The sequence below is a fragment of the Rhamphochromis sp. 'chilingali' genome (genome assembly GCF_963969265.1).
Source record: "Rhamphochromis sp. 'chilingali' genome assembly, chromosome: 6".
Taxonomy (NCBI): Eukaryota; Metazoa; Chordata; class Actinopteri; order Cichliformes; family Cichlidae; genus Rhamphochromis; species Rhamphochromis sp. 'chilingali'.
Window position 1 is genome coordinate 6,707,677 of NC_137933.1, and position 144,179 is coordinate 6,851,855.

At 39.4% G+C, this 144,179-nt stretch overlaps 5 protein-coding genes and 1 pseudogene across 9 annotated transcripts in view; 4 read left to right on the plus strand and 2 right to left on the minus strand.

Annotated features, from left to right (window-relative positions):
- Positions 1-2,439: 2,439 nt before the first annotated feature.
- On the minus strand, positions 2,440-34,771 carry LOC308398203 (Golgi apparatus protein 1-like). Its single transcript, XM_080884697.1, has 26 exons — positions 34,412-34,771; positions 20,968-20,997; positions 18,859-18,945; positions 18,560-18,775; positions 17,672-17,875; positions 17,401-17,472; positions 17,064-17,250; positions 16,407-16,624; positions 15,974-16,095; positions 15,165-15,266; positions 14,296-14,449; positions 10,871-11,008; positions 10,543-10,629; positions 10,365-10,427; positions 9,578-9,691; positions 9,232-9,320; positions 8,995-9,112; positions 7,168-7,260; positions 6,913-7,050; positions 6,230-6,353; positions 5,993-6,135; positions 5,720-5,821; positions 5,499-5,606; positions 4,929-5,049; positions 4,492-4,598; positions 2,440-4,275 (listed from the first exon to the last, which is right to left on the minus strand). The coding sequence occupies exons 1-26, from the start codon at positions 34,724-34,726 to the stop codon at positions 4,108-4,110; spliced, it is 3,420 nt and encodes a 1,139-aa protein (XP_080740823.1). The 5' UTR covers positions 34,727-34,771; the 3' UTR covers positions 2,440-4,107.
- Positions 34,772-38,394: 3,623 nt separating this feature from the next.
- LOC308398460 (troponin I, fast skeletal muscle-like) lies at positions 38,395-40,323 on the plus strand (annotated as a pseudogene). The gene is made up of 5 exons: positions 38,395-38,427; positions 39,030-39,158; positions 39,506-39,592; positions 39,924-40,100; positions 40,236-40,323. The product of its transcript is annotated as a troponin I, fast skeletal muscle-like (transcript).
- Positions 40,324-40,650: 327 nt separating this feature from the next.
- On the plus strand, positions 40,651-46,959 carry aph1b (APH1B gamma secretase subunit). Its single transcript, XM_080885642.1, has 6 exons — positions 40,651-40,924; positions 41,879-42,049; positions 42,418-42,491; positions 44,892-45,014; positions 45,543-45,670; positions 46,083-46,959. Exons 1-6 carry the CDS (start codon positions 40,812-40,814, stop codon positions 46,248-46,250), a joined length of 777 nt encoding a protein of 258 aa, XP_080741768.1. The 5' UTR covers positions 40,651-40,811; the 3' UTR covers positions 46,251-46,959.
- Positions 46,960-54,210: 7,251 nt separating this feature from the next.
- Positions 54,211-120,864, plus strand: otog (otogelin). Of its 2 annotated transcripts, XM_080885636.1 has the most exons (57): positions 54,211-54,374; positions 54,663-54,720; positions 55,196-55,253; positions 57,041-58,934; positions 59,865-59,966; positions 61,725-61,882; positions 62,993-63,114; positions 63,206-63,414; positions 64,156-64,286; positions 64,392-64,498; positions 65,336-65,445; positions 65,989-66,114; positions 66,357-66,465; positions 66,857-66,903; positions 67,913-68,058; positions 70,953-71,085; positions 71,931-72,108; positions 74,436-74,560; positions 74,953-75,165; positions 76,113-76,278; positions 77,030-77,104; positions 78,110-78,156; positions 80,254-80,419; positions 90,066-90,173; positions 90,834-90,972; positions 91,208-91,342; positions 91,493-91,639; positions 92,128-92,247; positions 92,469-92,585; positions 92,732-92,888; positions 93,471-93,497; positions 93,851-94,021; positions 97,378-97,656; positions 98,692-98,809; positions 101,638-101,717; positions 102,368-105,081; positions 105,878-106,055; positions 106,240-106,391; positions 106,482-106,571; positions 106,657-106,843; positions 107,032-107,252; positions 107,463-107,601; positions 107,808-107,996; positions 108,747-108,956; positions 109,109-109,213; positions 110,036-110,140; positions 110,254-110,355; positions 111,762-111,860; positions 112,072-112,112; positions 112,314-112,389; positions 112,580-112,758; positions 115,654-115,758; positions 116,555-116,674; positions 117,175-117,220; positions 117,625-117,696; positions 119,018-119,097; positions 119,486-120,864. In XM_080885636.1, exons 1-57 carry the CDS (start codon positions 54,305-54,307, stop codon positions 119,684-119,686), a joined length of 11,559 nt encoding a protein of 3,852 aa, XP_080741762.1. In that variant the 5' UTR covers positions 54,211-54,304; the 3' UTR covers positions 119,687-120,864. The 2 variants fall into 2 exon arrangements, with proteins under 2 accessions (XP_080741762.1, XP_080741763.1); XM_080885637.1 differs by lacking the exon at positions 117,625-117,696.
- Positions 120,865-137,047: 16,183 nt separating this feature from the next.
- Positions 137,048-139,868, plus strand: LOC308398050 (myoblast determination protein 1 homolog). Its single transcript, XM_080884440.1, has 3 exons — positions 137,048-137,787; positions 138,200-138,272; positions 139,193-139,868. The coding sequence occupies exons 1-3, from the start codon at positions 137,257-137,259 to the stop codon at positions 139,402-139,404; spliced, it is 816 nt and encodes a 271-aa protein (XP_080740566.1). The 5' UTR covers positions 137,048-137,256; the 3' UTR covers positions 139,405-139,868.
- Positions 139,869-140,623: 755 nt separating this feature from the next.
- The window catches only part of tnnt3b (troponin T type 3b (skeletal, fast)), a 17,517-nt gene continuing 13,961 nt past the window's right edge, over positions 140,624-144,179 (minus strand). For all 3 annotated transcript variants that reach the window (XM_080884436.1, XM_080884437.1, XM_080884435.1), the window contains 3 exons: positions 142,193-142,283; positions 141,934-141,974; positions 140,624-140,845 (listed from right to left, as the gene is read on the minus strand). In XM_080884436.1, coding sequence (XP_080740562.1) covers positions 140,809-140,845; positions 141,934-141,974; positions 142,193-142,283 — 169 coding nt within the window. In that variant the 3' untranslated portion in view covers positions 140,624-140,808. The remainder of the gene's footprint in view (positions 140,846-141,933; positions 141,975-142,192; positions 142,284-144,179) is intronic.

Below are 144,179 nucleotides of genomic sequence, written 5' to 3' on the forward strand. Positions count from 1 at the left end.
CATTCGTCTGAGTAATGCCTAGTACTGAAAAGTTACAAATAAACAGATTTTTACTTTAAACTACATGTAATAAATTTTTATTCTTGGGCAGCAGTGACCGACATTTCATGTACGGCTCTTGCTGTAGGCATAATGAGTGATAAAGCAGTGGGTTAGGCCACAGAGGACATGTTTATCTTTGGTCTTCATTCACTCACATTCAATTCAAATCTATTTATACCACCAAATCACAACAGTCACTTCAAGGTGCTTTATATTGTAAGGTTAACAACCCTACAATAAAAAACAAACAACCCAACAATCATACCACCCATTATGAGAAAGCACTTTGGCGAAAGTGGGAAGGAAAAACTCCCTTTTATCAGGAAGAAACCTCCGACATAACCAGGTTCAAGGAGGGGCTGTCATCTGTCACAAACAACTGAGGGTAGGGGAAGAGAGACAGGACAAAAGACCCACTGTGGAAATGCAGTGTGGTGTAGATAAAGACATAAAGCATGTTTCTGAGCCTTTTGGAACGTGCAGGCTTCTTCAGCTGTGACTGTGTGTTAAACACAAAACATATAAGAGCTGTAACTTATTTGGTCTTAAAAAGGGACTCTGTCTGAGGCAAGGATATGAAAATCTGCACACATTTTTATTAAATCAACAAATTTTATCTGTACAGCAAAATCAAATCTCACAATGATAGATGTTACATTTTCATACTACATGGCATATTCCAAGAAGAACAAAACTGCACAGCGATGAAATTTGTCCACATGGAGACTTCCGTACAAAACTGGTTTTGATAGCGGTTTTTAGTTTTCTGTCAAATCTGTTATTCAACATCTGACTTCAGACAGACACAGAAACAAAAAGGTTGTTGAGAAACACTCAAAGCAGTGATCTCCTGCCAAAAGATATTTTTCCCATTTCTCAGAGTGTGTTCACTTTTTGTTAATGAGCAGAAATCAGAAATATTCATCTTTGTGACTGCTTTTATATCACTGATGGGAAATAATTCACCACAAAAAGCTGCAAAGGATTTGTTTAAAAACAAATTTGGTTAATGTCGAAAAATATTTTCAGAAATTAATAAATGAGGCTATGTAGATGTGACTTACATCAGATAAAGTGAAAAAGTTAACATTTGTTACTGTTTTTAAGAAGAAAAGGCTAAATGTTTGGATCTTTTCATGTTATTTAACTGCAAAGCAATGATTTGCATGGCTCAAAAAAAAAAAAAAAAAGACTCAATGATTCATAGTCACCGGATTTTGATGTAATGTCAACATTATTTAGCTTTGATTGAGCTCTTTAATGCAAAATCTACATTAGGAGAACTACATAAAACTCTCACGCTGCTCATCAGTTGTCGTTTGGGTGGAAAAGTTACCGGACGTCTCCTTTACCTGGTAGGAATGACCCACTTCTGAGGTTCTATGATGCAAAGGACACACCCACTGCAGCCATGACCAATACACTTTTAAATCACTACTACTTTTAAATGTATCAGTTTTAGACAGTGCTGGTTCATGTTTTAAGTTTAAGACATGACCCAGCACCGGAAACCACTGTGGTTTTGATAGACTGTAGATAAAAGATGGTCTCAAAGGGAAGCCCATGTGGAAACATTCTTTGTAGATAGTTTTTTTTTTTTTTTTAGACCAATACCAATTCTGATATTGTCCATTTAAAAGTCTGATATTCCGATATACCTGCTGATATTTTTCTTTCTGATAAACAAAGCATAAACAAATTTCCCTAACATTTTCTGCATGTAGTTTATTTATATACTTGTTTACACTCCCAACTTTTCTCAGGCCAGCAGGTTGTTGTGTTTGTGGCGCTCCAAACACATGCTGTCAACACCAAAGTTGCAGAGTGCCCTCTGGTGGACAAACTACAGAATATCAACACTCAAAAGACTCACTAGTTAAATGGTTGAAGGGTTTCTCTCCTGTTGGTACTTTACATTTAATTTATCGAGCATTATAAGTGCCAATACCAATACATCGGTAAATAGTTAATATTGACTGAAATTATTAGTTAATATTAGCTCTAATACTTTGCTAATAGTCCACAGGGGATGACGTCTCATGATGTCTGGTTTCAAATTGCCAAGACGATGAGGATGTTTAAAATACTCCAGTCAAAACAGGATTTTACAAAACGAAGGGCAACATCCATCTTTAGTGGTTTTAATGGAAGTGAGTAACTAATGGTGTTCTCTTGTACATCACCAATGCCATTCAACCGCATCACAAATTTTTGAAAAAGATTTCTTTGACCACAACAGGGCAGTGCTTTACCAGCAGGTCTGCTGAAATGTGGATGGACGTGTTCTGTTGAGGAAGTTTAGATTTTAGTGGGGGAATTGTTCCTGTATGTTGCTGTCACTAGATGAAATTGGTTGTAAAGAGGCATACAGTGCTGTACAGTTTGTACAAAAGTCTGCAAACACTCCCCAACTAGTCGCAATTTTTTTTTAAAGATTAAATTTTATTTATATAGTGCCAAATCACAAAAACGGTCACCTCAAGGATCTTTATATTATTGTAGGGTCTTTACCTTACAATATAGAGTAAAACCCCAACAATCAGGCAACTCCTTATGAGCAAGCACTTGGCGACAGTGGGAAGGAAAAACTCCCTAAACTAAGTGGCTGTAAAATGTAAAAGAGTGTCACGCAGACCACAGACAGAAATCAATCACCTTCAAGACGTAAATGTTGCGTCTTGAAAAGTGTTGGTTTCAATGGTTACGTACAACTTTTACTTTAAAGATAAATGGGTTCAGTTTCCTGTTTGTGTTACACTTTTCTAAGTTTCACTACCACTTTGTGGTTAGCTATCAAGAGTTTGCAGACATGTTGGCAAACACTCTGGGCAATCGCAGCATTCTGCTAGTGACCGCAACACAAAGTAAGCCTTTGGGCCAGGACCTCATTGTGACTGCCAGTAACCTATAGAAACCATTCACCAGAAAGTCTTTGACTGGTGTTGAAGCCTATGACAAAGGCCTTAGTTACCTGCTCATTTCCTCAAGAGGTTTTGCTTTTTGCCTCGCTACTATGGTTTAACAGAAGTACCATCTTATGGTGAAAATGAGTATTGCATGAAAGGTACAGTCCAGTCCTAGTTCAGCTCTAGTTGACATCTCTAAGTCATAGCAATTCTTTCTTCACATTCTTCTCGACATTTTAGTTAACTTTGGAAGGTTTTAAACCTTTTACAATTAGTACTTTTAAAGCTCCATCATACACAGCTGTACGTCTCTGCATGTCTCACTGTAGACTACAAAATCTGTATTTAGCTGGATTTCCAGGAAAAAAACATAAAAGATCAATCAAACTCAAAAGAAACTAAAACATCATCAGACAATAAATAAGGCATAATGTTAAAAAACAAACAAACAAAAGTGCAATGAAGTTAGCATTTAAATTAAGTTTTAAAACCATGTGCGCAGGACAATCCAGTCAATGACAATATTGAGAGCAGCTGGACCTTCATTTCCAGTCAGTAAGAAGCGAGATGGATCTGAACTGGTCCAGATGAAGGAAGAGAGGATGGGACTTTGTCACTGATGAGAAAATGTTTCAAAGCAACAGGAACTTGTCAGAATTCAACCACAAAGTTGAACGACTCAGGCTGCTGCAGTCACTTCCAAAGAAACGGTTTCCTGTTGCGCTGCATGCTCCAGTCGCCATTAAATATCACAAAAATAAAAGCGTCAGGACTGAACCGGGGGGTGGGGGGTGGGAGAGCAATTCTAGCCCCAGAAGCAACAGCCCTCAGTCACATCAAGAACAGCGCTTAGTTAGAACCTCAAACAAGATCGTCAGCGAAAGCAGATTTGTTTAAAAAAAAAAAAAAAACCATGATTGAGGAAAAACACTTGAATCAGACAGCCGGTGCTATCGCAGAGTTTGGAGATGTCCAAAGGGAGATTTTAGGATTCATTGAGGGGGTAACGGGGTCCAGAGCTGGGCACTGGTGTTGGCACTGTGCAGGCTGGCTGGTTACAGATCGGGCATCTGAGAGAGGAGGGGGAGGAAGAGGAGGAGGAAGGTAGGGAAAGGTTTAAGGGCTCAGTTCTTTCGGAAGCATCGGGGCGCTCAGTCTTCTATCGGTCCTTCAGTTCTCTCGTCACTCGCTTGGTGATTCGACCGCACAGCAGCCCCACCAGGAACAGGACGCACACACTCAGTGCGATCATGAACAGGATGTAGTTCTTGGAGGGTGATGTCATCACCTGCACGGCCAGGTCTGAGAAGCCTTCTGCTGGTGCCACCTATAGCACAGAGGGAGGGGGCTTGCGTCAGTGTTTGCCTGGATAGAGTGAAGTATCTTTACACTAATAGAATGATTAGTGCACAAATGTTTTGAGGTACTCACAGCAACTACATTACGCAACCTAACAACTCTTCCTCTGATGCTACCTGTGTGTTGGCATCAGGGTGGAAGCTCTAGTCCCAATTGTCACAGTAATCCAACTACTGATGTTTACCTTTGCAGCATAGCTCCACATGTCGATGCGGTCTTGAAGCCTCTTCTTACACTCAGGCTGAAGGCGAACTCTCTTGTCCTGTAACGCCTCCATCAGACACGACATCTCTGCATGGAGAGGGACAGAAAAATCTAGTTTTGGTGACCAAACACAGTAAAAAGAATCTCAGTGAAAGACATTCAAACCCCTCAGCCTCCTAGTAGAAGCACCTGTGGTACCAATTTGAAAATCCTATGTTGCCTGATTCTTGAGTTTTTGTTGGCATGACAACAATGATACCCCATGAGCCTTTCAGGCTGAGGTAAAGATGGACAAGCAAACTTTATTAGTAAACAGTCATTGATTGGGAAGCGGACTCTGATTAGAATACTTTCTTGACTCCATCTAACCAGCCTGACAGTTTTGCACAAGAAGAAAGATTGTGTGAAAGCACCCACGTCGTCCTCTGCCCGGCGTGATGGCAGCACAGTGGTGTTTCAGGTCCAGAGCACAGGCTGTGTGGAGGACCGGGTCCACAAAGATGTCTGCCTTACTTTCCTTTAGCATGTTCAGGACTTCCTGCAAACACAAACAAATAAGGGATATGTGAGTTTTTACATTAAGATTCAGTGAGCATTTTTTTTGTTGCTGTGAAACCTAAACAAACACACCTAAAAACAAAAACATACAAGGTTACCTGAAAGTGTAACCAGTAGCTTTTGGTGGCTAATGTTAGACTTTTTTGCTAAGTGTGCCAAATTAGCTAATGAGAGTTTTCAGCCGTTTTCCCTCCTTCTTCTATGATACTATGAATGAAAATAATGAGATCATCTAGAAGCAACAGTCACAGTGACGCTAAAGTTTTCATTTGTGTGTTCAGACTTTGGCTCCTTTCATATTTTGAAGCCTTCTGAAACATACTGTACTAGTACAGTATTCTACACACTGCAAAATGTCCATGATATTTTAAAACCAACAGAAATATGCTAATAATCAAGTTCATCTTATGTTGTACTGTGGACACGTACCTTTTTACAGGCTTCCTGTCTGATTTTAAGCAGGTTGACTTTCAGACACTCTTCCACCTGACCAGTCTGCTCCTGGGCAGCCGCCTCCTCTGCGCACAATCTGGAGATCTGCAGAGGGAGAAAAAAAAGGAGGAGAGAATTGTTCATTTGTTTGTCTTTGTGTGTGTGTGTGTGTGTGTGTGTGTGTGTGTGTGTGTGTGTGTGTGTGTGTAAGCACGTACTTCTTCTGAGCAGTGCATCTGCAGCTGTCGGTCCAGTCTGTAGTCGAGCGCAGACTCCTGGAGAATCACTCTGATCTGGTCTTCGCAGTCTGAAGACAATCTCTAAAACAAACCCCGGTCAGAAAACACACAATTTCACAACAATCAATCACCATGTTATAGATTTTCGTCTTTCACAACACTGTTGAAAGGCATACACTACAACTTACAGCAAAAACAATGTCTGCCTGTATCTTTGAAACAAACACGACCTTAGTAGAGTTGTGCTCTAACCTGGTCAGCATATTTGAGTTTGAGGCAGGCGATGACCTGACCCTCCAGTTCACCGTCCTCGCTCGCTTTGTTCAGGATGGACTGGCAGAACTTTGGGATGTCGGCTCGACATGCCTTCCTCAGCACTGGGTTCAGACGGTAATCTGAAGGGGGAGGAAGAGAAGGATGAGGACAGAGGACGCTACGGTCTTTTTTACGGGACTCTGTGTGTGGTTGTGTGTGGTTCTGTGTGAATACCTGTGTTCTGTGTGATCTGCCTCTTGGTGATCATCTGTTTACACTTGGGATCCATCAGCTCACTGTTCTTATTCTGCTTTAGACACTGGAGCACATTCCTGGCATCCGCTTCTGTACAGAACCGCTGCAGGAGAGAGTAATGGTGTTTGTACAGATAATGAGATCTAGGAACACGCTGACAATTACTCCAAAAAGACCATAAAGCCATAGTTTAGTCACACTGTGTTAAACAGTTAATGTGAGGCTGTAAAACTGTACATATAAAAGTAAATATGCAGAAAAAGTAACTGAAAGGTAAATGTGTGCAAAATCACAGGAAGTCCAGAACGTGGGTCATCTGTGAAGAGGAATTAAGTCCATTTACTCATTTCAGGTTGTAAAACACTCACGTTTTTACTCCTTTAAATCTTTCTTAAACATATAGCTACTTTTTGGTTTACAATTTATATAAAGAATATGTGCTAAGATTATAAAATGTAAACCACTGCTAAAATTAAATCAGTAGAAGTTTCCTATCAAACTATTTCAGCAGGTTTTGCAGCACAAAGGTATAGATGAGAAAAAACTTTAATAAAAGAGTGAGGTTTCACAACTCTCAGTCAAAGACACAGCACCACAATGACAGAATTCAGTCCCAGTGCTTTTCCCCACGATCTCCTCTCCCTTTTTCCTGCCTCCATCACCTTGATCATCTGTTTGCAGACTCTCATGAGCTGGTAGTCGAGCTCGGGGTCGCTCATCTCCACCTCCTGCAGTCTGAAGATCCGCTGGTGGCAGCGCTGGCTGAGCTGCTTCTTCTGCTCCTTCAGACACTCAATCATCTGAGTAGGAGCAGAGGGCCAGGACGAGTGAAGACGAGAACGATAAAGAGTGGAGGCAAACAGCAGAAAAGAACAATACAATGCTTCTATTCTTACACAACACTCTGCATTCCCTACCTGAGCGTTACCAAATGCTACGTTGGGACACAGACGACTGATGTCTGACTTGCAGGGCTCGTACAACTCTGGTTCCAACCGAATATCTTCGGACTGAATGAGAGGGAAAAAAAGGAAACTTTAGTGTTTTTCTTAGAAAAATTTTTACAAAACTGATTTTTGACAAAAGTAAAAGTAGAACCAAAGTAGAACCTGGTTTTACAGATTAAATGTCCCGTGGTGCTTTTCTGTATCACAGTTCACACAGTAGTGTGTTATTGTCTAGTTTTATAAATCCTAAAAAAACTTATGCTTAAGGAAACACTAACTTTAATGCTGGTCTATAAACTGTAGGACTTAAACATTACTTGGTGGTTCTATAGTGTCGTAGTTTACACATTCCCTTAATGAGGAAAAGATCCCTAGTCCGATTCAAGATGGAGACACATGTCCCTTTTGGGTTGTGTCATAAAGGACATCTAGTGTTTAAACCACTGAACAGCCGGAAGTAGCGGTTTCTTATCGTGAGATACTGATAAGAAAAGTTCTTTCTTATAGCGACATTCCCGATCAGTGTTGACCAGGAAAGATCAACTTTGCAAGATTTCTTTCATATTACAGTAAAACTCCAGTCACCAGTGCTGCACTATGAACATAGTAAAAAGATGGATTTATCCTCCTTGTGAAAAGTGAAGTTAATGCAGATGGGCCTCGGGTAACTCCCATGGCTACAAAAAGACTTCCAGTTGTATAGAAGGATTTCTCTATGACCTCAGTAAACACTTCCCAGCTTATAGGTTTATAAGCTCAGCTCCTGGTTTCTAGCCATATTGAATAAAACATTAAGTTAGTGAATTGTGGAGGCTGTAAAACTGTAAAGAGTCCGATACGAGTCAGTGAAGTTCACATCTATTTATCTGGAAGGTTGCATGTCTAACCTGTTGCTAATAAGTAACTGCAGCAATCCCGGCAATAAATGTGCACGTTTATTCATGTTTTTGTATGTTAGAGCCCTGAGTTCAGGTCAGGAAATTCGGCTTGCGGTAATGAAGAGGAGGCTTGCGGTCATGTTACCTCTATGCCACACTAGCACCTACAAGTTCTCTTCTCCTCTGCCTTTGGTGTAAAACGTATGCGGCTGGTCTCTAGACACATACATAAAACATCTATTCAAGATGATGGAGCGCATTAAGGGAGTTTTTCCTTCCCACTGTCGCCAAAGTGCTTGCTCATAGGGGGTCATATGATTGTTGGGTTTTTCTCTGTATCTATGAAGCGCCTTGAGGCGACTTTTGTTGTGATTTGGCGCTATATAAATAAAATTGAATTGAATTGAATCTGTTTGTTGGAACATGTCAATGCAATAACTATATTCGTTAGCGCAACACTATTTTTTTCTATTAAGCTACTTGTGTGTTTCATATATGTTTCAATGTTAGCTAATAGGTGTCACCACTGTTTTGACAATAAGGAGGCTTTTGACTTTTTCCCACACTGCAGGTTTATTGACCCATCCATCAAAAATACGTGAAACTGTCTGTACATTTTTACACTTTCATGTTGGCAACAGTGTGAGGAGCAAGTTTACAGTCATTAGCTAATTAACCAAATTTAAAGATAATCCCGGCTGAAGACACTTCTATGTTGGCTTCACTTTTTATACCTGGATGCTATGTCCATTTTTATATACAGTCTAAAATTAAGTTTAAAGTGCTGAGATCAAATGACATAAGCAAAACATTGTGTTGTCATGGATACGTTAGGGGTTAGGTAACACTGTGGCTGGCAGACTGTCTGAAAGAAGTCTGAGTGTGTTTGCATGTGTGCGTATGTGTGTGTGTGTGGTACCATCTCCAGCTCCTCTACCCGCAGCTGTTTACGACATTTCAGAGACACCCTCTGCTCCCTGGCCTCCTGCAGCGTGTCATTCCTCACTGTCGTGCTGAGGCAGATGACAACATCCACTCTGCAGGGTCACACAGAGAGTCACTTATGTCCAATTAAATCAGTTAAAATGTTAAACTAAAGCTCAACCTCAAGGAGATTTTGCACTATTCTCATTGGTTAGCAGTCATAGAGTCTCACTTTTTCTTGATGTTTGGACACAAGCGCAGAACATCCTCCTTGCAGGCCATTTTGAACTTATAGGAAAACCGGAAATCCTTCATTTGAATCTGAGAGAGAAGCACAGGGATACTATGGTGATAGTATTATCCTTTTTTCGTTTTTACAATTATTTGCATTTATTTCATTCTTGTTGTCACTATTGTGTAACTCAAAAACAATATTCAAATATTAAAGCTTCTCTGAGTCTATCAGCTCTTTGAAGATAAAATTCAAAATCAAAGACAAGAACAACAAGAAAAAGAAACTGGTATCACAGAGTAAAGAGAGAAACAGAGACAGAAAACAGAATTTCATGATCACTCACCAGCTGGAAGTGTGTAACCCCAACTGCACATTTGTCATTCATCTCCTTCTGGTGTTTATTCTGAACCAAACACTCCATCAGATCACCTGTGTCGATCTGGTTATCAGCTACATCCTGCACACACAAATAACAATGCAAACATCCAAAATCTTTCTATTTACGTGACATTCAGGGACAACAACGCACAACACCACCACAGTGTTGTTGTTCAGTGGAATAAATGAAAATGCTCCGACTATACTCCGGAAAATAAATACACGGCTCAAAAAAACGTTCCTTCTTACACAAAAGAACAGATACTGATCCTGTTGATGGGTTAAGGACCTCCTACAGTCTTGTCCAGCTCTCTAAAGTAATTGTCTCTCTTCTGGATTAACAACCCTCTGAGCTATTAAACTAACCAGACCAATATTCTAGAGTTTTCACTGACTTGATGCTATAGTCTAAATAAAAAGTGTTCCTTTGATTATTTTAACGTGTATATTCTTGAGGAACCACACTGAATAACATTTATTTTAATGCAAGCAACAGAAAAGAATGCATTAGTGTTGGCCAACCCATGTGTAGGCATGAACACAGTAAAAAAACAAGACCAAAAGCACTGTGAGCAACTGAAACATATGTTTACGTAGCCTGCAGATTTTTAGCATTTGAGGTTTGAAGACAAAATGTTTTAAAGTCTCTTTGACACAATACCCACTCTACATAACTTCACAAACGGGCATGCAACAGGTTACCGCCACCACTTTTCCCTCACGTGTCCTAAGGTAAAGTCAAATATGCTCACGTGGCAGTGTGCCTGAATGACGGGCTCACAGGCTCTGATGAGGAGAGCGTCGATCTGGATGTCCTGAACAACGAAACAGACAGCAACGGGTCATAAATGTGAAGGTGAGACAAGAATCACTTGTGTCAACACTGTTTCTCTAACAGCTCCTGCCTGCTTTCGGTTTAGCTTTGCTAACCTCTGACTCCAGCTCTGTCAGGTTGCCCACGACGTCCTTGCAGCCGGAAACTAAGTCCTCCAAATGATCCTGCAGACATTCCAGCTCCTGGACAGAGGCACACATTCAGCAGCAAGAACAAGAGCATTTCAACCATTACTGTGCGGCAGCCCCTAATGTGTGAACCTCTGCATCTATAGGCCGGTTTACATGTGAACTAGACTAGTCCCAGTATTTTCCAGCCACAGGATTTATGACACTGTGTGCACATCAAAGACCACAGGCTGCCAGAATGGCGTCAGAGAACTCTAACAGATATAAGCAGCAGTAACGGCCGCTGTGTGCTCACCTGTCCAGCATCTGTCTTTTCGCTGCACCACTTGCCGAGGTCGGTCATGCAGCGTTTCTGCAGCTCTGGGTCCAGCTTCACATCCAGCGCCCTCTGGTGGAGAATCCTCTGAACTTCCACCTTACAGTCCCGAGATAACTGCAAACAAACACATACATCACTGGTCACAAGGTTGAAACACACACCCATTCACAGTTTTCTTCTGTGAGGACCCATGATGACGTGTGGATGTGTATTAAGTAGTTTAGTAAGTGCCAGGTTCTGATATATAATGAACATTATTGTCACAATCATTTGCCTTTTTTCCCCAACAGAATTGCACAGACCCTGCTGGCAGAGAACACCCTTTACAGGGTTTTATGTTTGGCGTTGTAGTTGGTTTGTTATTTGTTTGCTTACATTCTCAGTCTGCTCAGTTAGTCTCTCTCTGGTTGGGGCCTTACCCGGACTTCCAGTTTTTATCATTATCATGTTATTTTGGATGGAGGAAATGGATAGCTAGTTAATTAAATTAAATGAAATGTAGATTAAATGGGTTTCAAAGGGGTATAAATTGTAAGCTATATGTAGCTCACTAGATTAAAAGGGGGTATTATGCATGATTCATAGTTAAAAACATGGGTATCTTACACTGGGTGTTGATGTAGCCTCTCAGTTCATCGTCTACCTGATGCCTCTCACAAACAGAAGATTTAAACAGCGGTTGGTTGCTCTGAGATCATACAGAGCCGGCACTGTGCAAAAGTCCTGAGCCACCCCTCATTTCTTTGTATTTTGCATCCAAAGTGAGTTTCTTCTACTTTTAAAAAAAAAAATGGTCCGGAGCAACAGTTCTCCAGCCTTTCAGAAGATCTTTGTTTGACTTCTGCTGCTTTTCCCCTCATTTTTTATCCAGTTTTTGTACAGTCTGTTTTCAGAGGACTGTTTTTACACCTAACTCCAGGCCAATTTGAAATTGTCTCGGAATGGTGTGAAACGTGTCCCTCAAAAAGCTGAGGAAACTAGTGGCAGACCTAAAAAAATATCTACAACAGACAAACAATATAAGTAAGTCATGTCCTTAAAGAAGGGGAAAAAAACAGCAAAGCACCTGAGAGAACTGCCCACAAAGACTAGACTGACTGACTGAAGAAGGTGGCCATGAATTTCCATTTATGTTTATAATACTTTACTGGACCAGTTTCCCATTAACTATGTGAAGAAATAAGGGCTGCTCGAGGCTTTTGCATAGTACTCTATAGTAGCAGTCTGAACCCTGAGCTTGGGATTGTTTGTACTGATCGAATTTTTTGGGGAACTTTAGAACTATACAACACAAAATAAGGAAAACCATATGACCTGCACTAAAGTACTGTGTTGCAGCGCTACCTGGTGACCAAGAGATTAAACCCAGACTTGCTATACCAGCTAGGAAGCCAAAAAGAAATCCCCTCTGTCATCTTGTAAATCCTTATTTTCAATAATCTGTCATTTTCAGGAAATTTGATGAAAAAGCTAAAAAAAAACTGTTACATTCCGTGAGGCTGTGGGAGTGTGTGGGTGTGGTGTTGTCCTCTCCCTCTCCTCCTCCTTTTTCTTGCCCCTCCCCCTTGTCTCTCTTTGCCCCTGCCGTCTCCCTCAGGAAGCAGCTGCTGCTCGTCTGCCCTCGTTTATCACCAATTACCTTCCAGAGGTGATATAAGCTGGAGGAGAGCGGCGCGTTGGGTGGGAGAGGCTTCTGGTGGATTTCCGCTGTGTGGGTCTGCACGAGGTGTTGGAAAGGGCCCTGTGTGTGTGTGTGTGTGTGTGTGTGTGTGTGTGTGTGTGTGTGTGTGTGTGTGTGTGTGTGTGTGTGTGTGTGTGTGTGTGTGTGTGTGTGTGTGTGTGTGTGTGTGTGTGTGTGTGTGTGTGTGTGTGTGTGTGAGAGAGAGACCAGCCCACTGTGTGTGGTGAGTGTGAGTAGCTCTCAACTGAGCAGTTGAAAAATCTTTAAAAACCTGAATTCTCCTGGTTACTCATGTACTGATTTACAATAACACAGCCTGCATTGATTGAGGTCACCATCCCCATTCACCGCAGACTCTGAATGTACCATGACGCATTACTAACCTCGAGTGGCTTTTTATCTCTGTGGAACGTTTCATGCTGCCTACAGTAAAACTCTATCACGAAGCAGAACTTTTCTCCATTTGTAGAAAAAACGCATCATTCATGACAGCATTTTCAAGACAGCGCTTTCAACCATGAGCCAATCTGGATGCACTGCTTTTAAAACACGAGGGAAGTTAAATCATCACAACATGGACTGAATATGAAGCACGATTTGAAGCATTTTCTTTTGCGCCAAGTTACTTTTCAACTGCTGTTTTTTCATTATTTTTTTAAACTGATTAATTTTCATGACAAATATTGATCTTTAGTGTTTATCTGTTTAGTGGCACCACTTGTTTTCCTGCAGCTGCTCAACAGTTTCAAGTTTTAATCCAAGCGTGTTTAGCTTGCCAAATGACTGTGCATTTACACACGTAGTAAAGGCTCTTTTGTGTGGATGTGTGAAACCGCTAAAATGTCCCACTTTTCTGAACTGGCGCTCACACTGAAGGTTTGACACATGCATACACCATGATTACTGAGACCATATAATTATATCAAATCAAGCTGTCAAGGGTCTTCTTTATAATCAGTATAATTACTCAAAATCAGGGCGAAGTGGATTTCCAACTCATTAATTTTTTGGAAAGAGAGAGAAAGTGATTATACAGATTTTCAAAACAAAGCAGAGCAGTCAGGGTTCATCATTTGAACTACTGAACCTGTGACTTAGAAGGGTACAAGCCAGCACTTCAGTAGCAATTTGTGTCACGAGAGTGAACAACTAAACTGAATCCTGCTCCTAGATTAGCTTTCATAGTTTCATGATGGATTTTAAAATGTGCTCTTGTCCTCTGAAGGACTTGCTTTTACCATCTATATACCAAAATTAAGAGCACTTTTGCATTAGTTTGGGTGTCTTTTAATTTTAGGTTCCTGTAGCGTCGGCAAGATGCTTAAGACCAAAAGTTCCAGATACTTTTCATAACTTAATGCAGACACATCATCATTCACACTTTTAAACATTTGAAGTTCCATAGAAGTAAAGTTTGACATTAGACTGACTCTGATCATGCCCCGAGTTGTTCTAGCGCCACCACGGGGTTAACAGTTTGATTCAGCCTCGCTCCAACCATCACCATTACAATCATCATCCAGTTAACTCCTCACCAGGATCAGTACGAGCTGATTTAGGTAAAATCAGAGTTCTTACCTGCTTTTCAGATTTCGCCTGTTAAATTTAAAAAACAGAGTTATGCCTGCTGCTATGACCAAATATAACCCTGAACCAACCAAAATATTATACCTAAACAGCTTAGTGCGGTCTAAAGTGTTTGCTTCTGCTGTCAACATACCCGTCTTCCCTGCTCCTCTGTGCGGTAGGCATGGCGATAGAGGCAGGAAAAGACAGCACCCGGTGGCATCACCTCGTTGGTCTCGTTCCAGCCGTGTGTGTGGCAGAGGCGGGCGGCGTCAGCCTGACATTTCTTATAAAGGATGGGGTCCAGTCTGGAAGACAAAAGCTTAATGGATACTAAAACACACCCACAAAACAGACCTCCTTCAAGTCCTGTTTCCTGCTGATTCAAGTCATTCTATTGTACAGTTTCAGCTGTTTTTTTTTTTTTTGTTTTTTTTTTTTTTCATGTTACCCATCACTACTCCCAAAATCATCAGCCTGCCACATTTTCTGATACACTACATGGAAAAGGTTACTGGGCCACCTGCGCATTACACCTACAGGAGCTGCTCGGGCATGGAATCCCACACCACAAAGCTCCCAGCACTCAGTTTTTGCGCTGATGTTAATGCCAGAGGAGGTTTGCAATGCTACAGTTTTTTCCTTAGCAGAGCGCTGGTGGTTTTTACCCACTGTGCACCTTAGCACTCTTTACCTTACAATATGAAACAACTTGAGGTGAATACGGCTGTAATTTGGTGCTATATAAATTAAACTGAATTGAATTGAACTGGAACTGAATTGATAGGAAACAAATGCCACAAGTTGACTTGCTGCCATAGTGCACTTCACCCTATTAGAGAACCATGCTTGAATTCAGTGAGCTGTAGAACAACGTCTTTTGCGTGCTGATGAAAAAAAGAGGCTAAGTATCTAGCTGGACTTAATATAAACCAGGAAAACAAGCTTAAACACCAGAGAAAGTTCTACAGCTGAACAATGTCGATTTGTCGCATTCCCATCAGCATCAGCGGGCACACTCACTTCCAGTCTCTGGATATAAAATACTGAAGCTCTAACAGGCGGTGTTCACAGTCCTCCACCATCTTCTCTGTGTACAGATGCTCCATCAGGCATGACAGAATCCTGCACACCGACACACACAGACATACCAGCACATGAATCAGTGTTTACCAGGGAATCCGAAGAATGAAAAAAGGCAGATTTTGAAAGCAGGCGTCCTTCTCCTGCAGGTCTCTCTTGCTGTTTTAAGCCCCCTGTTTTAAACGTTAACAATTACATGTGATGCCTATGGGATAAACATATGCTGTTTTTTTGTTTTTATCAAACTCCAATCTGCCAGGTTAAAGTCCTACGTTTCAGCTATCGCCGCACTGTATCTTACCTGCGACATGGATATTTTCAATCTTTCATGCTACAGTTTCTAAAGCCGAAAAGCAGAAGCCAGAGAAGGTGCAGTTGAGTCTAAGCTCCCTCTAGACTACTTGAATTACAATATGCTGAATGGTAATTACGTAATTTTCAACACAGTGCGGCTCCCCTTAACTTTAAGCACATACGCGATTAAATCGTGGTCATGGTAATTAAGACTATTAATTTTAGCACTTGTGTCTGTTTTGGTTCCTTTTTTAATATTCTTATGATAAAAAAAGCAGCGTGTCACTGTTGTACTCGGTCACGGTAACAGCAGCAGTGAAAATATGAATGCTTATGTACTTATGTAAGTCTTAATAAAAACTACATTTAAAAAGTATCATCTGATTATCATTTAAAATTCCGATTAAGCTTAACCTGAAAGCAGTTGCATGTGTGCACGTGTGTAACCAACTCACATTGGGTCTCCATTGCGGATGTGTTTGCAGGCAGTCTGGATAACGGACTCGCAGGCCTCGTTGAGAGCCCGGTCGATCCGATAGTCGCCTCCTGGATCAGCAGACTGGATCAGAGTCTGAAGCTGCAGTGAGGAAAAATAATATTCGAATATTCAGGAAATAAATTTAATGGCAAGAAACTGGATTTTATTTATTTGTCATTATTTTATTGACAACCTATCAACCCCCAGTAACTGCAAATCTGATCAAACAAAATTCTGCCCGACATGACACGACAACTCAGAGTACCGTGTCTGCTGTTCGTGAAGTATTTAGCCAATACAAAATCTGAATGTTCTTCACTGACAACAACATTTTTGATAACTAAATTTGCAGTTTTATTTCATGATGACTGATTGAATGAAGGACTGATTATTTCATGCAATGGTCTTACAGCGTTCTGGCAGACGCTGTCCATGGCATTGCTCCGGTCACCACGACCGATTCTCATCAGACAGTGCAGTGTGCGGCCTTTGCGGTGCAGGCCGGAGCACTGGGCCTCGATCTCCGTCCGGCAGTGAAGCACGATCTCCGGACTGAGAGAGAAATCCTCCATCAGCATCCGCCGGTAGTCCAGCATCTCCCCCTGGCATTCTCCGCTGACCGGATGCCCTGCGTAGCACAAGAACCACCTATTACTAACACAATTAACAATGAATGCACATGAAATGTAGATAACTTCACACCCTATTCATTATGTTTGCAATTATATTTATAAAAAAAGAAATACTCTTTACTTAAAGCTGTATTCATTTACTTTTTGGCTACTCTGGGATTTCAAGGTCTCATTTAACAATATATTCCAAATAAATTCTATATAGAGAGTTTAAGTCCACCACATAAGGGTTAAGTCCAATCTTTACTCTAAGTTATATTTTGGTCTCCTCCTTTGTTCACCATCTTCTAGCTTTGTCAATCTAGTGTTAGATACAGGAGATTGATATTAAGAAGATTTTTGCAACCCTGAGTTAATGACCAGTTTTTCTCTAAACACCCCCCCCCCCCCCCCCCCCCCCCCCCCCCCACCAACAACAACAACACCACCACTCACCACGGTGCACAGAAGCTTCAAGGCACAGGAGCAGGTATGACAGTCGGGCTTCACGGGCACGCGGCAGGCTGGTGTCCAGGCTGCAGCGCTGCTTCCTCAGGTCCAGCTTGCAGGCTTTAGCTAATGAGTAACTAACTCTGTAGTCCTGAGAGATGAGCTTCTGACGAGTGGTGAGAGCATCACGGCACTTTGAAGGCGAAGGAGGGGAGAAAGGTTATTAGAGACCAAACAAATTCACTAAAGTTTACTCAAAAGCCCTACAGAGTTTCATCAATCACGATCGTGCAGCCCTGTCAGCCACGCCGAGGAACAAGATGAATAAATGAGATGGTTGTACCTTTTCCGACATGGCCTCTTCAAACTTGTGATTGAACAGACACTTGTAGACTTTCCCTTCTCCTGCCTGAATCTGTGGAGAAAAGTAGAAAAGGGTTTCCGCTCTGAGATGTTAAAGGGATTTGCCAGCCCCACACAGCTTGTGTTTCTACAGTTGGAAACCAAGAGAAACCAGTTCATGTATAATTTCCATATTTTCTGAATGCATTAACTGTTTGTGTCTGATCACCGGAAGCATGAACATCATGCAAGCAGCGGTAGAGCCTCCTTACGTTCTGGCAGAACCTCTCGCGGTCGTCTCGGCAGGAGAAGTAAAGGTGTCTGTCGAGGTGAAAGTCATCTGAGGAAAGTTCCGCCACCCGCAGGATCGCTTTCTGACACTCCTCTTTGATTGGATGAGCACGATCCTGTTGCTCCACCTCCCTCACTAACGCCTTCTCGAGACAAGCGATCACTTCACCCTGGGAGTGAATGTCCTGTAAAGAGACATCAGGGATTCAGAGAGAGGGCAATGACACTCTGAATATGCTGATGATCTATAGGCATGGTGTCATAATGTAGTGGTTTACACATTCCATTGGCAAGCAAACGGTTGCTGGTTTGATTCCAGCTGGCTTACAAAATTCTTGCAGACCAAAGAGTGGGTTGACTTTCTCTTCCATATAACGAGAAAGAAATTAATGGGATTTGCAAAAACTTCCAACTATATTTTACCAAATGGAACTTAACAGGACACAATGTAACGTGGGTACAGTACAAGACTCGACACTATTTATATGTTTGAAAATAACAGTAACAAGTGTTGCAAGTGCATAAATGCTAAAAATCTTAGGGTTAGTTTAGCCCGTTTCCTGGGGGTTACTAGGCAACATGATTACAATATAATATGTAATATTGATAAGAACCTTTGTAGGCCTAAGATGTACTTGTGCGCCAATTGTGGACTGTGTAGGAGGACATCATATACAAATGGAGATTTTGTGTATTATAATAAGCACTAAATAGCCTGCACTTGCCACTTGGAGAGGTGGGTTTCCTCTGGTTACGCCACCTTATTATTTTTGTCGTTTAACCCGAAAAGCCTGTAAATGAACCTTTCCTGATTTATGGACTCCATTTTATGATTTATTAACTTCTGCATATATTTGCACAGTCCTGACCTTGTGTCCTATGTTGATGCTGCCGCAGCGCAGGCTGTTGATATCTTCTTTGCATTTGTCCATGAAGCCACAGATCAACCTGTAGTCGCTGAAGATGATGCTGGTCATCTTGGTGATATACTGGTTACACTGGTACTCACTGATGTTAACACGGTGATCCACCAGGCAGGACACCAGGTAGCCCCTCCCTCGCTCCACCTCATTACACTCCTTTATCTGAAGGTGCAGAACATTTGACAGGTCAGAGGAGAGCAAAGGACAGACCTAGAACTTCCCTGTAGAGTCAAAGGCAGACTGACCTCAGTGATGGTGCTCTTACAAATCTCCATGGCCACAGATTCAAACTTTGGATCTGTGGTTAGATTGAGTTTGTAGTTCCACAGAAGCTGATTGAGGAAAAAAAAGTTAGGATTTCAATTACAATCCAATTTATATGTTAATTAGAAATGAAACATAGTGAACATGACTAAAAAAAAGCCAACTCATTAACTACAACTAGTAGCAAAGAGTTTGTGGTGGTCGTATAAAGCATTGCATTTAATTAGATAATTTCTCTTCTTTATTTTTGGAGGAGGCACAACTGTTAAAAGTTTCTCTTGAGAAAGCAGCTTCTAAACTCACAAAGTTTCTTTGTGAATGTGATGTTGAAATAGTCCAAATCTAAGTAATCTACCCTGAACGATTTTACAAAAGAATAGTTTATTCAGAGAGAACTACGCCTGAACGATCAGACAGTCCCCATCCTGAAGGCTGATGATTTTTTTAAGGATTTTAATGACAGAAATAAGACCTTCCAATGTGCTCTTTTTATTGTTTTCTAATACTCTGTGTATCACTTTCTTATCAGAGGGGTTCCAGCTGCAGCATCCACAAACAACAGCTACTGAAAGTCGGTCCACCGAGAAAATAAGATAGAACAAGTGAGCGTGTGACATGTCAACTGCAGCCAGTGCTTTCCATGCTGTAATAAAGACAGTCCAAGTGCTCCATAAGCCTTGTGGTGTTTCATAAAACTGCCTGCTGTTAGCAGCCCTGAACTCTGAATATTGAAGGTTTATCATCCAGAAGGCACGGAGACGAGCTTTCGGAAGCTCTTAACGCAAAAAGAGGAGAAACTCCTAATTTAAAGTTAGACGGCGTTGATGTCAGTGACGGTCATCAGCTGGCAGTGTGGAAGCTGTGGGTTCTTCAAAGCTAGTATTTAGAGTGGGGAAGAGAATGTGAAAGGACCTTGTTAAACAGAGAAGAGAGGATCATGGTCAGCGGTCGCTGATAATTAGACTGCTTTATTTTAAATTCTCTAAATGTTTCCAATAATCTCTCCGATTGTACAGTGCATTAAAATATGCAGGTCTGTGACACTGCTCCAAAAAATATACTGAATTGAATTAGTATGCACAGACTGCTTTTTAGACCGATATTGTATTAGATTCTACATTTCTACTTGTTTACTATTTATGGACATATTAAGACATATTTCTAAGATAATATAATCCAGTTTACAGTAGTGGTTGTGGCCCTGAGTCAATAAACATACTAACATACTTGCATGCAGAACGTTTACCATGTTCACTCCTTTATATGCATTTTAATATTATATAAATATATTTCATGCAAGCAGTCATCTCATTGCACTTTATATTGTAAGGTAAAACCTCTGAAATATTAGAGAGAGAACTACAATGATCCCCTATAAGGAAAACAATTGGCTACAGTGGTGAGGAAGAACTTCCATTTATCAGGAAGAGATCTCTAGAATCAGGTTCAGGCAGGGGCAGACCTCTACCATGACTGATTAGGAGTGAGAGGAAAGAGCATACAGAAAAGTATAGAGTTAAGCAAATAGGACAAAACTAAAACCAATTATATCTGCAGTAGTTGGGGATGACATAAATGTTACAAATATTTGTTATGAATAAATTAAAGGCATAACGCAGTGATCACGAGACATGGATGGAAAAGAGTCCTCAGGTGACAAAGGTTCGTAAACTCAGCCAAAAATTTAAGTGTAAACTTTTCAGCAGTTGGTACATCACAGCTGTGTGTGTTAGGATGTTCTGTCAACCTTTGAAATTACATATTTCAATATGTTTGGTTTAAATTCTTTAACAGCAGGGGCAAATAACAGTAACTTTGACTTAAAAATCTGTCAGATGCAGTGAAATAATTCCAGCAGTCCAAGCAGGACAGGTATGTACCACCCTGCATATCCAAAAGGCTAATTATCACATTTGATTTCTTGGTGAGTTAACTTTAAGCCAAACAGACTTGGTTAAATTTTTGATTTGGCCTGACAGCATTAGCCGAGTATGAAGGCACGCCTCTGTTATATCTTTCTTTGTCTCACACTTGTACTGTTTGATTAAAAAGTTCTGCGTGAATTTGTGTGTTTTAAAACAAATACTCACATGGTTGCAGTCAGGAGCAATATCAATTTCCTGCAGAAAGACAAAAAGAGGGAGAAATGTGAATCTTCAATTCAATGAAATTTTATTTATATAGCGCCAAATCACAACAACAGTCGCCTCAAGGCGCTTCAGTAGATTTAAACATCTTTCAACACTCTAGTTTAATCCATGCTTCCATCAGAGAGACACAAATAGTCATTTGTGCTTTAAGGGCTACCTTGGTATTTTTACTGCCATATTTTGTCAACATGCTGCAACAATGAGATTTCCAAGTTTGGCAACACCCTAACCTAAACACGCATCGGAACCAAAAACCAACTCTGACAAACTCCAACTTTCAAGCAGCACCATAGCCAGAGATAAAAGGAAAAAGTTCCAGCACCTGCTTGTATTTCTTTGTGCACTGGTTGAACAAACTAGATATAATAAGATAGTAAGTGTGTTTAGAGGTATCGGAAGGTTTTTTGTTTTATTAGTTATATTTATATGCTGAACCTACTGCACCATGCATTGGTTAATAAACCAACAACAAGACTCAGCAAAGGCACGGTTAGTTACACTGAAACCCTTTAAAACTGTTGAGCTTGTTGGCAAGCAGTCCATTTTCCTAAGGCCATGTGAGTATAGGCAGAGTTTCCAGTTAAATGTTGCTAATTTTCATTATATGACGATTGTTAAGACTGATTTTATATCACCAAGATTTGGTCATTTAAAAATCTGATATACTGGGCAACGCTTTTTTCATTCAGACACATAAAAACAGATTTCCCTAAAATTTGTTTATGCACAGTTATCTAAGAATTTAAGACCGTTTTAATTAATATATGCATTTTTAAAATAAAGTTTGTTTTACTATCAAAAGTTGTTGACTACTGATTTACACTATGCTCAGCTATGCTTGTGTTCATGGACTTGTAAACGTGTTTCCAATACAGAATAGCGCCCTCTGACAGAAAACTATGCAACATCAACACTCATAATATGGTTGACGGGTGTTTCTCCCATTGCTTCTTTACTTTTAGTTATTGGCCATTATAAATGTTGGTCCCAATAAATCAACAAATAGATAATATTGGTTAATATATAGCCGGGTGCTAATAATTGGTATAGGTCAATTAAGTTGGTCAATATATACACTTAAGGAGCGAAGCTATATTTGTATTATCTTTTATTATCTTCACCCAATGTAGTTTAATGTTAGCAAGACATCTAAGAAAAGATGGAACTGAACTATTAACAAACTGATTGGAAACTCGGGTAAATTTTGCTACTAGTAAGTAATGTGGCCTAAAAGCTAAATTTTCGCTTTTTGTAAAGTTACTTTGTACAATTTAGGACTTTTATCACAAGGTAGAATTCTTCTATCTGCATATAAAATTATTTAATGTTGCTATCCTGAAAGATGATTTTAAATGAATAAATCTGTGCTCTAGTAGCCACAAAAAGAGGTGGGCCAAGTACGATTTGCAGAAACGTTGAGCTAACACTAGCTTACATAATATCAACCCTATTTCAACTTCAGTCAGCCACTTTTCAGAACAATATACATAAGGCTTAGATAAACTATAGCCTTTCATTTTTTGAAGTTCTGTTGCCTTAGTCAATTTAGATGGTGTTACACTTTTGTTCAACAAGGGGTTTTTTAATATCTCGGAAAAAACATTTTTGTAAAACCAACCTCTGCAAAAATAAAGGAAAGCAGTGCAGACAAGAAATGTGCCTACTGACTCGCCTACTATGTAAAACCTAGACTCGTGCTCCATGGCTAAATCGAAGGTAGGATTTTAGTGCAACTGAGTGAGATTGAAAATACATAGAGTGCATTTTTGGAACTGTCCCTTTAGCTTCAGAAAGAACAGTTCAAAAATACCACCAACATTGCCCTAAAGCGCTGAGCAAAGTAATGTTTTTTTTCTCCAAAACGCAGCAGTTTAATATGAACAAAGCAGCAGAAGCTCTTCATAGACTCGCCCACAACATCCTTGACTATCAGACAAAAGCCAGCAGCAGAAGCTCTTCTTACATCTCCACATCACTTTGCTGTAAAAAGACATGAAAGCACTTTGTGATAACTCTGCTGCGCCCACGGGAACAGCGACAAAAGGCCTTCTTTTGATTTTAAACTCTCATTTCCACTAAATGCTTCAGACACAAAGAAATCAGTGTAATAAGGATACAGACCCTTGGTGGGTTCCCAAATTAAAAAAAAAACTAAAAAAAACTAGTCATACTATGAGTTATTAATTAATGAAGAGCTGATCCATTCACATCAAAGGCTTTTGAAAAAAGACCATATTAATCAACTAGACTGATCAAACTGAAGTGGAAAGGATAATTGTGCCTTGGTAAGGGGCAGAGAGATAAAACAAATTGGGGCTGGTGTGTTCCACTGAAGACTCTACATGTACAACTCTATACATGTTAAAAGTAGCCTGGCTTTTTCTGCGACTAAGTCATTGAAATAACTATACAGCAGAAACTACTCATGGAGATGGACACACCGAGAGATATCACTAATTCCTTAACGCAACTAAACTTTTAGAGATCTTTTTATGTGTCATTGTAGAGGCAATGCTTACAACTTGACACTAGGAGCCCCAAGAAGAGATGAGAACTTGTCAGTTTGGAACAAGCTTTATCTGTCATACAGATGGCCTCACATTTGACTCTAGAATATTACAGTGTACAAAAGGGTTCATGATCGACTTAATAACTGAAAGGTGCCTACGCATAAAAACACAAGCTTAAATCATCACACCTCCACCACCGAATAGGCTTTTGCCCTGTTAAACCATCCAAATTAATGTAAAGGAAATAGCAGTCTATCAGAGTTAGAGATACTTCATCATCAATTTAAACATAAACAGCTTTAATTGTCCATTGTATTAATGACCCGCCTGGGGCTGTTTTTGTTTGACGGGACCAACGGTAGCCTCTTTCTCTGTGACTACATCAGCGTTTCCTTTAAATCCTGAACATTGCACTTAGGACAACGATGTTACTACGGTATAAGCAGAAACACTGAGTAAAAAAAGAATTGTAGGACTGCAAATGCTACCCATAGCTACACAGCATCCTGGCACACTATCTCCCCATAGTTATTATTTGTCACAATGCCTTAATGACCACAGCTCTAGAAATATCCCTGGCTTCTTTCTGCTATTGCAAAGTGACTTGCTGTTACTTTATAACTGTGTTGCTGTTTCTCAGACGTCTATCAGCTGTCAGATTTCAGGGCTTACACCACCACAAATAGATTCTCAAACTGGGTGTACTGAAAGCTCATGCTGCTCAGCTGCCCCTGTTACTGCCACTATATGTGTGTGTGTGTGTGTGTGTGTGTGTGTGTGTGTGTGTGTGTGTGTGTGTGTGTGTGTGTGTGTGTGTGTGTGTGTGTGTGTGTGTGTGTGTGTTCTCTAGAGAAGAGGCAGATTTATAAGAGCCATTTACCTCTTCGGGAGGCCACAGCTGTTATAGAGTCAAAGCAATGTAATTATCTCTGTAAAGAGGGCATCACTCAGGGCTGCTGGAGGAGGTGTCTCGTGTGTGTGTGTGTGTGTGTGTGTGTGTGTGTGGTGTGTGTGAGTGAAAGAGCAGATGAAGTTAACATGATGATTAAAAAAAAACTCACAAGGGAAATTTTTTTCAGGGACAGTACGGGTTGTGTAACAAATGGTTTGCAAGATAGCTCATTTAAAATATTCTTTAATGTAAAGCAATTATAATTTCTTATTGGCTATGAACACATTATATGTTAAGTCTTTTATCATCATCATTTTGTCCTCCATTATCTATTTATACAGAACCATGTAACTGTGTATATCTGTGGAGTACAGTGCAAAATGAGACTGACGTGGTGATACTTTAAGCTTTTGCTGTATTTGTGACAATGACTGAGGTTGATAAAAGACATGGAAATCTATTATCACTGTACAAAATGTCTTTTAAATGTATTAAGTCTATCAGTGAACATGTGTCATTTTCTATTGCATTAAATTATATTTTTTTCATTATTTTGCTCTATATTGTATATTGGCCAACTTATGTTAACCAGACACTTGATTAGGTAGACCTGTTAAAGTGCTTACTAATGGAAATATCTAATTAGCCAATGATATGGCAGCAACGCAAAGTATTTAGGCATGTAGCAAGGGTCAAGACAGCCTGCTGAAGTTCAAACTGAGGATCAGAATGAGAAAGAGAGGTAACTGAGGTGTCTTTGAACGTGGTGTGCTTGTTGGTGCCATGCTCTAGTCTGAGTGGAAGGCAACAGTAATGTGATTGCAAGGTATGCAGACGAGCATCTCTGAGCAAAAAACACATTGATCCTGGAAGCAGATGGGCTACTGCAGAAGAAGCCCACACCAAGTTCTTGTCAGAAAGGGAACCTGAATATAATTTGCATGGGTTCAGCAAAATTGGAAAATAGGAGACTGGAAAAAGTTTCCTGGTCTGATGAGTCTTTAATACAAGATTTTTCATGGTGGAGTCAGAATTTGAAAACATGGATGCATTCTTCCTTGTATCAACAGTGATGGTGATGCTGTAATGGAATGGTAGCCCATCAGATGATAGTTACTTCCAGCAGGATAATGCAGCATGCCAAAAGGCTCAAATCATCTTCAACTGGTTTCTTTTTTGACTGGACTCAAACATTCTCTATGAACAACAGATTTTAATCCACCTAAGGACCTTTGGGATGTGATGGAACAGGAAATGCAGATCATTCATGTGCAGAAATCAGCAGGAACTGATGCTGTCATGTCAATATGGACCAAAATCTCTGAAGAATGTTTCCAACAACTTACTGAATCTATTCCCCAAAGACTTAAGGAAGCACTGAAGGCAAAAGGGATGTAAACTCAATATTAACAAGATGTTTTTTAATGAAGTGACCAGTGAGTGTGGATATAAATAACAAGGTAGATTCTCTACCAGCCTCCTTCCTTTTTGCTAGACCTAGCTAAATGTTCAGTGCAATACAAGAGGCTCTCATGCTTTCCTGAATGTTACCAAACTACAAAGTGTGGGGTAATTATTGTAAATGGGCTGGTTCTTACAGTATCTAGCCCTTTTCTACTCTAACTGAGCACTCAAAGTGCTTTTATACGAGGAAAATTGCTGTTGCGTTTTTCTGAAATGACAGAAAGTTAAATCAGCTCCTCTTTGAAACCATTTCACCGTAAACTTTATGAAGAAAAGAGAGAATTTATTGCAGGAATGTCTTATTACTCTGCATTTTTCTCAGCTTTGTGTACCAAATTTCCTACTGGGAAAAACAATTATACATAAAACTAAATTAAACTAGAAAAATTTGCATTTCCTGTGAAAATGCAGTGTGGATGCTTAAAGCTGAAGCTGTATGCAAAAAGTAGCTGAAAAAGCTGAAAAGTTGCAGAAATTGTAAAAACTTTGCAGAAGCAAAAGAAGTTTGCTAAAATGGAATAACTTAGCAGAACTGCAATATCTTAGAGGAAACATAATACTTGGCAGAAATACAATAGCATAGCAGAATTTAGCAGAAATATTGTAACTTACCAGAAATATGATAACTTCTCAAAAATACAAGAATTTAGGAGAAATAGTATAAGATAACAGAAAGAATATATTTAGCCAAAAATACTTAAACATTACAGAAACACTATGATTTAGAAAAATAGTACAACAGAGCAGAAATATTGTGATGTACCAGAGACACTGTGATGAACTATGAATATTGTAATTTTAAATTAAGACTATGTTTTAGCACAAATATTATAATTTGGCAGAAATACTATAATTTAGCAGAAATACTATATTAAGCACAAATCCTATAAAAAGCAGAAATGGTATGATTAAGCATAAATACTACATTTAGTAGAAATACTTTGTTTTAGCACAAATCCCATAAAAAGCAGAAATACTGTACTATGATTTAGTAGAAAAACTATAATTAATCAGAAATACTAAATTTAGCAGAAATACTATATTAAGCACAAATCCTATGAAAAGCAGAAATAGTATGATTAAGCATAAATACTACATTTAGCAGAAATACTATATTAAGCACAAATCTTATAAAAAGCAGAAATACTATATTAAGCACAAATCCTATAAAAGCAGAAATAGTATATTAAGCACAAATCTTATAAAATAGCAGAAATAGTGTGATTTAGCACAATAGTAATAAGTTAAACAGAAAAATTGGAAAAGCAAAATGGAAAGCTGAAAAAATGCTGAACATGCTGAGGTTCCCTCAAATATACTTGTTAAATGACAAAAATCTGCAAAAAAATTTATGACAGCCACACAATTACAAATATGTACACATGAGGAAACACACATGCACAGAGAGACACACACACAAGATCCAATTCAGTCAACCAGTCTAAATATATTGAATTTGAATCTTACAATGGGATCATCCCATTAAAAGGCTTTCTCTCTCTCTCTCTCTCTCTCTCTGTCACACACACACACAAACACACACACACACACACACACACACACACACACACACACACACACAGGGAGAGAGAAGTAAGTTTCTAGGTCAGCCTGGGAGCTGCTGAATTTGAATCCACCAATCAGAGTGGCTGTTTATGTTTTCCCGCCAAAACAGGTGCATCTTTTTATACACGCGGCACAGAGAGGCACAGGATTATTGCAGTCTATTTCTCATAGTGAGGACTCCCCTCAAACAAATGACCATAATTTCCTAACTGTAGGGGCTAGAGCGGTCATTCTTACACCGTTTTGATCAGAAGAGATGGGGGAATCTTCAAGTGTTGACAATTTATCATGAAAATGTGAATTTTTAGAGATATATGACATGGATGACTTGTTGACTTAGAAGCCATGAAGGCCCCAATATGCAAATTTGAATGACTCAGGACCAATATATGATTGGCTGGGAAAAAGTGCAGGCCCTGATTTGAAAATTTGAATGTCTGAGTCCTCATAGAGGATTGGCTGCCTGGGGACCTGGCAGAAATATATAGAAATAGTAGGATTAAGCATAAATCCTATAAAAAGCAGAAATAGTATATTAAGCACAAATCCTATAAAAAGCAGAAATAGTATATTAAGCACAAATCCTATAAAAAGCATAACTAGTATATTAAGCAGAAATCTTATGAAATAGCAGAAATAGTATGATTTAGCACAATAGTAATAACTTAAACAGAAAAATTGGAAAAGCAAAATGGACAGCTGAAAAAATGCTGAACATGCTGAAGGTCCCTCAACTATACTTGTTAAATGAAAAAAATCAGCAAAAAAATGTAAAACAGCCACACAATCACAAATATGTACACATAAGGAAACACACATGCACAAAGAGACACACACACAAGATCAAATTCAGTCACCCAGTCTAAATATATTGAATTTGAATCTTACAATGAGATCATCCCATTAAAAGGCTTTCTCTCTCTCTCTCTCTCTCTCTCTCTCCCTGTCACACACACACACACACACACACACACACACACACACACACACACACACACACAGGGAGAGAGAAGTAAGTTTCTAGGTCAGCCTGGGAGCTGCTGAATTTGAATCCACCAATCAGAGAGGCTGTGCACTTTTCCCCACCAAAACGGGTGCTTCTGTTTACACACGCAGCACAGAGAGAGACACTGGATTATTGCAGTCTATTTCTCATAGTGACGACTCCCCTCAAACAAATGACCATAATTTCCTAACCGTAGGGGCTAGAACGGTCATTCTTACACCGTTTTGTTCAGAAGAGATGGGGGAATCTTCAAGTGTTGACAATTTATCATTAAAATATGAATTTTTAGAGATATATGACATGGATGACTTGTTGACTTAGAAGCCACGAATTCCCCAATATGCAAATTTGAATGCCTGAGGCCACATATATGATTGGCTGGCTGGGAAGCTGTGCAGGCCCTGATTTGTGGATTTGAATTCCTCAGCCCTCAGATATGATTGGCTGGCTGAGAAGCCATGAAGGCCCCAATATGCAAATTTGAATGCCTCAGGACACTTATATGATTGGCTGGGAAGCCGTGCAGGCCCTGATTTGAAAATTTGAATGTCTCAGTCCTCACAGAGGATTGGCTGCCTGGGGACCTGGCAGAAATATATAGAAATAGTATGATTAAGCATAAATACTACATTTAGTAGAAATACTATGTTTTAGCACAAATACTATAAAAAGCAGAAATACTATAATTTAGCAGAAATACCATATTAAGCACAAATCATATAAAAAGCAGAAATACTATATTAAGCACAAATTCTATAAAAAGCAGAAATACTATATTAAGCACAAATCCTATTAAAAGCAGAAATACTATATTAAGCACAAATCTTATGAAATAGCAGAAACAGTATGATTTAGCACAATAGTAATAAGTTAAACAGAAAAATTGGAAAAGCAAAATGGACAGCTGAAAAAATGCTGAACATGCTGAGGGTCCCTCAAATATACTTGTTAAATGAAAAAATCAGCATAAAAATGCACAGGGAGAGAGAAGTAAGTTTCTAGGTCAGCCTGGGAGCTGCTGAATTTGAATCCACCAATCAGAGAGCCTGTGTACTTTTTCCCGCCAAAACAGGTGCATCCTTTTTACACACGCAGCACAGAGAGAGGCACAGGATTATTGCAGCCTATTTCTCATAGTGAGGACTCCCCTCAAACAAATGACCATAATTTCCTAACCGTAGGGGCTAGAGCGGTCATTCTTACACCGTTTTGTTCAGAAGAGATGGGGGAATCTTCCAGTGTTAACAATTTATCATTAAAATGTGAATTTTTAGAGATATACGACATGGATGACTTGTTGACTTAGAAGCCACGAATTCCCCCAATATGCAAATTTGAATGCCTGAGGCCACATATATGATTGGCTGCCTGGGAAGCCGTGCAGGCCCTGATTTGTGGATTTGAATTCCTCAGCCCTCAGATATGATTGGCTGGCTTAGAAGCCATGAAGGCCCCAATATGCAAATTTGAATGCCTCAGGACACATATATGATTGGCTGGGAAACCGTGCAGGCCCTGATTTGAAAATTTGAATGTCTCAGTCCTCACAGAGGATTGGCTGCCTGGGGACCTGGCAGAAATATATAGAAATACTATGATTAAGCATAAATACTACATTTAGTAGAAATACTATGTTTTAGCACAAATACTATAAAAAGCAGAAATACTATAATTTAGCAGAAATACTATATTAAGCACAAATCCTATAAAAAGCAGAAATACTATATTAGGCACAAATCCTATAAAAAGCAGAAATAGTATGATTAAGCATAAATACTACATTTAGTAGAAATACTATGTTTTAGCACAAATCCTATAAAAAGCAGAAATACTATAATTTAGCAGAAATACCATATTAAGCACAAATCATATAAAAAGCAGAAATACTATATTAAGCACAAATTCTATAAAAAGCAGAAATACTATATTAAGCACAAATCCTATTAAAAGCATAAATACTATATTAAGCACAAATCTTGTAAAATAGCAGAAACAGTATGATTTAGCACAATAGTAATAAGTTAAACAGAAAACTTGGAAAAGCAAAATGGACAGCTGAAAAAATGCTGAACATGCTGAGGGTCCCTCAAATATACTTGTTAAATGAAAAAATCAGCAAAAAAATGCACAGGGAGAGAGAAGTAAGTTTCTAGGTCAGCCTGGGAGCTGCTGAATTTGAATCCACCAATCAGAGAGCCTGTGTACTTTTTCCCGCCAAAACAGGTGCATCTTTTTACACACGCAGCACAGAGAGGCACAGGATTATTGCAGCCTATTTCTCATAGTGAGGACTCCCCTCAAACAAATGACCATAATTTCTAAACCGTAGGGGCTAGAGCGGTCATTCTTACACCGTTTTGTTCAGAAGAGATGGGGGAATCTTCCAGTGTTTACAATTTATCATTAAAATATGAATTATTAAAGATATTTGACTTCTAATGCACCATAACTGAGTAGAGCGAAGCAAAAACTGCCTTGACTTGCCCTCAAACAACGCTTTGTAACTCGAAATCTATTTGGAGTATTGATATCATTCTTTCACCGTAAGAGACAGCAGGCTTTGGTGAACAGTCATGGAAATTTTCAGGTCTCTGTGGAAATCCAAAAAAAAGTTATGACGAGAGAAAAAAGTGGTTCATTTCCACAGTTTGAAATCTGAAGAAATCTGAGCGAAGGACGAATTTCCTACCCTCAAACAAGTCCAACTCATTTCAGAACGGTAATAGGTGAGAAAGAAATTCTTGAATTGTGAGCGTCAGGGGTGTCTGAAGATATTCGGGGACAAGCCTCATGTCTTAAAGTCGCTTCGTTAAGGAGATATGACGATTCGAATATGCCTCTCATTACAGAAATCCAGCGATGATTTTGAACAAGCTCTCCATTGACTTTATATGGAGAGTTTTGAGACCTTGTGTTGGTCTGAGGAGATTTGCAAAAATTCTATAAATCCCACAACAATGATAGTGACATTTTCTGAAAGCCAGCAAAAATACCTACGTTTTGATGTATAATTTGTGGAAGTTGAGTGAAAATTGAGCAAGTAGCAAGAAGTTGTTCGGACATGAAGTGAAAATTGCAAAACCTTCAGTGGCACACTGGAAGCCAAGAGCATAGCAACCATAACAACGCATGTATTTTGTGAAAAATCACAATTTTGCAACTCAAAACTTTAAGAGGCATAAAAGTAAAACAGTAGAAGATTTGAAAAAGCTGAATCATACCTGAATAGCCCAATAATTTGTGAACATTTTAAAATTTGAATGGTTGTTCTAGGTGAAAATATGAGGAAGTAGTTAAGTTTCAAAAACAAGCAAAATTTAGCAGAATTGCAGAAGTTTCCCATTCATTTCAATGGGACAAATTAAAGGAAAAAAGCTTAATATTTTAAAAAGTATAATAGTTAAAAATAGCAAAAATCGTAGCAGGAATTAGCAAAAATAGCAGAATAGTTTAAAATTTGAACGGTGAAAATCGGCTGAAAATTGTGGAAGTAGTTTAACGGCGAAAAGTGTACGGAAGCAACTAGAATAATAATAATAAAGAATAAAGAGAAACAGGAACTCAATAGTGTGGATGCTTAAAGCATCCACACAATAAATAACTTAAACATCAAAGTAAATCAAAAGTGAACACAATCTATACATCTAGCATAACAGAGAAATGTCTTCTGCTTGTACTTTTAAAATAATGGAATTTAGTACGATACAAATGACAGAACAAATTCCTTATATGCTGAATTTTTAGGTCTCAATTTGGGCCGCTGAATTTTTTGTTCCTTTTAAAATATCTGATACATGTGAAATCTTGGAATAGATCTAAATTTGTGATCCCAAACCCCCACAAAAAAAGCCAAGTGAAATAAAATAACATGGTTCAAGTCAGTATTTCCAAAACCCTTCATATGGTTTTAAAATTTTTATGATTGTTTTATAAATATGAGCTAGTGTAAAGGATCTTATCAGGAAGAGATTAATGAGTAATCCGACCCTGTTTTAAGTTGGTGTGGGTGTGTGTGTGTGTGTAGCCTTTTAATCAAACTGATATATTTTTCTTTAGATTTGAATCCAACTTTTTTAAAGCAGAGACAAAAAAGCAAACATTTACAATATAAAGGAAAAAACATATTGCTGTATGTATGTATAATTATTTGTTGAATTTAAAGCATTTTTCAACTAAAACCATCACGAAATGTACTATAGTCACGTCACAAGCTCGGGTGACTTCTTCAGAAGTGCTTTAGTGTTTTACCCAAAGATGTTCAATTTAAAAATGACACGAGGCAGAAGACTTTGCTTGAACAATCACTTCTAATAGCTGCAGTGCAGCTTAGGACACTTTGCATGAGGAAACACTTTTAAAATAATTAAATAGGTAAGAAGTGAACTGACCTAGAAAGCAAGATAACAATCTGGGGGGAAAAAATCAGATTCAGACTGTAAACTTGCCTGTAGCTTGCCTCCACCAGTGTGTGAATGTGAGAGTGAATGAATAGTGGCATTGTAAAGCGCTTTGGGTGCCTTGAAAAGCGCTATATAAATCCAATCCATTATTATTATTATTATAAACACTGTATGTTTATCATATGGTCATGTAATAAAGCAGGCTGTGAGGGTATCCTTCACTGGACGCATTAAGAGTGAGACTGAAGAACTGCAAGACCACAGCGGTTACTGATTAACAAACAAATAATTTGATCTCTAGTTGTAGTAGTGTCCCTTGCTTGTTTATTTATGGAAAGAAATTAGATAAAAATAAGAGAATCTGTGCATGTAGGCGGCCAATCTTTAAACAGGCACAGAGTGTGAAAGTTGGTTGTATTCTTCGTCACTATGGCACAAAGAAACAAGACAGGAATCATGTTTAACTGGGGTTTAACTTCAGCCGGCAAGTCACCTGACAGCTGGATGACTGCACTCACACCACACACTTCACACCTCACCAGGTTAATAAGTACTGCACTGAGGTGGAAAGAGGGGTGGTAAAAGCACAAAGCACATTAAAACCTCTCCCTTAAACTACAGAATGCAGTTGAGACAGCCCTGCCAGGTGCAGAGGTCGAGAAGGGGGTGAAGTTCATTCGGGATGTCACGTGGAATAAATTAAAAAATGATTAAACAGTTAATCAGATTAAGCCTGATATTTTTGGTAGAGATTAATCTATTTGTTGTTTAAAGACTAATCAGGTTTCATTTAGCTAGTTGCTCTTCAGCCTACAGCCTAAACACAACCAGTTTATAAGCATTTATAACAGCAGACATGATTTTTGATTGTGCTCATGGAACATCAGTTAAGGCCACACAGACAGAGTAGTGTGGATTACTACAGGGGATACCTTTTATTTACTCCTGGGGCCACAGGGCAAGAGCCTCTGTGCTGAAGTGTGAACATTCCTAGGTTGAAAAACACACAATTTACTTAAACATAAAAAAGTGAGCAGATTTTCAGGATGAGGGGCTTTTCACACAGTCTCATCAACTGACCACAAGCAAGTAAGAGAAAACTAACAGGTAGATATCAATTTGGGATAAAATCTACACTTAGCACTTGAAGACCTTCAAGTTTCGTTTTTTGAAGGAACTACGTTTTTTGTTCACTTTTGTTAAAAAACAAAACAAAAACAAAACACACACACACACACACACACACACACACACACACACACACACACACACACACACACACACAGAGTTTTAAAAGCACTAAATACGCCACTATCTCTGTATGCGTGTGTGGATGTCGGGTAAATCGTGGATTTTTGACGTACTAAAAGAAAAAGTGTGTTTAAACGGCTGCCCGGAGCGTCACACGGATGGAGGTGCAGATGTTCACCTCTGCATCACAGCCATGCTGACAACCGGGGTGACTAAACCCACTGGGGCGACACACCCAGCAGATACCCATCACCTCACCTGAACCCGAACACTTTACCGTGGGGAGGGCGCCTACCTCTTTGCGGTCCTGCAGACACTCCAGCACTGCCAGGTTGTTGGTCCAGGTGTGCTTGGGACAGAGGCGGGTCAGGTCCTCCCGGCAGGCCTCCTCTTCCGACAGCTTCCAACCGGTCGCCCTTCGAGGCTGTGAGGCCCCAGCGGCTGCGGCTGCAGGTGCATCCTTCGCCGGCGGATCAGCGGGTCTCAGGACGGGCGGGTTGTGAAGCTCGGCCGGGCCGCTGGCAGCCTTCAAGCCGAGGACGGAGCCGAAACTGCAGAGGCACACGGACGACAACAGCAGCAGCAGCTGAGCGCGACTGTACGCCGCCATCTTCACAGCACTGTCAAGCTAGTACTAATACATGACGACATCACTTCCGGTCAGCGAGGTAACGGTGAGCTTTATTTACCGAAATAAACACACAACTTCCGGTCACTTGAAAAATAAATAAATAAAGCTTTACTGTACTCCTTTAGTAACAGCGTCAGTGTACCCATTGTTTTTACATTGTTGTTTACTCTAGTAAGCAATACGACACGATGATCACGTCACATGATCTCCAGCTCTAGTTTATAGCGATTTATTTTCATTTAATAGCATCAAAAAGAATCAAAGAATCAACTAAATGTAGGAAAAATAACGCGAATAAACTTTTCAAATATAAATAATTGTCGTTTATTTACATAAGCATGTTTCCACACAAAACTATCAGCCTGAATTACTTTTTTAATGCTAGATATTCCCCCACCTTAAAAACAAAACAAACAAAAACAAAACAAAACTTGTTTCGAAGTTCCTGCTCTACCTTTTTTTGTGACAACAAATACATTATTTCTTTGGCATCCATTGTACAAGGACAATGCAAGTCCGAATATTCAAACAATTGTTGGATATATCCCGGGAAGTGCGCACACTGTGTCTGAGGAGGATGTGCGGAGGTGCTTCAGGAAGGTGAACGCACGCAAAGCTACTGGTCCGGACGGGATTCCCGGCCGCGTCCTCAAGTCATGCGCGGCTCAGCTGGCTGGAGTGTTCACGCACATCTTCAACCTTTCCCTCTCTCTGTCTGTAGTCCCAGCCTGCTTCAAAATGGCCACCATCGTCCCTGTACCCAAATCCTCCACCATCTCCTCATTGAACGACTGGCGACCTGTAGCGCTGACCCCCATCGTAAGGAAATGCTTCGAGAAGCTGGTCAGGGACTTCATCTGCTCTGCACTACCCGACTCACTGGACCCTCTACAGTTCGCATACCGCCACAACAGGTCCACTGTTGATGCCATAGCCCTGACACTACATACTGCCCTGTCACACCTGGAGAAGAGAGACACGTATGTGAGAATGCTGTTTGTAGATTACAGCTCAGCATTCAATACCATCGCCTCTGTCAGTGCGCCCCAGGGCAGCTGTGGCTACAATGTAGCTTGCCATCGCCAGTGTGTGAATGTGTGTGTGAATGGGTGAATGACTGAATGTAGTGTAAAGCGCTTTGGGGTCCTTAGGGACTAGAAAAGCGCTATACAAATGCAGGCCATTTACCATGCCATCGTTCCCTCGAAGCTGGACAGGAAACTGCAGGATCTAGGACTGAGTAGCTCCCTCTGCAGCTGGATCCTTAGCTTCCTGTCTGACAGACGCCAAGTGGTCAGACTGGGCAGCATCACCTCATCCCCCGTCACACTGAACACTGGTGCTCCACAGGGGTGTGTACTGAGCCCTCTCCTGTACTCACTCTACACCTACGACTGCACGGCCACTAACAACTCCAACATCATTGTGAAGTTTGCGGACGACACTACAGTGGTGGGTCTTATCACTATTGGTGATGAGACGGCTTACAGGGAGGAGGTCAGCGCCCTGACCCACTGGTGTCAAGACAACCATCTCACCCTCAACGTCGCAAAAACAAAGGAGTTGATAGTGGACTTCCGGAGGTGCAGAGAAGTACACACCCCCATCACCATCAACGGCGCTGCTGTGGAGAGAGTGAGCAGCTTCCGGTTCCTTGGTGTACATCTGGCTGAGGATCTTACGTGGTCAGTACACACAAATAAAACAGTGAAGAAGGCGCAGCAGCGCCTCTTCTTTCTCAGGAGACTGAAAAGATTTGGCATGAGCCCCCGCATCCTCAGGACCTTCTATCACTGTGCCATTGAGAGCATTCTCACTGGATGCATCACCACCTGGTATGGCAACAGCACCGCCTACAACCGCAAAGCTCTCCAGCGAGTAGTGCGGTGCTCTGAACGGATAATTGGAGGTGAGCTTCCCTCCCTCCAAGACATCTACAGGAAGCGGTGCCTGAGGAAAGCGGGGAGGATCATCAAGGACTCCAGTCACCCCAGCCATAAACTGTTCAGACTACTTCCATCAGGAAGGAGGTTCTGCAGCATCCGGTCCCGTACCAGCAGACTGAGAGACAGCTTCTTCCATCAGGCCATCAGACTGCTGAACACTTCATAGACACCTCAGCTTCACTACTGGAACTTTAACATTATGCACTCCATACTGTACAGTAATGCCACTGTTTTGTACATGTCTCACTCTGTATATTTTATTTTATATATTTTATTTATTGTTTACTCTATTTAATTTGTAAAATATGTGCACACACACACACACACACACACACACACACACACACACACACACACACACACACACACACACACACACACACACACGTAGAAAAATATTTAGTATACACATCCAGAAATGCATATACTATTATATATTGTACATATATTTATTAGTTTCAGATGTAGCCATTCTTGTATTTTGCTTGTTTACATTATTGTATTTTGCACAACTCTGTTGCTTGTGAAGCTCGCACACAAGAATTTCACTCACATGTGCTGTACCAATGTACCTGCACATGTGATGTGACAATAAAAGTGATTTGATTTGATTTGATTTGGAAAGTGTGTGTGTGTGTGTGTGTGTGTGTGTGTGTGTGTGTGTGTGTGTGTGTGTGTGTGTGTGTGTGTGTGTGTGTGTGTGTTTTCTCTCCCTCCCATGATGCTCTCAGTGATTGTAAGCTTTTATTTTGAAGTTATTGTCACACCGTTTCACATCATTGCATTCAGTACAAGATATAGTAGGAAAGTATCTATATTCACAGCCAGACATTGTCAGCATTTTTGATTTATTGTGCCCATGTACAGATACAGATGTAATTGTTAATTCTAAACTGTGGAATAGTTGACTGCTTACTGAGATTATTAAGTTCTACTGAAACTTTAAAAATGCCTCAAAGCCTGTTTTGGTTTCCTTTGGTTTTTTTTGTATCGTATAGTGAAAGTGACTTGTCTCTCTGTATGGATAACCATATTTTCTTGCTTGTGTTTAAGCTTTTAATTTGAAATGTAATGTGTATTTCCCTTTTTTCCAATTAAAGTCAAACATTGCCTTGCAGAAAACCTTTATAATCGCTGTATGCTGAGCAATCACAATTTAATTCACCTTCATTACAAAATGTATAATGCCAACACGTTCTGGGATTAGGACTAAAGCTTCAAACTTTTTTATGTTGAACTTTTCGTGGCAGTTCAAAGTGATTTTACCTAAAACATGAAAGACCTTAAAAAAAGGATCCCAAGGCAGGATTGAAAAGATACCTTTCAGTGGGATTTAACAGGGGAAAAAATCAAAAGAATGGAAGCCAAACATGAGTTGAAATAAAAAGAAATGGATAAAACTAGAAAATAAAGGTTACAAAAATGAAATAATGATCTGATTCAGGTCATTTAAATGCGAAGGCAATGAGAAAAGTTTGATCTGTGATTATAAGTACTGAGGAAGTTTGTTCCTATAATGTGATATAAAAGATGTATAAATATATCACATAATGGCTCTGTGAAATGAACACAGATTTGGCAATATTAGTCAGATCAACATATTTAAATTTGGTATAAATATTAGTCATCATCAGAGATCATAAAGTGTAAAATATTCCCATGACCATTAGGGATATTGATGTGGAGATTCATTTTCTAAGGATGTCACAGCTCAGAGAAATGAAAGATACTCAGGTTAGACAGCCAACAGTGCAGGTATAGTATTAAAGCATTAACTAAATACTTATTGGAAATCAGTAATAACTTTGATATCAACTGTTTAAGTCATTAATGATATACTGTGTGAGTTTTTGCTCCTTTCTTCCTGTCTGTGCTCCAACAGGAGAGTGCGATGGCCAGGCTTCATTAAACATGAATTTGAATATTTTACTCAAATAGCCTCTGAAGTCATCAGATCATGTGATGGATGTGCAGCTGGCAACCTTGTGATGCTGTTATGTCCATTTGGACACAAATCTCTCCAGAATGTGTCCAGCACCTTGTTGAATCTCTGCCACGAATAATTAAAGCAGTTCTGAAGGCAAAAAGGGGCTCAGACTCAGTGCTAGATAGGTGTACAGTGGGCAGTGAGTATATGTTTCCTTGAAAATTTATTTGAGGATTCAGTTTGGCTGTTCAGTAAAGGAAGCACCTCTTTATTGTAAACAAATCAAGGGAAAGGAAAGCACTAGCAGTAATGTGTTATTTAAGCACAGTGCATTTACAAACTCACCTGATCAAAACGGCCTGACTGTGTTTGATAGTCATCTTCTGCCATCTTCTCCTCCCTCTCTCAGAGCTTGGTGCTGCAAGTTGGCCAAGAAATGCTGGAAGAGGAAGCCCGAGAAGCTGAGAGGGAGAAAATGCAGTACTTGGAAGAGAATTGCACAGCCCTTTTCATTCCTGGCAGTATGCAGGATCTCCAGGTAAACCTACGGCACCTGGAGAATTTGTTCATGACTGATGATTAACTTAGCAGGCTTTTTGTTCACCTATGGAAGCTGTAGTTTGGTTTTAGAGGAGAAAGTATTTGTTCTGGTGCACTTGCCTTTAACATCCATAACATCACCGGAAAATGAAAGTGTGCAAGCTCTACTCTTCCTCTGTATCCATCCCCTACCCAGCAACTATAGAAAGTTGGAGATGATAGAAAACTTGCTTTGTAAGAAAAATGTTCAGGATAGTACACTGCTGTTAAGTGTGTCGTGTTTATGATTGAAAAAACAGACAAACAAATAAACTTTCTCACTCCTTCTATCTATCATAACTCCAGGAGCTGTGTTGCAAACTTCACAAGCAGATTGATTTGGTGGATGAGGAGCGATACAACATGGAGGTCAAAGTGGCAAAATCCAACAAGGTGTTGTATTCAGAAGCTTCTTCTGCCATTATAAAGTTATACAGTTATACAGTATAATTATTATACAGTATATATATATACTGTATGTATATATAATTATACAGTTATAACACCTCCCGATGTAAGGTTTATGCCACAGCTCCCCTAAAGTAACAGTATATGTAATTGCCAAAATCATTTTTCATTTTTTCTGTATTGGCAAGATCTTTAATCAAAGTGACATTTTTTTAGTTTAAAAATAATTTTTAAAAATTTATTCTAATTTATTCTAAAATGTTTGTTGTTGTTATTACCAAAACACATATGTCTGAACAACAGTGTTCTATGTCAGGTTGATGACCTTAAGTTGAAGATTCAGTATCTGAATGGGAGGTTTAAGAAGCCAGTCCTGAAAAAGGTGCGGATGTCAGCCGATGCCATGCTGGCTGGCCTGCTGGGCTCCAAACATAAAGTGTCCATGGACCTGAGAGCCAGCCTTAAGCAGGTTAAGAAGGAAGTGAAGGACGAGGTAGGTGCTTTTGATGTTATATTAGGCAGATGGAGCACATAGTAGCATCCTTCACTGAAAAAAATTAGTAAGATCAGAACGCAACATGAAAGGCTTCACTTTTTGTTACTGCTTTCCTTTGAATGTGTTTCTTAGGAGAAGCAAACGGGCGACTGGGGTAAAAAAAATCAAAGACAAAACTGGCATGGGTGGAAGAAAAAAGATGTTCGATACAGAGCCTTAAATGTCAGCATGTTTTTTCTGCAGTTCACCACTGCCAAGATTTGCCAGAAGTCCCTTTTTTAAATAAATAAAAAAGAATAAATCCAGTGGTGTTCTGATGTATTTAATGAATGTAATTTGACAAATGCAAACAGGCTGATAAAGAGCACAGGCTGTGAATGTTCCGCATGCGTATAAATCGAGGTGAACTCGTTTTATGAATTCCAAGAGCAAGAAATGAGACAGAAGTGTTGAAAAGCAGCTGAAAAAATGTTTTCTAAATCCGTCCAGCTCATTATTAATAAAGTTTTTTTTTTTTTTTTTTTGGTAGGGTTGTCGGTCACGTGAGAATACGCGACGTCACGAAAACCCTGTGATACACTGGTTGTGGAAGTAAATCAGTACTGGCAACAGAGGGCTGCTTTCTTTCTAATATTTCCAGATAAATACCTGTAAATAGAGCAAAACCAACCGCTTTAAGACGCTGAATTACCCTTCCTCAGAACCAAAATGACAGCGGCGGTGTTTTTCGGCTGCACCTTTATCGCCTTCGGCCCAGCCATCGCGTTGTTCCTGTTTACCATTGCCCGGGAGCCGCTGAGAGTCATTTTCCTCATAGCAGGGTGAGAGTTAAACATTCACTGGTCATAACGGACGGCAATTGACTTAAATATATAATAATTTGGTAATTACAGATGCTACTGCCACGTTATATTGAATAAATCCCAACCTTTAGACAGTGTTAGCTTACTAGCTAACCGATCGTTTCGTTTCTTAGCTGATGTGCTATCATTAGCTTCTATTCTCTGGTATTATGGTCTTACACTTTGCTGGTTTTTTTCTTTAGCCATACGTCACCACATTCCGATTTACACAGCTTCATAAATACACCGACCTTTTAAAGTTTTAAAGCCCCAGCAATGCCTGATATTAGCCACCCAAAGATAGGAAAGAGCTAGCTTAATGAGAGCCTGAGGGACTTTTATTAGTTTTGTTTCTTATGGATCTTGCAGATATTGGAGGATGCTGACGACTTATGTCAGTAAAAGGTGGCTGTATACACACACGTAGTTAGTTAGCACTATGGTGGATTGGCTTTTGAAATAATTCATTGCTATTGTAGTGTTATAGGGTTCAGATACGGTCTTGACCTAAGTGAGATATAAGCTTGTGATCATAATTGTGGTTGTTGATTGATAACATACATCTTACCGGTTAATTTGTAAAAGTGCCGTGACGTTACGTTTGTGTTCGTTGACACTTTGTCTCCTTGTTATGGTCAATTAATTCTTGCTATTTGAAGTAAAAGTAACTAAATAGTCCTCTGGTATCTCAAGATAATCCTGATTGTGCTATCACTTCGGTGCTGCTCCTCAGTTCCTCCTCAGTCTGGAAGTATTTTTTTCTTAACCCTCCCTTTACTTTCATTTAATTGGCTGACCCTCGCAAATAGAACTGTTGAAAAAATAAAGGAGTCAGGCTTCTGGGCTCACAGCAATGCTGGAATTGCTGTGAGCCCAGAAGCTTTGAGATAGCAGTGTGGGTAATATCTGTTTTCTTTGTTCTCATTCTTTCAGGGCATTTTTCTGGCTGGTGTCGCTGCTGTTCTCCTCCCTGGTGTGGTTCATCTCGGTTCAGATCAGTAATAAAGAGAGCGCGGCTCAGCAGAAAGGCCTGCTCATCTTTGGCGTGGTGCTGTCTGTGCTCTTGCAGGAAACCTTCCGCTTCGCTTACTACAAGCTACTAAAGTAAGTGGCCGCCACCATGTTTAACTGTTTTATACTTTATATAGTGTGACTCCAGAGAACTGTTTCTTACTAGAAGAGCTGAAAGCCCATACTTCAACTTCCTCAACACGTATTCACTATTTATTATTTATTTAACTAAGAAATATTAAAGCATGACCTCTGAATTCTGCACTGTATCGTTGTTGTCCCTTGATGAGTGTCTGTCTCAGTTGTCTCAGTTTCACACTCTTCAGTGTGAACTTGTACAATTTTCATTGTTCATCTCAGATCATCTTCCACTAAATGACATACTTTCATAACTGACATTCATGTTCTGTAGCACACAGTGAGACTCAGAACCAAAACTCTGTGTGTGTGTTTTCCTGCAGGAAAGCAAATGAAGGCCTCCTCACTCTCAGCCAGGAGGAGACCATGCCCATCTCCATCCGACAGCTGGCCTATGGTACACTTAGTCTGCACATCATCTTCTGTGCTTCATATCACCTACTGGTAGCATATTCATTCACCCACGATTCTGCCAGAAGACAGAACATTGAGCACTGGTTACCTCTTTACAACTTTATCATTGTTTGTTTTTGGTTTTAAAACTCACTTTTGTACTATTCTGTAAAATTTTTTTTTAAATATACAAGAAACATTAGCATAAAAATGGCAAATGCACTGTATGGACAAAAGCACTGGACCACATGCATATTATAGCTATAGGAGCTGCTCAGCCATATAGACCCATACCTTGAAGCTTCCAGCACAGTGTTTGTGCTGATGTCAATATCAGTGGTTTTAATGGGGAGGATTGGAGCTCTGCAATGCCACTTAGTGATCATAAAATATCTATGGGGAAATTTCACAAACAGACTATTTACAATGATCATATTCTACTACATTGCTACACTCTAGTTCAGTGAGCTCTTTAGAGTGACCCCTTGTTTCACAAACATTTGTAAAGCGAGACTTCATGGAAAGATGCTTGATTTTACACACCTGTATTCAGATGTTAAGAGGTGTGGATCGAAACCTTTGGCCGTATATCATATGAGCACAAACTGTGAAAGTGCTCATTCTTCCCCACTAGGCTCTAACAAAAGATGCTATCAAGTAGCATCAATACATTTCTAAAGAAATTGTTAAAAATGAACATCTAGCACACTTTGGACATGATCTCTTATTTGCAGGTTGTTTAAATTTGCTTGCGGTTTACAGTAAACAGTATTTTCTGTACAGTGGGGCTGTGTGATATGACCAAAATCTCATATCCCGATATAAGAATTCCATCATCCTGATAACGATATAAATCACAAAAATGTAACATTTTCTGTAAATTCTGTGAATCTCGGGCAGCTCGACTTGCGGGAAGTGTTTCCAGCTGCGCGTCATGTAGCTGGAGTCGAGTGTTTTAACCGATGCATGAAACTATACATTTTTAGACATAAGTTGTAACGGCCGCCGTTTTCTTTGTATTTATTACACGGCGTGCTGCGGGGAAAAGCCTGTTCTAACGTTTGAGTCTAAGGTCTATTTTTTAGCACCTGGCGGCTCTTTTTTACTTCTCATCCATAAATAATCTGCTCTTTCACATGATTCAGTTTATTTTGAAAAGTCTCAACAGGATCTCGAGCTTTATTGTAAAAGGTTTATGTGAAACATAAACAAGCGGACACGCGATAGTGCTACCGTCGTTGTTGCTAACGACAAAGCATTAAAACAGGCGCTTGTCCGTGCGTAGTGTGGTTATATTAAATATAAGAGAAAGAGAGAACTTTAAGAAATGAATATAGCCACAACAGTGACCATCAAAACAATGAAAAAAATATTGCCGTAAACATTTTATTAGGCGACACCATGAAACAAACGATAGCGTAAAATCAAACGATAGACGATATCGAACAGCCCTAGTGGTCCCTAGCTATAATGCGGTGCGCTGTTTCTTGGATTTTCTTTGGTGTAATTTTGCAGTTTTTTTTTTAAGCAGCACATTGTGTTCTGCATCCTGATTGGCCGTAGACCATTGTCAATCAATCTCCTCTGTGCTGTGTCTCCTGTACAGTACAGAATGTCTGCAGCTTGTCGAATTTACATAAATCTTTGATCGCTTGCAGTGTGACTCTGAAGTACTGTACTGTATGTTTGTAAATTTTCTCCCCAACAAACACAACAATGTTAATGAAACGTTTTGCACCGTCAAAGGCACCTGTGGTAGCACCCAAAAGGCAGAGGAAGATGGTAACCATAGCACAAAAAGTTGGACTTCTGGACATGCTAAGGGAAGATAGAAGTTACCATATTTTTCAGACCATAAGGCACACTGCATTATGAGGTGCATTAAGTAAAACAAAACAGTCAGATAAGTCAAACTTTACTCAAGTCATTCTTCCACCATTGATTCATTAATGTTGAATTCTCTGGCAGCTGCTCTATTCCCATGTTCTGGACCTGAAACAGGGTTTGATCTTTGGTTTCATTCTACAATACTGGACTTATTTTTCTATGAAGATTTGAATTTTGAGGGTGTTTAAACAAGAGAGAAAAATGTTCATGCCTGTCTGAGAAAACTGTCTAAAGTGTCTAGTGAGGAGTGTTACAGCCTTAAAACATCTATAATAATTGTGAAAAAAATGAAATTGGCTACTTTGTGGACTTCACCTATCGCGGGTTATTTTTACAATGTAATTCCTGTGATAAGGGACCATTCAATTCAATTCAATTCAATTTTATTTATATAGCGCCAAATCACAACATAAGTCGCCTCAAGGCCATTCATCTTGCATAGTGCCGAATTTGCTTTGGGATTAGCATCGCACAGTCTTTCTTATGTCTCAGCTGTCTTCTCATTCTTTTGTCTCAGTTTCAGGTCTCGGCTTCGGCTTCATGAGCGGAGCGTTCTCTGTGGTGAACATCCTGGCTGACTCAGCAGGGCCGGGGACTGTGGGGATCCATGGAGACTCGCAGCACTACTTCCTGTCCTCAGGTAACAATTAGCATGTACTTGTTTTTTGTTTGTTGTTTATTTTATTGTCAAAAACCTTTACGTTTCTGCCGTTGAGCGAGTCCATAGATTCGTAAAACCTTTTTCTTTCTTGTGTTCTCTTCACACACACACACACACACACACACACACACACACACACACACACACACACACACACACACACACACACACACACAGTCATTCACCAGATGAACTACTTCCACTGCTGGAACCAGAGTCCAGACGGGGAGATTCTTATTCTACTTTGGAGTATAAATGATTGTGTCTTTGTTTTTGTTTTTTCTTTCACTTTTGAGCCAGTTGCCACAAAAAAACTATGTATTTCAGAGTTTTGGACTTCTAGCTGAAACAATACAGAGCACAGAATAAATGTATTATGTTCTATTGTGTGGTCTTATTAAAAAGCATTCTGGGAAATGTTGCATTAAAACTAATCGCCGTTAAAAGTGTAACTATATTAGATTTATATGTAGAACATGATTTGTTAAAATTGCACGTCTCTTTCAGCCTTCATGACGATGGCCATCATCCTGCTTCACATGTTTTGGGGCGTTGTTTTCTTTGATGCTTGTGAGAAGCAGCGCTGGTGGGCGGTGGCAGCCGTTGTCATCAGTCACCTCTTGGTCTCCTGTCTGGTGAGTGTGGTTTGTACGGAATGTGGACTTGAGTCTATGTGAAGGCAGGAAAAAACACTAACAAGAGCTCACAGTCAAAAACTATGCAAGGAAAGTATTTTTATGTCTTAAATGTCTTGAGTCAGTTTTCTTTTTTTTTTTTAAATCAAACCTCTCAAGCCTCATAAATCTTCTCTTTTTATTTTATTATAGTATATTATAGTATCTTATAGTAAATAAGAGTCATGTTTTCGGGGCACACGACGGTGCTCGGACAAACGGCCATTTAACAACATCAACTTGGCGACTCAGATTTGTAATGAAAGTCTCTCTTGCTCTCTCTTTATATGCCTGCAATTAGTTACTTTAAAGAATTGAGATAAAATACTAAACAGTGTCCACTGATGTTTTTTTATCTCGTCTTCTACCGCAGACCTTCCAGAACCCTGAGTACGTCGCAAGCCTTGTTCCCACCTACGTCATCCTGTTCCTAATGGGTGTCTGGGCGTTCTACTCCGCCGGCGGCTCGCTCAAGAACCTCAAACTCTGCCTCACCTGCAAAGACAAGGACTTGCTTCTTGCCAACCACAGGCCTAGATAACGCAGCACACCTAGCAGTGTGCAGGACTCTTTATACAAGGATCACAGAGATCCCACACAAACACACACACACATTGGACACAGTGAGGAAGGAGTGTTAACCCTGTTAAATCTGCTATTTGATTTGAGACTTTCATCATCTTAAGCGTTAAAACATTTAAAAGGTTTTGTGGGAACAAAGATGGGAGATCGTTTTGATTCCAGTCCAGCTTGGAAAAGGTTTTTATTCAACAGTATAACATATCCATTTTGGCTAACTGTGTGCCCTTTTTGTGGTCTGCACTGTAAGAAAAAACAAACCCACAGAAGATACTTTAGATTGGGGGCTTAAAGCAGCAGCACTCTTTATACATACTCTCAGATGCTTCAAATCTTTCCTAGTGTTTTATTATTTCTAAAGAAAATGTGTATATAATTATGCATTTTTGAATTCCCTAATGTGTAAATATTAAAACCTTTCTTCAAGGTGCGATATGCTGTCTGTGGTCTGAATATGAACCTGCGTTTGATTCTAAATGCACTTGCTAATGATTACTAATTGTTTGTAATCAGTCATCAGTCAGTCAGTAATCTTGACGTAATAGACCCTTGAGCAAATAGAAAGTAGAGAATCTAAATCAAACAAAATAGTTTCTTTTGTTGTTTGTCCTTGTGTGTTTTGGTTGTTCTTATGAGTGCAAGGATTTAGGATAAAGAATTATTTACAAACATTTTGTTTCTGTGCCTGATTTTGTTTTTGATCATCTTTTGTATTTGTAGATTCTGTCTGCTGTGTCTCCCAAGGATGGGAGGTACATTAGAGATGTAAATTGTATCCATGTTTGCATTGAGTTCATTACTTTTCTGCCTTGTTTTGGCACTTTGCTACATGACAAAATGTGATTTGGTGTAGTCTTATAGGTGGAGATGAGCCTGTTAGCTGGTCAGTTGGTACACCAGGCTGAAACTGATACAACAATCCTGCAATAACTCTTACCTTCATGATGTCATGCTGTTTAATCCTACTGTAATTCAAAGAGAAGTGTTTCTTTTGTGAGTTATATCCAAGAAATGGGGAAAGAAATTGTGTGCTCACTTTCAGTTTTTACTTCATATTGTAAAACACATTCAGCTCTCCCTCTGCATTAAGTTAACTTTAAATTTCTTGTTTATTTCTAGAAGGTTGCATTTCCTTTTATCACCATTGTTGGATAGGTTTTAAGTGTGTACAATACTTCAATGACTAAAGGAATAATAATAAAAAATGATATTCCTGTCATTCTTTATATCAATTGATTAATTAAGCTATTGTTTTTTTAACAGGTGTTTTACAGGTGCCCATGATTATTCACTAGTGACTGTGTAAAATATATTTAAAATTGTCTGATTAGTATAAAAAGAAACTAAAGATTTTCAGTTTTCCTTTACTGCCAACTCCAAAAACCAAGCACATGTTCACACCAAAGATTTCTGCTTAAATAGGATATTTTATGACAAATTTCTCCTCTTTGTTTCTTTTCTTTCACTCTACTAGAGCAACTTTGCATGATACCAATTTCTGTACTTCATCTACTGTCTGAAACAAGGATTTTGGCTCCTCCCCCTTGCGTTAACCCAGCTTCCCACCCCCCCTCCCCCCTGATTGGTTACTCATATTAAACAGACAGTTTGAGCCAATGAGGCTTTTGTGATCACAGCCAGAGCTCTGACATCACACAGAGCCAAGAGCAGAAATAAATTGTCTGAAACTAAACTTGTGCAGTGGTTTAGACTACTTATATATACAGTCATTTAAAGATTTCAAACTTTGGTTCTGTTTCGCAGGAGAATCTGGTGGGAAATACCACTTGAAAACAGCATTCAAAGTAATGAACATTAACATGTATAATAACATCAGAGGGTGTTTAACTAGCCTTGTTTGGTCAAAAATAATCAAAAAGTAATAAGAAAGACCAGACAGCAGCCATTTTCTTTTAAGTTTATACAGAAACAGTAGGTCAGTTCATTGGACCTTTAATGAGAAGTCTACAGGGGACAAAGCAGGCGCCAGGTTTCCGATATAGTGCATGTCTGTGCGTGTGTGAGCGAGTGAATGTGAGAGGGATGAAGCAAAAAGCCTTTCTTGCTTCAGATGCTTCAGTTTGCTTGTTTGTAAAGATGAGGAGCTGTTAAAGTGGGTATGTTCATGTCATTAAAAGGACTAATCACAAAAGAAAAATGATAAATCACCTTTTAATGTTTCACCCTAAAACATTCCTCCATTCTGCCACTCCTGCGCTCCTCAGGTAATGTTTCCATTTATGAAAGCAGACACCTCCAGGCTGGGCTACACAAAGCTCACCGGGGTCTCAGAGGGTTTTGGTCAGTCAAAGGCCTTTTTAAAAAAAAAAAGTTAGACAACAGACAGACAGATTCAGGAAGCGTTTCCTCTGCCGAAAAGGCAACTTTCAAATGCAAATATGAGCCTGTGCAGCCAGTGACACCGGGGTCACCTCAACAATATCAAAAGTCTCACTCCTGAGGCTTTTGTGTCCCGCTGGATGTTCGAGGGTCAGGTGTCCAGCCAAAGATGAACTACTTCCACTGCTGGAACCAGAGTCCAGACAGGGAGATTCTTATTTTACTTTGGAGAATAAATGATTGTGTGTGTGTGTTTGTTTTTTTTCTTTCACTTTTGAGCCAGCTGCCACAAACAAATTGTATGTCTTTCAGAGTTTTGGACTTCTAGCTGAAACAATACAGAGCACAGCCTAAATGTATTATGTCCATGTATTATGTGTGGTGTTATTAAAAGGCATTATGGGAAATGTTGCATTAAAACTAATCGCCGTTAAAAGTGTAACTATATTAGATTTATATGTAGAACATGATTTGTTAAAATTGCACGTCTCTTTCAGCCTTTATGACAATGGCCATCATCCTGCTTCACATGTTCTGGGACATTGTTTTCTTTGATGCCTGTGAGAAGCAGCGCTGGTGGGCGGTGGCAGCCATTGTCATCAGTCACTTCTTGGGCTACCCTGTCTGGTGAGTGTGGTTTGTACAGAATGTGGACTTGGGTCTGTGTGAAGGCAGGAAAAAACCACTAGCTCACAGTCAAACAACAATGCAACGAAAGTATTTTTTATGTCTCATATGTCTGAGTCAGTTTTCTTTTTTTAAATCAAACCTCTCAAGCCTCATAAATGTTCTCTTTTTATTTTATTTTATATGTATGTTTATATAAATATGTTTTCGGGGCACGCAGCGCTACTTGGACAAACGACCATTTAACAACATCAACTTGGCGACTCAGATTTGTAATGAAAATCTCTCTTGCTCTCTTTTTATAGGCCTACAATTAGTTACTTTAAAGAATTGAAATCAAATGCTAAACAGTATGCGCTGCTGTTTGTACCTCGTCTTCTACCGCAGACCTTCCAGAACCTCGCAAGCCTCGTTCCCACCTACGTCATCCTGTTCCTAATGAGAGAGGGTTTTGCTTCACAAAGCACACTTTCCCGGCAAATGTTGCTCATTTAAATGTTTTAAAACATAACTGAACCCAGATACTACTTTCATCACAATGCAGCATTGCATATTACATATTTAAGAATAAGCATATTACTTATCCATTTATCTAGTTTGCAAAGTTTTCCTTCTTACCAGCAGGTGGCAGTAGAGAAAAAAATAGGTGAGTTCTTTAAAAAAGAGCTAAGTTGATTTCTTGTAAATGTGATGCAAATTGAAAACGTGGTCACAGATCTAATTTAATGCTAGTATATGTCATTTCGTGGATTCTGGATATGCGCATATATTTGTACATTTCTTTTCCCCAGTGCTTTATTTTTCTTGAGTAGACAATGATTTAAGGCTGCCAATTAATTATTGTCAACATTGCCCATTTACTGTTAACCTTGCTGGGTCTGATTTTATGTTGTCTGTAGTATTTGTCTTCAAACTCAGACTGTGGACAAGTCTGTCTGATATCAGGTGACTTTTTAAATCTTTTGTTTGGAGAAGTAGCCCGTTTCAGTGCATGTCAACTGTTCCTCTCAGGGATAAAATTCCCAGTTCCTCTCTGGTAACCAACCTGACTGACTTAATCTGTGATATGGGAGTTATTATATGTATCACAAAAATCTCTCTCACACAAAAAAATGTACACTGTAAAACCTTCATATATATTGACACACCACATTCAGTTGATTGTTTTAGAGTACTGTGCAGAAGTAACAAATAAACAGGAAAAAAATCGGGGTGGCTGTGGCTCAGGTGGTAGAGCAGATCAGCTACTGATTGGAAGGTTCACAGCAAATTCAAAAGTGTTAAATGTTTTGGTGTTAATAGTCTTCTTGCAAAAGTAGAGTTAATTTTACTCTAAGCAGAGTCACATTCTTTTAATGTAACTCTGAGGTGTAAAATGATAGTAGTTAAAATCGAGTGTTAAAAATGAGTGTTTCTATGTCAAATCTGGAGGTGTTACAATGGAAACATTAACTCTTGACCTCTTAACTCTGAACTCCTACAGGGGCTATGACACCAACAGAGTAAATTCACAGACTCCGCCCCCAGCACGGCTCCAATCGAAGCTGAAGTGAAGCCGTTTCAGAACATTTTGCTCTACATATTTGAGTTGTTTGCCATGCTTGGTAAGTCATTTTTTCAAAGATTGTTTCAATTATTATTATTAGCTTTTACTTCTGTGGCTCTTTGGAGTTGAGACAAAGCTGTGTGAAAGGCATTAGCCATGTTGCTCGCTGATAGCATAATATTCTGTTTTAGCTAGCTGAAAGGTATCGTTTGCGGGCAAATACCACAGCCTTGAAAAAAAGCTTGCATGTGAATTTTCAGTCAAACCTTTGGTCAAATACACCTAAAACAATGTCTAGAATGTGAAATGTTGGTATAATGGTGCTGCTTGAAGCCTGAAAACGATCGCCCATAAAAACAAACAAACGAGCAAAAAGCAGTAGCAGGCGTCCTGACTGGGTTCTACGTTAGCATAGATCCCTCCAGAGTTTTGTGCACACGGTTTAGGTAAAAATGAAAAAGGTTGCGGTTTTACATTTAGTTCAGTATTACCTGTTGCCTGTGTCCTTGTCTTTTGGGAAAATACTTTACACAAGTAATGACTCAAAGAGGATTCCTTTTTTTTTTTTTTTACTGTGCTGCAATTGTTTACTGGATTATTTGTGCCATTAATTAGTGTCAACAAATTTTTATTCAATCTCCGCACAGGATATGCTTGTGAAGATGGAATATGGGGGAGAGCAGAAGTGCGCTGAAGTTCCACAAAGTGATGAATGAAGGACATGCATATTGTATTGAAGAAATAAGTGATGAGAATGCTGTTATTTGCATTTACCATGTCAGACCTTTTGATAAACAAAATTCTAATGAAAGTGAGAACATGTACACTGTTACATCTTTCAGATAATGTTTTGAAATTGTGGTGCACAGTTCAGAATAAATGTTTTTCAAAAACCATTGCGTCTTTTTAGTAAATGTTTATTTCCAAAAGAAATGTCTAGAAGTTCAGAACAGTAAAATTCCCGCTTTTTAGAATGAATTAGAAGATAACTCTTACGTAGTTAAACTAAAATACTCTTTGAGAGTTAATATATAAACTCTTAACACCAAGTGTTAAATTATCAACTCCAGACAGATTTGGTGTTTAACACTAAATCAGAGTTAACGTACCAACTCTCCAAAAAGAGTTAAATTAACACTCTCTGGTGTGGACCCATATAGACACTTTAATAGTGTTGAAATCAAATCCGACAGTGTTAATTTGGACATGCTGGATTTGCTGTGTTGGTGGTTCGATCCTTGGCTTCCTTAATCTACATACCAAATATCCTTCGGCAAGACACTAACCCGAAGTTGCCCTCGGATGTGTTCATCGGAGCGTTAATGTTGGTTAGTTTGCATTTGAGTTTAGAAGTGCTTGTGTGAATGAGGCATGTTACATACAGTGCTTTGAGTACTCTGGGAGAGTAGAAGGTGCTGTACATGCTTTAGTCATATTGATGTTCAGGCCCTGGGAAGGCCAGTCTATGAATCCATTGTGTATTTTTCTATTTGCGTATGCTTTTGCCACATTGGCAATGTGTTTGGAATCATCATCATTGTGAAAAATAAAACTGTTTATGATCAGACACTTTCCACTCGGTATTACATGTTGGATCAAAATCTGACTGTACTTTTCTATGTTTCTAATTCCATCAATTTTAATAAGATCCAACACCTCTGGCTGCTGCGCTCAAACCACGACAGAGCCTTCAACATGTTTTACAGATGGCTATAGAGACTCACTGCTCTGTCCAGTTTAGATCTCCTTTGTACATAGAATGATTCAAACCAAAAATGTCATATTTGGATTCATAACCGAACTGGCCATTGTGTACCCTGCCTCTCATTGTAAGACAGCTGGGATAGGCTCCAGCCTAGGACAAGGTAAGCGGAAGAGGATGGATGGATGGATTTATCACCCTTTGACTGACACCATTTCTAAAAGGTAGGTGGATCAACGAAAAGCCAGATGCATCACTCAGGTTCTGCGTCAGGTCTTTGCTGGATTCTGTCCCCTCTATTACATTCAGTTGCTGTTCATCTGCAGTAGATGGTTTTAAAGTTCTGCCACTCCTTCTTCTGTCCTCCACGTGTCCAGTTTAGATCTTTGGGCATCACCCTGCTTGTACAAAAATACAAACTGTATTACCTTTGGCATTTTTGTAAATAATAAAAAGGTAGAAACAACATAATCAACAAGAAGAAAAATACTGGATCCGAAGTGTTTCTTTGAAATGACTAATATATATAATATATAAAACGAACCACATTTTCGCACACACATACTTGCATATACAAGTACACATACATACATACATACATGTGCACAAACAAAACAAACAATCTCTAAATGACATGAATTATAAACTCAATCATAAAGTTTGAAATGGAGTAGGAAGACGTATGTACATGTTAATCCCTACCTCACTCTCAACACCAGTGATTCACCATATTCATCGTTATTCCCACTAGTGCTGTGAGATACTGCAGAATTTGATATATTTGGTATATATTTGTTATAAGGTGGCTAATGTGTGCAGCTGTATGTCATGGTTTATTACATAAATCATCAACAATTTGCAAATTCTGAACACATTTTCATGACCACTAAATCATTGTGACTTTTACTGTGCATAAAAATTAGTTAACACAATACAACACACCTTTCAGCTGTTTGAAATGCAAATGTGCCCTGAAACAGTTTGGTTCAACGTCCACTGTTTAAATGTGCTATAGGTTATATATATAAAACAGATGTGAGAGTCAACATAAAAAGGTTTAAACATTTTTCATAGCGCATATCTGAGGTAGATTTTGTTTCAAACAAACAAAATTAAAACACCCCCCCCCCCCCCCCCCCCCCCATAAATACTGAATTGCGACGCACAAAACCCCCCAAAAAACTTAGAGGATAAAAACAAAGTATCAGTCTTGTTAGTATCAATAAAATACCAATACCAGCATTGGTTTTGATGCTATCGATATTTGTATCAGTCCGCCCACCTCTAACCCTAATTTCTCCTCCCTCCTTGAAGTAAAGGACATTTAAGACATATGTAATCCATTTAGTCCTGGTATTTTTTTATTTTTTGAAATTGAAATAACCATATGGAATTTCCCACCCTGGCGCCTGCTGTTCTGTGAACCACAAGGGGGGAGTTGTTTTCGTGGTTGCCATTCTCTCCTCCTCAGTTTTAAACAGAATTCAGCATGTTTTACAAAAAACAAGCATTCGTGTAGTTTATAGTTTTGCTAGTTAGGGTGGTGGCTGGTCAGTGGTTTTACTTACAGACAGCAGTTTCGCGTCATCAAAGCCCTCTGACTGAGCCCCTTCCATCCCCCGCGCGCCCACCTGTGCATAATTTATGCTAATGAGCAGGTGCAGCGGTTTTTGAGGCGCGCCGAGGACCGCTCGGGGATGAGCCGGATGGAGCAGCACAGGGAGAGTCGGGAGTCCAGCCGGAGGGTTCTCACCAGGTGATGCTGTCCAAACCCGACTGAGTGCGGATCCGCGAAACACGAATGGATCCCTATTTAAGACGGAGAAGGCTTTTTCACTTATTATCTTCGTGTTTTATCCTCATTTATCAAGGTGAGTCCTACGCACCGGGAAGCACGCACGCGACCCCTGATGCCGCGGGAAGGCGAAGTGTGATTTCTGAGTGTAAGAGACAGAGTCCCAACACGGTCACATCCTGTTTGTATAGGAAAAGTTTAGATACCACAGGTGCTTTATGCGGCAGCTCAGGTTACATCCTGCAGTTTAAACGCTTATTTATTTACTTAGTTATTTAGTTAGTTATTAAAGTTGGTCTCTTTTTAAAAAAGGTCACAGCCTATTGTCTTTCCTTATTTTTGCCCATTTCCCCTCTAATTTCAGCGCACCTTTCCTGGGGTGTGGAAAGAGTGAACATTTCTAACTGGGATGAATTTAATGAGTGAGTCATTTTTAAAAATTGTTTCCTTGCATTTAGTTAGTAGTTTACATAATGTTTATTTGTCACATATTCATAATTTACATATTATATGTGAAGGATTTATTTTGGTGATTATATTTGCATTAAAGCCCACATAGTTTTATATATTAACTATAAGTTGTTATGTTAAAAATTGTATTTGAGTATTGTGTGTGAGTATTATACAGTATATGTAGTATAGTATATGCTGGCTTTGAGGCATTAGGCCATACATAAAAAAACAATATGATTTAAAAAAACAACAACATCTGCTTTAGCTCATCGAAACCTGTCCATTTCATGATGCTTTAATCGATTAATTGAGAAGCATGACAGTCTGGTCAATCACCAGGTTGTTTGGTGGTCTGCGTGATTCCTGGTTGGTGGTGGGTTTGTGGTGTCAGTGGGGGTGAAACCTGCAGTGGGAACAAACCTCTCCTTGTTCTCTCTGTCCCAGCAGCGGGAGCAGCGGGATAAAGCATCAGAAATGGGACACCGCTTCCCAGGGAGGGCAGGTAGGCAGCTGCATTGATCGTTGATGCTGATGGAGCTGCTTCGGGCGGCAAACACACAGCCAGATATCTCCCAAAAAAATCAGCATTGCTCACATCACCATCGTCATCACATGGGAGTGCTTCTTCCCATAATTTATACACAGTGTTTACGTTTTTCACTTTTAATTTCCCTAAAAGACTCGATTGTTTGCTTAAGTATAAGTTAGTTGAATATATGTGAAATGCAACATATTTCTAGTTTTATTGCAGAATCTTAATGTATGACTTTTTAATTTTTAATTATAAAAATTAACTTGTTTTTAATCCAAGAAGTCTGTCGTTTTACCCAAAATTTGATGTCTGTATTCATGGACGGCCTAAAAAAAGCATTTCAAGCTGCTAAGTTCAGGCTGTCACTCAGTGTGGAGATATATATGAAAATATATAAACAGTGTGCATTGTTCCCTGCTTCCTCGACATGAGAAGGAGTCCCAGCAGGAATATAAAGAAGCTGCTCTGTTGTCTTGCTCTTCCTCTGTCAGAGCCGCTATCTGCCTGAATGTGGTTGCTCTTTTGTTCTCCCTTTGGTTCATGAGAATCCGGTCCAAACTATAGGAGCCCCTAAAGGAGCAAAGCAATTAGTAGCACAAAATATGCTAAAAAAAAATGTTGTAGGTATTTTTTTTTACTCTCTATATAATGTCCTTGTTAAAATTAGAGCAGCTTTAACTGCTCTAATTTTAGTTTAATCAGTGCATTGTTATATGCATATTGACATAGTGCTTTTACATATGTGAAGTACTCCCTCTTTGTTTTTCTGATACTGATCACTGATTAATAATTCATAGTCAGTTACCCCTTATACCCCCCTTACACATCACCCTTGCCACCTGCTTTGTTCCTGCTCTTTGAGATGAAAGGCTGGGTTTCAGAGCTCAAGTATCCAGTCACGTAAAAGTGTGGAAGCAAGGCTGGACTGATAATTTTGGAATGCCACTGTAATGAGAACGTTTTAAAACCAAACCTGTTGTTAAGGTGGGTTTTTTTTTGTAAAATATCCAGTTATCTTAATATGGAAATCGCCATGCCAAAACATTCCAGATATCAAATGTTTTCCCCCAGTGTTTTACTCTCTTGGGAACACTTTACCAGCCTTCTAATTTCACATATCACACATCGATATAGTGAAATGAAAGGGGCGAATACTTTTAGACAATAGAGGTCATCCAAAAGAGGAAACAGACACAACCAAAAGGGAGTCAGTTGGGTTGTTGAGCTGGAAAGGAAAACTGTTGTAAGTCACAGAGCAGTCGTTAATGAAAGCTGGATGACAGGTCTTTTCTTTAGAGCCTCTTCCTTTCCCATTACCACCTCAATTCCATCCTTGCCGATCATGATTCTAGTTTGGCAACATCCAGCCTAATTCTGGGAGGAATTTTTCTTCAACAAAACACTAAATTGTAAAAGTTTTAGGTATCTTACATTTTAATCAAATCTTTATTAATCTGTCACCTGAGACCTGTACTCGTTTTCCAGATTAGCTTGATATTAAACTTACAGAATTAATTCAGCAAAGCATTACAAGGACTTTATTTTAGTTTGCTGAAATTGCTCTCTTTATTTCTTTGCCAAACATTACTGAGTTCCAATATGAAAATGATCAGATGTAACATATTTAGTTGTAAGAGGATTTGAAAGATTGCTACTTTAGATCAGGTTCAAGCTGTATGACTTATTATTATTATTATTGTTATTGTATAGCAACTGTTGCATGAAATATTTGCTGATACAATTTTTTCTCCTTGAAGCACCTCCAGATGACAATCGCTACATTAGAAACCAACATATCTGCCTCCAGTAAATCACTGGTCAACATGGCTGCTGTGTCAAACCTTACATCATCTTCAGAAAGGACACCAAACATCTCATGGACCATGAGCTCTGGCCAATCATCTGGAGTCACGGCACCACCTAGTAAAACACCATCAAGAACAATGTCCTCCAGCCAATCACCAGGGAACACAGCACCAATCAGTCAATCATCAGCTGAGACAGCACCATCCAAACACTCACAAACCAGCCTTCTAACAGTCAGCAAATTCCCAACCACATCAACATCACCTTCTCAATCACTCGGAAGCAGAACAGAAAACAGCTCAGTATCATCCAGTCAATCACCAGCTGAGAAAACACTATCTAACCAATCAAGAACAAGTCCTGTACCCACCAGTCAGTTATCAAACTCAGTATCAGCTGTCCTTTCACAGGGTAGCACAGCACAAGCAAACAATTCTGCAGTCAATACAGGTTCATCCAATCAGTCACCAACAATGTCAGTGCCATCTAAAAATTCAGAAACCAGCTCAGCACCAGGCAGCCAATCACCAAACAGCTCAGCATCGACTAGTCTACTACAAAGCACAACAGAACAAAAAAGACACTCACCAGGCAGTATGACACAAAACGGCCAATTGCCTGGTAGCACAGCACCATTCAGTTATCATTTGGGTTCTCAATCACCAACTGGAAAAACACTATCTGACCAATCACAAAATCACAAAAGTCTAGTACCAGCCAGTCAATCATCAAACCCATCACCATCAGTTATGCCGTCACAGGGCAGCCTGGCACAAACAAGTCAATCACCAATCAGCACAGCATCAACTAGCCTACAAAGCAGCACAGAACAAAACAGCCTCTCATCAGGCAGCACAGCTCCATCCAGTCAGTCACTAACCAAGAAAACACCATCTTATCAGTCACATGCCAGCCCAATACTAGCCACTCAAACACCAAGCGTGCCAGCATCAACTAGCCCATCACGAGGTAGAACAGAACAAACCAAACAAGTATCAAGCAGCACAGCAACAGCCAGTCTATCTCCAGCTGAGAAAGCGCTATTTAACCAATCACAAAACAGCTTGGAACCAGCTAGTGGATCATCATCCCGATCAGCATCAGCTGGCTCATCTCAAGGCAGTATAGCTCAAACCAGCCAACCACTAACAACCACACCAATATATAAAAAATCTCCATCCTCTGCGATAAAATCCAACAAATTGCCACGAAGCACAACATTATACAGCCAGTCAACAACTGTGACAAAAGAACTCAAGTCACAAAATGAACCATCAATGACTACAGTGATAGCACCTAGTCAGTCATCAGGCAGATCAACACCAACCAGCCAATCAACAAGCAGGACATCTTTAGCTAAAAAATCATCAAAAAAGATACTGGCTAACAAGTTAATCTGGCTAACCAGCACAACAAGTTCTAGCCAATCACCAAGCAGCACCACACCAGCCAAGAATTCTTCTTTTATTAATGCACCCACTAGGATCATATCTGATCAATTAAAAGGCACAGGTACAAAATCTAGCAAGACAACACAAAGCCAATTAAAAGCTGTCTCAGAATGGTCAAATCAGTCGCTAGACACTCCAGATGATCAGACCATGCTCACCTTAAATACTTCACAATACTTATCATACAGTTTACCGTCTAATAATCACTCAAGGTCAAATTCAGCACCATATGAACAATTTCTGACCAGCTCAGTAACATCAAATGAATCTGGTTCAGTGTTACTTGGAAAAACCAACAATGGAGCCATTTCAACAGACCAGCATCCAGTTAATACTTCACTGCTGACGAGGCAGGTGAAGGAAGCCCTGGGGTCATCGTTTCGTAGGATTCCAGGTAGGTTCACAAAGTTCTTATTAATGATTGAAGGATGAATGTACAAATGTTTGAGGGAGAACTTCAGTATAACAATTTCTCTTTATACCATTTTCCTCAAATGTGGTTCTAAAAACATTTTAGAAGTCTGTTAAAAAGGAGAAACCTGGTCAAATTCAGTGCACATGCCATTTTCTTGGTCATATTTGTGGTAAAGAAATAGTGAAAACAACCCCAAAAGTGTGTGTGTGTATATGCATCAGAGAGGAACTTGGCAGTTAATATCTTGCCCAATGATATTTGCCATGCAGGCTGGAGCAGCCAGAGATCGACCCACAAATCTTCCAGTCAGTAGATGACCTCCTCTACCTCCCTGGCTACAGCTTGTAATCGAAACCTAGTAATGTTGTGTACATTTGGAGCAACAAATGAGCCAAATGAGTACTTGTCCCCCACAGAATGAACATGAGGAAAGCAGCTTGACTAATTGGACCCCCTCCCATGGCTGATTCCTTTATGACTTTTACCTATGTTAATGTGGGACATGGCCCACTAGGCAGACAGCATGGAAGGCCATTGAGCAGATGGTTTTATTGGAGGATGAAAAACTATCATTTGGGGGATGGTGGTTCGTTCAGTGACTGGAACATTTGTTTGAGCCACACAACTCCACGTGAAAGCAGAGAGGCAGATGGTGACTTCCTTAAATATATACCTTGCAGACAAACACTTAAACTCAGTTGTAGTGGTTATTAGGATGGAAAATTAACCAGTGGTACACATAGCTTTTATGAGAAAGGAAAAACACTATTTCTATATTATTGTTCCTGATTAATAATAATAATTTTCATTATTAGAAATAATGAAAATTATTCATGGAGTCATTCTTTCAGGTTTCCAGTCTGATGAGAAACAGTGTAATTGTTTGCTTGTCCTTTCGTTTTCTCTCAGGGGAGCCCTGTGCATTTCCTTGCCTGAACGGAGGACAATGTGTTGAGTCGGAGTCATGTGACTGCAGCTTGTATCAGGCTACTGGACACAGATGTCAGACAGGTAAACCCTGACAACACTCTTTTAAATTGGTAAGTGGACTGGTTCTTATATAGTGGATTTCTACTCTACTTCAATTCAATTCAGTTTCACTTCTATAAAGCCAAATCACAACAACAGTCACCTCAAAGTGCTTCATATTGTAAAGTAAAGCCCTTCAAAAAATACAGAAAACCTCCAACAATCAGGCAAACCCCCATGTGCAAGCACTTTGGTGACAGTGGTAAGAAAAAACTGTTTTAATAGGGAGAGACGTCTGGCAGAACCAGGCTCAGGGAGGGGCGGCCATCTGCCTTGATCGGATGGGGGTGATGGAAGGGAGACCAGACAAAAGAGATGTTGTGAAAGAGATCCAGAGATGATTATACTTTCGCACTCAAAGCACTTTACAGCCTTCAACATTCACCCATTCACATCCATTCATACAAGTACTTGTTTCTATGCTTTAAGTGCTTTCTATCTAACATTCACACACATGCAACGATCAACCAGCTTGTTAGTTGAATACAGTATCATAAAAGTGCAAAGGCCTATTATTACAGCATTAGAGGTCATTTAATGAAATTTGTAGAGCAGTTCAGGGAGGATGTTTAAGATGCTCTGAGCTATCCTGTACCAGAAATTTAAGTTACCGATCTGTTTCTCTTAAGTTCAACATATACACCCCCCTAAAAAAAAAGAGAAATCAAGTCATTTTGTCTTCTACATCTTTTTAAAAATAATTTATAGTACACATTCACTCAGTTCAGAGAGATTTTTGAGTCGGAAACTCAAATGGAGGATAAAAGGAGTGGTAGAGAAGAATAGTGTCTACAGTAGACAAACAGTAACTGAATGTAATGTCCCTAAGAAAGGAAAAAATCAGCAGAGACCTGACACAGGACATCTCAGGCCTCCCTCAGGTCTCTGCTGTCCAGATGTCCACCTACTGTTGAAGCCTGATCAGAAATGGTCTCAGTGGTAGGGTGGCTGTCAGAAGCTGATCTTAAGGAAGGGAAATGGATCAAAGGATGAGGTATGCCAAATCACACAAGAACTGGAGTGAAAAATAGTGTTAACAGGTCTGATGGAGTCAGAAGTCCAGATTTGACATTTTGGTTCAGCTCATTATCAGTATGTATGGAGAAGATCAGGAGAGAGGTGCAGCAGTGAGTGTCTACAGCAATCTGTAAAGTATAATGGAAGCTCTGTAATAGTTTGGGGTTTGGGAATCTTGTCAAAATTAATGGAATTATGAATAGAGAAAATTACTGTCAGATTTTGCTCTGCCATCCAATACTATCTGGAAGCTATTGATTCTGATTCACTGATTGTGAACAGCCTTTTTTTTCTGCATGCCATAAAAGACATTGGAGTGAAAACCTGGATAAAAAAACATACAGTGTAACGTGTCAGTCATGGATTGGCCTCCCCAATGTCTGCACCTCAATAATATTGAGGCAGCGTGGGATAATCTTGACAGAGAACATAACAAAATGCCTGCTTTTGCCTTATATAGTTTATTTCCGTGTATGTTTGTGCATCTTTCACTGCATTGCTTCACCTATCTCCCATTTTCCTAGCAAAGTATAAAAAGGAAAAGGGGTGACTCAGTACTTTTACACAGTACTGTACATTTAACAAGTGGACAAAAATACAACACTAATAAATACTAAAAGGTGCTAAATTGAAAAGCTTTGTTAGGGTGTTTTGTAGCATTTCTGTGTCTTAATGGCTAATTAAGTGATATGAAAAGAGAAATTTTCATGTTTATATTCCTAGTTCCAAATTCTGGCTTTGAGAGGGAGATGACATGCAGGACGTGGGGTCAGTACAACTTTGAGACCTTTGACGGCCTCTACTACTACCTCCCAGGCCGGTGCGCCTATACTTTACTGAGGGACTGTGAGGAAACCACCCAGGCCAGCATCGTTGTCCAGGTGAGTCGTCCACATGGACCTGGGCTGGGGTGAAATAAAACCTCCAGGTGAGCAGCTGCCCAGTAGTTTTCGGTTCAACGCCTGCCTCCAGTTTGGGGAAAATTTGGACTCTGTGGCCTCCTGCCCCAAAACACATTCTTTTTTTTCAGACTCAGCCTGAGGAAAAGATCTACTCTGAACATTAGTGAAAGCTATCTGGTTATTAGAGTCAATTACCATTAAATGCTGCAATTACCCACTGTGCCTTGAAAGTATCTGCAACAGACTAGGACTTTGTTCCCCCGAACAGGCAACAGATACCTTATCTGTGTAGGGAAAAACCAACCTAAACAGGGGACATTAGAAGATCCAAATGTAGTTTGGATTAATTAAATAATGAAGTTCAGTAATGATAACATATGAAAACACAGTGCAGCAATCCTAACAGAGCATGTTACGAGGAGAGGAGATGACATTTTCCTTTGTAGCAGATAAAATGACGCACTCAAAAATGTTACAAAGTGGCAGGTGTGTGTGTTACTTTTAGGATCACGTTTCAGCTTTTTAAATACTTTTGCTTTTTAGAACTATTTGGTCCATTGGTTCTAAATGAATGTAAATGAAATGCGATTTCTATGTAATTTTTTAAAATAGCTGGATTCAGTTTCTTTTCTTTTTTTTTTTTTGTGCAAACAATACATTTGTTATGGACTATTTTCAGCACTGGATTTGAACGAAACCCCTAAAGGTTTGTGCATTTTGGTCCAAAACTTTTCCTTGTAAGTTCTATGTCGACCTATGTCGCAATGAAGGCTGATTCCTTGGATAGGTAGCTTAAATTCATTTACAAATATCTTGTATTGTTGAGGTAAATCTGACTTGAGGAGAGTCTTACTACTGTTTTACAACAAGCTAAGAATATATAACTTGGCTTGATTTTCATTCCCCGGACAGTTTCTAAAAAAGAATTAGACTAGAAAAAAAAATTAAATGTGCATTATAAGAATTCTGTGACAGGCCAAGAATAACATGAAAATTGTGACATTTTCAATGACACAGTTTTTATTTGTGCGCAGATCCGTAATGAACCCACACCTGTTTTAAATTAATGTCCCACCTCTCTGTTTGTAGGTCCACAACGACCCGGCCTGTACTTCAGACCCCTACACTTGCCAAAGATCTGTCAGCCTCTTCCTGCCATGGGAGGGAGAAGTCAGGCTACATGCCACCAATGTGACCTTCAAAGGCCAAAGGTTAGCTGCTTTCTCTCTGTATGTTTTATTTTACATCTCTTCAGGTAAGGTGGTGTTTATATGATACTGGAATCGCCCTGTTTGTGTTTAGTTTGCAGCTGCCTCATCACATCCACGACCTGCAGCTGGAGCAGATTTCACAGTACGTGCTAGTAACGCAGCAGCACGGCTTCACGCTGGCATGGGAGGGACGAAGCGGCTCTGTCTACATCAAGCTCAGTCCAGAGTTTGTGGGCAGAACTTGCGGCTTATGTGGTAACTTTAATGCCGACGTCCACGATGACCTGAAGATGAGCTATGGTGAGATCATTTTCAGTCTCATTGCTCATGTAGCATCTGCTTATGTCTCTTTCAGTTGTGTAAATCCACAAAGAGCAGCAGCTGATCTTAGGGTTTCTCACACCAGTTGAATTCCAATTTAACCCTTGAGTATACAAATTTTTCTCTTTAGGCGAGGAAGCAAAGCCACCCTCTACAATGCAGGCAACAGCAAATAGAGATAGATTTTTTAAAAAAAAATCTCTTTGTTTTTATCTGCTTTTGTTCTTCATGACACATACAATACAAGTTGAGTACGTTCATTAGAATTATAAGAGATGAAGTCTGTATTCCTTTTTATTACAGTATTTATATGACATGAGTTTTAGTTAACGTGGCAAAAAATAGAAAAGGAGCTAGTTCTTTTTTAATACTTTTTTAATTTCAGAGTCTGTACTTTTTAATTTTTGCTTGAGTAAAGAAGTTATGTCCATGAAACAGATTATTGAAAAATTAAGTATCTGTACTTCTATTTAAGTGATGAATCTGTGTACTTTTGCCATCTCTGCTGAGCCATCACTGGTAAGCAGTGGTTATAAGTTTAACATTCAGCTAAAAAGTGAAAGGTCAAGGTTAAAACTGATGGTGATCCTTGAACCATGAAGTAGAAAAGACACGGCTCACTTTTTCTTTTAAAACACTCAACTGAACTCCAGATGTGAAGAAGTGTAAAGGAGGCAAAACTACTGACATAATTAAACAGACATGATATCTGTTTCTTAGGCGTGCTGACTCATGAAATTGAAATGTTTGGGAATAGCTGGGTAGAGACACATCCACATGAGGAAAGATGTCCTATGGTGCCTTCTGGCTTCCCTTCACCTTGTGCTACAGTCGAATCTCATGTTTTACTGGTAAGGTGTCAAATAAAACAGCAACTGCGAGATGAGTGAAATGAAACTGAGAAAATTACCTACTAGATGAGTAAAAAAGTGTTTTTATGTGTTTTGTGGTGACAGAAGGTGGAGGAGGTGTGTGCAATGCTGCTGGATCCACCATTTCAAAGCTGCCATGACTTTGTCAGTCCGCTGTCCTACATGGCCAGCTGCTCCAACGACCTCTGCATGTAAGAGCAACCGATTTAAGATCTAGTTGTTGGAAGGGTTTCATTTTGAGGAAAAATCTGAGTGTTGTCAAAATTATATGGTATGAACCATTAGTATCCATAGTTTATCCTTGCGAAATGTGTGGAATCTTTCTCCTACTTTAAAATTAGAAGAAACATTTATTTAGTTTCTGCTGATATTGTTCATGACAGCAGAGTCATGAACAATGACTCTGCTGTCATGAACAGCAGAGTCATTGTTCTGAATTACTGATACTAATTCTGAAGCAAATCAAAACATCATAAAAGTTTGACACATACGTAACATTATCTAAAAATTAGTAACATCCTGTACAGGTGGTTGGAGAACCCTTTTTTGCACATATCCTTATGTACCCACATTTTAGTTTTTGCATTTCAATCCATGTCCTCAGACTGTGAGCACTTTGGTTACTTACTCGTTCAAAATGATCCCACTCTAAAAGACACTCAGTTGTGTCTTTCATGGCTCACGTCCATGATCCTGAACGTACCCCCCTCTGAGAGTAACATTAGCCATGGCAATCTGTTCCTACAACTAAAGAACTAAAGAAAGAATTTACTTTATGACAGGATTCACTTGGTCTGAAATCATCACTGTCATGACTGACGTAGCTACACTACAATTTTCCAACTATAAGCATAAAACTATATAGCTTTATTTATTAATTTTGTATGCTAGTTGGAAACTGGTGAGAGCAGCTGGTGAGTAGTTATTTATTTGAGCTGCACAGTCTCATTTCAGCATAACTGGCTCTGTAGCTACACCTCTCCTGGCTCTTCTCAAAGAGTTCCTTTTTGTTTTTTACCCTGTTGAAGGTCGGATCCCAATGGTGATGTGGTATGCCAGGTGTTCACCGAGTACGCCCGGGCATGCGCCCATGCTGACCACCCACTGCATGAGTGGAGGCAGCACATTCCTCAGTGTGGTACGTTTTTCCAGGTGTTTTAAAATGTGTGCCAGGACGAACAGAAGAAAAATGATACATTTAGTTTTACTTGTAGCTGAAATTGTTCTATTTTTTATTTCAGATGATAAATGATATATTTACAAGGTTAAAAAAAATAAAGTCAAGTCCAAAAACATGATTTATAAAGATTTATAAAAAAGGGATTTACCTGAACATAGTAGATAAAACAAAATATGAATGTGGAATAATTTACAGGCACAGATGCTGGGTTAAAATAATTTATACTAGTAGAATAGTTATAAAGGGCTATCTAATGTAAAATAATTAAGAATATTTAAGTGTGGAAGTTAACTGGAGGGCAGGTTATTAACAGGCTAATGAACACCAGCTAGCTAGAAAAGGTGCTAATTGAGCACATTTGTTTATGTTTTGCAGACGTGTCAGGTTCAAATTTCAGTTTATAACCTGTATTTCAGTGATCATGGCAGCAAGAGTAATTGGGCTTTACAGAAGCAAACTTAAAGCTTTGACGTATGTGTTGTGTTTTGTTTCTGTGACCAGTGAAGCGGTGTTCTCTAGGACTGCAGCACAGGGAATGTATCAGCTGCTGTCCGGAGTCCTGCAACCTGGAGCGAACGTGTATTGACAGTAAGCTCACCTGCCTGGATGGATGCTATTGTCCCGATGGTGAGTGTCTGTTGAGATTCTGCTTCTTATGTTCCTATTCAAAATAGTTCCTTATCTTTATAGTTTGTCTTGTGTAATGACCTTAACATAAATCTCATAATAATAAAAAATACTGTTATTATATTGCCTATACTTTACTTTTAACACATTATTTGCATTTTCTGTCTTATCAGTCTTATGATTTTTTTTTCATCCCCAGATGATCTGAAGTCTGAATCTGAATCTCTAATCTTTGTCCCCAGGTCTAATATATGAGGATGGAGGCTGTGTAATGCCTTCTGACTGTCCCTGTGAGTACCACGGTATGTTTTATCCATCTGGTCAGACGCTGCAGGAGGAATGCAACACCTGGTGAGCAGTGGTAACACTTCTGTTACCTTGTATGCCATCATAAATATCTGGATGAAGAGACTTAAACGTCTTTGGTTTGTCTGTTTAAATACTCTTCATCCCATAAAAAGCTAGGGAACAGTGAGGCGTGTTTTATTTTTACAGTTTTTTAATAACATCTCTGGCAACACTTCATAACGTGACAGCTTTGATTTTCCTTGTGTAATAAAAAATTGCAGTATTGTGTATTAAAGACAAGATATTATCCTACGCTCCCCATACAGTCCTTTTAATCTTCTCAGATCTGACCACCTGAGTGCAGTGAGTCCAATTTCTTTCAGTGATCCTGCTGATTAGCTCAGCCTTTCATGTTCCCAGAGCCACCTGTGGACGTCTCTGCTTTCTGTTTCAGTGCATGCGTGGGTGGAGTGTGGAACTGCACTGACTACAGCTGCCCAGGTTTGTCCCTTTCCCCTGTGGGAAATGTTTATTGATATACTCGACTAGTAAATTTTTCAACAAGATTCAGTGAATTTGATTTCAGACTTAAATACTTTCAGTCTATACAATGATTCCATGAAAGTGTTTGATGGGGACTGTGAGAGTTAGGTTGGAGAATCATTCCCAAACAGACTTGAGGCTGTCATACATGCCAAGGTGGCTTAAACCAAGTACAAAAGTCTAAAGAAATAAATTTTAAATGGATAATTTTAGTAATTAGTGAGTGATTTTAGTCACTTTAGTGCATTTACAAAACACTTCTGGCTTTGATGGTTCATTGTTAAGTAATGTGCGAAAACTATTTTTGAGAAGAGAGAATAGACAGTGTACTAAGGGAAGAGAAGAGTTTATTGGTAAGGTACTATAAAACACCTGCCCCTGTTGGACAGTGAAAAGAAAGTTGGAATATATGCTTATTTTTGAAAAAGAAAGATGACTAAGGCAAAAGTTCTAATAGAAGGACAGATTTTGCCTTGTTAGAAATGGGGAAAAAAAAGCATGGACTCATGGAATCAAGAGGAACAATAATTCTTGACATTTTCAGAATGGTAGCAAGTTATTAAAGGTTGAACTTGTTGATTTTAAGAGACACAAATTAAAGAAATATGCAGAAGAATGCTGTGGTAGAATGGAAGAAAAAAAATCTTTATACTTAAGGGGGAAATAAAGTTTGTGGTTCGTGTGCATAGAAAAACCAAGCTTCCTTGTAAAAACCAAGTGCAAAGCAGTTATATTAGATATGGAACAAAGCAAGGCTGGAGAAAGCTCACAATAATAGCTGTGGACCAAAAACAGACGAGGTGTGATATTTACACAGAGAGAAAAACATAAACTGTCAATTGATTAACATGTACAGGACTGTTTATTTATTGCTATAGTAGTGCTATGGAACGGGATACATTTGCATTAACTTTTGTTTGAAGTACACACACGGACACTCGCAGTAAATGTACCACTCTGTCTGCAGGCGAGTGCTCGGTGACAGGCGACATGTATTTTCAGTCCTTTGATGGACGGATCTATACTTTTCCTGCAACATGCCAGTATGTCCTCGCCAAGAGTCGCAATTCAGCAAAGTTTACAGTAACCATCCAGAACACCGCCTGTGGAGCTGTGAGTTACACATCATCTGCTTGCTTGTTCTGACATGATTGTTACATTTTCCTACCTATTTGACAGACTGCACAACTCCCCCACTTTACCTACTGCAATCAGAACTATTCACTTGCTCGGCTTACAAATACGTGCAATTTGTCTTTCATGTAGATCATAATACTCCCCTCAGTCCAGGTCATTTTTGTTTTAGAGCCTTGCTACAACTGCTCTGGCCGATAATGATCATGAAGAAAAACCTACAAAAGACTGAGAGCTTCGTCTCTTTCCCCCTCATCTCTGAGCCTTCAGTTTCCCGGCAGACTTTTGAGCTGCTGAGCAGACAGGTGATGGGAGATATGAGATGTCCCACTTGTCAGAGCCAAGGCCCGAGACCTCTAACAGCCAACTAAACAGGATTACCTTATCTAGCCTGACTGACAGAGCTGCGGACAGCTTTGTAGTGAAGTGGGCACTGGAAGGGTGGGGGGCTTGGACAGAGAGGAGGTTATGCAAAAACAGGAGGTGAATGATGGGAAGAGTAGGAGGGATGATAAAACCTTTTGGTTACGGGGCTTTGCCATTCATGAAAGAGATGATTCATAGCAGCAGGTTGTTTATTGTCTCACTCAGACTTCCTTACTTTTGAAATAAAAGTGAGCCAGAGTAACTTGGGTGATTTTGTGAATTAGTGATGGCCTTGAGCATTTATATTTTATAGCTCCATTAAGTTTTATAGTCAAACTGTACAATCTGCTGATACATTATAATAAATAAGACTTTTCTGTTTTAACAAGGCTTGGCCCAAGGAGTGGAATATCTGTCAGTGGGTATTGTTAGATGTCAACTGCTATAACCATTGTCACCAGTTATGCCTGGTATTTATGTGATTGTTTTGCATAATTGTGCATTGAAAGTTCCTAAAACACTTGAATTGTCCTGTCACATAAAATTAAAATGACTTCATTATAGCTATAAGAAACATTTTGACATTAACAATGGACTGCATAGTCACCTGTATGTCTGAAAGATTGATTGATTGAAATTCTTTAAGCTTACTTGGTTTCATGTGTGTGTTTTTGCTGGTCTGATTCACTGCCACTGTTCTCACAGTGCTGTTTAGGAGAGGAGTTGCAAAAGTTGCAGCGGGGCTGAAAGAAACCACCAGTTGCTAGTTTCATCAGCTTAGAGGGTCATTATATTATGTCAGTGCTGTATTTACAGCCTTGTTTCCGCTGCCCTTAAGAAACAACAAAAATCTATTATTGTAGGTTTATTGGCACCAGTGTTGAGTGATGGAACCAGACAGAACAGGCAACATAGTCGCCAGTTTAAAACTCACATACCAAACCATTCATTCCAGCCTTCTTAAAACCCTGTTGATAAAGAAATACAGTGTCTTCATTTATTTCAGCAGATCAGCACAGTGAGTTGCAGAGCATGTTCCATGTGCCTGTGATTATTTATTTCCATATATACCATATAGACTGTTCGCTACTATTGTCACCTGATTCTATTATTAGCCACTTTTTATTATCTGATAAGCTTTTAAACTCTGGATCTATTACTAAAGTTGAGCCTTAATGTTTTTGTTAAATGAGTATGCAGTAGCCTGCTACCAGTGTTGGTCAAGTTACTTGAAAAAAGTAATCAGTAACTAATTACTGATTACGTCCTCAAAAAAGTAATCCCGTTACTTTACTGATTACTTATTTTCAAAAGTAATTAATTACTTAGTTACTTTTTAAAAACACGATTTACAACCTGAAGAGGTGATAAAGCGATAGATCTTTCAGCCCAATTCTACTTTTTCTACATAATCCATCATACAAAATGTAATCAAATGGAAAAGTCTCTTTTTTTTTAAACTTGTTTTATCAGTCCTGTAAAGCAGGACTGCGGTAGGCGGAGGTTTACCCTGGTGCAGGTGTGCTGCGGTCAGTTGAAGAATCCGCGAGTTTCTCTGTGAGTTTCCCATTACGTCATAGGGCACTCGGTGCTTGCTTGGAAGTTTAGGGTTTTTTTTCGCTGTAAAAAGAAGTTTTCTTCCCACGCATGATGGACGCTAATGTTTTCGTCACTTTTTATGGAATCAAACTCAAAGTAAGGTCAGTACTTCCACGCTTTAAACGCTGCACGCTCATACTCTCTCCCACAATCGATATGTGATCCATTGTTGATCTGCACACAGCTGTTGTCTCTAACGGCGCACTCGCTTACGTCACTGTCGTGAGACATTCTCACAAAAAATCACGGTTTTAGTAACGCAGTAACGCAGCGTTCCCACGGGAAAGTAACGGTAATCTAATTACCGTTTTTGCAATAGTAATCCCTTACTTTACTCGTAACGCCCATCTCTGCCTGCTACATATGTAGCTTTTCATAGAAAATAAAAGGAAATATGCATACTGGTAAATGGTAAATAATAAGAACAAAAGCAGGTCTCTTGCATCTCCATTTTCTTTCCTGCATGCAACAAAAGCGTGATAAAGTGTGATTGATCAACAAAAAAAATAGCGATTACCAATATCCCTTCCTTCAGAATTTGCATGTCCATATGCAGAGATTTGTTTCTACAGATTAAACTACCAGTAATGGTGGAAATTTTCCATCTAACATCATTGTAGGGTGGGTTATGCATAGTACACTCTGTAGGGGCTACGGTGCGACTTCAGACTTTTCCTTAGGTTGAAATCAGAATATTATTTTCCATTTTTATAGATTTGGGTATTTATTCCATCACTGCACACCAGCAACCTGTCTAACAGACTAAAGCCCTCTCTCTTTATTATATTTCCCTCATTTTTTCAGGAAGAGTGCTTTATTTGAGTGTGTTTCTTCCCATTATTTCATTCTGCTTAACTGTTTGGGAAACTGTCTGAACGCTTTATCAGACCATCTCGTCTCATTTGCAGAATCTGGATGGGGCCTGCATACAGTCAGTTAACCTGGTAATTGATGAAGATCCAAGAACAGAAATTACTCTGAGTCACATTGGAGAGGTCTTCATTGCTGGACAGTACCGCATCTCCCTGCCCTATTCTGATGGTAACCTCCTCATCTTTTATCACCTTCCAGCATTGTTCTCATCCAGGGCCCGACTTTATTCAGCACTCTGTGGGTTATGGCAGGGACAGATTGAATGACAGCTGTGCTATTGAATGAAAATTTTTCACAATACTTTACTGGGTTAGCTCCTACATTGTGTTGCACAAAATGTCTTTCCTCTGAGCATTACTCATTTTACATGAGTAATGCTCAGACCAAGTCAACAGGCTTTTGTGTGCTTTATCTGACAGCGTCTGAGAGTGATCTGATATTTTGAACCTGAATGAATAAAAACACTAATAGCTATTGCTCTTTATGTTCTGTTACAGATTTTCCATTCCTTCATTTTATACAACTGTACTTATACACATAAAGAAGAAAAGGAAACAAGTTCCAAATAAAATTCCACAAACAGCTTTAACTGAAATGGCTGTTTTATTATGAATGACATACTTTTGGGATATAGGCTGTTGTACAGTCTACACTGGCACCTACCTAAAAGCTGGATTCCACTAAAATATGTGTTTGGATATGAGTGATATAAATTTCATCGTCATTCTTACTCAATTATGCTTTATTTATTAAAGATTCCGCTATAGAGTTTGTAACTACAATTAATTAATCAATTAATTAATTAGTATTGGTGCACAAGTGCTGCTGATGCCCCGTCTATAGTGATAATTTGCAAAGTGATGTAAAAGTGTACCAGGAACAAAGCAAGGAAGATGAAGATTTGTACACTGGTAGCTTGATCCATAGTTTGGGGAAAAATTATAAAGTAAAAGAACAAGCTTTGCACACCACCAGCTTTGAGCTAAATAATGTCCTATATATATCTCCTGCAGACCTCTTCCACATCCAGGAGCTATCATCAATGTTTGTCCAGGTGAGGACGGCGTTTGGCCTGCGTCTGCAGTACAGCTGGAAGGAGTTTCGCCTTTACCTGCAGGCGGATGAGCTGTGGAAGGATGATACAGTGGGGCTGTGCGGCACCTTCAATGGCAACATTCAAGACGACTTCCTGTAAGTGTGTGCTGGCTGACCTTTGATCCCTCTTGCGCTCTTGGTTAACCCCTCCTCCAATAATACAGAGAGAGTGCATGCTCCTGTTTCAGAGGCAAAGAGGGAGGTGATGGTGAAGTGCTCTCCCTCTCACACTTACTCTCTCTGTAATGCACACTGGTCGGCGGCTCAGCATCAAAAGCCCAGCTCTATGATCAGCTCTTTTAGGGGGACTAGATGAGCGCCCAACTGGACACGCCACTTCAACAAGGAATTTACTGTTAGCGGAATAGGAGCTCCACTGTACCGTATCGTAATGGCTGACTATAAAGGGCGGATGTTGTCTAACAGCTGTAAATGGATATACATCACAGTTACTGACTGAAGTGCCCGTATGCTGCTAAGGAGTCACTTTTCCTGAAGCACTACTAAAAGACTGTAGTTAAAGTGATGACTTGCACAATTTTAACCTTTTGTTTTGTTTTTGCTTTGCTTTGCAGCTGCAGTCATTTCAGACACTTAGTTGCATAGTTAGTGGCAAAAAAAGAAGAGGAGTAAGTCAGAAAGAACTGCAGGCAGCTATTCTACTTCAAAGAGAATTGGGTGAAACCCATCTGATTAATAGTGGCTTGGGCGGAGGTGGGACTCCCGTGTCAGTCGCTTCTAGCTTGCTATTGTACTCGTATCAGTTCCAGGTCCAGCATGTTTCAGAGAAGGATCAAAGAAGTACAAGTAAAATGTGTATTTAATACTGCACATATTTTCTTTAAAAGTTTAAAAAATGCAGTTCACTTCAAATAAATGCCTTTAAATTCAGTTTTATGTATGCAACTTCAAATCACACCAACAGTTTTAAAGAGCTTTAAGGGAAAGACCTGACGAAAGAAAGAAAGAAAGAAAGAAAGAAAGAAAGAAAGAAAGAAAGAAAGAAAGAAAGAAAGAAGAAAAATCTCAAACAATCAAAGAACCCTCTATGAGCAAGCACTTGAGAACAGTGGGAAGGAAAAACTCCCTTTGAACAGGAAGAAACCACCACCAGAACCAGGTTCAGGGAGGGGCAACCATCTGCTACAACCTGCTGGGGTGAGGGGAGGGAGCCCGAGATGAACTAAAGTGGTGTATAAACATAGCGAGTGAATGAAGGAGAACAGAACCTCTCAGTATATCATGGGAAGCCCCCTATTGCAGTGTAATTAAGGGAGGGTTCAGGGTTACGTGATCCAGCACTAACTATGTGCTTTATCAAAAAGGAACGTTTAAAGCCTAATCTTGACAGTAGAGATAGCGTCTGTCTTCTGAATTCAAATGGGAGCTGCAGAAGAGGGGCCTAAAAGCTGAAGGCTCTTCCTCCCGTTCTACTTTTAAATACCTGACGAACCACAAGTAAACCAGCAGTCTGAGAGCAAAGTGCTCTGTTGGGAAGATACAGTGTAATTGGGTCTTTAAGGTAAGATGGGTCCTGATTATTCAAGACCTTGTATGTGAGGAGCAGGATTTTTTAATTTGATTCTGGGTTTAACGGGGAACCAATGAAACATGCTCTCTGTTTGCAGACCCTGTCAGTACTCTCACTGCAGCATGTTGGGTTAACTAAAGGCTTTCAGTGAGTGTTTAGGACAACCTGATAAATAATTGCAGTAATGCAGCCTACAAGCAATAAATGCATAACCAACTTTTTCAGCATCACTGAGACGGGATGATTCTAATTCAAGAGATAAATGCAAGAAGGCAGTCCTACATATTTGGTTAATATGCACATATCCTGGTCAAAAACAACTCCAGTGTTACTGAAGGTCAATGTAATGCCACCTAGATTCAGTAAGTCAGTAAGACACCATGTTTGTAAGATTTTTAGGACTGATTACAATAATATATAATCTCCTGCCATGCTCAGTGACCCCTGTTTCAATCCATGGGGTCGATGTGGATGTCACAGTGCACACTCTTGATGTCACATCCTCTACAGAGAAAAGTCAGTATAATAAGAGGGGCACCTCAATGTCAACTACACACATTTAATTTTGTGTAACATTCAGTAATATTTATAATTATAGCTATTTTGTTATATTTTATAACTTGTAATATATTGTAATATTTAATTTAATTTAGTTGGTTACTGTTCTTACTGTCTTTGAGCAACTGTGACCACATAATTTGCTCTGGGATTAATAATTATTCTGATTCTGATATTATCAGAATGTTATTTTGTGAACACAACAACACTTGTAACCACAAAAATCAAAAGGCAACTCTTCATTCACACGATAGCACTGGACTCACTTTATAAAAATGACTTTTTTTCTATCTGTGTGCTGTCATACTGATTCCTTGCTTTGGTTTTGGTTCAGATCTCCATCAGGTATGATAGAAAGCACTCCTCAGCTCTTTGGAAATGCCTGGAAGGTTTCGTCTGCGTGTTTGTCCAGCCTGAGTACGCCTCAGCTTGATCCCTGTGATACACACCAGCAGGCTGGTCAGTTTCTCTTCCTCCTTTTTTCTGTTTCAGTAGAGAAAAATAACATATTTACTCAGTCGTATAACATTTATTATGTTAAACTGCGTAAGTGGTGCTTTATAAAATAAAACATATGTATTATTATAAAACGTTTGGACATTTTGATGTTGATATCACAGTAAAAATGTATCCCAAGCTCTGTTTAAGGTGTAAATCAGTTTAGTTTCTACTTTTATTCTTATATTTTTACACACATATTTATCTGTATTATCCAGTGAATTTACAATGATTATGACATAAATGAACAACTTTAAAAATATTTTATTTAGGGTTTGTATTTGATTCATGACATCAGAATCACAGAGAGCAAGACTTGTTTACTTGAATTATTTCTAAACTATTTTTAACAGTGACCTATGCTTCAGAAATGTGTGATGTGCTGAATCAGGATCTGTTTGCTGCCTGTCATGAGTACCTCAGTCCAACACCCTTCCATCAGCAGTGTCGCTCCGATACCTGTAAGTGTGGGACGCCTTGCCTCTGCTCGTCGCTGGCCCACTATGCTCGCCACTGCCGTCGATTCTCCGTCATCATTGACTTTCGATCACAGATATCTGACTGTGGTGAGTCACATTCACGCCAAACATATTTTGTCCAAGAATGTACCTGCTGCTACAGAGATGTCAAAATTAGCAATTATTTCTGACATATTTTTTGTTTTCATGTCTAATATCAAATCCAAATATTTCTCCCAACTCACCGTTCAAGGTCACAGATGATTTTCAAATTTCAGCTTGGAGGACATTTTAATATTTCAATATATATGTCAGTATGTCATATGAGTTATTGGCAAGACTGTTCATGGAAGTTTAATCTTTTAGGGAATGACATGGAAAAAAAAATCAGTTTAGATCAAACAGTATCAGTGCCAGCTTAGGAGTAATTTTGGAAAATTTTCCTACCAAAAACTTTCCCAAAGAAGGTATGGGATGTCTTGAAAGGTGAAACTACACTCAAAGTGGTCACCCACAGGTTTAGGGTAATCACGGGGCAACCACAGGAGTTTGTCATCCTATTTTTATTCCAGTGTGAGTCATTAAGTTAGAACGTGAGTGCATTTTAATGAGATCCACAACAAACATCATTCTTTGTTTAAATACTGGAGCACACTAATGACATGTGCCTCACTGGTTTTATGGATGACAACAGATATCAGGTCTATTTCTTGAACGTTACTCAGTGGATGAACTGATGTCACGAATCTGAAATGATTCTGCACTGTCCATTCAGCTTGCCTTTATTGGCTCTCTCGCATGTCACACACTTTAGAGATGACTGGACAAACTAAAGTTTTAAATGATGAATTAACAGACGTATGTCTTTTTTCCCCTGGAGGGGAAAAAAGTCATACACAAACCATCATTCTGCTCCAATCAGTAGCTCTACACTTTGTTGTTAAATTTGATAACTTGATGAAGAATACAGTGACGCCATCATCAAGTTAATTCCCATTAAAAGGCCAAACTGACTGTGAGTCTGAGTCTTTGCTGAACTCTGTCTTGCCCTGCAGCTGTCACCTGTCCTGCCAACATGCAGTACGGCACCTGTGTGTCCTCCTGCCAGCGCCGTTGCTCCTCCCTCTCTGTCCCGCAGCACTGTGGGGAGGAGTGTGAGGAAGGTTGCGTCTGTCCTCTGGGTTCCTTCTACAATCACCGAACACACACCTGTGTGCACAGGTAAGGACGAGGAAGTGATATTCGTAGGTAGAAGTATGTAAAGGCAAAAAAATGATGAAATATTTATATGATGAAGCAGGTGGGACTTAATACCCAGAGCAGCTTCAGTACTACCTGCTGTGCTGATGTGGAGGGTGGTGAAGCTGGAGTGACTCCACCAAACCAATCCACTCAAAGTGATATTTGTATCTGCTTTGAAGTTTAGGTCAGCTTCTAAGTAGAAAACCTGGTATCTTTGCTGCAGACATTGTAGACCCAGAGGACCTCGGTAATTGTGCTCTCCTTTTTAGCTTGCTCTGCCCTAGAAGACATGCAGCTTAATTCCTCTTAAATGTCCCAGGTTTTTACATCCTAGTGCAGCGCCATGCCTTACTTACCATGTGATAGAGTTACATCAAGGAATTCATCGTGAAACCCCCCTTTCATTCCCACTCGGGCTGGGGACGACAGATATCTGATAACCAGTGAGAAAGAATTTGTAGTACAGAAGCTGATGTGTGGCACTGGCCTATATGTTACAAAGGCTTTTAGCCTTAGCTAAACATAAATTACCACAATGTATATTATATAAATCATACAATACTGTATTTTTTTCAAGTAAGACTGGTCTATTTTGCTCCCCTCCACTTCTCCTTAATTAACATTGGTAAGGAAAAAAATTAAGCAGTGAATGTATATTTATGGGGGGAACCAAAGTCGGTCCATTTAGGTTTGTCACAAGTTCAAGTCAGGTTGTCTCTTTTTTTTCCAGGAGCGAGTGCCCCTGCAGTTTCCTCGGAGCAGATTATGAACCAGGAGATGTGATCATGACTTCAGCAGGCGTTCAGTAAGCTCCTCCCCTTCATTTCTACCTTCAGTCTAGACTTATGAGTGTCAGGCTTTATTTTTGTAAATAAATTCTGTAACAATGAACTGTGACATTACTGATATTACATGAGGCAGTTTAGTTAGCAGTTAGAGAAAGCACAGAAAACACTGGGAACTGCCTTTAATTTAGTCAGTTAAAATAATGCAGTACTGAGGAGCAGAATTTACTTTCAGAACAAAGGAGTCTAAAGTTTCTGGTTTGCTGTGGTTCAGATTTCCTAATTTTTTCTCAATAAAAAGCTCTACCTCCTGTCAGTCACGACCACGTAAAAGGAAAATCTGTGTAAGAAAAGTTTATATTTTTCTAGAGATATTCTTTTCAATCAAGTGTTTCAAGTCAAATGTTTGAATGAACAAAAGACTCCAGAAAATTAAAAAATTTTCAAAATAGAAAAAAATTGCTTTGTTTAATTCAAATTGTTACTTTAAGTTAGGCCAAGAGCTTATTAGGTTCTTCCCTGCATATTAAAAATATTACGTTTTAGAGTTCCACAAAAAACAAAAAACAAAACAGGAACATTTCTTTCCTGTTGGAGATGATGTTGGATTTCTTGCAAGTTCTGTCCAGAGATCCAACATCAGAAGACTTCTGTCAAGTAATGTAACACAGGCTGTTTGTTTAAATTGTATAGGGACCAGCTGTAATCAGCAACCTTTTTGGTGAAACAATACAATGTGTGGAAGAAAGCTAATATAATTTCCACCTTGAGAAAGACTGAATCACCTGGGGAGTATAAATCTGTTCTTTAAATTTCTAATTTGGTGAAACTCATATTAGGGAAATTACCAAAAATGAGCAAAGTCAATGTAAGAGGACAAATAACAGAAACTACATACATTGCAGTATATTGACATTATCACCAAAGTACCAAACCTGTATTTAATTTTAAATATGTGAAAATTCTATGAATTTTCTCCAGTTGCCATCATTAAGGTGAGTAATGTCTCTCTGTGCCTCCTGCAGGCTCTGTCTGAATGGTAGACTGGTGTCCCAAACACAAACAGGCACAGGTGAGTCCATTTGATTTTGTTAATCTGATCTTTTTTTTTAATCTTAAGGCAAAAACAAGAATTGAATAATAGAAGTTGAAGAGGAGTTTAGAGCTCAGAGTTCAGAAAGATATTGAGACAAGAGCTGGATGGTAGGGAAGAGTTATAGATGACTGGAAGGGTATAGCTGAAGTCGGAAACTACCAAGAAGGCATTTGTCCTTTGGACAAAGAAATGAGAACAAGGAGACTTGGTGGTAGAATGAGGAAGTACAAGACAGTGATAAAAGGAAAAGGTTAGCAAAGAAAAGTGGGATAGTCAGGGAGATGAAGAAAGTAAAGAAGTAAGTTTGGGAGGCTGGGTGAACAGCAAAGAGAGAAGAGGGAAAGGAAAGTGTTTATAATAAGTTGTACATGAGGCTGGAAAACAAGGAAGGACAAAATGACTTGCGTTGATTAGGTAGGGAGGGAGACTGAGTTGGAAAGTATGTGCAGCAGGTTAGTATGATTCAGGATAGATATGGAAATGTAGTAACAAGTGAAGAGAGCATGTTAAGAAGATAGAGGAAGTATTTTGAGTTTATGAATGTAGAAAATGAGAGAGAGAACAGATGGAGGAAAGTTAATGAATCAGGAAGTGCAGAGGATTAGTAAGGAGGAAGTGAGGGCAGGTATGAAGATGATGGAGAGTGAAAAGACAATTGGCCAATGTGACATGTCTGTGGAATAATGAAGATGTCTAGGAGAGAAGGCAGTGGACTTTTTAAGCAGATTGTTTAATACAGTCTTGGAGAATCAGAGGATACCTGGGCAATGGAGAAAAAGTGTACTGGTACCAGTTTTAAAGAACAAGAGTGATGTGCAGATCTGTAGTAACTACAGAGTGACAAAGGGGATGAACCTTACCGTGTATATGTTGAAGCTCGGTCAAGAAGAGAGGTGATGATCAGTGAGAAGCAATATGGCTTCATGCCAGGAAAGATCACTGCAGATGTGATGTTTGCTTTGTTATTGGAGAGTATAGAGAAGGTCAGAAGAAGTTGTACTGTGTCTTTGTGGATCTTTCTTATAGCCAAGAGAAGAAGAAGTATGTGAGGATAGTGCAGGACATTTAAAAGGACAGTGAGACAACGTGAGGTATGCAGTGGTGGGGGTGGTATTACAAATTGTGATGGAGGTCAGATAGAAGTGTCTGTGGATGATATTTGCAGCTAATATGTTGATCTGTAGTGAGAGTAAGAAGCAGTTGAAAGAGTCTGGAGAGGTGGAGGTATGCTCTGTGAAGAAGAGGAATGAAAGTTAGTAGAAGGAAGACAGAATATATTTGTGAAGGGAGACAGGAGGAAAGATGGACATGCAAGGAGGAGCAATAATGAAGTTGGATGAGTTTGAATACCTGGGTTGAACCATCCAAAGCAACAGACATAACAGACATGTTCGAGTGTGGTGGAGTGGGTCTAGATGAGTGTCAGGCTGATTTGTGATAGAAGGATCGCAGCTAGAGTGAAAGTTTACAACATGGTAGTGAGACCTGCTATAATGTACGGTTTGGAGATAGTGGGACTGACAAAAAGATCGGAAGCTGAGCTGGATGTAGCAGAGCTGAAGATGTTGAGTGTTTTTGAGACCAAGATGGACAGGATTAGTCATGAATACATCAGAGGGACAGCTCAGGTTGAACAGTTTGAGAGGCAGGGCTGAGATAGTTTGGACATGTGCAGACGAATTATAGAGAAGATTCACAGATGTAGTGAAGGAGCACATGCAGAGGGTGGGTGTGACAAAGGAGGATGCTAGGGATATAATGAGATGGAGGCAGGTGACTGACTGTGATACCCCCTAAAGGAAGTAGCCAAAAGAAAAATAATCAGTGGATATATATGTTTGTGTCATATCAACTTTCATACTGTGAGTACTGTGAGAAATTACAGTCCTAAGAAAATGTGAAAAAGTGCCTTTTTTGATAGTGAAGATTAATAATGCATGAGCTAAAACATTGATGTGTTTATGTTGTTCAGCATTCATACCTAACAAACTAATTTTTCACTCTTCTTCACTGTCAGTTTAAAAGTGACACCAAAAATCTACAAAAAATCTGTGATGTCATTTTTACTTACAGACAGATTGTGTCCAGAAGGTCAGATCTACCAGAACTGTTCAGAAGGGGAGGATGGCCTCCTGCCGGGAAGGGGTGTGTCCTGTGAGCGCACCTGTGAGTCTTACCTGCTCAACCTCACCTGCTCATCACACGAGCCCTGTCTGGCTGGATGTGTCTGCCCGCCTGGGTGAGTGACAGCTAGTACAAATGTATTCTGTCCATTGGTGAATAGTTATACATAGAAGGTAATGGCTGCTTTATAATGTAAAAAAACTCCTTTTGATTGGACAGTACTGCACTTTTAAAATCCATTTTATTTTAATTTGATTGTAATTCTTCATTTCACAATTTTAAACAAAAGCTACTCTCGTTGTTATGGAATCCAAATTTAAAAAGGGAAAAGGAGAAAAATAGAGAATTGAATATAAAAAATAGAAAAGGTATCTGGAAAAATTTATTTGCTTTCATTCAGCTGACTCTCTGGGATGTGTGATCTGTAGCAACAAACTAGTAAATAACAGAATTCAAAATAGAAAGATCAAACTGATTATTCACACTTCTCCACTCGTAATAACCCTGAGATTCTTGTGCATGCATTGGTCTTTAGTCACAGTGCAGAGTGGAAGTATGGTCAGACTAAAGATGGAGACTGAATGTAACAATTTAACATTTTTGTTTCATATCAGGGTAAAACAATGAGGTAAAACAAAGGGTTCCAAACTCCTGCTTAAGTGGTACAGAATCTTGAAAAGTTCACACATAGCAGACTGTAGTTATCCTAGTTAACTGTTTGGTATCAGGTTGATTGAGCAAAGGAACAAGATGTTTTTCTTGAGCAGTAAAGGTCAAGAAATGAGTGTTTCACTTAATGAAATCTTATGCTGTTAGTGTACCTGACTGAAGCTGATGTCACAGAGAAACTGGCTGCAGGTTGATTAAACTTTCTTAAAATGTCACAGAAGCCTGAAATAGTCTTCCACCCCCCTCCTTCCCATACCTGGTGATGCTGCTTGTGTGATACATGTAGTCAGCACTTCATTGTAACCATTTGTTTCCCAACATAAAGTAATAAGCAGACGTAGCTGTTCATTTTGTGTGGACAGTTTTAGATAAACTTAGCCCAGTTGTTCTGTTAACCTGACTCATCTTCTGGTTGAACTTGCTAATTCCCTGCTGGCTTCTAATACATGAATTTTCCTGGTTTTTAATTCCTTTTTTTTTGGGGGGGGGGACTGCCTTGCTTCATCTACTGGTCAGACCAGTAAAATGTATAAGTTGGAATTAAGTTTTTTTGGGGAAATTTTTACATTTATAGATTTAAAGATATAAGCCTTGTGGAAGTGTCTGTTGATGTGACATAAGGAAAAGTGCAGATTTTCTGTGGCAGACAAAGGACGGGATTCCAACAGATGAGGTGAACAGACATTATGGGTAGAATACAGTCATCTGACCCCTTTAATCCTCTCTGGCTGTCAGCCTGAAAGGGGGGTTAAGTGGTTTCATTCTGTGACATCAACCAGGAGTCATCCTGATTACAATACGCACAGGCAAGGGTTAGTTTAAGGATGTCGCATCTTATGACATATTTGCATAGATTATATAGTTGATTGATGAGAGCGCTACACCTGCAAACAGAAGGATTATATTTCTCGATTTTAGAACTGTCAAAAATATAAAATCTTTGTTTTTCATGTAAAAGCAGAAGAGCTGAATAAGTATACAAAAGAACAATGAAACAGTGTAGCGCTAAAATGGTAACTCTTAAAAGACAATCAAAGATTCTATCTGTGAACCTCAAATCACGTATTTATGAAGGATTTCCATTAACAAATAAAACTGACCTTGTTAGGCTTTCTGACATTGTCAGAGAATTTGGCCCTAGCTTTAATTTGAGAAAAAATAAAACCTATCGCTTAAGGTGATTTGGAAAACTATCTGACCAATGAAAGTCTTACATTTGGAAAACATAGACACCACTGAAATGAGAGACCATCTGGTTTGTTGCCAATATACAGATCAAACACCAACATCCTTGTATAGAGGGATGCTTTTGTAAACATTGACTCGAGTCACTTGTAAATCTGTGAAGGCACCATTAACGGTGAATGCTATATAGTTCTGGACTAACATGTACTACAAAAGATCATCAGCAAGACAATGCTGAACAAATAAACTTTAAATAAATATATATTGTACATATCACGTCAGCATCGATGATCAGGCTCCAAACTGACCTGTCTCAATTCATTTTTGTCACCCATTCACACAACTCACTAAACCCACATGACCCCAAAATATATCAAAGTAGCTGATGTTTGACCGTTAAGCATCTTGTTTGTATCCACCACCATCCACCACCACACCACTGAAAAACCATTAAAAATATAATTCAAACAACTAGTAATTGTCTAAATGTGTTTTTAAATAATCTGAAGTACTACTGTACTGTGCTATGTGTATTTATATAGTCAAAAAAATGCTAAAACAAGACCAAGGTTAGATTTTTCTTATTATATGATGAATATAAATAAAAACTTTACATTCAAGACTTGTTTTGACGGAATTACAATGAGTACTAACGGTAACATTAACATTAAAACGGAGCGATCGTGGTTCAGGGACTTGGGAATCTCATCTTGTAACCGGAAGGTTGCCGGTTCGATCCCCAGCCCTGTCTGTTTTGGTCGTTGTGTCCTTGGGCAAGACACTTCACCTACTGGTGATGGCCAGAGGGGCCAATGGCGCGATATGGCAGCTTCTGTCAGTCTGCCCCAGGGTAGCTGTGGCTACAAATGTGGCTTGCCTCCACCAGTGTGTGAATGAATAGTGGAATTGTAAAGCGCTTTGAGGGTCTCGAAAAGAGCTATATAAATGCAATCCATTATTATTATTAAAACATATCTGCTGTCTCTCCAAGAAAATAACCCTAATGTATGTCAGTGAAGACTGCCATTAGCTTAAATTCTTAGTGGTTAAACTGGTGAAAATTAAAGCATAGTCTTTCTCTAAATCTCATTTTGAAGCATAAATGGCAGAAATAATAGAAGCCTTAAGTTTTACTGAACAATTAGACTAATTTAAAAAAAAAGAGGAAACAATCAAAAGTTCTCACAAACGTATTTTTTTATTCAATAAAAGGGCAGATCCATCCCAGAGTATATTGCTATCTAGTTAACTAATATCCATCATTTCTCTGTCTTATTTGTTTTTCCATATTTTTTACCCTCAGTGCCTACCCACCCGTGTTCCTGTCAGGTTAGATGATTAGATTTCAAATTTAAATGTAAAATTATGACATTATACTTGACCTGAATGCATATGCCTTGGTTCACTGGATAAAAAGGGGATCTGTTCTTTAGTTAATCGTTGCCATGGTGAATCTTAGTATTGAAGCTCTGTTGAGGATTGCTTTCTTTCTCTACAAACACATTCAATTCAGGGTCAACATACTCAGAGTTGATTGAACTTACTTTGATCATCCTACTTTCTTAAAGAGGAAACTGTGAGTTGCTGATCTCAGAGTAAATCAGCTCGGAGTTTGTGGTTAGACTCAGAGTTTGTTGAACCGACTTCCTGGAATTTGGCCTTGCATTGAAGCTCCCCTTGGTTACTTTAGCTCCGTTCTATAAATAGCACCAGTCTGGGTTTTCTGCCTGTTACTCAGAGCACTATCTCAGCAAACCTACTGAAATATAGTGATACGGTGAAAAGGTCGGAGAGGGGCAAAAATGGTCATCTGAACCCTGAGTCACCTTTGCTGACCTCACTGGTGTGATTCAGATATCCCTGTTCACTACATGGAGCAAACTGACCTTTTGGGTGTCAACAACATCATAACCTCTAAATCTGTCGTCCAGTTGTAGCTCAGGTGTTTAAAAAGTCACTGAAACCTGAGTTAAAAAAATATGGCACAAAGAAATCTCATTCAGCCCTTCTGCTTCTTGATGACAGATGTATTAATGAGTGTAGTGATAGTGAGACAGTTTTAAGGTTCACTGGGAGATCAACTGATCTGTATGAGATCAGCCTGGAGTCATATTCTGCTACATAGAAGCCTGTTTGTTTTTCTGCTAATCAAGGGTTGTTTTTACAGAAGAAACCTTTATTATGATTCTTATTTTAAAGATTTATAGAGTTCACAAATCAGTGATGTTAACATGACTCACCACACCCTCCCCCAAAAATTCTAAATAAGTTTAAAAAGCAAAATTTAACTACCTTAATATTGTATTTTGGTAGCATTAATGTTGGCAAACATTAAATTTAGTCTTAGCTAGCTAGCATTGTGTTTGCATTAGCAGGTATTCAAAATAATTCATTCAGTATTGATATTTAAGTTGTCGAGGGTTAGGGTTACGAGCTAACTGGCAAAATTCTACAGGGTGAGTTTCTCCGTACTGTTAATATTAATGTCATTGCTCTTATATATATATGTGCATTTGTGTGATAAATACAAAATATGCAATTTTATTTCCTAATTCATATTTAGAACATACTTTGTGGCTGTTCACTTTGAAAAGTGCTGCTTTCATGCCTTTCGTCCACCTGTAATTTTTCTTTCAGGGCAATGCATGATGGTCTACAGTACTGGGGGCTGTCTTTCTAGTCTTTCACATTTCATCACCAGTCACCAGAATGAATGATAGCAGCTTATTAGCAGCTTCGTTACAGATGCAATCAAGAAATGTGGCTTGTCAGAAATACTTAATCAACCAGTCTGCTATTAGCTATTAGCAGACTGCTAGCAGACACAAGCATAATGTGAGCTTTGTTTCCGGACCTGTTTATTTCTGTTAATTGAACAATATCTCAAGGCTAAGTTCTCTGGTGAAATTAAGCCATCTTTGGTAGAATAGAATTAATAGGATGAGTAACAGTAATAGCTTTTTTTCAATTGTGAACATTGAGCATTTGGGAATTTTTGTGCACAACCTTTTTATGAGACACTGTGGGATTCAGTGAATACACTGTATATTATGTAAATATTCAAATTCACTATGCATTTGGACAGCAATACTAATACCAATAGTGTAAAGGATGAATCTGATGAATAGTTTTTTGCCCAGTGAAAGCATCAAAACAGGAGCTGTTTTGAGGAAAACACCAGGATTCAGTTCAAAACTTACCCCTGTCTGTTTATTGACTAATCTTTGTTAGCATTTCTCAGCAGTTAGTTTATCTACCTTCTCAGATTCTCTTGTCTCTGACCTGAAAGGGCTGAGATGCATTGGCATTTCTTTGTACCGTTTTCAAACAACTTAGTTCTTGAGTATTTTATAGGATGATGTTGGTATTTACTATGCTTTTACAACTGTCTGAGCTTACAGCACGATGAGGTTTGTATAAACACTTTAAAAAAAATAAAATGTCACATGCAATAAAAAAAATCACAAATCTTTATATAGAGAGTATTTAAAAATCTAAAACAGTTGAAACTGGTACATACCAAATTTATTGCAGCTTATTTTCTATATAAATGATGAATTTGAGGACAAATAAAAAAACACATCTTCCCTAACCCTAACCCCCAGACCTGAGATGTAGCTTTTACTTTTAATTAATTCTTCAAACCCTAGTGTCATATTTACATCTTGGACATTGAAATAATAACCTTTATAAGATTTCTGATTTCAATAATATTAACTATATCTCCACAGCTTTAGTTGTGTTTACTAAAGCAGTCAACAAATGATAAGCAGCTTCTTCTTCTTCTTATATTAACTCTACACTTAAATGACTATCAAAATACAAAAACCCTTTCTAAACTCAGAGTCAACTGCAAGGTATTCATCTGAAGCGGGACTTTAAAACCTCTAATGGGAAATGATTAGCTGAGGTGCAGACAGATGAATCCATTGTGTCTGCATTCACAATGGCACACTTTGTTTATGATCAAAATGTAGACCATTCATTCATTCCTTCTGTGTCAATTAGTCCAGCTGAACTCATATGAACCTGGACTTTCAGGTGCAAAACAGAAACATGCAGCCTGCTGGAATTTGGTTTTGGTTACAGGTTTTGTTTTAGTTTAGACTCATGAGATGATTCAGTGTGTTGTAAGCAAAAACAAGTTTAGGTGATAAAGATGATATACCTTGTCAGGTCTGCTGCCTTTTGAAAGAGCTAGTGTCTAGGATAAGTGGGGAACATCTGGTTAAAAAAAAAATTATTTACTTGCAAAATGTAAAAATGTAGTAAAGTATATCCTCCTCATCCCAGACTTTGCACTAAGACGCCCCAGTACTGAAAAAATGAGGCAATTTGTAGCAGAAATTATTTTATGCATTTTATTAACTGTGAAATGGTCATCATGTCAGCATGTTTTGATCTGTGTGTGATAGATCTCACACACAGGGTGGCTGTGGCTCAGGTGGTAGAGCAAATCAGCTACTAATTGGAAGGTCGGTGGTTCGATCCTTGGCTTCTCCAGTCTGCATGCCAAATATCCTTGGGCAAGATACTAACCCCAAGTTGCCCTCTGATGCGTTCATCGTCATCAGAGGGTCTAATTGCTTTCTGGTCATACTCATCAGTATGATGAGTATGACGATGTGTGAATGTACTTTAGTTTGCACTTGTGTTTAGAAGTGCTTGTATGAATGGGTGAATGAGGCATGTTGTATACAGCGTTTTGAGTACTCCGGGAGAGTAGAAAAGAAAAACATCAGTCTTTCTTTAAATTATTTTCTGCCCCAAATAAACGGATCAATTCACCTGCTAATCTTGTGAATGTAATTTACGATTGCAAACGTCATTAATAATCTAGGCCATAGGCTGCATACCGTCAGGGATAATTTTCAGCTTATTGTCTCTACTTGGTGTGCAACACTTGGGAGTACACTCAATGCAAGGCAGACTGCAGTCGAGCCATTGCGCTGTTTGACTCATCTGTCATCATGTTTTTCAACTACTTATTCCTCAGTCCACTTTACATCACACGAAAGAATGAAATTCAAAATGAGGGCTGTGTTTATGAGAATTTATTCATAATGTGCTCATAGGTCAGAACAATAAATGATTTTCATATCTTTGATCAGAGAAATTGATACAGCAGTTTGGCTGCCAGATAAAGGAAGCTGTTAGCACCGTTTTATCTGTGGTGTAACTCTACTCAGATGAACCTGAGGTTTGTGGCGAGACTATTCAGTATGTCACGGCAGCCTCGCCAGTGGATATAGCTCAACCATGGATATTACAAGATACTTATCAGCTTCGTCTTGCAGAGACGAAAGCAAATGGATGGTTGCAGACAAAGACTGTTTCTTTCTCTATCTCTGAGAATCCTAATTGTCTGGTTTTCTCATGTAGCTAACATGAGCGTTACAGTCCACAGTCGCCCACCCCTGAAATTTGTTCTGGGTTCCTGGCATCTCTCTGCTCTGGAAGCAGACCTGCTTTGGCTCTACCTCTGTTATTCTCTTGGCAAAATGACAACGCTATAACTTGATAGCATGCCTTTAGGTCACTGTTCTTCAATAGTTAAAAAACACTACTTTCAGAGAGATTGGATTATTTAGATGCAGAATTTTGAATTGAATTGAATCTTTATTTTGAACATGTTTAAATAGTATAACAACAACAACAGAGAAAAAGAGACAAGCAAACAAAACAAAAGGAAAACAAAGCAATAATAATTATAAATAACTTAAATATAAATATAAGTTGCACCCACACACACATATACACATCCCCAGTGTGAAAATAGTGGGTGAGACACCCGATCAAAACCCTACCTCCTCCCTGTACTTTGCAAAAAACATATTTTTGAACTGAGTCATGCTGATTGCTTCAGTTCTTCACTTAGTCTATTCCACAGCTTCACTCCACACATAGAGATGTAAAAACTTGTTAATTTTGTACGGATACAGGGATGTTTTAAATTAAATTCAACATGATCATTTGGAAATGATTTGCCTATTTAGATTTCAGGAGTGATTAACCCTCCTCAATGAGTGCCTTACAAATTAAATCATACTCTCTGGTAGGGGCAGAGCTGCTTGTGCATCATGTTCATTTGGTAGTAAACGGTAAGCGGTCTTTGATTTTTAATTAATGTCTGGCTGGCAGTGGGTGTTTGGTTAGGGTCAGGGAAAGTTAGTAAGTAAACGGATATGTGTAGGCTGTTATAGATACTGTTTTTGGTGTAATTATTGGACAATTATTTGTCCGTCAACTTAAAATGAACATAAAATCATGTTAATGGAATTTAAAAATGCATAGTCTTACATCGGTTAGGTTCCTCAAGTGGTGATTGTTGGTTTGTACTTTCATGTTACTCTGTAAACATGTAAATAGCTGACAGAAACTGTCTCATAATCACCATTTAGCAACATAAACCTGAGGCTACAACCCCACACACCAACACAAATCCTTAATGAGGACACACATGTCTAAAATCTTTCTCATAGTAGAATACAACGCTGACCGCACATAGCAAAAAAAAAAAAAACAGCACAAGTGAGCGATCGCCACAATGATTCTACTTTAGAAGGATGAACAGGTAGAAAGGGAGGCTGCAGCCTCACTCCTCATCTGCTTGTTGCCTGTTGAAGTTAAGGGTCTGCATACTCAGTTTGGTATTCACTCAGCTTCCACTCTGGGTTCTTAAACCCAGCTTAGTCTTGGCAAGCACCTGCCAAGACTAAGCTAGTCTTGGCAGGTGCTTGCAAAGAACCAAAGTTGTGTTAGCAGCACAATGCGGTTGTTTCTGTCTTGGATGCAGTTTTCCACATTACCATTTATAAATTTCCATATCCATGCTCTAGACTGCCTCTGACACACATAATTGCAGTACTGGGAACCAGTTTCCTACAAGAACTGGTTCTCGATTCCTATCCGTAAATATCATGGTAATTTTAGATTTCTAATGATTATCTGTTTGATTTTCATGGCACAATACATCACAGCATACATCTTTAAAAAGCAAGACCTGGGTACAGAAGTTTGAATTTACTTTGGAAATTTCTCTAATCCACACAGGGTCAAAAGTATACATAAAAGATCAGATATATACACATGCCCCCACTAATATTTCACTAAGCGTCCTTTAGGAAGTTCCACCTCGTTCAGATGCTTGTGATAACCATCAGGAAACCTCTGGCAAACCACTTAAAAAACAAAACAAATATCACTTCAGTTTATTGGGCTTTGCAGGTATTCATTTATGTACATTTATGATTTTGACTCTTTTTCAGCCATTCTGTTGTAGATTTGATGCTGTGTTTGTGATCATTATCCTGTGTTATGACTCAGTTTTAGCAAATTTTAAGCTGTTGGAAAGATGGTTTTACATTTAAATAAACTGCTTCACATTTAAACATGTCAGATACATTTTCAGTGGCAGTGGTGATGAAGGCAAGTCCAAAGCACTGCACCACAGTAATTCAAGATGCTTTCAAGATGTCATGTGCTCCTGTTTTTTATCGAGACTTTGTATTAAAAAGGATATAGATTCACACTAGTCTTGTTGTAAAATCTTAACATCTTTATACTCTGTCTTGGTGTTTTGAATAAGAATAAGCTTAGCAAGGGGCAGGTGCGACTAAGAATGACTTGTTAATCACACAATGAAGCATACCCACATTTAGTCTCCTTGTTGACTCTAATGAATATGTTTATAACATCAAGATATGTGTGCAGAGAGATGAGTAGAGTGCTTGACAACCAAGTCTTTTTGATCCCTGCTGGCTATTAGAAAAAAACATGCTGATTTAAGGCACTTTAACACTGGCTTTACTTTTCAGCCCCAGCATACAGAATTCATTGGTCTCAATTCTACATAAACTCAGTGCTTTAAAAGTGTTTTTCCTTTAACAGTTGGGTGTTTCCCACAGGCTGCTGAAACATGGAGATGAGTGCTTTGAGCCCGCTGCATGCCCCTGTCTGTGGAAAGGAAAAGAGTATTACCCTGGTGACAGAGTCTCTTCGCCCTGCTACCAGTGGTATGTTTCCACAGATTCAGTGTTTTTAGAAAATTTTGTTCATTAAAATTGAAAATCTTCCTTTCATGTTACATATCTTCACATATCATATTTCCCTTCTCTCTATAGGCAATAATTCATTTTGTCACGCTTTACAAATTTGGTCTTGGCCTCGCCAACAATAGCTGTCAAATTAATATGATCATCAAGCGTTTGCTTAAATTTCTAGTACCATCGCCAATTTTTCAAAGTCAGATTTAGCCTGAAAGCTCAGAATCCCGAGGTTGTCAGAGCATCGAAAGTGGCCACCTGATATCTATAATTCTCTGCTATCACAGCACAGAAAAAGGCCTTGAAAACAGAGCGGGCCCTTGTATGACTCTTTGATTCTCTGCTTCAGACTGTTCATCGCTAGTGAAAGGAAACACTCTCCCAGTGATCTCAGTCATTCTCCCATCCTTCCATTTCTTCTTCAAGCCTCAGCCAGGGAAGAAGATGTAGATGACAGCCTAATAGTGCAATGAGCTGCAGTTCAGCCTTTGACAATTCACCGGTCACTTTTCTGCCTTCTGTAAACCTGAGGCTCTCAACAAAAGGAGGCCATTAGATGTGAAAAAAATGTCCTCTAACTAAGTGGGAACAAGTTGATGCCGAATCACTGAGGCATTGCTGTCTTTGTAGTGTTTGCCAGCATGGGACGTTCCAGTGTGTATTTCAGCCGTGTCCATCGTTGTGCACGGCTTACGGTGATCGCCACTACAGGACGTTTGATGGGCTGTTATTCGACTACGTTGGAGCATGTAAAGTTTATCTTGTAAAGGTATGTGAGAAAAAGATTATTATAGCCATTACATGAGCATGTGATATACTTTTTGGTCCATAACAGTGGACCCCCCCCTTACACACACACACACACACACACACGCACACACATGCACACACACACAAACCTGCTTTACTCTGTAATAATAAACACTAAGCCTATTGTTACACTGAGATTTCTAAGCTATAAAGACATTTACTGTTACAGCAGCTGTGTTTTCTCACCTCCACAGAGCAGTGCTGATATAATGCTCAGTGTCACAGCTGAGAACATCGACTGTTTTGACAGTGGAATCATCTGCAGGAAGTCCCTGCTGATCAATGTTGGAAGATCCTTTGTTGCTTTTGATGATGACACTGGGAAGCCAGTAAGAGTCACTTTTAAAGCAATTTCTACTGCTAGCGCAGAGTGATGTGCTGCACAGTGTCTTTGTGTGTCAGCTTTGTTTCTTCTGAATAAGATTTAAGGATTTTTCAGTGGATAGCTGCCATCTAACTACAGTCACTCGTTTATGCAGAATCCATCCAGTGTGATTGACAGGAAGCAGATAATGTTCATCTGGCCAGCTGGGTACTTCACAGCGATTCATTTCCCAGAGGAAGACGTCACAGTCCTCTGGGACCGAAAGACTACAGTGCATGTCCAGGTTGGACCTCGCTGGCAGGTAAGATGCTGGTTCAGTGTTTTGTTTTGTTTTTTGCAGATCTTCAGCTGATCTTCAATATAAGGTGACTCCACAAATGATACCTAATAAACTGATGTTATACCAGTTTGATATTTTAGGATTTTTCTGGTTCCTAATTGAGCTGAGTGACCTCTGAGTTATCTGCAGCCATGATGGGAATCACTTGTAGTTTAGCTGATTATTTTTGTGAAAGGTCGGACGGTATGTTGCTATGAATCGTGGCACGTCCTTTCCTTTCACAAAGGAACATACAGCGAATCATCTCAGAAGCACTGAAGAACTTAACAGATTTTTTTTCATTCAGACTGTTGAACACACCACTCTCAGAGCAGCATCCAACAGGCAGTTCTGTGTTACTGTCAGTCACAAATTTTAAGAGGCTATGATATAAAGTAAAATGTAATATCATGACGGTATTAACAACATATGAGCTAACAGGCTAAAAAGAGGCGATGTGATGTGTTCAGGGGAAGCTGAGCGGATTGTGTGGGAACTTTGACTTGAAGACAGTGAATGAGATGCGAACGCCTGACAACATCGACTCCCCAACACCACAGGAGTTTGGAAACAGCTGGACTGCAACAGAGGTGAGCAAAACATCACCTGTATGTTCATCATGCTCTGATGATCTAATGAAGGCAATTAACTGTGAAATTAACATTTCACTTGGACAATAACTTGCAAGCCTATTCATCACAACTTCAGTTTATTTGAAAACTGAAATAGTGATTCATTTATAGTGAAATTGATCTTTCTCATTTGACATAAATGTTTCTTTTTATCTCCCTGTGTATGTGTGCGTCTTTAGTGTGTAAACAGTCCAGATATCAGACATCCCTGCACTCTCAGTCCACTCAGAGAACCTTTTGCAAAACGACAATGTGCTGTCCTGCTCAGTGAGATCTTCCAAGCCTGCCACCCAGTGGTGAGTAACAAAACGTCTCTACCCTGGGCTTTTTACAAGTACTACAGACTTTTTAATTTTTAATTAAGGGGTAAAATTCTACTTGCTATTAATTCATCTATTTGTAATAAATTTGTAAAAAAATTATTTCTTATATTTGCCCTTAGGTGGATGTCACCTGGTTTTACATGAACTGTCTAGCAGACACATGTGCCTGCAGCCGAGGAGGCGACTGCGAGTGTTTCTGCACCAGTGTGGCGGCGTACGCCCAGCGTTGCTGCCACCAGGGTGTACCTGTGGACTGGCGTTCTCCTTCTCTATGCCGTGAGTCAGTCAGACCACAGGGAGTAAAATTCCCATCTAGTGTTTCTTGCTAACGTTTGCAGATTTTATTTGTTAAAGCATTCCTTTTTGAACATTTTAATGTAGACATTGTATGTTTAATTAATTACAGAGGAATAACTGAGCTTCAATAGCTTATCTGGAAAAAAAACATAAAAACTAAAAAAAAAATGATGTTCTAATTGTAGTTACATCGTTATCAGTTAAACTGCTATCAGTTGAAAAGCGGTTGTTGAAAAGCAAATTATTATTAATAGTTGTCATAATTAATTATATATAAATTCTTCTCAACAGTAAAATTAGATAATTTATGTAAATGTCAAGATGGAAACTATAAAAGGGAAGAACTTGATGCAAGTTTAAACTATGTTGTGGGGCATTTTAAATGACCATATATTGATATTGATCTTAAAATCCTATACTGGTTAGGCTCTAATAAAAATTAATATCTACTTTTCGTGCTTATAAAGTACCTTTCAGTACTACTTTCATAGTATTTATATCATTATTGATAGTAGTAGTACTCATCCTGTTATTAATAAGAGTCTCTTTGTTTCCGTGCAGCGTACGATTGTGAATTCTACAACAAAGGTATAGCAATTTCTCCACACATGCGCACGCACACACACACACACACACACACACACACACACACACACACACACACACACACACACACACATATATGTGTGTGTATGTATAGAGAGAGAGAGAGAGAGAGGGAGATTTCTATATATAAATGATATGCCCTGCACTTTATATAAAGAAGTATAAATGTATTATTAAAATGCAATAATATGCAATGCAACATTGATTATTTTAATGAAATGACCACTCACAGTCAAGTATTATGCAGTGATAGAATAGCAGTTTTTAGGCTGTTGGAGAAATTATGAGTTCAAAGAGGTAAAATCCTACAATAAAGTGTGGATGCCTGTCTGCAGTTCTGGGTAAAGGTCCCTTCAGGCTCTTTACCTTCAGGGATCGGACGACACTGTTGGCAGCCAGCAAATCCAGCAGCTTTGTGTTCCTGCAGCGTGGCAACATCAGCGACACCCCTGACATCATCTCGCTGTTCATGATGACACCTGGCCTCAGCAGAGCGCGACCACACGGTGAATGAATTTGTTTAAAATGAAAAGGTTTACTTTGTATACAGAGAGAGATTCATTTCATTGCAGGAAAAATAATAACTGCTCAAAAAACTGATTTCGTTTTTTTTCTTCTATTTCAAATGATGATGTCAGCATTTTAATTACAACTGTTGACAATAATTATGACTTCCAAGAGGAAGGAAGTTTCTTGTGTTTTTATATTTAGTGAGTGTGGGAAACTGGTTAGTTCAGAAGCTTTATAGTTTTATTTTACACTCATTTCTTTTCAATGTAGAAAACAGTCTGTGTCTGCTTTACTAGTGTAGGGTTTGGTGGTATCAGTGCATGAAAGAGATCTTCTGTAGTGGGTTTGGGAAAGTTTGATCGTTGTGTAGATACCACAGTGGTATATTTTCCTGTCAGCAGAATACAGCAGGCTCCTGAATGAAAGAGACGCAGGTATGCTGGTTGAAAGCCAGTAGGAAGCTGTTTAAACAGGGGAGCTCTGATGTTAAATTCACAGCTAAAAAAAAATTTGTTTCTTTGGCCAAATCTGTAATGTCTGGTTTCTCAACTCTGACTCTTTACCTTCTGGTGACTGGACAAGGAGTCCAGTTCTTTTTTCTTGGAAGAAAAAAAACAACACGAAGGAAAAAGGCGTAAGAATGCAAACTTTAATATCTATTCTGTAAGTGTGGTAGACTCTATTTATATATATTCAGCTATCAATTTCAAAATACAAAGCTTAGCAATCAAGCTGAAAATACAGCAGCGATATATTATCATTGTAAAGTTTTAGCAAATAATTGTTAACCCAATGTTTTCTCTTCTTTTAGCTGTTGATTGCTGTTGCTATTGCACTCATTGTTTGGTTGGCCTTTGCTGAGCAGATGCTATCTGCCTCACACCTTTTAAATTTATTATTAATAATAGTGAACATAAAAGTTCCAAAAACCAAAACATGTGTTAAAAAACTCCACTAGACTGAGAGCAGCTGTGTAAAGTTTGTTTAGAGCAGTGGTCCCCACGGGCCACGGACCGTTAGTTGTTTGGTACCGGCCCACGAGAGTTGAGGCTCGGGTGTGAGATTTATGGTTTCCAGGGCTTTTTATTGGTTTTTATCTTTTTTTTATTTATCGTTTTTATTGTTAACTCTGTTTCCCTGGGCCTTTTCATGTGTGTTATGAATAAATCTTTTTTTTTTTTTTTGTACCGGTACTGGTTTTATTTAGTTGTATCTGTGACCCCTTAAAGGCTGGTCCATGAAAATATTGTTGGTCATAAACCAGTCCATAGCGCAAAAAAGGGTGGGGACTGCTGGTATTTACGTCATAATTAATGTTAGCTTATTAGCGCTTTAAAAACTGCCTTGTGGTGCCTTCTAGTGTTTGAATTTAAAGTTTGAGCTTGAACTTCTTTTCCTGATGAAAGCACGATTCCTACATAACAGACATGTGTTTGACATTTTATTTTCTGGATGATCTTTCTCCATCCTGTCATCTTACATTAATGAGAAAATCAGAGTTTCACTAAGAATCTCTCTCTGCAGCGACTGAAAACAGGCTAGCTGGCTTTCTCATCTTTCACTGTTTCCTTTGTGTTTGGCAGTGTTTGGAATGATTTGAGTGCGACCTGTGAAAACACTGATGGAGGAGATGGACTCTCATTGACTTACATTGGTAGCATGGCCCAGAGATCAGATTGCTAAATGCTAATATAGCAACCTGAGCTGCAGGCTGGTGAGCAAGCCAAGACACTAGCTTGTTCCAAAGCTAGTCTCACTTTTTATCACATGTGAGCGGAGATACTGCTGCACTTTGGATTATTTTCATACAATATACATTTTCTTCCACTTAATAAACTTTAAAAATTATTTTACACTTGAAAAGAGGACCGAGGAATGTAATCAAGTGATAAGCATAAGAACATGTAATATGGATTCAAAACTTCTATTGTATTTTGGCCTTCAGTTTTGGTGAAAAAGTGAAAATAAAGCTGCACCACTAAATAATTTCTATTGTGAGTACCAGTAGGTTTTCTTTGTGTAAAGGCTGTGTTCAGCTGCCATGTTAAATGTGCTGCTATGAGGATCTTTCTTTCTTTCAATTTTATTTATACAACTCCAAACCACAACAACAGTCACCTCAAGGCACTTTATATTGTAAGGTAGACCCTACAATAATACATACAGAGAAAAACTTAGAAATCATATGACCCCCTATGAGCAAGCACTTCAGCTGGCAACAGTGGGAAGGAAAAACTCCCTTTTAACAAGAAGAAACCTCTGGCAGAACCAGGCTCAAGGAGGGGCAGTCATCTGCCATGATTGGCTGGGGAGAGAGAAGGAAGACAGGATAAAAGACATGTTGTGGAAGAGAGCCAGAGATTAATAACAAGCATGATTCAATGCAGAGAGGTCTATTAACACATAGTGAGTGAGAAACGTGACTGAAGAAGAAATACTCAGTGCATCACGGGAATCCCCCAGCAGCCTGCACTTACTGCAACATAACTAAGGGAGTATTCAAGGTCACCTGGTCCAGCCCTAACTATGCTTTAGCAAAGAGGAAAGTTTTAAGCCTAATCTTAAAAGTAGAGATAGTGTCTGTCTCCTGAATCCAAACTGGAAGCTGGTTCCATAGACGAGGGGCTTGAAAATTGAAGGCTCTGCTTCCCATTCTACTTTTAAATACTCTAGGAACAACAAGTAAACCTGCAGTGCAAGGGTGATAGGGTACTATAAGGTCATTAAAATAAAATGGGGACTGATTATTCAAGACCTTGTATGTGAGGAGCAGGAATTTGATCTTTGTTGGTTTACACAACTGAGTTAAACAGTATGTAACTCAGTGTTAATAATAATATATAAAAGCTGTTCCTTACAGTGGCAGTATGCTGTTTATACTGCATTTATACTAGAGAGCAAACAGTTGAAATAAAGGTTGAATTCAGTGAATGAATCTAAGCATCATCAGCTTAAGTTTAATTTGATCTCTTGATGTAACCTAACACTGACTGAGAACACCGCAGCTACTGTGCACCAGTCCAACATAGTGCAAAAGAGTACTTTCATGAAACCTTTCAATACCACAAAGTTAGTGTACTATTGTTTGGCAAGATGTTTCCCAGTATGAAAAAACACACCTTCATATCATATACAGGTCCAATATCTGATTTTAAAAAAAGCCATTTTTTAAGAATACTCCACCCCAACTTATTCAGATTTTTTAACACCAGAGTGTGACTGTGCATAAGTAGAACTGGTAAATTCAAGCAACTTGTCTTATTTGTCCTTTAAAAAACATAATCACAGTAGCTCTTCTGCTTTGCGAGCTTTTCTTTATACTTATGAATTTTTTTCTTTTTTTTTTACTCAGACACGTCACGAGTTTCCTTTGAGGCAGCTGACAGGCCAAACTACTTCCTGTCTGCTAGCCCCAATGGCCAGTTGACGTTGGCCAAGTGGCAGGAGAGCGAGGCATTCTGGGAAAGAGCCACCTTCATCCTCCGCAGGAACACCTGGATCCCAGGCTATGACTCACTCGAGTCCCATGCAAAACCCGGCTTCTTCTTATATGCTGCTGTACCTCGCCTCTACCTAATCAAATACAAACACTTGGACAGCTTCCGCAAGGCCACGCTGTTCAAACTGTCAGGTCAGCAGCACATCACATAACACTCAGTAATCATCAGTGTTGCTGATTTTTTTATTTATGATCATAACAAAAAAAATAATGCGGTCATGATGACAGGGCTGGAACTGGAAACTGGCTGCTTAAGACCTCACAAGCACAACTTTTTCTAACCTAACTTTTTTGATGTGAAAGACTTACTTGAACCATGACTTGCATATAAACAGACTTCCAGCATGTTCTAGAGTTAAATCACAGTAGAGATGTTAGTTACCTCGACTGTTTTGGCAGCGTTTGCAAGCGTGATATTCTTTCTGTCTGTTAACACGAAAGCTCAAAAAGTTTTAAATGAATTCTGGTAAATCTTTGTAGGAGTGTAGAGGGAGTCGTGTTAATAATCCATTAAAATTTGCCTTACTGTTATGTAAGGATTCTAAATATCACATTATAGTTTGCATTCAAATATCATGCGACATTTGACCTCACTTTTACATCTTACATCTGCTCTTGTTTTCTTTGCTCAGTTCAGTTTGCTTCTATATCAACATCCTGTTTATTTAGATGTTTACCTTAGGGACCTTGGGTTAATTTGCTGCTTTATATTTTTGACTCGGGTATCGGCAAGGATTCAGTGGGTCGTTATTGCTTCTCTGTGGTGCCAAGGGTCAAGACTACTGGCTCCTCTGCTCATATTTTCTGTTAACAGGGCAGTGAGGCTAATAACTGATGCTAAAAATATATCAGCAACATTTGCTGATGGCAGTAAATGCCAGTCCAGATACAGACATGCTAATGGTGTTGATCTTTTTCTAGTCAGTCCAGATAGAAAATGTGATGTTTAATATACAGAAACATTTAAAATGAGCATTATTTTTGTTTCATAATGTAAATTTACAGAATGAATGATATTTGCATGAATGAATGATACTAAATCCTTGTTTTGATTGTTTCTCAGCCATGTGTACATTGTAACTTTAGGGGTGATTAAACTGTCACATATTACCATAATGCTTACTAAGCTTACTAAGCATTTAATAAGTATTGTGTGTTTTTGATCAGGCCCAAACCCAGACGCCCCACCAGCTCCTCGCTGTCAGTGGAGGTACGACGCCTGCGTCAGCCCCTGTTTCAAGACATGCAGCGACCCGTTCGCTGAAGCCTGTATCACCATCCCACAGTAAGATCTTCCCCTTTACTTTGAACATTACAGCCAGAATTATCAGCTTGAACAGTCAGTTCTACGCATACATTAAAGACTTCAAAGACTGGGACCAGGTCTTCAAGCATGTGCATCCACAAAGTGACTCTGCTGCATCAAATCAGCAATAAGATAGCATCATTCTAGTATCAGTTTGTGATTAAATGAGATCAATCTGTTTGTGATAATATGCTGATTAGCTGTGATAAATTTGCAAAAATTGCAAATCTGTTTTCATTCAGAGCCCAACCAAACCTCATAGATTTGAAACAGAAATCCAAAAACACTTTCACGAATGGTAATGTAGTTCCTGCAGCACAGCAATTTAACCTCAAAATGACATAGGCGCTTGGGATCCTTGCTTTTACTTAGGAATATAACAAGAGGACAATCAGTTGGCTACCAATTGAATCAAGTTCCCTACTGCAAAGAGACACACTGGAAACGAGTTGTGCTCATCAGTGGAGACTGATTCAGATTGATTGCAGCGTAATGGCAATCTATTTGTTTACCTGCAAACTTTCTCCAACCCATCCAGCAGTGACTGCAGTCAGTCTGAGTTGGGCCTCACTTGTTTCGATGCAGCTTGTCTTTCTCTGGGTTAACTGTGAAGTTTCTTCTGTGTAATCTCTTTCCAACCAAAAATGGTTGGCCAGAGAGTTGCACAGTCAACCACTGGGTGAACGCTTGGTCGCCACAACTACTTGTAATTGCATTGATTTTCCAGACTGCCATCCTATTTTTACTCTAGTATGACATTAATCAACCTGACTACTTGCAAATACATGTTTAGTGAAAATGCTGAGCTGATGTTTGAACTGACAGAAACTTTACAAATTTCATTTTTCAATTCATACTTAATGAGAACTTGGGGGGAATCACATAATTATGAAACTGGGATCTTATAATCACAATAAAAGATCTTGTAATGACGACAACAACAACAACAACAACAAAAATACGCTTATGGGAGCTATCCATCATTACTATACTTGAGAGAAATGTGGGATTATTGCTCCGTCATACAATTTATGATCTTAAATATTAATGAAAATTTTTTGAAGTATTTTTTAAAGTTTATTTCAGAGATGTTGCTGAAACTTTCCTGATGCTGATCATGATATTGTTTAAAAAGAGAATTATGACAGTGTTGCTCTTTTAGAAATAAAATCCTTGATTAGTTTTCCTTCTATTTACAGTGGGGCAAAAAAGTATTTAGTCAGCCACCGATTGTGCAAGTTCCCCCACTTAAAATGATGACAGAGGTCAGTAATTTGCACGAGAGGTACACTTCAACTGTGAGAGACAGAACGTGAAAAAAAAATCCATGTATTCACATGGTAGGATTTGTAAAGAATTTATTCGTAAATTAGGGTGGAAAATAAGTATTTGGTCACCTCAAACAAGGAAAATCTCTGGCTCTCACAGACCTGTAATGTCTCCTGTAAGAAGCTTTTCTGTCCCCCACCTGTTACCTGTATGAATGGCACCTGTTTGAACTCATCATCTGTATAAAAGACACCTGTCCACAGCCTCAAACAGTCAGACTCCAAACTCCGCCATGGCCAAGACCAAAGAGCTTTCGAAGGACACCAGGAAAAGTATTGTAGACCTGCACCAGACTGGGAAGAGTGAATCTACAATAGGCAAGCAGCTTGGTGTGAAAAAATCAACTGTGGGAGCAATCATCAGAAAATGGAAGACATACAAGACCACTGATAATCTGAATGACCTGCAGAGAGCTGGGACCAAAGTAACAAAGGTCACCATCAGTAACACACTACAACGGCAGGGAATCAAATCCCGCAGTGCCAGACGTGTTCCGCTGCTGAAGCCAGTGCATGTCCAGGCCCGTCTGAAGTTTGCCAGAGAGCACATGGATGATACAGCAGAGGATTGGGAGAATGTCATGTGGTCAGATGAAACCAAAGTAGAACTTTTTGGTATAAACTCAACTCGTCGTGTTTGGAGGAAGAAGAATACTGAGTTGCATCCCAAGAACACCATACCTACTGTGAAGCATGGGGGTGGAAACATCATGCTATGGGGCTGTTTTTCTGCCAAGGGGACAGGACGACTGATCCGTGTTAAGGACAGAATGAATGGGGCCATGTATCGTGAGATTTTGAGCCAAAACCTCCTTCCATCAGTGAGAACTTTGAAGATGAAACGAGGCTGGGTCTTCCAACATGACAATGATCCAAAACACACGGCCCGGGCAACAAAGGAGTGGCTCCGTAAGAAGCATTTGAAAGTCCTGGAGTGGCCTAGCCAGTCTCCAGACCTCAACCCCATAGAAAATCTGTGGCGGGAGTTGAAAGTCCGTGTTGCTCGGCGACAGCCCCAAAACATCACTGCTCTCGAGAAGATCTGCATGGAGGAATGGGCCAAAATACCAGCTACTGTGTGTGCAAATCTGGTAAAGACCTATAGTAAACGTTTGACCTCTGTTATTGCCAACAAAGGTTATGTTACAAAGTATTGAGTTGTATTTTTGTTATTGACCAAATACTTATTTTCCACCCTGATTTACGAATAAATTCTTTACAAATCCTACCATGTGGATTCATGGATTTTTTTTTTTTTTCACATTCTGTCTCTCACAGTTGAAGTGTACCTCTGGTGCAAATTACTGACCTCTGTCATCATTTTAGGTGGGGGAACTTGCACAATCGGTGGCTGACTAAATACTTTTTTGCCCCACTGTATTTTGTATGCGCAGTCCTTTGTTAACAGCTCTTAATGCTTTGGCCTCTGAGTACCGATGCAGAGTTTATAGTCTCAGCTGTCAATTGTTTTCTGTTCAGAGTGGAGGGTTGCCTTCCTGTCTGTCCCCCACTCATGGTCCTGGATGAGGTCACTCATCGGTGTGTGTACATTGAAGACTGTGAGTATCTGTGTAACACTTTATGATGAACAGTATTTATAAAGGCTAAACATACTAGTTAGTTGGTAGTTTTTTTTAAATATTAGTAAGCACTGATACTGATACTTGATAATTTTTGCTAATAAAGCTAATAACAGGTTTTTAAGGTATATATGTATATTGTTCGGATGTCATTGAAAGGTTTCAACTGTTAGTCATAAAATTTTGTTCTGTCATTTTTAAATCTTACCTTAGTGTCTGTATTATAAAAATTTATATACTTTCCTCAATTTGTTAATAGGTGTTGTTTAATAGGCAACCTATAGAAAAGCTATAGGTAAAATCAACACAATAATATAGTAATATAACAAAAATGAAAAATGCGAATTACATTGATATTTGCGTTAGGTAATATAGCTTATTAAATTCTCTGTGTTAATCAAGTTAATAGTTAATATTGCTATGGTTTTAGTAATACACCTAGATGCACAATTTTGCACATTTAGGAAAACGAATTTACAGTTGTTTCAAATTTAACCTAATCATTGATATCCCTGCTAAAACGCTAAAAGTATGAACAAACTCATCTGCACTGTTTCAGTCCACTTAATGACCTGTATCTCTTTTCTGAGCTTGTTATTTCTCTAACAAACCTTTTATTGGCTGAACAGGTATCAAGGTTCCAGTCGCTGTGCAGCCCGTTACACCGTCTGCTGCACAGCCAGCTGCCACTTCTACAACCACTGCAAGTACTACTGCCTCCACCAGTACCTTTAATACCACCACCTCCACTACTGCTGCCTCTGCTGCTCCTCCACACACTGCTCCCACAACCAAAATCACCTCCACTGTTCCAGAGGCGAGTCTGCACACCAGCTCCTCAGAAACACCACCTGCCATTATCTCTCCTTCTGCAAGTCCTGAACCTTCCAGTACAATAGAACCCCCAATGCCTCCGGCAGTGCCCACTCCTGTGAGACCAGAGGTGGTGGAACCATTGTCAACTGTCAAAGTGACAGTGGCTCCGCCCACTACTATTATGGGTACAACAAAATGGATGAGTGGACCGTTGAGCTCTGCTGTCAGTCCCTTTGGTCCCAGCACCTCTAGGACAAGTAGCACCTCTTTCACCACGACACCCCTGTTCTGGCTCACTTCTACCACCAAGTCCACCGATTCCCTCCAGCCACTATTCACCATCACTCCTGTGACTACTGAGTCAGCAACCACCACTGCAGCTCCGACCAAAACCTCTCTAGAGGGGACAACCACAAGTAGCACTCCTATAGTTGTGCAGACCACAGAGGCCACAACACATTCCACAGGGATCGCTCTGATCATCACAGCTTCCAGCCCCAGTCCTGCTCTGGTCCCGGAAACTTCTGTAATTACAGAAAAAACTATAGTTCCCAGTACAACTATCTCTGCACACACTGACACCAGAACAAAATCTTCAACAGTGGAAGGAACTACAGTTACAACATCCATCACATCTGGCTCACCAAGCACAGCCTTCACAACAGCTGTAGCTCTTCCAGCTTCTCCTTCTGTGGAAACAGTAACTACAGCTTTGCCAGAAATCATTTCAACGAAGATGACGGAATTAGTCACACCAGCTGCACCTTTTACTACTACTAGAACAACACCACACATCATAACACCATCTGTAACCACAGAGAGGATGTTGCACACCACCTCTACAGACCTGACAACGCCCACAACAACGGCTCCCAAATTAACGACAACAACCCTCACTCATTTTGCACCAAGCACACACGTACCATCTCCCTCTACCTCAGCTACTAGAGACTGGAGAACAATCACAAAGAAAGTGTCTATAACAGACTCCCCTGCATCTGGCACAGCACAGGCTGAAACCACAACTGCTCCTTTGTCCAAATCTACAGTCTATACTGAGAAAACTTCCTGGTCTGCAGCTGTCCCGGTTACAGACAGAATGACCATCACAATTGCCACTGCAACCTCAAGACCTCCAGAAATACCAAAAATATCCACTGTGTCTACAGTTCCTATAATCACAACAAACCTGATAGAAACTACTCCTGTGTCAAAATCCCCCATAACTGATAGCTCCACCGGTCCACCTACTACTATTAGTATTTCAGAACCTTGGCGCCCCTCTCATTGGCAGAGCTCCCCCACCCCAGTCTACAGAGCCACAGTGGAGACGACACCAGAGGTCAAATCTGAAACTGTTGTCCATGTGGTCGCGTCCACTGCAACTACCACAATTCCTCACGTTCCACTAACAACTGAGCCAACTGTAACATCTGCAACATCAGCATCGATACCTACCACTGCCCAAACCAGGACACCTCCTGAAATATCAACTGCAAAATTCATAGCCACCACAACCAAAAAACTGTCTACACCCCTGCCTATGCATTCTTCCCCTGAGACAAAGCTTATCACAGCAACTGCAAGTGCACCACCTACTGTTGCTACCACAACACAAAGACCTGTCATTGTTCAACTGATTACAGAGACAATGCATCCACTAACAGACAGAGTCCAGGTGTCAACAACATCTGCAACCACATCCCATCCATCTTCATCACCACTTGGCACTACTACTTCCACAGCACCTCCTAGGACAACAACTATCCTGGACAAAGTCACCACCCGGCTGGTGTCCACTTCAAGGGTTACATCCACTCTGACAACTACCATTATCACACAGACGACCACCCTCAGGACAACACCCAGACTTCCTGTGACAACAAGAATTACTCCCAGAACCACGTCGACTGAGCGTGCAACCATCAGGCCATTCACCGCTAGGGTAACAGTAGCAACAAGGCCAGCAGCAGTAACCACCAGATCAACCACTGTCAGCCCACCAACTGTCACACCAAGCTCTGACACAACAACTACATCAGAAGTGACAACTACAACCATCACAACATCAGCAGAGCCAGTTACCACAGCAAAAACAACCAAACCTCCTGACACAACCACAGCAGAACCTCACTCGACCACCATAACTACTCCACTGCCTCTTCCTACTTTAACTACACTCACAACATCTACAGCTATACCAACTTCAGTCCACAGAGAGCCAACCACATCTGAGGAAACTTCAACAACTACAGAGACTGATGTGTCACCATCTGCATCCCAACCGGTGACACCAGTGCCTGATGTGGTGAGCTCCACCCAAAAACTCAGTATTCCCACATCTGCTACAACCTCCCGTCCATCAGCCATTAAAGTCCAAACAACTGTGCTGGATAAAGTTGATCGGACGAGTCCAAGTGAAGCAACATCTCCAGCGCTGGCTTTTCCTCACACACCAGCGGAAACAACCAGTCACACAACAGAGGGAGCAACATCTATGAGTTTATTACCTACAAGGATGTGCACGGTGGGCTCACTTATTATTCAGCTTCATTTCAGTTTATTATTGGATTACTTCAGGCAGGCTACAAAGTCAAACTCAGGCAGTAATAGCACATCAGCTGATCTCAGTGCTTGCATCTGCTTCTTCTTTTACACAGATAGCATGCTTTAAGTTTCTTTTGCCCACCTGTAGTTGCTGCACATCTGCAAGCCACTTTGCAACCCACCTTCATCCTAGCTTCTCTTTCTATGCAGTGTCTGAATTGTTGTATTTTTTGTATTCTCTGTTCTGCACTGGATTTATTTTTGCTACTCTTTCCTGAACTTCATGGTTTTGTGTGGAAGGGAATTGCCAGGACAAAGCAAAGCTGACAAATATAATATATTTATAATATATTTGTAAACATATTATATATTATATAAATATAATATATAATATTTCCTGCAGAGGGAAATTTCAGCCTTTTTTGACTAGTGGTCCTGACTGAATATCTAGGACTGTAGAATTGTTCCTTTTTTGTGTTTTTCCTGGTTTAGCACAGCATGCTTATTTCAGACACAGAACATCTAAAGATTAAGCTTAGATATCTGATTAAATATTTAAGGTGCACTTAAATCTGGTCTGTTATGCAATTATGATCTACTAATTATGATCTTGCAACTAAATATATTTTTAAATAATAGAACGTGAATCTTGAGTGTTGCTCACTGGTTACTGCAATGCCAAAAAACATGGTTTTACTTTCCTAATTACAAACAACAAATAACCTTTATTTTGATTTTTATTGGGTTTTTTTTGTTTGTTTGTTATTTTGCACCAGCCTCCATATGCAGAGATCGTTGATGATTGCACCAAGTACATCTGTGTCAACAACCAGCTTGTCCTGTTCAACAAATCCCAGAGCTGCCCTTACACTGCCGACCCTCCAAACTGTGGCCTGCTTGGCTTTGCTATCCTCGTAAATGGAGACAAGTGCTGCCCTAAGTGGGACTGTCCATGTGAGGAAAACACATAAATGAAGGAAACACATTATTTATTTATTTTTTTTACAAGAAAATCTGCTCCACACTTTTAAATTTTGCTCTGACTGAATGATGATAATTCTTAAATGTCTCCCATAAATATTTGGCTTTGGCAGATTGTTATCTTTAACTGTGCTCTTTGGTATCCCTACTGTGCCAGGTCGATGCACAATGTTCCCTGATCTGAACGTGATCACATTTGATGGGAACAGCGTTGCCATCTACAAGGCTGCCTCTTTTATAGTGACCCAGCTGCCCAATGAAACTGTCAGTGTTCTGGTTCAGGAGTGTCCCGCTGACTCACAGTCACCAGTGAGTAAATGTCACACATGCCAGTTGCTCTGACAGTGATCTGGACAAAAGTTTCTGTTCTGTCATCTGAGTTTCTTTTGCTTTTTAAAGCTCTTCTGGAATTTTACCAACTTGTGTCTGGTGGCACTCAACATCACCCATAAATCCAACCACATCATTATCAACAGGCTGCAGAGGAGGGTAGGAGATACTCTGCTTCTGATTAAAGCTAAAACACTGATAAAAATCTACGTGATGACATTTAGTTCTTGATGCTTTCTTTCAGCTGTATGTCAATTCACGGTATGCTAAACCTCGATTCAAAAAGTACGGCTTTGAGATTTACGACACAGGCAACATGTACCTGATCCGCAGCCCGGCCGGTCTTAAGTTACAGTGGTACCACAGTACAGGGATGATGGTCATCGACACTGACAGCTCCAGCAACAAACTGCCCACCATGGGCCTCTGTGGTAAAAAAACCATTTCTTTCTTTTTAACATTACACAGTAAAGATATCATTCTGGTAGGTTTAAAACCTGTGGCATAGTGACCCTGTTTTTCTCGGCACACCATCAAAACATTATTTCACTTTTGTGGACACAAATGTCATGATATGTCACGACTGAGGTGATGTTCATGATGCAAATGCATGTCTTAGGCTTCTGTGATGGAGATCCATCAAACGACCTGATTTTGGCAAATGGGACCACAGTGGGTGAAAGTGAGGATCCAGCTGTGTTCATCGACAGCTGGCAGATTCCTAATACCACAAGTTACATCAGCCACAGCCGCCGCCGTGAGCTCAACTGCTCTACCAGTGACTGCTCCAGCTGCTTCTTCATGCTGCAGAACCAGGCCTTTACCCCCTGCCATGCCTTTGTATGTAAATCCATACATTCATTCATTTCCAGATGTGTTTAGTTACAGGGAAGCTTTCTGTTATTTCTGAGTAGAAGATGTCAAAAGAGCAAAAATATCATTTTAAATGACTGCAGATTGTTGCAAATATAATTACAAAATAGGGGTATTCAAATATACTTATGTAACAATATTACTAGTTTCAAGTAATTGCTCTTTCTTTGTTTTTAGGTCCCACCCACCACGTTTTGTGAGGTTTGGGTACGAGACTCGGAGTATGTGAACAACCAGTGTGTGGCTCTGGCTGCTTATGTGGCTTCCTGTCACAAATTCAATATCTGCATTGAGTGGAGGAGTCCAAATTACTGCCGTAAGATTGTTGTCAGATTAAACCTTGTTGTGTAGCAAGCAAACACTTTAGTTTAATGTCCAGCTGTCACAACTTCTGTTATATTCGCTTCCATCTGAGCAACTCTGCTTTGATTTTGGTCTCCAGTTAATCCCATTGATCTGTTTTTAGAGAAAGTGCTAAATAATGGATTGATGGCACTGACATGTCTGCGTCTCCTCCTGCAGCCTTTGTGTGTCCCAATACTCTGAGGTATCAGGCCTGTCTACCAGCCTGCACGTCTCAGTCCTGCCCCAATCACGACTTTGATTCTGACCCAGATCAGTGTTCTGGTCTGACTGAGGGCTGTGTGTGCCCTGAGGGAACACTCCTTCACCGGCCATACTCTGCACTCTGCATCCCACCTGACAAATGCGGTAAGAGCCCAGTTTACCAACAGAGCACAAAGCAAGAAGGGAAGGTCTGTGTATTGGATTATTGTGATGGGATCAGAAGAAAATGCTGAGAACTATGCAACTGTTTAGTCTAAGGAAACTTGTTTTTGCCTATGAAAAAGGAGAAAAGATTTCAAGTTATTTTCTCAAAATTTTGAGTTAGTAAGCTGAAATTGTGGGTTAGCTCTGCTAATCAAGTGTGTGAATAGCATCATTACCTTTTTACCTGGTAGCAGATTCCACAGTGAGCTACCAATGTATAGTAAACATGAATAAATTGCCATTGTTTTGAAAGTTTGCTAATTTCTGACCTGCCTGTTTAGCATTGGGAGCTGACAAGGAAATGAACCTTCATGGAGCATCCTGATTGGCAGAGCTAACTTTAAATTTTGAGTTATTTTCTCAAAATTTCAGCTCATTAACTCTATGCACTTTGAAATGCATAACTTGAAATTTTGTCTTCTGTCTTGTCGTCTATTCTCAGACCCATTTCATTATCTTTAGAAACTAATGCACATCCAACTTATAACAAAAGCACAATTCTATAAATACTCTATGAATATAGCCCTACATTGAAATCTGTGTGAAAGGTCATTCGTATACAATTATTTCTTAGTTTGGGAAAGTTTCCCATTTGAATCAGCATCAGTCAGCTGAACCACATTCTGTTTGAGCTTTAAAAGATTCATTGTAGTCATGTGTATCTAAAATAGAGTGTATGTTTGTCTGCAGCCTGCACTGACAGCGGTGGTGTTCCTCGTGCACATGGTGAGGTTTGGAAAGCCGCGAAGGATGCCTGCTGCATGTACCGCTGCGACAATGACACCATCGTTCCCGTGGAATACAACTGCTCCAGCATGGTGGCGCCTGCGTGCCGTCGAGCAGGGGAGGTGATCATCAGTCTGGCTGATGACACCAGCTGTTGCCCACAAAAAGTCTGTGGTGAGTTTAAGTGCTTTTGTCTGAAACATGCAAGATAGCCTCCAAATCAATAACTGTTACTCTTTAGACCTGAGACTGTTTTGATTTATGACATAATAAACAGAAAAAAGAATGAGCTATCTAATGAGACAATGGGATTTCTAACTTTGCAGTATGTAACCAGAGTCTGTGTGACCAGCTCCCTCCTGAGTGCAAATATGGGGAGAAGCTGGTGTCATACTACAGACAGGACTCCTGCTGTCCAGACTATGTTTGTGGTGAGTTTCCAGTTGACCACTTATTATGTACACTGTGATCACTGACAGATGATGACACATTTTTAAAACTATCACATTGTAGTTTAAGTGCTGTGTAAGTACTGCACACAAGGAATTATTTTATATAATATATTTACTGTAATGCCTTAAGAAATGTCATAGTTTACAGAGACAACATTGCACATTCAAAACTGCAGAGCAGTTTTCAAAGACGAATAAAAAAACCAAACAAAAACCCACTGCTTTCTTACAGAGCCTTAGATTAGACAATTTCATGCTTGTATCATACCTAGGTTAGGTTACCTCTTGTATAAAGCATATCTACATTGCTGAAGAAAATTAAAGGAACACTTTAAAAACATGTCAGATCTCAATGGAAAAAAATATGTGGGATATCTATATGCATATGGACTGGGTAGTGTGATCAGCCTGCAGAGACCTGAATTCAAAAACACCTGAAAATTAAAATGATGATGTGATCTGTAGGGTCTAGGTATCACCCCATCTCATGCTACCTGCAGTGACACAGACCCAAGCCAAATGCAAAACTAGTGAAAAAACTATCAGAAAAGATGAGGAGGGAAAAAGGTCAGAGATGAGGAGGGGAAAAGGTCAGTGTCCTTCACCTGTAAAACCATTCCTGTTTCGGGGCTGTGTCATTGTTGCTCCTCTAGAGCACATGTTCTTAATTTTATTATCACCAATCTTGCAACCCGTAGGCACACAGAGGTGGACATTTGTCTTATTTCTTGTAATCTTGACAAGTTAAACTATCAAAAGTATAAAAAAAAGAGAAAGCAAATCCTCTTTGTTGTGTTGCAGAATGTGATCCAGTGCTCTGTGAGTCAGACATTCCCACCTGCAGAGACGACCAGATTCTGATTGCAACCAGAGCTGAAGGCAGCTGCTGTCTCGCCCACATCTGCAGTCAGTTCAAAAAAACTGATCACATTAACTTCTCTGTTCTGTGGCACAACATTTAGCTATTAGAGAATAATTTAAAGTTATCAGTGCGGTTACAAATGTATGTTTTCATACAGTGTGTGCTCCCTGTGTGGAGACGCCTCCCCTCTGCCAGGATGGTGAGATTCTGACTGTCGACAGCAACACCACAGATCGCTGCTGCCCCACCTACCAGTGTGGTCAGAGCACACGTGCTTTCACTCACACACTCACACACCTGTAGCTTTAGCTAATAGTTGGAGTAAAAAAGTGAAAAGGTCTAAGGTCGGCTGATTTAACGTGTCACTTGTGTTTTTTGTAAATATCTGTGACATATAACTGTGACAAAGATGTGGGTTCTCAGCTTTTATTCTTGGTTCTTAATCTTAAGCTTTTTGATAGTTGGATCATTTTAAAATTGTAACACGACTTCAATTCTTTGTTACTTAGAAGGGAATTATTATACTTTCCTCATTTTCTCTCATACGTCTACTGTTACAAAGGCGGCTGTACACATTAGACTTGCTTAGAGATTCAAATACTAAGGTCAGTGTGTGCATAAGTAATCCCTGAGAGCCAAAAGCTTAGGCTGCAGACTCTCGGTTTTGGACAGTTGTGTTTCTACCCTTGGTTCTGTATGATGTCAGTGAGAGTGAATATCTCTGTTTTGTAAGCCCATGTTCTGTTCAAACATTCTGTTTAGGAGGGGCCACTCAGAAAAAAACTAGTGTGTAGCGAGCAGTGTTGGTCAATTTACTTGAAAAAAGTAATTAGTTACTAATTACTCATTACTTCTCCAAGAAAGTAATCCCATTACTTTACAGATTACTTAGTTTCAAAAGCAATTAGTTACTTTTTAAAAACACGAATACGTAATAAAGCAATAGACCTTTCAGCCCAATTCTATTTTTTCAGCATATTCCATCGGTGGAGGTCTGCCCGGTGCCTCAACAGTCATGTCAGTGGGGGATCTGGGGGTTTCTCTGTAAATTTCACATTCCCGTGGCAGTGTGCTAGGTGCTTGCTTAGATTTAAAGTTTAATTTTTTGCCGTAGAAAGAAGTTTTCTCCAAACGCAGAGTGTAGAGCGGACGATAATGTTTTTGTTACTTTTTACGGAATCAAATTCAATGTCAGTGCTTCCAAGCTTTAATGGTCATACCCTCTCCTGCACTCCATATATTATCCATTGTTGATCTACACACGTCTGTTGCTGCCACAGGCGTCGTACACTCGTACGTCATTGTCATGAGACACTCTCACAAACGAAATCACAGTGTAGTAACGCAGTAACACAGCGTGTTTACAGGAAAGTAACAGCAATCCAACTACTTTTGTTTTTGCAATAGTAAACCGTTACTTTACTCGTTACTTGAAAAAAGTAATCGGATTACAGTAACACGTTGCTTTAACATGTTACTGCCCATCTCTGGTAGTGAGGCCATGTGTAGTAGACCCTTTGTTGTTCTGAACTATGACTCATGTAAAGTCACTGCAGTGGAGTCCAAGAATAAAAATGCGCTGATCCACTTCATGTTAAAATGATCCCACTATTGGACAGCTAGAACGCATAAATGACTTGCATGTTTTTCTTTGTGTGTGCACAGTGTGTGAACCCTACAGGTGTCCTCAGCTCACGTGTCCTGTTGGGATGTCAGTGGTTTCTGTGTCCAATCCTGGTCACTGCTGTCCCAACCAAACATGCGGTATGAGGGGAAAACCCTTCCATGATAGGAACAATAAAATTAGTCCAAAGCCTTTCTTTCAGATCAGTACTAGGCCTGTCATATCTTTTTAGAACCACAATTTAAAATGACATTACATTTGTTTTATGACAAAGCAGAGTATCTGGTGTTGTGTGGTGTCATCTCAGCTAAACAACTTAATAATGGTCGTTTTTTTATTTTCTGTCTTCAGAGTGTTCCTGTGAAAAGATTGCCTCCCCAAAATGTGGCCTGGTAAGTCCTGAACCTGTTGAATACACTGTATCTCCAGATTATTGCTCATAAAACCTGACTTTATGGGTCATATATCCAGGTGTCTGTCTGCTGGCTCTGTGTGTTTTAATATTTTTGGGTTCCTTGTGTAATGTACTCTTTGTATATTCTGTATGCATTAATACAAATCTGTAACCCTGGTTCTCTGTCTGTGTTCTGCAGGGGGAGGCTGCCCAGCTGGACCGGGCCTTTCTAGCCGATCCACAGAACCAGTGTGCCTGCAAAAGATACAAGTGTGGTACGTTCTGACGAGGAATTCATTTTAAGTTTAATCTTACCAAACCTGCTCTGAACTGAGCCAGAGTGCACGTTAGGGCATGTTGTTTTTATTCTGTTTGTCTAATGTTTGGTTAGTATTTAAAACAGATGTTTTTACCACTTGTAAGTGCAGCCTGCAACTTTGGACCCTCTGACCTCTGTGTGTTTAGTGCGTGAGGCTGTGTGTGTGTTTGGAGAGCGAGGAGTGTTGAGGCCCGGTCAGACTCTGGTTGAGCGTGGAGACGACGGTTTGTGTTACAGCCGGCAGTGCAGCCGCAGCCTTGACCCAGCAAGCGGCTTCCATGTGCTCCACACTTTCAGCGTCAACTGCTCTAACCAATGCCAACCAGTAAGACCGCGACACACCAGCACAGACCTTTTATTGAAGATCTTGATCTCACTGACTTTATGTTAAGGTTCCATCCTCATTGTTAGTCTTGTTTCTCTTTATTTTCTCATTAAAAATGTGTTAAATATGAGAAGAGCTACCAGAAAGTTTATTTTTGTGATTAATATTTTATTGAATTTTTAGAACACTACAGTCCACTGTAGATACAAATCACATCACATAAAAATAGCATCAGCATAACAGCCGACCAGTACTACAGTAATACAAAACCAAAATGAGGGGGGACAAACAAAACAAGAGATAAACAAACAAACAAAAAAACCCAAAACAAAACAAAAAACCACCCAAAAAAACAACAACAACACAGCCAGCCTTTGACTACGTGGGTCTTGCTGCATGCCACACTCTGTCATCTCTGAGAGTGCTTCGTCAGAATCCCAATGTCTGTCCCACTCTAAGTTCTAGTCTGATCCTTTTATTCTGATGATAGCGCTGTGCAGGGTGGCTGCTGTGTTTCTTCGGATTACTCCTCACCCCCCACCCACCCCTGTGGCTTGTCATGTCTTCACAATGTTGTGCTGTGGACATTTATGTGCTTTTTTGTGCAAAGGAGTTTTTTTGTTTCCTGTTCTCATGCTGTCCTACCATGGAAGCACAGCATGAGTAGGGGTCTCTTTTTTCCTCTTGTACTTTCCCCACTGTAGTGTACATTTCAATGTTTTTTCCTGATTCTACCAATCTCCGACCTGTATCCCCATGTAATGTTTGTGCTATATGTGTAAGGTCGGGGGGGTCCCATTTCACTGCAGGGCAACCTGCATGTGACGAATAAAGCTTTAATTGATTGATTGATTGATTGAACAGATATGGATCCCACTTCAGGTGGAAGCTCTCCAGTGTATTCAGATGCCTGTATGAGAGTTGTTCTAGTGCAGCGAGTCTCCCTAGTTGAATATGCCATACAGAGACAAGTGGGGTGGAAGGGGCCTTCCACTGGGAGATAATAAGTTTACACCCCAGCATCAATGCAGTCTGTACCCACTCAGGAGCCTTAGGCAGAGCGTGTTTAAGGAGTGATTGGTCCCCCAAAACGAATAGTCTTGGCGAAAAAGGAATATCCCATCATATAGTTGATTTGATAGGACAGCTCCAAATCATATGGGTCAATATGTGCCCACCCCAGTCTGACATCTCCAGCATTCAGGAGACTGTATGAGGTTCACCCTGTACAATCTGTGTAGTGACCAGTAAATTCGGTGTAATAATTTGAATTGGATTAGTCTAGTTCTAAGTTCCCTGGACATCTTTTTACTATTCTGCAAAATTACAGTCCATTCCTGGTCTGTAAAAACCACACCAAGGTCAGCTTCCCGAGCTAACCGTAGGGCGGTTAGCCCTTTACTCATGCCCTTAATTAGCACTGAGTAATATTTAGAGACTTCACGAAGATGTTTTTTTGATGTAGCTGAGATAGTCAATAGTTGGAGGTGGTGTGGAGACCAAAGGTTTTGAGCAATAAATGCCAGAGCTGCAAATACCTCCAAAACTGACTCTGTGGCAACTGAAACTGTGCTTTAAGGTCATTGAAGAACTTGAGAATTCTCCCCTGATTACAGGTCTCCAAGAACAAGTATCCTTCTCTTGACCCACAGAAATGGAGACTTATTAATGCAGAGTTTGGGATTGAGCCATATGGAGGCCTCAGTATGAAGGTGGGAGTTAAAATTTAACGGCAAGGCCACCTTCTTCCAGACCGTCTGCAGGAACGAAAGAATGGGGTTGGTTTGTATATCTGATGAGAGCTTGGTGGTTAAAATGTGCATCAGAGGGAGTGGTGAGCACAGGGTACTCTCAAGACTAAACCATGGGGGGGCTTGTTCTGGAGAGATAGCCCAGTGAACCATGTGTCTCAGACTGAATGCATAATGGTAAAACAGTAAATTTGGGACCCCCAGGCCACCCGACTCCATTGGTTGCTGTAGCTTTTTAAGCTTTATTCTAGGGCTTCTGTTATTCCATATGAATTGGTTGCATAACTTGTCAAATTGATGAAAATATTTTGATGGGATTTTTAGCGGGAGTGTTCTCTACCAGAAAGTTTTAATCGAACATACAATTATTGCCGAACGGGTCTTCACCAAAATTCAGCTCAGAGTCAAGATCGCATTTGGATTTTAATTCTCATTAGTCTGTGTACTATAGCGAGCCTATGACAAGGAAACATATTACTTTCTTTCTGTACTTCACACATTAAAATAACCTGTGAATAGTGATGGACTGTGATCTGGATAAGTATTTGATGGCCCACTCTAAAGTTGTGATTTTTTGGCAGTTTGTGACTTAAAAGCACATTGGTTAACACTGTTGCCCCCAGACAAGTAGGGGGAAGGTTCCTGCTTGGGTGGGGGTCTTCCTCTCTTGGTATCTTCACTCATAGGTATGTTTGGTTGTCTGCCTCACTGTATTAGCCCTATGTTGGACTGGCAACCTACACATTTCAGCTGTGTCATCTCACTTGACCAAAGTTTAACTAATAAACTGCTGCACACAAACAGAACTTGTTGCTGAAGCAGGAGAAAAAAAGGATTTAAAGAAAAAAACTGTTAGCTTCATTTATGTTATGTCTGCTTTCTTGCTGGTGTGTAACGTACTAAACACAGAGCAACATTAAACTTAGCAGACTCTGCGTTGTCACAGATACCACAGCATCCCTAGTTACAGCCCTGACCTCACATAAACTTCTCCCCTGAGAGCAGAGCACGAATCTAGAAGCTTTTAATTTTGTTTGAACTGTCACAGTTAATCTTTGGATAAGTGGTTATGATCATTGACTCATTAAAGCTCACTGTCACAGTATTTTAAATGAAAAGGAAAGTAATCATGTTTGTTTTTCAGAATCAGATCTACGTGCCTCCCAAAGACCAGTCGACGTGCTGCGGAATCTGTAAGAATATTTCCTGCATCTATGAGCATGAGAATGGAACAACAGGTCTCTATAAGGTAGGAAAAGATGTTCAGCAACATTTTGCATCCAAATAAAAAACTATTTTAACATACACACTATATTGTGGCGAACTGAGGGATCTTAACAAGAAAGGACCCACGCAGAGATTGAGTCTGTTATTCCACCCCAAGCAGGAAGGGGGAGCTCTTTATTGAACAGTTCCCCGTGCTACACTGTGCTCGCACATGAACTCACTCATGGTGTAACATGTCTTTCTATCAAAACAACATCTATCAGTGAACAGGAACGGTCATATGAATTACTTAGCCATAACAAATGCAAATACACAGTTTAATCGTCTTGAATGGGAACACAACCCGAGGCATGATGGGAGATAACTAGCTGCTCCCAACATGCCACAATATTATACAAACAGTCTTTTACATTATTCTTCAGTCTTGATGTGTACTTGTGTAACACTTTGGTCTGCTGGTGGGAACTGAGTTGAAGTTAGCAAAGCTAGCTTATTAGCTAGCTAGCATATTATGTAGTTTTTTGTTTAACCTCAGCAACACAATCATGGTAAAGTTTAACACAATATTTATTATTGTATATTTTTTCTTATCTTTGAAATTGATTACTGTTAGTTTAATTAGTCGATGGTGATTTGACAGTATAGTCAAGTTGGCCTTAGTCCTAACTTTGTCCAGCTTTGATTTAAAAATGATCTCAGGCGGACTCACACAAAGTAAGAAGGCTGATCATACGTCACCAATCTCTTTCCCATTTTGTTGTAAGTCAAATTAAGTTGCTCACTGTAGTTCAGTTGCTGATGTTGTCAATGCTTTTCAGCCGGGAAGATCCTGGGTATCAAACTGCATGAAGTTTGACTGCACAGACACTGTGGCTGGGCCCACACTCATCTCCTACTCCTTCAGCTGCCCTCCCTTCAATGAAACAGAGTGTGTAAAGGTCAGCATGCAGCGCACACCCACGCACGCACGCGTGCACACACACAACACACATTCAAAGAGACATCTCTTTCTTCAAATAGATAAAAGATACTGACTGATTATAATTTGTCAACGTATCCTTTGGAAGGGAAATCTTGCAGTTTTAATCTTTTTAATTTCTTTTTAATCTTTTTTTTTTTTCATCAAAAACATTTTGCTGTGTGATAATGATGTAAAAAGGTGATTCTCAAACAGACAGCCAGGCTGATCCATATTAAATTTAAGTTTAAGCAGGCTCAAAGTAGTTATAACTACTGCAAGACTGCAAGATGACTTTTTTCTATAGAATAATGGTAGCTCACTTAAAAAGTTTGATTAACAAATCCACGGCATGTTCAGTAGTTACACAAAAGTTTAGCTGAAGAATATCAAAGTTCAGAATCTGTGCTGGCCAAACTGTGGAGGAAAAATACATTTTTCTGTGTTTGTGTTAACGTTGTGACTCTCGTCTGCACTCAGATCGGTGGAACTGTTGTAAGTTACATGGATGGATGCTGCAAGACGTGTGAGTATCTAATGAGAGCATCACAACAGCAGTTGTGTAGTTAGCGTAGAGCTGTAGCCTGCAGCTGACACTGAAGAGCGCCTTCATCTGCCGCTCAACATGTTTCCGACATGTTTGCCCTTCAGTTTGCTCGTTTCAGTCTAAAATCCTCAGTCACATTGTCTGAATTGGCTCACGTCTGGATCCCAGCTGCTGTTTTCCGTTACATTTGTCTTCTGTTTATTTACATTAGAAAACTGTCAGTGTGCTTTTCAGTGAACTCTGTGTCATCAGTACAAATAATGACAGACTTGCTCTAAAATGCCAAATGATTAAAGCTCTTGTCACTGAAAAGCAACTGAAGACATACAAGTGGGTTTATGGTTTATGTGCTGCAGCTTACCATCGTGTACCAATCCCACCAGGTACTGGATTCCCTCTCTTCCCTTTCCCTGTTAGCCCCCTGACTCCCACAGTTAACACAAACTGTGAAAGAGGTACCAAACAACAAGGCTTACCAGTGCCATTGTTGATATTCAACAATGTACTCCCTCTAAGAAAAAAAACAGAACACACACAGGAAACCCCAAAGTCTGACTGACACCTACTCCCCTCTGCAGAAAAGTCCTCTCATCTGTTGTCTCACTTCAAGTCCATGTGGAAAAAAACATAATTGATGTAGCTTCCTCTTTGCTTTCTACCTCACTTGGCTTTAGAAAATATGCTGTCCAATTGTCTAGTCTAATTGGTTTACATGAAAAATGACATCACACTTGAGAGGACAGAACCCCCCCCCCCTTGATCCCATGTGTACATGTACACAACAAATAAACTTTTTCCCCATTTAGCACTGTTTGGGCAGTGCATTGTTGATTGCCAACAATGTACTGTTGGTAGTGGCCCAGTAGTCGGGCTTAGATATCTGCATGTGTCACTAGATAGTGAAGTGAGATGATGCTGGGAGTGCTGCGGGTCTTTTTTTCATTGAACTGCTGAAGATTTGCATGCTGCTGCACTATAGCTGCAGCCCTCCAAAGGGAGCTGTGTGGGAAACAGAATCTTCTGTGTGTGGCATTTCATCCTTTTAGTAGTATCATCTGTGCAAACAAAAAAGCAGTAATTCATTTTAGGGTGGCAGGATTAGGGGTACAAAATAATTTGGTTTTACAATAAAATCTTAAAATAAACAATAAGATGAGTTCAATTGAGTTATCTATGTAAGTTTACAGAGAGTAGCTTCAAACAAACTAACACACATTTAGTCCAGATCAATGACACAACAGCTTAATAACACAGGCGACAGTCAAAGCGGTAGAGAAAGTGTCCTGAGATTTATTCTGAGAAAACTAAATGGCACTCATAACATCTTAATTTAATGCTATGTGTGTTGATGGCAGATTTCATGTTTTGTTCGTGTTTCTGTCTTTGTTGTATTTGTTTAAACATCAGTTTATTTTGTTTTTAGTCGAAGCTAATTTATGTTGAGAATAAATGTATGACAGATTTTATCCTTCCAGCAGTTTTGAATGTTTATGCTGAGTCTCATTGATCATTTCTCCCTGAGTGGAAAGTTTTCTCATTAATGCTTTTAGCTGCAAAGTTCTTATACACACACCCTCTGTTTTATTCCTTTCAGGTTATGTATGGCTAAACTACTTCTGCATGATCAACAGCTTCTGAGCTTCTCAGGGCTCTTGATCGCTTTCCTTCCTCTGTCCTCATCCTCCCAATTCCTGGTGTTTGTTCACATCCTTATTATCTTATGAGTATTTTTTACCTTCATTCCAATGAATTCCTTCTGGCTTGTTGTGTGAACAGGCAAAGAAGACGGAAAGTCATGTCAGAAGGTGACAGTGAGGATGACCATCAGGAAGAATGACTGCCGCAGCAACAGACCGGTAAACACTCATGTCTGACTTTCTGTGGTTGCAGCTTGTTATTAGCATCCTATTTTAACTTTGCATTTCTTGCAGTGTGTGTAGAGTTTTCGTTCATGCAAGTGCAGCAATGCCATTGGCTGGCTCAAAGTATTCTGGAAGCTGTGGTGGTCATGATTTCTCCAGGAGATTATTTGATGTGCACCATCTGAATAGTTAACACCAAATTTTTTGCAGCCATCAACAGGAGTTATTTCAATTTTCAGTATTTGGTGTTTATAGTTTTTGATATTGCTCATGTTTAAGCTTAACATGGCTGCCTCTCCCTCCCAAAGTTTATTTGTGCATTTATTTGATGGCCTTCTGTCTGCTCCTTCTACATGAAAGACATCTGCCCTTCCATTTTCAGGTGAACATCGTGTCGTGCGATGGAAAGTGTCCTTCTGCCAGCATCTACAACTATAACATCAATACGTACGCTCGCTTCTGCAAGTGCTGCAGAGAGACTGGTCTGCAGCGGCGCTCTGTGCAGCTTTACTGCAGCAGCAACTCAACCTGGGTCAGCTACACTATCCAGGAGCCCACTGACTGCTCATGCCAGTGGTCCTAAACATAGTGCATCCCCACACTCACATGCAAATACAAACACACATACACTGTGTGTTCAGAGCTACATGATTTAAACTCACAAGATACAGAAGAATAAATGTCAGCTGTGTTATTTTATGATTTTGGGCAAGATGGATACTGAGCTATGATTAGCAGGTTCAGCATGATTTATGGAGATTGTATAAGTGGCTATGTTGGTAGTAAATGATCACAGAAGTCGTTTTGCTGCCTCTGCTGGCAGGGAGGTGGTAACTGCAGGACAGACAAGCAGGTCTCCTTCCTTAGCCAGTAGCTGCAAAGCACACAAGCTGGAAGGAAGGAAGCACCTTCAATCTCAAAACATTTTTTTCTTTTTACTATTCATTAAATTATCAAGTTGAACTAAAAGAAATGTTATGAGCACTGACTCATATTACTATAATCATTCATCTTGTTTAAACTGTCCGTTAAAAATCCCTTTCTAATCTGCTTTCAGTTTAAGTAAAGGAGGACAGCCTTTTTCTGAACAAAAATAGGTTTGTTGCTGTGTTTAGTTGTGTTGTTTCCATTGCATGTGTTGTCAGACTGACAAAGATGTTTTCTTGATTTGCTTTTTTCTTTTGTTGCAGTGAATTGAGCTCTGCTGGCCAATAAATACTCCCTATTAAAAAGTCAATCAATGGCAGGTCTCTAAAAGCACTGATTTTAACTTATTGAAGTTTGTAAAGGATATAACCTTTTTCCTAGCCTGTGGTTGGTAGTAGCTTTAGTTAAAATTATGCTTTTTTGTGTAATTTCAGACCAAGGCATTTGTGGACCAAGGCATTTAGAAATTAAAAACCCATTCCATCGATTCATTATCCATTCATTTTCTGCTGTTTATCAGTGCCCAAGTCAAGTATTTCTAGGGCAAAAGTTTTAAATGTGAGGATTTCCATCATTAATTAGATACTCAGTCTATGCAATATGAGAATATGATAAAAAGAAAACCCCGTCACGACCTTAGAGCTCAAGGTATTTTCATCACTTTTGTTTTGTCCAGCAATCAAAAACCTAACAAGAAATCTAAGCAAACGATCCACTGAGAAAATAAAATGAGTAAATATTTGCCTTGTGACTCCTTTAAATAATGTTTCTCTCATTTGCCAGAGGATTTTTCCCTTACACTATCGTGATGATTTCCTAATTATTTCTAGACTCCTCCCCCCCCCCCCCCCCCCCCCCCAATGTGTCTAAAAGTTGTGCAATAGATCACTACTGAAAGTAAGAGACCACATTTCCTCACCAAGACAAATAGTTTCCTGTATTAATTATGTGAGGATGCTGATAATTGTGTGACTTATTACATGGTGAATAAAGAAGAGTAACGAGCCTGATGCAGTTGCTAACTTGACTGGTTTGCATTACAGTTTTTAATATTTTAAATATTGAATTGTATTTTCTATGGCATTCAAACTTGGCCATCACTTGTAGTAGAAGCACATCAGAAAGGCTCTTTTTTTCTATTTACAGCATTGTTTAATGCAGCAATACTGGCAGTTCTTCCCAGGCCTGCCCAGGAGTCAGTTCTTAAAACCAAAATCACTTACGTCCTTTTAACGTAAGTGGTTATTTCACAGATACACAAATGTGCTAATGTAACGAGAAGCTGGTACCTTTAAAATTATGCTGTGCAGGGTGAAACTTTCTGCTTTTGTGTCTGTACTGCCACCTCCCCACCAGTCTAGAGAGAAGAACGTGTTCAGTGAGGGGAAAGGTCTTTTCTGAGCTTGTTCTGTCTTAGCGTGCTTGTGATGACTGGAAGTAGTGGGCGTTTAAAGAAGTGGGAATGTGGATAATCGGGAAATAAGAACATGTCCTCAGCTCAGTGCAATCCGTCACCATTATCAGATTCATATTTTACCCATAATGCTGTGCCTTCTTTTTTGTAAATAATTTAAATTACTAGCTTCATAATAATTTGCAATATGAACTGTTTAGATATTTGACTTTTAGAAAGATAACAATAAACTGTATATTCAGTGATGTGAAATATATTCAATCAACATTAGTGAGGTGTATTAACCGATCTAAATCCAGCTGTATGTGGAGCACTTTATTTATTTATTGGAGTTTGATAGGGCGCAGCTGTTCCAGTGAAATGGACAAGAACAGTAGGAAATGCTTTCGGCCCATTTGAAGAACAAGCCTACTCAACTGAATCCCAGACTTTCATTTGATTTTACTCCGATTACATAGTGAAAGCGGTGAAAATGTTAGGAGATGTGTTTTGTGGACTAAATTTTTAACGTGTTTCCCACAGACTCACCTGGATGTTCAAGTTAAAGAGGATTTGTATCATACAAATGTACATTTGCATTTTCATTAAAGGTGTCCTTTGAAAAGAGACGTTGCTCTGATTTTTTTCTAACCAGATGCCGTGCAGAAGAGCTGATTTTATTCTTGTCCTGCCCTGTAGTGGCCAAAGGCCAACAAATGTAGCCTCATCAGGTCCAGGGTGGCTCTATTAAGAGCGATAGTGACCTGTGAATGAACGCTGTGTGCGAGACAAAATATGATCAGGGATAACAGAGGATATGGTAAATGGCCTGCTTTACTAGTCCCTAAGGAACCCAAAGCGCTTTGCACATTCAGTCATCCACACACTGGTGATGGCAAGCTACATTGTAGCTACAACGACCGAGACTGTCCGGGGCTCAAACCGGCAACCTTGTTAGAAGACGAACTGCCAACACTTGAGCCACGATCGCCCCAGGATAAAGAGACATCACCAAATGAATTGGTCCACAGTCATAACTGACCTGATTTTAGTGAGCCACACTTCTCGCGTAAGGATCTGAGAAGGGCACATAGTGATCATCTGACGAGACCTGCAGTGACGCAGCTGCTGACGACTGCCGACGTCCAGCTGGCTGGATGGCAGCTGAAAATAGTCACTGACATCACCAAACATGTAACTGATAAGCAGTGCCGAGCTGGTATCTGCAGCACTAAATAGTGCTGACTGAGTATGCTTTCTGGAAAGTATCTGAACTTAACTTGGTTTCAGGGGTAGTGTTCAGCTTGCTATTGCCAGATTTCTGGATGAAGTCCCATTCTGTTTAATTTCTCAGCAACACACCAGCCAACAGTTCATCTGTAGAGATGACAAAGAAAAGTACTTGTCTGGCCTTCAGCTTATAACAAATAAATTATAGCAAATACTGATTTAGTGATGATGTAGAGCATACTACATTATGTTGTGCACAGTAGGGGCATAAATACATAGAAGATCTGAGGGGCTGCTATCACTTTTCAACAATATCTTTATTTTTTTTACTGTGCAGTTGTGTTTCCTTTAAACTTTAAATCCTCTAGGGTTAACAGTATTAAGTGAGTCGTATCCCCCAAAAAAGAGAATCACTGTTTGTTTGCAAAGAGTTTCCTGTGGATGCAGCGCTTAGCTTATATGTGCATTACTTTAACTTAAACGTCTGTTAGCACAAGAAAGCTTGAAGTAAATGAACTAAAACAAAAAGTTTATTAACAGCTTACTCTAAATTGTTAAATTGCCAAATTCATAATTTATTGTTATTTACTGCCTTTAAATGTTGAGTTTTCCCAGCTACAAAAAGCTTGAACTCTTTTTAAAAATAGTAATTAGAGCATACAGAAAATAGTAAACACTAACACAGTAGATTACGTGTCATCCACATGGCCACAGAAATACCTATGAGTGCTCATCATATTGTTCCCAGCTCTGCACCAAGGTCCTCAGCAGAGCCCCAGTCAGTGAAAAATGCGATCAGGCGTACAGTGACTGTCAGCTTGACAAGCTCAAAGCAGCTGCAGAAACACACATAGCATTAGTGTGTGTCTGCGGCTGTGTATACTTATTTTACTTAAAGTACGGTGATCTCGTGATTTGCCTCTTGTTTCATGTGCACTAATAGAAAGTCCCTGTAATGTAAAACATTTTTGGGTGGAGACTTGGTTTTAGGTTACAGTGAGTCCCCATTGATAGAAATGTGATCTCTCTCTCCAAGTGTGCGTATGTGGGTGTGTATTCATAACTTTGTATGGACCAAAAATTGGAAGTTTACTATACTTGTGGGGACCAACAGACTAAAATCCTGGTCCCCACAACTTTGAAGGCATTTTTGAGACTCACAATGTGGTTTTAGTGTCAGGGTTATAATTAGGTTGTGGTTAGGGTAAGGGTAAAGGTTAGGCATTCATTTTTGATGGTTAGGGTTAAGGGAAACATTATCAATTAGATGTCCATATGAATACCCAACATGTGTGTGTGTGTGTGTGTGTGTGTGTACACAAAATCATGGTGTCCATCACTAACAGCAGCAAAAACAGGTTAGTGAGAATAACATCAGGCATGGTGTAGTACATGTACAGTTTGCATTTGAGTATTATATCATATTAACTGCAGTTTCTGATCCATTTCGCTTGCTTTGATTATCGCTGAGATTTTTCTATATTCTACTGATTAATTTGGGATATTCAGCTGATCAGACAGAAGGGTATATATAATCTTTTAAAAATTTACTAACTAAAATGTAAGCTGTATTCACTTCAGATGAAATACTTATGTTTAACAAGTGCTGATACTTCCAAAAACATGTAAAAACCCCATGTAAGACTTGGAATCGGAACACATTGAAAAACCTTTTTTTTTTGTTTTTTTTTTGCCTGTCCCGTTTGGCTCTTTTGCCATCAGAATTATTGTCTAAAGGCGAAGAAAGATGCCCAACGGATTTACTTTACCAAATGGACCATCCCAGCCTTGTAATGGTCCATTTGATTCACCTTTTATTGTTTATTTTATTTTCACTTGCTGAATACGGGACAGACTTGACTGGGGGAAAGAAGGGGAGAAAGAAAGAGGGAAAGAAAAACAGCTGAGAAGAGGGACGGGGGAGAAGGGCAAAAAACAAAAACCAACAGAATAAGCAGAGAAAAAAAATACATATATCGATCACCTGGATCACCTGTTGAGAAAGAAAAAAGAAAACAAGCAGAAGAAAACGAGAGTAATAGAATAAACAACATCACAATGATATATGGGAATATGACAGTAAATACTAAATATTAAACATTATTGTGCAGCACATAAGATCAACAGAACACAGTGTGCTTTGAGGTAGGAGCCAAAAAGGGTGTAATCCCAGAAAGAGCTGAGGAGAGTACCAGATGAGGGGTCACTCAGCAGCCGCGGAGCAGAAGCCAGCCACATTGAAAAACTTTTTAAAATTCCTGAATTTTCTTTTAAATTGTTTTAGGCTACTCCCTCATTATGTTCTTATGTTTTCACTAACGCTCTGCTGGACCTTCCTCATGTCTCTCTGTTGTGCTGTTTTCCAGTGCACAAGCTGAATCCTGAACACGAGCACGTACTGTGCATTATAGTAATCTGATGCGCTTTATCGTATACAGTGACTAAAGCGATCTCACTGAGAATTCCTTGGAATATCACATTCCAAGGAATTCTGTATCCATGCTCCAAAGATTGTGACACATGAAGCTTCAGTTCTTGGCAACATTATTTATTCACCAAATAATATCAGGAGGGGCATATAACATGAAACAAACTTATAGCTGGCTGATTGTGTATAATGAAAGGGTGTTGATTTTCTTTTATTTATTTATTTTCTTTTAAACTGTAAATAAAAGAACAGATTTCGACTTTGACATGTTGGTTAGCCCATTCATTCCTTACTGGTTGAGGCCAAAAGCTCATAAAATACATCAGTGCTATCAACATTTAGTGCTTCTTTTAATCCCGCGCCTTTGCACAGAGAGCAGCTTTGCTCTGGTTTACATCCAGCCCAGGGGTTGCTTACCTCAAACATCCCCACGACAGAGCTGCTGATCACGAGGCCAGATATCAGCGATGTCTGGACCCAGAGGGGGAGTGGGGGGCTGGACATTTGTCCCCTCTTCAGGAAGTGGCTGGATGGCTTTGTCACAACGGGAAAACAGATAGAGAGAGCAGGTTGAACCGCTTTGACCTTTAACCTCTGAGATAAACAAAGACAGAAGAAGAAGAGCTGATGTGTTCTCGTGACTAAAGCACATGACGAGTGGAAGAGTTACAGTTTGTGTGAATGATTTCTTCTTTTAAGTAAGATATCACTATTTTACCAATCTGTTGGTGCCTTATGTTTTATATCAGCTTATAAGTGACAATAACACTACACTGTTGACACCTGCGCACATAACATTATATCCACCACAGGGCCTGTTACTATGATATTGTCACAAATGTTTAATTGCTAATCATTTAAACTTTAAACTTTATCATTTCCATAGCATTAAATATTGCTGTGTAGTTAAAGCTACTGGCCTTCCATAGATCTACACAAAGCGTCCTTTAGTGTTAGTAATGCACGTGTTGCAGCAACAGTGCCTCATCACTCACTATGCAGTGTTAGTGCCTTAACCCAAACCACAGTCCTTTCCTAACCAGCTAGTGATAGTGAAAGTAAAACTAAGCAGTAATTAGGAAATTACTAAATAATTATCTAAAGGTTAATTATCTAAATAATATTAATGGGTTTATTTACAATCCAACTATGAACCTGTTAGTAAGCACAATTCATTATTGTTTCATTGCTCCTGAACAGTGACATAGTTCGGTAAAACAACAATTAACTAAAGTTTAACTATAACTTTACTATTTATTACCAAAGATGAAATACCTGCACAGACAATCTGAGTTGTCTTGGTATTAAAAGTCAGCCTCAACTAGCTAAAATCTTCCTAACAACCGGTTAAACATGCACATTTCTCTCATTTCCTCTTAATAGTGGTGAATCATAACTCAGTGTGTTTCACAATACCACGCAGACTTTCTGGAAAAATTATGTGCTTAAAAAACTTGTTTAAAAACTTTTTTGTGCATTAAATGTTTAAAAACATCATTCTTTTTCCTCACAGATTAAGTGAGCAGTGAGAAGTTGAACGTGAGTAAGTGGAGCTGGAGATCAGATGAGATGCAGCAGCTGCTGCTGCACGTTAACTTGCAGCCAGTGTCACTCACTGTCCCTGCAATGGTCAATTACTGTATGCACCCCACTCAGAATACTTATAGCAATTATGACACAACATCTACAGCATTTACGGTGCCTGTGGGAGGGCCTATGTTTACACGAAGAATAACGCACTGATATGGTATTTATGAGCAAGTAGAACATTTCTGAGAACTGATTTTACAAGACTGTGACACACCAGACTCTATTTTATATAGTGATGTGCTCACAAGGGCACACAGACAAGTCCGTCCCCTGAGTATAACTGTTTTGCAATAGTGCAAAAGAAATATGCTCATGACATTATTGGTTATGATTTTAAACTGACTTTGTATCCTGCTAAACGTATTTCTAGGATTCTCCTAACACCACCATGAGGCTGTCTTAAGGATGCCTTCAGGTGAAGACATCCTTTCTGGAAAAAATTGAATTGAGCTGAATTTACAGGGTTTTTTTTTATTGGTTTGGCGCAGTTTTCACAAGCAATTGGTATATTTTCAAAACTCTTAGTACTTATATCACAACAGATCATCAAAAGTGCACCTTTTTCAAACATTTCAGCATATTTTCAATTGTGTTAGTACAATACACATAATGACAAAATATCATTTTCACTACACATAATAAGTGTTTCATCTAAATAAATGTTTCGTTCACAGTTACTGCCTTTCATAATGTTATCACTATAAAATTTTTGATTTGCATCTCTTATTATTCAGTTTAATACATTTTTCTGTCATTTAATTCAACCGATCTTAATGTTTAATCAATGAATCATTCATTATGTCCATGGATTTTCAACTTGACTGATTGTTGTCTGGTCATTTGTAAGTTCCTTTTGAGAGGAACAATGTCCAGGTGAAACAACTGCGTTCAGAATATATTCAGGTACAACACTAAACTGGCATGCAATTACTGTAACAGAGGTTGATGGAGCTGGACGCTGCTGTGAATCATCACAAGTATATTTTTGTTGATGAGGCCGGTTTCAATCTGGCAAAAACTAGACACAGAGGACGTAACCTTATTGGGTTACCATCCACGTCCCTGGACAACGTGGGGGAAACATCTCAATGTGTGCAGCTATATCTGAAGATGGTGTGGTAGGCTGTAGACCAGTTCTAGGGTCATACAACACTGAACACCTGATAGTTTTTTTTAAATGAACTGGAGCAGGCCTGTCAGGGAGAAGACATCGTCTATGTTGTTGTGTGGGACAATGTCAGCTTCCACCATGCACAGCTGGTTCAGGAATGGTTTCAAACACATCCTTGCTTCATGACCTTCCATGATCTTCCACCATATTCCCCTTTCCTCAACCCAATTGAGGAATTCTTTTCTACATGGAGGTGGAAGGTGTATGATCACCATCCCCATGAGCATGTCTCCCTTCTTCAAGCCATGTGTGAAGCTTGTGATATATATATATATATATATATATATATATATATATATATATATATATATATATATATATATATATATATATATATATATATATATATATATAAAAAACTGTAATTATGAAAGAAGTTTGTTTTCTTTTCCAAATATGTCCTAGTCTGTTAATCGTTGATGCTCTCTTTTTGATTTATTTTTGCAACTTCCAGAAACGATAACCAGAACTCGCATTGATATCTCCTTTGACTGCTGAAGGTTCTGGGACCATAGAAATGAGCATTTCCAATTGTAAATGCCTCACTCCAGTCAGTTAAATAGAAATAAGACCAAATAAAAAAATGAAGGTTAGAGCAGGATAAAAAGCCTGCTGTCATAAAGTCGAGATTCTGTACAAATGTTTGATTGAGTTTTGTGCAAATTAATGTATATTTCCATCCAGTATCGTCCAACTCTGTTTGCATCAGAGAACAGGAAAAGGGTGCAATGTGATGTCTGCCCATCCATTTTCTGCTGCTTGGTTCACACAGGTCCTGATGCCTTTATCAGCTGTCACAGGGCAGGAAGCAGGGTACACCCAGGACAGGTCTGTCACAGGACTAACACAGATAGACAGAAAACCATCCACACTCCCATTTATACTATAATCTGGTAAAAGCAAGTCTTTTATTCACTATGTTCACTTAGCCATTTGTCACATTTTGCTTTATTGGCAAAAAGTGTGTTAAAGTGTGTTTGTGCAAGTGCATAAAGTGAAAGTGTGATAGCTCTTCAGCTTTGCCTGCCATATGCTTGACAGCTTGACATCAGAATCAGAATCAGAATCAGAATACTTTATTGATCCCTGGGGGAAATTATTTTTTGTTACAGTGCTCCATTTTAAACCAACATTAAGACAAGACAGACAATACGCTAACTAAGAATAGTACAATATATACATATATATACATACATACATACATAAGTCACTTATAAATAAATATTTGGAAAAGAAACATGTGTAGTTGTAGCACATGACTCAATTTCCCCTAACTATGCTGATATACGGATGATTTCAGAGGCTGTTTGGTGACAACTTCTTTCTTTGAAGGTCTACGTGACCTTCAGGGATCTGAAGCTGTTGCGTCTCCCCTCCACTGAAAAGAAAGACAGAAGGAGGGAAACCTCTCAGAAGCCAGACGACAATCACTTTGCTGTTACTGTTAACAGGAGTTGTAAAACTGCTATGTGTATCTGTGGGTTTCCCTTGGGCTCCATCTGGAATCCACATCCGGGTTTGGCAGGCCGTTGTGCGTGTCCCAACTTGTCCCATCAGATTGAGGTCTCATGGTTTCCTCGTTTGAGCTTTGATGGCAATGCTGACGACAAGTGAAGATTTACCATTTGTTTGTTTTTCATTTGGAAGAAAAAACAACAGCCACAACAAACAAAACTGTTAGGACGGTGTGCTGATTTAAGCAGTGTTTTTCTTTTCTTTTCTTTTTTTTATTTTCATGGCTACTAGACTAAGCAAGTACATGCACTGCTGACAACGTCACACTTTACACGAATAAAGAAAATATAGTTTAGTTTTCCTAGTTTTGTTTTGTAGTTTTATAAGTATGCATATAGTCATCACATTTTGTAACACAAAATAAATTAAAAAACTGGAAATCAACTCCAACAGCAGTATGTCACTGAACACAACTTATATTATATAGTAAAAACTGATGGGGCATGAGCTCCCAGTGTGATAACAAGGGTACGTATAAGGTGAGACATCCAGTATAACAGCCAGCAGATGAACATAAAGAGCATGGAAAATCCAGATTGAAGATGGAAAAACATGGAAAAACAATTATTCCATGGAAGCTAATCAGATAGTACTGATGAAATAGCACTTACTTAATTGATTAAATATTAACTGGTTAATTATTAATTATTTTACAGAAAATAAACAATTAAGGCAAACGGATTTTTACACATACATTTTATGGGGTAACTGTTTCTTAAACGTGCTAGTTTCCCATTTTTAAACTTACTTTGAAGTAAGTTGTGAGCCAGATAGCAAAAGGCTAAGAATACATTTAGTTATGCTCCACAATTTTTTTTTAATTAAAAAAAAAATATATATATATAATTTAGTGAAAGAAACTTAACAAAAATTGGGTTTATGATTTAGGATGTAAGACTCTTTAAGGTTAATATTCTGGTTGAATTTGTGCAAATTTAACAAAATGCAAATGATCAAATTATTGAAAAAAACTTAAGGAGAGAGCATTACAACAGTTACAAATTATAATGTTTATTGGAGGAAATATGTTTGTAAATGTTACATGAAAAAAAGAACATCACATTTTCCCCCTAACATTTTGAAATCTTCATAACAAAGAAGATTCAAGACTCAATTTCCACTTAAGCATCACAATCTAAAGCTAAAATCCACATTTTTGTTCAGCATGATTTTTTTAATGCCAATAAAGAAGGTCTACATTTTGATACCAGGCTCTTCTGCATCAAAATACTTAACACCGTGGAGTTAGTAGTGGTGGTGTAGTTAGTTAATTATATTTCATGTAATGTTACATGTTCACATCAGCATGCCTCCCACACATCCAGTGTTAGAAGAAGCTGATGGCGTAAGACTGGACAAAGTAATGAGGAGTATTTTTCCCAGGCATCAAACTCATACATGCGTGATGGGGATTTTGAGAAATTTGGGAGGAGTTCTGCAAGAAAGCATTCAGCACAGAAACACAGAAACACCAAAATATCAGATGAGTATCACATAGTCAAAGATGAGTCACTTTGTTTCTATCTGACTTGTTCAAAGGGCTTGTTCAATAAAAATTTCTATTATCTGATGATACAAACAGAAATTCCATGCAAAGTGAGTGGATTGCCTTAACTGTTTGTATACTTGCATGTATTTGTGCACAAATAGCCAGTCTAAGTATGAGTCTGTATAATGAGTATAATGAGTGTGTGAGAAGTTAACTAGCAATGTAAATTTTTGTTTGTTTATTTTTTAGTCCATGGCTTTAAATGTTCACACTGCTGCCAAATATTCAGCCTCTCCCATCTTCAAAGCTCGGTACTAACTAGTTTCTACTTGGCTCTGACCAGGCATCTGTTTGGCGGCTTGCTTAGATGTTAAATCTTTCAGGCACAGTCCCAGCTGCATAGCGTCAGATCAGCCTTACTCATAAGCTTTAATATCAGACTATAAGGCAGAATTGTAGCAGCAGCAGTTTGTATCTATCTATCTATCTATCTATCTATCTATCTATCTATCTATCTATCTATCTATCTATCTATCTATCTATCTATCTATCTATCTATCTATCTATCTATCTATCTATCTATCTATCTATCTATCTATCTATCTATCTATCTATCTATCTATCTATCTATCTATCTATATGCACTTTTTCTCCATCTGCAGTGGAACTCAGTAAATCAGTTTTCATGTTAGCGATTTGCTCACACCATTTCTAGTGTAAATAAGTCCAGTACATTTAGTACAAAGCTACCTTATAACAGAAAGATATAAATCAGAAAAGTTGCCAACACTCTGCTGACTCAGTACCTGCAGAGTTCCAAACCTCCTCAGGCATTACAGTTTTTCTCCATTGGTTTGGCTCATTTCTTAAAACCGAAATTACATTCTCAAAATAACATGGACAAACCTCCAAACCTCTTGGCAAATGTTCACAACAGAATGGCATTTCTCATTCATTTTATCAAATGGCAAATGCCTAAGTACATGTCTCAATTGTCTCAGTACATATTTGCAAATGATTAAGTACAAGTAGCCTACAGTTATACAGTTAGCCCACATTTAGCACATTTTCCAAATGAATAGATCTTGTAGATCTAAACTATTTAGTTGATTCTCAGTCTAATGATCATTCCCTCCTAAACATGTCAGCATGATTTCATTGTATAAGTACTCGCATGCACAACTGTCTGTTCAATTGTCAAAATTGGTCAAGAACATAATACCATGAATATTTGATAAATTGATGACAGTCATTGACAGTCAGGTGAAACTAGACTAACGAAGGGGGAGTGTCACACACAGGTGTTTTCCATGATTGTGTGCTGCCAAACACAGATATATAGAGCTTGACCAGAGCCAGTCCGATCTCTGAACATGGATAGACAAGGCCAAGCAAACTGACAAGGGGAAGTTCTTCCTCAAGGAAGAGGAGGAGGCCTGAGAATGCGTGGTGGAGGAATAGGGGGAAGAGGCCGAGGAGCGCGAAGACACTGCGCTGTCCCGAATGAAATTTGGGCCACAATTATAGACCATGTCATAAACCATGGCCTCACAATGGCAGAGGCAGGTCGTCGAGTGCAGCCTAATGTGCCTCGCTCTACAGTCTCCTTCATCATCCAAACCTACAAAGATTTGTAACATGGTGATGGCAAATGATGCCATCACATTGAGGCATATCTGTGATGCCATCCTTCAGGACAATCATATATTCCAGAATATAAACACAATAAGCATCTCCACAATAGACCGGGTTTTGAAGAAGCATCAGATAACAATGAAACCAATCTACAGGGTACCATTTGAGAGGAAATCTGACAGAGTGAAAGGAGCTGCGCTACCAGTATGTAAATGTAAGTCAGTTACTGGTTGTCTCTCATTGTAACCTTACCTGTAATCACAGTAAGCAGTAGTTCACTTATTTGGTTTCAATACCTCCTTTACCTGATTTCAGAATCATCTGACTTCAACAATTTCAACAGAAAACTGCAGTTTACTGTATGATACAATTCTCATTACAATCCTTATTTTGTTGTCCCCCAATCAAATCTATCTAATACTGTAGGTTTTACTGTAACATCTCAGTAAGTCATCAGTATTTCCCACTCCCCTTTCTATCAAATACCCCTGCAGTACTTCCTCATAGGCCTATCACTAGTTTAGAACCACTGGAGTAGTAGCCTGTAGTATATTGAACCTGTGGGGGAGAACATGTAATTGTCTAACTGTAGTATACGACTCTTCTGTATGACTGATTTTATGTTCTTTACTCTATTTTAGAGAATAATGTCATTGGAAGGACATGAGACCCCTTACATCCTGGTGTTCGTGGATGAAGCAGGCTTCAACCTGGCCAAAGGCCGAAGACGTGGCCGTAATATTATTGGCCACCGGGCCACAGTGGATGTCCCAGGTCAACGAGGGGGCAATATAACTATATGTGCTGCCATTTCTGAGAATGGTGTGGCCACTTACATCCCCAGTCTTGGCCCATACAACACACACAAGCTCCTCATCTTCTTGGATCGCCTTTATACCGATTTTATCCCTAAAAATGAGAGGGGACTCATAGGGCCTCACCTACCCATTTATGTAATTGTGTGGGACAATGTCAGTTTCCACCATAGCCCACTCATTAGGGGCTGGTTTGCAACGCATCCAATGATGGTCATGGGGTTCCTACCACCTTACTCTTCTTTCCTCAATCCGATAGAGGAGTTTTTCTCTGCTTGGAGGTGGAGAGTGTATGAGCATCATGCTCAGGATCAGCCGTCCCTGCTCCATGCTATGGACACAGCGTGTGACGACATTACAGGAGATCAATGCAGGGGATGGTTGCGGCATGCACGCCGTTTCTTCCCTCGTTGCATTGCAAGAGAAAGTATCCGCTGTGATGTGGAAGAGAATCTGTGGCCAGACGGACAACAGCGTGTAAATAATCAGGAGCGTGAAGACAGTGGACAAGAGCAGGAGAATGAGTACAGTGACCACTGAATAAGTCCTTGTATTTTGATTTTGTTTTTATACAATTTACTACTGTAATGTACATTTTCTTTTTACATATGTATGAAACTTTCTTTGCGTGTGAATAAAAAATGGTTATCATTTCCTTGGTAGTGAGAGTGCAATCTGTGATGTCAAACCTTGGAGGCTACTCTTTTCTGTTGTATATTGTTGGTCCTCTGCCATAGTGACAAAACATCTAAACATTTTGTATGGCAGTACACAATGCCAAAGGGACGATGCATTTTGGGGGCACTGACTATTCAGATTAGAAAGAAATGTAGTTTTGACACATGAGTGAACTGTTTTAAATGGTAAATGGCCTGTATTTATATAGCGCTTTACTAGTCCCTAAGGACCCCAAAGCGCTTTACATATCCAGTCATCCACCCATTCACACACACATTCACACACTGGTGATGGCAAGCTACATTGTAGTCACAGCCACCCTGGGGCGCACTGACAGAGGCGAGGCTGCCGGACACTGGCACCACCGGGCCCTCTGACCACCACCAGTAGGCAACGGGTGAAGTGTCTTGCCCAAGGACACAACGACCGAGACTGTCGGAGGGTTGCAAGGTCGGAAGGTTGCAGGGGCTCAAACCTGCAACCTTCCGATTACAAGGCGAACTCCCAACTCTTGAGCCACGATCGCTCAAGAGTTGATTTTAGGTGAGATATGAGCTTTTGCAGGTGGACCATGTTGTTGTGATCAACCATCCAGGTTTATTTTGACAAAAGCACCAAGAATGATGAGAATGTCCGATCTGTGTCGAGAAATGAGCCAAAACTATTGAGAAGGATCTTTGCCATTTTGGAGACACTGACTGTTTAAATGAGAAAGGGATTTAGATTGAAGCCTGAGTGAACAGTTTTGGAAGAGATATGGGCTTTTGCAGGTGACCTTTAGTGTTGTGCTAAACTGTAAGAGTGTTTTGCCAAATGATCTTAGAGTTTTGAGAGAGTTTCAAGAAATGAGCCAAACCAATGGAGAAAAACTCACAAAACTGTGCACCAAAACTGTGCACATGATTTTGTGAATATTCAGCTTCTGTGTGCCCCTCCTTATTTTCTTAAATACTTACCTAGGTGTATTCTGAGACCAGACAGACATGACAGCTCACAAGTCCATTACTGGGCCAATAAATAGAGACAGACAATTCCCATTAACATTCATGTCTACGGCCAATGTCACCCGTTAACTTAGAACCTCTCACGTTCTGTGTAAAAACAAAAAACAAAACTCCATTTGTACTCAGTGCAAGCGCTCTCATATATTTACATAATTCCTCCTTCCTATTATATAGTTTTTGCCAGTTGCAATGTCATGAACATTGTCACTTTCAAGAGTGACATTTAATTGCACTGCCATAAGGTTACGCTTGAACTGGGGGGATATGAGAGCAAGAGGGGATATTCCAAAATGATACCAGTGCTCACCTCAGCTAGAAGGGCACATGTCTTCGATTTCATGAGCTGCTAAAATTAACGCTCTCCCACTAAGCAAACTAATGCAAGGAGTCTGTGAAGTGAGGTCTTCTGTACCACCCCATTATGTTGTACTGGTTCCCTGAAGGCAAGAAAAATGGTATGATTAGGTCTACTTTTAAAAATAATCACTAATTAAAATGTCCTTATTGTTTTTGCAGTTAAGCCTTTAATAAAATCTCTCAGTCTGTTTCATACTTCATACCTTCAGACTTTCTCATGGTGATAGTGACCAAATGTATGCTGTTGTGGCCAGAAGTTTACATACAGTCATCATGAGCATTTATTTAAAGGATTATACCTCTGTGAATGAGAGCAATCCCAAAAAATGTTCAAACTTGTGCATCCAATTGATCTTTGTAGAGTCATTAAAGTAAAATCATTCCATCCCAGAAAAGAATTAATTAACCCAATTAAAATAAATTATTAAACCCCCAAATTACCATGATATCCGTGCCCATGATGAGTGTATTTAAATCTCTGACCTCAACTGGATGTATCTGTAGTCATATATAGAAATTTCTAGGCCCTACAAGGCTCCATGCAATTCATATGAGTCTAGAAGAATAATGGGATTTCAACAGTGTACACTGAAACCTTTAAAAAGAACATAGTTCACCTGTTTGGCCAAACTGACCCCCCCCCCCCCACACACACACACACACAGGGAAGAGAGGGAGCCATTTCTTTCTTAGATCTGAGCCCTGACGGCTGTGTGACACGTTGACCTGCTCAGCAGGACTGTCAGGACACCGCAGTAAATCACTGTGCTTGTCTAGTGTAACTTCATTACGACTCTATTCTATGTATTCTATTGTGCTTGTTTATTGCAGAAAATCTTTTTCAATAACCTACACAAGAAATGTCTTGTGTAGGTTATTGTTTTTAACATTAAGCTGAATGTTATAGTACTGTTTCTGAAAGGAATTCTCTCTGATTTACTGTGGCATGGATCTTCACCTTTGAACAAACATGTTTAAGAATGAAAAAGAACATATTATCACATCTTTACGTGGGTGTGATTGGAAAATCATTGGGATCTTAAAGCAGAAATAGGGTCGGTGTCAAGCTTTCATAAATTGTCAGATAACTGTAGAAGTTGCAAATTAATAATAATTAAGCTTTCATTTGGATATATTTCACGATATACTGGTAATTTTAACCCTATAATGCCCTTTGTATCATATTTGATACATGAGTTTCTGAGACCTCTATCTCATCAACATGATCAAAACTTGCCATAATTTCAAAATGTTATGGACAAAACTCTTTTTTTTTTCTAAAATTAACATTGTTTTTAACAAAAAGTTGCCAAAAACACCCAATGTATCATTTGTGATACAACAAATATACAATAAAAATGTATCATACACAGCATGATATGGTATCAGAAACAAACTAAGGTTCTTAGGTGAGGTGTAATGATGCTATTGAATGGCCATTCACACATGTGTTTGATCACTTAACTAGGACCATGACATGTATTCAGAACAGACTGAATGATTTGTAAAGATGGACACGATTGCTTTTTTATTGCTTCCTTATTGTTGCTGAGTTTCACCTCAGTGACCTCACATTACTCATTCATTCACACACACTCTCAAACAGACACACCCCTCACACCATTGGTCCCTTACGCAACATGCCCCGCCTCCACACTGCCTCCTTTATAAAAACAAACTAAGCTAAGGGAGGTGAAGTTCCACAGACTATCCCTTTAAACACACTCTCAGCTCCACAGAGTCACTTTTAATTTGCTTTTGAAAGGCCAGCTGACTGACAACGAGCAGCTTCTTTTTTTCACACCTTTCATGTTATGGCTTTTTAATTGAGGAGACTTTTATTGTGTTTTTCCTGTTATCACAAGGAGTTTTTAAGAAACCTTTTCATCCTCCTCACCTTTGATTTTTCGGAGGGAGTCCGATGGATCTGTCAGACTTTCCCTTCGTTCTCTCTTCAGCAGATGACCTCTATGACCCCTGCTTCAGCACCAGTGACCTAAACTTTTTTGATGAACTTGACACCCGGTTGATGCATGCCAACTTTTTGAAGTCAGAGGACCATCTTCAGCACCACGTCCCCATCACAGAAGAAAAGGACCAGCATGTGAGGGCCCCTGGGGGCCTCCACCAGGCAGGTCACTGCCTGCTGTGGGCCTGCAAGGCCTGCAAGAGAAAGACAACCCATGCAGACCGGAGGAAAGCGGCGACCATGCGTGAGAGGCGACGACTAAGTAAAGTCAACGATGCATTCGAGACACTGAAACGCTGCACAGCTTCCAATCCAAACCAGAGACTGCCCAAGGTGGAGATCCTCCGCAATGCAATCAACTACATTGAGTCCCTACAGGCGCTGCTCAGAAACAGCCAGGATGATAGCTTCTACCCGCAGCTCGAACACTATGGGAGTGACTCAGGAACCTCCTGCCCCCACTCCAACTGCTCTGATGGCTCGGTGAGTCCGTGAACAGCTGAGCACTTTATGTGCTGCCTCGTTAAATGTAAAGAATCTGTTGAGGATATTTATTGTTGGCAACAGTGAAGAATTTTTTTAATGGACTCAAAATGCAAAATGGACTCAAATGCATCTGAAATGTTTTGCAGTTATTAATTTGTCACAGTTTTAAATATGCGTGAGACGGCTGTTTCAAATGCATTTCTTGTACTATGTGTTTACTGTAGATGAGCTGTTTCAAATTTCAGTTTAGTGCCTAAATTTAGCTATAAACAGGACTCAGATTTGATTACTGTAATAAAATAAAACAATCAGAGACAGCATTAATTAGTCAGGCTGAAATATCAAGAAAACCATCAGTTTTTGTAAATGTTTGTGGTTGATTGTGACATGGTCTGATCCTTGTTTTCAGGTGGATTTTATCTCACCGAGTTCAGCCAGAAGTGAAAACAGTGACGCTTCGTACTGCAGCCAGAGAGCAGAGGGTGAGTTTGTCAGTATTGTCTTCTTATAAAACTGCTATCAGTTTGCAATTTTCCAACTGTGTGTTTGCTCTCTTTTTAATTTGACCAATCCTTTACAGTCTTCGAGAATATTAACATTTTAATATTTAACAAAACATAATCATTGTTTAAAATGGCCTCTCTTTTTTTCTTCTCTGTTTTAAAGTAAAATCATCTTTTACTCTTTTTAAATATATTTTATGGGGGTTTGTTGGCCTTTAAAAAGAAAGGACAATGGAGAGAAGACAGGAAAGCCGGGAGGAGACACACAGTAAATGGTTTTAGGGCAGATTTAATCCTATTACCATTTTGATATACTGAGTCCAGGGTTAGTGAGCTAACCCATCAGTCAGTCTTCACACTTTTCTACTAAATCTACCGTGTAATGACATCACAAGTGTAATTTTATAAACTCTCTTTAAAACTTTATGAAAACTTTCACCAAAAGCTGACATTTTACCAGAGCTTTGGTGAAGTTATTGATGGCAGCCAACATCACATTGTTCTAAGTTCTTGCTATCTTGACAGATGACAAAACCGATATTTCTCTTTTTTTAATATATATATTTTTTTCTTTTAATGCATAGTGTACTGTTTCAGCTGCTAAAACATTTATGCTAGTATGATAAAAATTAGAATTATGCATAATTATTAAGCTTGAACACTAGCATGAAAAATGAACACAGGGTAGTTTGGACACTACACTGATTTGCTGCACCATCATGTGGTTCAAAGGAGAATTATGCAGGAGTTGACCATTTACTCTTTTGATACAATCAGTAGTTCTCTTAGTGCCGGCTACTAACTCTTTTAATGCACTAGGTTTTTTTTAAGCTGGTCTTTTAATTCAACCAACAAAAGCAAGTAAACCAAAACTGATTTCTCCTGTTTCTTTTCTAAAGATTGCAGCAGCAGCAGCAGCAGCAGCAGCAGTAAAACATCACTCATTTCCAGTTTGGACTGTTTGTCCAGCATTGTAGAGAGGATCAGCACAGATCAGACTGCAGCCCCCCCTGGGGACAGCGTGGTCCCCCAAGGCCCTGGATCACCTCACACCGGCACTGCTATCTCCAGTCTGTCTGCCGAGTCCAGCAACATTTGTGAATCCGTCTAAAGCTGATGGCGTAGGGACTCATTTTCATCAAAAAACATCTACCTCCAGGAGGAGGAGGAGAGCACAGGTGGCATGAAGAAAAAAACAAACAACAGTGTAATATTCCTGGGGTTTTTTTTGGGTTTTTTTAAGTCTTCAGATTAGGGACTTATAGAAGACATTTTTTTTTCTTAAGCTAGCGTCTCACTGAATTAGATAAAGTATTTTTTCCTGTGGTTGAAGACTTTTCTGGTGGATGACAAATTAAGTTTGAGTCTAGCGTCATCAGTTTTTAGCCTCCTGGATGAACCAAAAACTGCAGAGTGGCTGATAAATCAAAGCACTGCTATAAAAGAGACGACAGTTGGATATTTATACATGCTGATGATAACTGAGGACCATTTGGTGCACCTGCAGTTGACTGTTCATATAATACCATATAGTACTTTCAAATGGTTGCTAAAATAGTTGCGTAACACAGTATGTTTCTATATTATTTATGTATTACTGAAATGTAAATAAAGACATATTTATATTCTGATTCCTTTATTTAAATATGATCACCCCATAGCTTTCATCTTCCCTTATATTTTACTCTTCATTTTCAATAAGAGACAGCTGCCAACATCTGGATTTTTGGGGACACACCATTGATATATGGTCACCTTTTAAGTCAATGCAACAGTCAAAGATCATGAGTATTATTCATTCGGAGTCCAACTGACAAAAAGAGCCTAAAGCTGTCTTTTACTTCTAGTTTTGGTCTCCAATTGTGCTGAGCAGGTGGTGTAACTTGTGTGGATACTTTTGGTTTCACTCTAAAATCATCTTCACGTTTTAAAAACATCACTGTTAGGTAAACCAAAAGATCAAAGACAATCTTCTGTAGAGCTGAATTCTACTTTTGTGTTTCTATGAGTGACTTTCCTTATTTTACATACAGTCATCACTCATTTCATCTGTTGATAGCACAAAGATGTTGATATTTGCAGTGTCTCTGAAGTTTCTTTTAAAGTCTGCTTGTAAAAACAACAATTTGGCCTAAAGCTGAAAAAAGTAATATGATGTGAAAATTACAAAAGGTTTTTCAAAAGTTTTTCTTGTTTTTCATGCTGAACTTGCACAAGGTTCATCTATTCTTTTCTTTCTTTTCTCTATTCTAACAGACAAACTGAGAGGAGAAATGAATGCATTCACACAGATGATTGTTTAAAGTGCCACATGTTCTTTATACAAACAAAGCATAATTTTTATTGTTTATTTCATTACTTGAGCTAAAATCCTTGTGAAACTATCTCACTAAGGTAAACACAGGCACTAGCTTTGTTGTTGTTGCTGTGGATGTCATCGGGTGGGCGACTGGAGCTACTGCTGTGGTCGACTGAAGATGCCTCCTGCTCAGGCTGACTGGCACCGAGGGGCTGCTCACTTCCTGCGGCGTGATGCGGCTCCCTTCTTGCTGCTGCAAGGTGCAAAGTACAAAAAAATCCCCAAGAATCAGATCTGTTCAGTAGGCCTTTATGAATATCACACACATCATGCTAATGTGAAGTTACTGTATGAATACCTGAACAAAGACTATTTTATAAGCAGAGGTTTATTCAAGGGCTACATACAGCCCTATTTGCTAAATGTTTCAGACAAGTAAAACCATTTCCTGATAACCTTTTATTGTACTCCATGTTTTCCCCCTTTCTTTTAGTGTGAAGAGGTAAGAGTATATTCTAAAAATAAAAGGTATTACTGTACAGTATTTACCTTATAAATAAAGTGCCTTGAGGTGACTCTTTTTGTGACTGAAAAATTTTGTGAAACTTAATTGAATTGAAATTTCAAATTCAAAAACACACCATGAACAACAGTCGTCTTGCACTAAATTGAATTTATAATATGCAGAGGGTTAGAAAAAATGACAATAAAATTTCATTTCTTTGTAATTCAAACAGTTTGTTGGGATCTAAAACTGTTGTGCGGCTTCTGCCCATGAATTAAACATGCTTAACACGACTGAAAAGCTTTAAGTCAACAGCGCCCTCTGTTGCTAAAACATGTTTTATGACTACTTTCAAAAAGTAACCAGAAGGCATATGGTTGCATGGATGTAGAAAAGTCTATGGGATGAAGTATATCCTATAAATGTCCTTACAGATGCTGCAGACTTTAAATCTACAGACAAAACCAAATGATGTTGCAAAAGGAACAAGGACGAAGCATAATAAAGCAAAATATAGAGAAAGCGCCTGGCTTGCTATATTAGTTAAATCTGCAAACACATGGTGCACAGGCAGAAACGTATTCTTTTGTCAATTAAGAAAGCTCCATGTCCTTTGAGAGGACAAAATAATAAACTTACTTTATTTAGCATAAAATGAAATGAACTACTTTGTGAGTGTTTTTAATAGATTGAGTCAGGAAAAGGTCAAATCAGTGCAACATTACTACAAAAACAGATTTCTGTCCTTGTATGTCTCAATCACTCTCCTAAGAAGAGGGAATTTAGTAGTATTTAGTTTTGCTGCCTGATGTGGTCTGTTTATGTTCATAACTTACTGTTTCTGCAGTTCATCAATACGGTTCCTGAGAGAAACAACCTGAAAGACATCATCATTAGATACTTAGAAAACCTGTATGTTTGAACACTGAAATGCTACTTGTTGTTGTTGTGGTAGCACAAGTGACACCAGACAGGAAATGATGAGAATGATCTCAAAAGAGGTATTAATCGGATGTGAAAATATCTGACCCTACCTTCAGGTGAAAAAGACAAACCAGGACATTTGGCAACCAATACATATATTTCTTTACCAACCTCATATCTTTGCCTCTTAAGCTTCTCACAGTGGTCGTATTTTATTGCCTCAAGGTTGTGCAGCCATTCCCACAGCTCTTTTGCCTTTTCCCTAGCAAACACAAACCAAGGATTCAGTCTTATGGCTAAAGCAATAAAAAAAAAAAGCAGTTTTCATCTTTACCAAACAGAGTAAGAATTTTTCACTTAGCTTTTTTGTCAATACTAAAGAAGTGCCACGTGAAAATTCACCACAAGCTGCTCTATTTTTGACATAATGGTAAAGAAAAACTATTCTGAATTTAAAAAAAAAAATTGAATCCATCTTCTTTTGTTTGTTTTTTTCAAGCATTTTAAACATTCAAATACTGCATCCTCAGTAAGAGGCTGCGAGAACAGCAGGGGGACTCAACTGAACGATGACATAAAAAGACACATAAGGAAAAGGGGAAGTGGGATGGAAGTGGGTTGCAAAGTTGCTTGCAGTGCTAAACAACTGTGGGCAGACTAGAAAAGCCTAAATAGCAAGGCCTGTATGCAGGGCTCTATAGTGCGACCAATTTGGTTGCAAATGCGACCACATTTTTCAATGGTGCAACTAAAATAAGTCTTAGGTCACACTGGTGTGACCAACTGTTCAGTAAAAAAAAAAAAAAGTCTCCGCAACTCTGAAAGTCTCCGTGTGGTCAACAACAGACACACATTATGCCCCTATCGTGGTCTAAACCAATCAGAGATAGCCAAGGGCGGGACCTCTCTGATTGGCCGTGGTCCAGATAGTCTTGTAGTCTTTCGCGTGTACGTTTGAAAGTGCAGGGCAGGCGGATAGAAAGAGGTGAGTAGCTTGAATAAAGTGATATCGATTCAATCCTGAATCGACTTCTAAATATAAATATATTTTGGGGCTAAAAGCTGACAGCTCACTGATTCTGAAGCGTTCGTGGGTCCGCGCTTTGTGTTTACTCTTTTTTTGTGCTAGATTCTGAGCTGCAGGTTTTGTCTCTCTCCAACCAAAATTCACTAAACCAGCAGCAAAAAAAGATCCAAACTATGCTTCACATTTGATAAATGTTCCCTCTGACTTTCGCTGTTTGCTTCGACCACGCTTCCAATCACACTTCAAGCACAGCTCTCTCTCTCTCTCTCTCTCTTTCTCTCTCTCAGTGTACTTTAAGAACAGTTTCCCATCTAAAAATCTGTCTTCTGCATTATTCATTTGCTTATTACCCACCAGTCTACCATTGTTTACAGCGCTGTTGGCCGCTGTCTTTTTTTTTTTTTTTACTTAAATGTCCTCAGACAAGAAAGCCTAATTTCTGAATATTGCAGAATATTTTTAAGGTTATCTGCTATAAAAAGCCAGGCCAGGAAAATTGCCTTCATGTTTTTCTGTGTTTTATTCTCAGTTACTTTGACACAAAGGCATCTGCTGTGATGTTCACAATTCTGATGAAGTCTCACATGTATCAGTACTGATAAATGACCAGAATTATAATATTTCTGACTGTCTGAAGCAAAATTGATTCGAATCAAATTGGGACCTTGTGAATCTGAATTGAATGGATTATAGAAATCAGTGATGATACCCAGCCCTAGTGAGTACCCTTGGCCCGACAGAAGTGGATGTAGTGGATGAAAAATTTGGGTGCGCCTAACTTTTGAGCTGATACGCCTAAGAAAAGAAGTTAGGCACACCAGTGCAACCGTGGCAAAAAGTCAGTCTAGAGCACTGCCTGCATGAGATTTGGATGTCCAGAAGCTGCTGTGGGTGGGCACTGTGATCTGATTGAGTTTTGGCTGAGCTTGACTTTGTGTGTGTCACAGCAAGGCAGTGACTATTTTTAGAACCATGTTCATTTACCATTTTGGGTTGAGTTTCTGGGAGAATTTTAAGATAATCTTTTGACAAGTTATTGCTTTTAACAGTGCCTGATTGCATTGTATGTATGATTGTAAAGATACGATACTGTTTTTATAAAACTTCTCTGAAAGTCAAGAAAACATGAGA

Excerpts from the sequence above, each read along its gene's own strand:
- LOC308398050 (XM_080884440.1), top strand. The coding sequence starts at position 137,257 with ATGGATCTGTCAGACTTTCCCTTCGTTCTCTCTTCAGCAGATGACCTC. Across the intron at positions 137,788-138,199 it reads CCAACTGCTCTGATGGCTCG|GTGGATTTTATCTCACCGAG; the intron begins GTGAGTCCGTGA and ends CCTTGTTTTCAG. Across the intron at positions 138,273-139,192 it reads CTGCAGCCAGAGAGCAGAGG|ATTGCAGCAGCAGCAGCAGC; the intron begins GTGAGTTTGTCA and ends TCTTTTCTAAAG.
- LOC308398203 (XM_080884697.1), bottom strand. The coding sequence starts at position 34,726 with ATGGCGGCGTACAGTCGCGCTCAGCTGCTGCTGCTGTTGTCGTCCGTG. Across the intron at positions 17,473-17,671 it reads GCGAGAGGTTCTGCCAGAAC|ATTCAGGCAGGAGAAGGGAA; the intron begins GTAAGGAGGCTC and ends TTTTCTCCACAG. Across the intron at positions 11,009-14,295 it reads CAGAGGAGCAGGGAAGACGG|TTATCTCGGGACTGTAAGGT; the intron begins GTATGTTGACAG and ends GTTTGTTTGCAG.
- otog (XM_080885636.1), top strand. The coding sequence starts at position 54,305 with ATGGATCCCTATTTAAGACGGAGAAGGCTTTTTCACTTATTATCTTCG. Across the intron at positions 72,109-74,435 it reads AACATTCAAGACGACTTCCT|ATCTCCATCAGGTATGATAG; the intron begins GTAAGTGTGTGC and ends GTTTTGGTTCAG. Across the intron at positions 116,675-117,174 it reads ATGAAACAGAGTGTGTAAAG|ATCGGTGGAACTGTTGTAAG; the intron begins GTCAGCATGCAG and ends GTCTGCACTCAG.
- aph1b (XM_080885642.1), top strand. The coding sequence starts at position 40,812 with ATGACAGCGGCGGTGTTTTTCGGCTGCACCTTTATCGCCTTCGGCCCA. Across the intron at positions 40,925-41,878 it reads GTCATTTTCCTCATAGCAGG|GGCATTTTTCTGGCTGGTGT; the intron begins GTGAGAGTTAAA and ends TCATTCTTTCAG. Across the intron at positions 42,050-42,417 it reads GCTTACTACAAGCTACTAAA|GAAAGCAAATGAAGGCCTCC; the intron begins GTAAGTGGCCGC and ends GTTTTCCTGCAG.